Source organism: Rhododendron vialii, chromosome 10a (genome assembly GCF_030253575.1).
Source record: "Rhododendron vialii isolate Sample 1 chromosome 10a, ASM3025357v1".
In the NCBI taxonomy this organism is placed as follows: Eukaryota; Viridiplantae; Streptophyta; class Magnoliopsida; order Ericales; family Ericaceae; genus Rhododendron; species Rhododendron vialii.
Genome location: NC_080566.1, coordinates 11,990,280 through 12,105,000, shown reverse-complemented (window position 1 = coordinate 12,105,000; position 114,721 = coordinate 11,990,280). Strand labels below are relative to the sequence as shown.

Below are 114,721 nucleotides of genomic sequence, written 5' to 3'. Positions count from 1 at the left end.
TGTTCAGCAAGAATAATCACTTGAAGGTAGAAGGTTACACTGATGCAGATTGGGCTGGTTCATCTGACGACAGAAAATCTACATCAGGATACTTTACTTTTGTAGGAGGCAACCTTGTGACTTGGAGGAGTAAAAAACAACAGGTGGTAGCAAGGTCAAGTGCAGAAGCTGAATATAGAGGCATGGCTTTTGGAGTATGTGAGTTACTATGGTTGAGGAACTTGCTTAAGGATTTGGGTATTCACTCTCAGGAGACAATGAAGCTGTATTGTGACAACACTTCTGCTATAGAGATTGCTCATAATCCAGTCCAACACGATCGGACGAAGCATGTGGAAATTGATAGGCACTTCATTAAAGAAAAACTTGAAGCCGGAATCATTGCTTTCCCGTTTGTGAAGTCTGCAGACCAACTAGCCGATGTCCTTACCAAAGCTGTTGCCAGCAGTGTTTTTAGTCACTCTTTAGACAAGTTAGGCATGTGCGATATACATGCTCCAACTTGAGGGGGAGTGCTAGAATTAAGGATATGATTTAGTCAATATTTGATTTGGTCAATATCCTTAATTGTGTAATCTTATTTTATGCCATAAGTGTAGAATATTTCCATGTAATCTTGTATTCTTTCCTTGTTAATGTTTGTACTATATATATTGTACAACTACGATGAATGGAATTATCAGAAAATTACTCCACAATTGTGTTTATTTTCAGTTGGGCCCGCATATTCATGCATGGGAAATGCTTGGGTGATCGCGTGCAACATCGTGTGTTGTGCCAATTTTTGGATGTCCAAAGCACACTTTAGAGCAACCAACCCTTCTTGATTTCTCCAAAATTGAGAATAGTTTCTTCAAAATGGAGAATGAGTGCACTTCAACCATACGACTTAAATTTGAGTCTCTAAATTGATTTCAATATTAATATTTTACTTTAAATTTTAATATCAATCATATCCTTGGCATTTTTTGGTTTATTTTGTAAAAGAAGTATATTACAAAAATCAAATGTTTATCAAATTTATACTCATGGAAAATTTTGGTAAGATCTTTCAATGAGGGCAATATTGATGATGTTCAATTGAATTTAAATAATTAAAGAAAAATTGTAGAGAGAAGATCTAAAAATAAAATGGAAAATGAGATGGAAATTGGTTTTAGCATTCTCTAAACTACTCCTATTTTCTACATAAAATACTTTTATTATTTTGATTCTTCAAAATAGTGAACAAGAATGCTCAATAAACATGGATTAAAGGCCACGCACACATATTTGTTTGAATAGACTCGAAAATACATAAATTCGAAATCGTAAGATGCACGTGAATTTCTCATTGTTTTGTACATTTTACATGCAATGAACAATTCTAAATATATAATTTTTCAATAAGGGGATATGTTTGAGTTATTTAGGAACGACCAAGGGCCCCTAGCGCACTACGGGGTGGTAGGGCGCCTCGGTGTGCCAAATTAAAATTGTCATTATGATCTAAATCGTTCAGTTCCTAAAAATTACTCAACACTACCCATAAGTCAGAAATGAGTTTGTTGAACACTGATACTCACATGATTCATATAGATTCGTCTCACAATCCGTTTTTATAAATATTAACCTTTCATTTTTGTGTAACAAACATTGTCTGACCAAGAGCTAACGATATCCGATTAATTCAATTTTTTTTACTGAATCATCAACCCAGCATAATTTACACATTGAACGATTCAGATCAAGATGATTTTTTTTATTTATTTTTGATTTGATACAATGAGACGCCCTACAACTTCACGATGCATTGGTGCACTACAAATTCCCTTGTCCAAATCGGACTGGATTTGGAAATGCTCTCAAGGCCCTTGTCACGAGTTGTCACTATCCCTCTTATATGTGCAGCTGACGGGCCCCCCACTACACCACTCTCTCTCACTCAATCAGCCGACTCCATTACCACTAGAACTTCATTTTCACCATACCTCCACTCTCTACTAACCCTAAACTAATCAATTGAAAATTACCAAACGGCACATTACGGTAGTGGCACACTCTAGGATTTTAATTTGGAGAATGCCCTACTCCCACAAAGAACATCTATTATAATAAGATAAGAGACTACAATTTTTTGGAATTTTTTAGTTTGTATAATTGTTTTGAATTTACTGACACCAAATAAAAGATCTCAGTTGTTCTTTAATTTGGTCTCAAGAAATGTTAAAAATTATGCACAGAGTGCTTTGTTTCTTGTCCGAAAATTACACTATGTTTAGTAATGGACTATCTTTCCAAGGAGGAGGGGTAGTATGAAAAAGGTATTACTCCCTCCGTCCTTTTTTTAAAATTCAGTATTTAATTTTGGGCTGTCCTTTAATAAGTGTCCATTTTGTAAAGTTAGTAGGTAAAAGTTGATACATTTTTCATTTTGCCCATAGAAGTAGATTCCATTTTAAAAAGTTAATGAGTAAAAATGTAATGATGATGTCTCTATAGAGGGTAAGTAAAGAAAATGGAGATAAAGTTGATGTAAAATGTGTAATGATGATATTTTCTTAATAAGTTGAAGTTACGAAACAAGACACTTAAAAAGGGACGGAAGGATTAGTATTTTAAGATTAGTTAAGGTGCATTCCACCAACTATTAAGTTTGATAGTCTAAATTCAGTACTTAAAATTGAATCAATTAAGTAATAAGTAATTAAGTAAGTGTGATAACCACATTATACATTGTTTAATAAATTAAGTGCCACTTAAAATATAAGTTAAAAAGTTGACAAAAATTAAATGGTTTTGAGCTACTAAATTCTAGCTGAATTCTTGTGTGTTTGCATTCAACCACCATACTACCACCATTACCCACCACCACCACTCCTATAACCACTCCACCGTCACTATTACCATCACTACTCCACTACCATTTCACCATTAATCCACCACCACCACCACAAGTACCACGTCGCCGTCACTGCCACAACCACAATGCAACCATTGCACTGCAATCACTGCACCGCCGCCACCACTATCACACAACCACCCGCCACCACCACCACCATCACTACACCATTACCACGCCGCCGCCGCCGCCACAAGTACACCACCATTGCACCACAATCACTCCACCGTCAGCTGATAAGCACCCAATAATGCATATTCTTCGTGCTTAAGTCCTCTAGTATGTTGTGTTTATACATATATATTGTCGTTTTTATGCGATATTGCACGTAAGGTAGGTTTTTGTGCATTTCAGGTAATTCATATAAATAAGACGCGTTTAAACGCCAAGGAATGCTCCGGGTGCAACCAAGTACTCAAGGCCATGTGTCACCACGTTGTGGTGCCCGAAGAGTCATGAAAAAGTGGTTTGGAGGTTGCTCGGGTCGCCCAAGGGTCAAGGGAATTGAAGGACATATGAGAATTTTACATACACAATTCATCTTCCGATCAGCTGGGGGTAGAATTGTCATATCTTTTGATGTACAAAGTACTTTTGATCCAAACCACTTGGGTTAGAAAGTAGACTCGACAAACTTTTCAACGGTCCAAAGAACACCCAAATCCGAGTTTGGGAGTGTCCGGAGCAAGCCCTCGAAGTTGCTCAAAAAATCTGTCAAGCTTGTACCGGTACTGGCCAACTCCCAGTACCGGTACAAGGTGTCCAGAGTTCAATTTTTCCAGCCGTTTGAAGGCCTTGTACCGGTACAGAGGCATTTCCAGTACCGATACAGCCTGGGAAAATCTGCAAATTTTTGTAACCTTTTTGAACCTTCCATTTATGAAAAATTTTCCACTTATGGAATGTTTTTAGGATATTTTGGGGACTTTTTGGTCCTTTGTAACTTAATTTTAGATCCCTATAAATAGGATTGTATGCCTTTTATAGAAGGACGGCCATTTTTAGTCTTTTTTTAGACCTAAGTTTTCCTTCTTGCTTTCTAGGAACTCCATTAATGTTCTTCAAGCTTTTCCAGTTATTTCCTTCAAGAACTCAAGTAAGTATTTGTCGTATGTTATTTTCTCGCTTATTAATGTTGTAGCTACTTGTTGGTTCTTCTATAAAATCAAGTTTATTTTCGTTTCCTACGGTTAAATCTTATGTCTCGTTTTTCTACTAAGCTTTGTTCTTTAGCTATGGTTGAGTAGTCATTTGGCTAAGTCTTGGGCTAATCTTTCCCAATGACTTAAGTTGTTGTTTGGTTCTTAAACCCTCGGGCTTAAAACCATGATTTTCATAATTAAATTAACCTTGTCATTTGGACTAAAACGAGGGGTATTAACTCCTTAATATGTAGTTTAGTCAAGCAGTCTTAGCAAGCGACATATTGAGGGCTCGTGGCCTCCTACGTGTTAGATACATTAGACAAAATAGGTTGGATTAATTTCGTTTAATCACATCTTTTGATAAACGTAATCTTTAAAGTTAAATCTTCAGGGTGTGAGCATGCGGTCGTGTCTCTCGTTTGAGTTATAATTGAGAATCGATAACGGTCTTTGTAAGGGATGGATAATCCCTATGCTTGCCTCTTTTAGTTCATAAAGCTTTTTTTTAGTCTTTTTCCTTAGTATTTCCACTTTCAAAGCAAAACCAAGTTGGCCGTCTTAAACGTCGAAATCCTTACAAACTACAATCCGATTAAGCTATTTTTGATTCTCTATGGGTACGATCCCGGACTTTTCCAGTTATTATGCTATCGACGACCTAACCCTACGCTTGAGGTTTTCAACCTTATATTTGATGGCAAGGTTGTGGGTCTAAGCACCACCACCACCACCACATAACCACCCACCACCATCACTTCACCACTACCATCACTACACCATCACCACACCACCGCCTCCACCACCACGCCACCATTGCACCACCATCACTCTAATACCATCACCACTCCACCACCACTCCATCTTTACAATAAGTACCATCAGTAAATTAAGAGAAAATTTAATTTATCATTTTTTACCATAAGTACCATCGGTAAATTAAGAGAAATTTTAATTTATTATTTTTTAATTCAGTGCTTAATATGTTTGTCAAATAGCTTTTTAGTTTAACAAATTCAGCATTCAGTACTTCATTTTTCAACTTTCAATTTTCAATTTCATCAAATAACCCTTAAAATAAATACATATTTTTTGAACTAAAGATGATATATTGTGAAAGAATGACGTGTCTCTTAAAACAGTAAATAAGTATTTAAAAAATAAAAACCTTATGTTGTATTCTACTAACTAAAACAAGTATTTATTTTTTGAATTAAATGTGATGTATTGAGGAGAAAATGGTATGTCTCATAAAATAATAAATAAGTACACAAAAAAACAATAACTTTAGCGGAATAGGGCCTTATTCATGATACCCGAAAAGATACACACTTTCATATGTACACATTTTCATTAATTAATCACTCATCAATATGTTGATCGAAAAAAAAAATCACTCATCAATTTACTTTTTTTTTTTTTTGATCCGCTCATCAATTTACTCACTCCGTCCCAATTTAATAATTTATTGTTCTATTCTAATCGAATAAAAAATTAGTTATATTTTTTGCTTTGATAATAAATTTCTTTAATATAATTTGATAGATCTTGATTAGTTTTATGATACAATATTTTTATAATTATATAAATTATTATAAATTATAAAATGTTATAAATTATAATCATTTCAAAATAGTGCCACTAAAAAATTGCCAAGATGTTAAGCGGCCTAAATCCGCGTCTTATGCTACCGTACCAAACTACCAATATGCATTACCGGCAGTACTCCCATTTTCACCAAACCCCGAGTTTGTGCCCTCCGCTCTCTCTCTCTCTCTCTCTCTCTCTCTCTCTCCAAAACCCACTTCCCACACTGTCCTGCCCCATCATCCCCTAACCCAAAAAAAACACAAACAATTACTAAAAATTACCAACCTTGCTAACCTGCGCCCAGGTCGCGCAAGAAGACACCCAGTAGTACCAACCGGATGGGCAGTCTCCGTCTCCTCCTCCTCCTGCTCCTAACCTTCTCGGGCCTACTCCCCCAATCCGCCCCGGATCCGGACGACGAGTCCTGCCTGACCCAGCTCGCCTCCTCCCTCCTCGACCCGAACCACAACCTCAACAACTGGACCCGAACCACCTTCCAGAACCCCTGCTCCGGCTTCACCTCCTACCTCCAGGGCGCCACCTGCAACAACGGCCGCGTCTACAAGCTCTCCCTCGCCAACCTCTCCCTCAGGGGCACCCTCTCCCCCTACCTCTCCAACTGCACCAACCTCCAGTCCCTCGACCTCTCCTCCAACTCCCTCACCGGCCCCATCCCCGTCGACCTCCAGTCCCTCGTCAACCTCGCCGTCCTCAACCTCTCCTCCAACCGCCTCTCCGGCCCCATCCCCCCCCAGCTCGCCTTCTGCGCCTACCTCAACGTCATCGATCTCCACGACAACCTCCTCACCGGCCAGATCCCCCAGCAGCTGGGGCTGCTCGTGCGGCTGTCGGCGTTCGACGTGAAGAACAACAAGCTGTCCGGGCCGATACCGGCGTCGCTGGGGAACAGGAGCGGGAATCTGGTCAGGTTCAACGCGACGTCGTTCGAGGGGAACAGGGATCTGTACGGGTACCCGTTGGGGGACGGGAAGGGGAAGGGGCTCTCCATTCTGGCGATCGTGGGGATCGGGCTGGGGAGCGGGTTGGTGAGCCTCGTTCTGAGTTTCAGCGCGGTTTGTGTCTGGTTGAGAGTCTCGGAGCGGAAGCTGGCGAGCGATGAGGGGAAGATTACGCAGCTCATGCCTGATTATTGAGGGAATTTTTTTCCAAGGTATTTTGTGTAGTTTTTATTCTTCTGGGTATAGTTTGATGATATATAAATGGGTTTTGATTTTGAATTTTTCTCTTTCTGAATTAGTTTTTGGTTGTCTTTTCCAAATTTTTACTGATCTCCAAAATGGTAAGGTTTCTTTGCGGAACAATCATTTTGGGTTTTTATTTTTCTCTGCGCGTTCCTTGACGATTTTTTGTTGGCCCAACTGCAATTGACGGATGTATAAAGCATTAAACCAATTCGAATATGAGATTGATTAGCGAAACAACTGATTCGAATGAGATTGAGCGATTTTGCAATTTTGCTCTCCTCTCTCTCTCTCTCTTTCTGTCTCTTTCTGGGAAACAGTGCAGTGATAAAAGTCTCTAATTTTTCATGTAGGTGGGGTTGAGAGTTGGGTGTTCCAGTGCTTATCGTGTTGTAATTTTGTATGCTTTCTGCTGCATCATGTGCGTTTATCGAAAGCAATTATCCAGCAATGCTACACACAGCATTGGGGCAGTAAACGAACCGAATCGGGCTGAACTTGTTAAGTTCGGCTCGGGTTCGTTAAGATACTAATTTGACTCGCTTTCGATTCGAGCCTGAACAACTTGGTTCGAGTTCGGCTTGGTCTAGTTTGTCAAGGTACTAGTTTGGCTCGAGTTCGGCTCAGGTTCGATTTGAGCCTGAACACCTTGGCTCAAATTCGGCTTGCTAAACTCAAACAAACCGAGCAAAGCCGAATCTAAGCTCGAATTGAGCTCGTCAAGACTTGGGTTCGGTTCGGCTCGGCTCATTACACTCAACCGAATTCAAACTCTCTCATTGATCGTATAGAATTTGAGAGAAAAATAAGTATTGAATTATATATATTCCCTTAAAATTTTTATATTTACAAATAGACCTCTAAATAGGGATGGCAATCCCGGCCGCCCCACCCCGTCCCGCCCCAAATGGATTGGGGATTCGGGGATTTTTAGGAGATCGGGTAGGGGATGGGGATAATTTTTTTTTAAAAATGGGGAACGGGTAGGGGATGGGTATGAGTCTGTCCCTGCCCCATCCCCACCCGGCCCCGGCCCCGGCCCGTTTGTGTGTGTGTGTGTGTGTATATATATATATATATAAATAAGTTATATATATAAATGAAAATTATATAGGAGTACTATATATACATAAGTGAGGAAGAAATAAAGAAACTAAATCTCACTGTCAATTAACATAGAAGTAATTGAATTCACTTACCACGAATAGAATATTAGTAGAAAAAAGAGTTCAAATCGATATTTCTAGTCAGATAAATATTGTTCACGTCTAATAAATATTGTTCACGTCGGAAACTCATGAAATAACGTTGTGTTGAGAGACTAAGAAACGAAGCTTTAAAGAGCTTTGCGTGTGTTGTTTGTTCTTGGCGTCTTGTTGCAGGAGGGATATCGGATTAAGAATATCAATTTTGCCTGTGGTACCAGTTGGATCCCCGATTCCCCACGGGAATCCTCGTTCCCCATTTAGGGAGGGGATGGAGGGTAAAAATAATTCCCCGGTGGGGATCGGGGAGGGGATGGGGATGGATTTGGATTCGGGGATCGGGGACGGGGATAGTGGTATCCACCCCCTACCCGCCCCATTGCCAACCCTACCCCTAAAGAATTATTAATTATATGTAACTATAGATTCGCTAGTCTAACCGAGCCGAATACTGTTAGGCTCAGGTTCGGCTCATTTACAAAATGAGCCTAGAATCGAGATTCAAGTTCAGTTCGTTTAACAGACGAATTGAACTCAAACGAGCTCTTGCCGAATTGAGTCTCGACCAGTTCGTGAACGACTTAGTTGACAGCATTGAATGATTACTCGTGAATTACCATATATACCCCAAAGGAAATACATAAGCACACAAAATCTTTGTTCACACCTTTAAAACACAACTTTGGGCACAACTTTGTTTGGGTAAAAGTTAAAAAATTTACTTTTCTAATTCCTCCGGTCGAAATGAATTAATAACCCAAAAAAATTGGCGCTAAACTAACAAATGCGAAAAAATTTAAATAAGAACAAAATTTTCAAATTTAAGTTAAGGTTAAATTAAATTCATGAGAACACAGCCTTGATACTTATGAATCCGTGTGTGTAGCAAGCTAGCATACCTCAATAAGCATTGTCAATTCAATATTTTTTTTAAGGGAGGGCAAGAGGGTAATTTTACCTACCAAACTCATTTAGGTAATTGCTGACTAGGGAGAGGTAGAGTGAACCCTTTAAACACACACACAAACCCAAACTCCTGATGTGGGAGCCAACCCGCATTGTCAGTGATTAAATACACCATTATTATGTGGTTTGTGTACTGTGTATTCAACATAGGGTGAAAGAAAAACCGACGGATTAGAGAAAAAAAAGACGACCACAGTTCGGTTTTCGATTGGGGTAAGGGTGGGTTTGGTTGGCTTCGGTTTGGCCTGAACCAAACCGATCAACTTTTTGTTTGGCCTCAATTACTTGGAAATTTCTTCGGACCGAACTAAAACAATATATCCAAAAACTATACCGATTTGGACCGATCAATCAAAGCCATACATCTTACACCCCAAAAAAAAAAAAAAAAAAACTCAGCCTTCCATCTCAATTTCAACTGTTCATTTCAATCTTAATGCCAAACCGAAAAACCAAAAAAAAATTTAAAAAATTGACCGGACCGAATCGAACCGAACCACACTGAGCCAATTTTGGTCCATTGTTTTTTTCGGTCGGTCGATTTCTGGCTACATTACCCCAAGCCGATCGGTCTTGAACACCCAAAAACCGAATCGGACCAACCGATTTTCACCCCTAATTCAACATTTTTTAGGTGAATTACTTATTGACTTCATTAATGCTCGACCGGGATCCCTGGGAGACAAATACAGCAACAGGCTGCAGTACTTGTCGTCGTAAAATTGAAAAAAAATAAAGGTTGGATTAGCACTTGTGCATAGTGTTGTTCGTAGTTAGGAAATATTAGTTGCAGTATTTCTTTTTTGTTTTCTTGCGAGGAGTACTGTCAGTGGTAAGGTTTTATTCTTTTCGGGAAGTGTTTTTCAAGAAATTTTTGCAAAATACTATTTTTTTGGTCGGCCGAAACTGCATGGACGGTTCTTTGGCAAATTATGGAGAGACCAGATTCGAATTAGAAATGTTTAAATCTCGGAGGGGATGGGAGGATTCGGGGGTGTTGTAGTGCACCACGTGTGGTGCGGCATCGCAGTCGTCCAAAAGTTTTTTCAACGGTCCATATTAAAAACAAAATTTTCCATGATAGTTTGTTTTTAATTCGGACAGTTAATTATTGAGATCGATCAAACAATTGGGCATTCAAAGCAGCCAGAGTAGTGCACTACGGCAACTCGACAAATCCGGTGGTGATAGAAGCTTTGGAAGGGGATTTGCAGCATGTGATCAATCTGATTCAAAGGCAGGTGGAAGTAAGTAATGGAAGTGGGTATGCTCATTGCTACTGTGAACAAGTTGCGGTTATCTTTTGATGGATTGAAGGTTAGTTTTGTTTGGAGATGTGGCAATTCAGTAGCTCACTTAATTAGTAGCCAACAATGCTGTGAGAGGGAGTGGGGTTCGTGCATGGAAATTTTATCCCCTCTTTGACTGGCTTCCTTGCTTCAAGAGGATGAGCTCCTAATTTGATGTATTGGTCGTTTGATCCTCTTATCAATGATAATATCCTAATTTTTGACCAAAAAAAAAAGTGGATTTTGTTGGGAATATATTGTCGAGTGAGCTGTATTTGTTCGCAAACATATTGACAAACAGGCAAAAACAAAAAGATCTCTTCATCAGAACGCACGAGAGGATCTCTAATTATTCTTTTTGTCTTCTCCATCGCTCACATTGTGAGAACCATCGTCTCCATTACATTTACCATGAGTGCCATTCTTTACATCACACATATGGTGAGGATACGAGGACAGTTCTATTAATGGTAGTGGTATTTGAGGTGGGGATATAGGTGGTGGTGGATTGGTGGTGATGGTGGCAAAACGTGTGTACTAAGAAAAGGAAATGGAAATAGGTAAAACATTAGGGGTGGGTACAGAGTAAAAAAAGGCGGTGCAAATATCTATAGGAATGATGTATGTGATTTTTCATATAGAAACTGGTGTATGTGATTGAGGACACTTACACAACACACACTCACGTGATGGTTGGGGCCGACACACTGGTGCTAGCAAAGTTGTAATCCAAAAGCTCATTTGAGGTGTTTTTTTTACTCTTTCCTTCATCCTTAGATATTTTTTTTCAATATGAGTGATGTCAAAATGCATTCTATAAGTCCACGCAAAACAGCCAAAATGCAAAAATACATGAAAAAAATCATAATGGAAAAATAAAGCGGCCAAACACCCCTTACTATGGGCGTTTCCGATCAAAGTGCCATTCAAGTAGCTATGTAGTCTATTACTATTACTTTTTTTGTTTTTGTTTTAGAGACTAACAAGTTTTATAGACCAAAACCGGAGCAAAACAATACAAGAGAGTCGTTGGGACAAAGCCCCTATCTCAACACAAAACATCACAAAGCCCCTTCTCAAAGTAGCACGCAAATTCTTCCCGGAGTTGATTCGAGCTCTAACATTCTCTTCAATAGATTGAATAACCCTTTGTACAATTCTTTGGCTTCTCCCAAAATATTTTGCACTTCTTTCTAACCAGAGTAGCAGCTAGGGACAATTATTGCAGAGTTAACTCTGAAGGAGTCTCCTCTCCATCTGAGCACAGACCACTCTAGTTCACAGGGTCAGTTTTCAACAATTTCAAGAGTTTCTCTACATCTAGCTAGTCCTAGGCCATCTCCAATTGCCATTGGATGCTATGGAACTATTAACTTTTGCAATCAAGTTCCTGCCCAAGTTGTGAGCCACACTCCTTCCTCAAAAAAGCCTATAAAGAGGACCTATAAGGTGCCAAATATTCAGTCATAACCAAGTATTCTGACCATTTCCCTATAACATGCTTAACTAGATCTTGTCCCAGCTTCCTCAGTTTCAGAATTTTCCTCATTACCCAGGAATCATCAGTGGTGATTTTCATATACCAAAAACTCCTGTCCTTTATAATGTAATTGCGAAACCATCTAACTGAAAAAGTGTCATGCTCGTTGCACAAGGCCTAGAGATGTCTCCGCATTGATAAATTTCATGTTCGATTTGGGTTTTGAGGAAGGTTTTTGAGAGTAATGAGTGGAGAGAAAGAGATAGAAAAAATTTATTCGAGACCGGCCAGTATGGTACGAGCTTAACAACCTTGATTTTGAGACCCCAAAACGAATAAGGATGGCTCCATATTAGTACGAATTAATGCATACCTGAGACCAATTCACATTTTTGCTCATTAGAATTCAAATCCACCCCAGACCGTAAAAATGTTATCACCAATGCATCAATTTCCTTTTAGGATTGCTTTAGGTAGAACAAAGAGGGGGGCACCAATAATTCTCAGCATGCTAAAAAAAGCATAGATTGAATCCAGAAGAGCCCTAGGTTCCCCCAAAAGACAAGACCAAGAAGATTAATTAAATTTCACAAGATGAGAAAGTGACATCGTTTTGTTGACCATGAAGTGTTATCTTATCTTCATAGACTGATTATAGTGGAAACGAAAGGGACATAAACCATACTCTGTTCCTACTCAATGTGGAAATTATTTTCTACAGTATTTCTTAAATTTAAAGTTAGCTTCTTGTTTTAACAAGGAAAATGTCCGCGGCGGCCATGTTTTTTCTCCCGTGCAATAATTAGAGAACTCGATAGCTACGTGCACGGTCATGGTAAACACCATTGTGTTTGAGAGCATACATACATTTCAAGATTGGAGAATATAAATCCATTGCCAGACAAATACAAAAAGTCCCCCACTTAGACTACGCGAGTTTGACTCATGGTTGCTTCTCGACGTAGCTTGATACTCGGCTAGACTTTTAGTTGTTCACACTTAGATTAAATGTATTATCACCTCTAAATTTACTTAATTCGGTAAGTAAAATTTTTATTCCGATGGAAACCCGACTGCAAAATAGAAGCACCAAAACAAAATCAACAAAAAAGCACAACGATAGAAATTTCAATTAACCACAATTTTTCCTTCTTTGCAATCTCAGATTCATGTTGGGATATTACAAGTAAGGCGTGACTGCAGATCAACTCTCGTTATTGCTTTCTTGTACTTCCATAAATTTTGAATGGTACTACTAGCTAGCACTGGTGTTTACGTTAGTGATTATTAACTTATGCAGCATAATTTTTTGGTTTTGTCCTTATCCAATTTTTTTTCCGCGTATGTTAGTTTTACACCAAACTTTTATGTGATATGGGTTTGTCTCGATGAGAAGAATCGGAAAAATAAAAAATTATGACTTTTAACACAAGAATTTTGGGAAATATCCAAAGAATTGGCGTAAAACTAACAAACGCGAGAAAAATTTGAATAAAGACAAAACTAAAAAGTTGTGGTGCATAAGTTAATCACTAGCGTGAACGATTTCTAGTGTGACATTGGGACAAAAGCAAGATTGCAAAAAGCTTAAAAAATGGAATGTGAACATTCAAATTTTGAATTGTAGGGGGAAAATGATGCTTCCATGGCATGATTCATGTACTAGGATTATGGCGTAACATGAATGTGGATGGTGGTTGATTTTTTCTTTGCTAATATTGTATATATCAGTAGGGAGTTAGCAGAGAAGTTCATTAGTTAGCTCATAAGAGATTCAAAAGTTCTTTATAACCCTGAACTCTAAATGCCTCTGACGAAGTTCGACTCTGGCCTCCACCAGGAGACGATGGGCTACAAGCTAGCCCTTTGGTGGATGGTGGTTGATTTATGATTGAGGAAATATGTCAAAACAGAAATGCTAGGGATAGAAAAAATTTACCCCGAAACTACTCCGAAAAAATCAACTAGTAGTTAAGATTCACTTTGATGTGTGTGATATAATCATCAAAGTGATTCTCAACCACTGATTGCTGTTTTCGGGGTAAGTTTTCTTTGTACCTAGCATTTTCTATGTCAAAATCCACATCTAAAGTTGGGGATTGGTCAAACTTTGCTTTTAGTTCCTCTCATTTATGGAGTCCCTCGAAGAATAGCATGGATCTCATGCTGGGAGGGGCCCAGAATTTCAATAAGGGTCGGTTGAGAGTTGTTTTCTTTACATTTGCTTTTTTAATAGTGAATTATAGATTTTTGCACCGTGATCAGAATTGGTTATGAATCTGTAGCGAGTTTGAGAGATTTATATATTGAATAAATTTTGCAACAGAGTCGTGTTTAGGAGTATAATCATCAAAATAGATTATGAGTTGATTTTTTTACCATGTAACACTTATTTATTTGTAATGATATTATATACAATGTGTGAAACACGGGTGTCTTTTCGTCCGTAGGAAAAAATTAGAATGCGAAAGTTCCTTCAGAACTGATTCTCAAATTGTATCTGTTGTTGTGATGTTAATAATGCATTCTTATGTAGGCTCCAAAACATCCATAATGTGATAATGTAGAATGTAGAATCCCAAAATGGCTCCCAAACGGCCCCTAAGGCTTTGAAGATCCCTATTAAAAATAAAGTTTTGAAGATGGTTTTTATTTGAAAAAACAAACTCATTTCATCATTTTAGGCTTAAAGTTTTGAGATTTACATGCTTAAACAGTTGTGCTTTCCAAAAGACAGATCACATGGGAGCCATACCCAAATACAAATATGCCACCTTATGACTCAGAGGCATCATTAGATCAATATTGTACTAGGGCTCACCTTGGAATGGCGCCCGAGTTTTCATTTTTAAACTAATTCTTTCTACTTTAAGACATAAAAAGTAACCTCAATAGATTTTCTATGGGTTGGCCATTTCAAGCCCTTATGCAAATTGTCCAAAAAAAGATAAAAAGAAATATTATTTAGTATGATGCAACTCCAATCTGCATAAATATTATTGATCATTGACTTAAAAATTTAATAACTAACCAAATAATTGCATAAATTTGAGTAAAAGAAAAAAAGAAATTAAGAGATGAAAGAAGATTGCTTCTATATGAGTCAAGTAATAAAAAAGGTTGTAGATTTTTTGCCCTTAAAAAGGTTCATGTTGGTAAAAGATAAGGACCGGAGATGCTTTAGTTGGGCTGCTTAATTTAAAGGTGATAATCCCACTTTTTATTAAGTGCAAATACACTGGTAGCTTTTTAAGTATACGATTTTAGTGTTCACAGAGGTTTGATTCAATTGGATCGAAGCATCATGCGTGTCCTGATCTTATTCATATTACGTGTGAATAAGTTCATGACTCTTAGTTGACGTGGGATTTTGTGAAAAAAGAATTAAGAGGAAGAACGTAAAATGAGAATCGAGGACGAGAGTAGAGGATCTTACCGGAAAATTAGATGATTACATCATGACTCATAGTTGACGTGAGATTTCGGGACACTACAGATTTTTTTTTGGGTAATAACTAGGACACTAGTGGGCCACACGTGATTCAAATACATGTGGCATCATGTAGTTGTGCCGCTCAACAAAGCAAAAGAAATTGTTTGGTTTAACTTTGGATATGGTCTTTATCAGTATCAATTTGCGTTTGACAAATAATTTATCAAGTGGTGGGAGACTTCTTTCTTTTTTTTCTTTTTCTTTTCAAAAGTTCAGAAACTTTAGGACTTATTTGTTTGAGGTACTCAAAATTTCTGCGCACGATTTCCAATAGTTTTGTGTATAATTTTCAATAAATCTTTTTTAACTATCTCTTTTAGGACTTATTTGTTTGAGGTACTCAAAATTTCTGCGCACGATTTCCAATAGTTTTGTGTATAATTTTCAATAAATCTTCTTTAACTATCGCTTTCTACTCATTATATTTCAAAACTTTTCTCAAAATCTAAATCGAACAGGGTCTTATTAATTGCAACCAACAAAAGCAACATCACAACTAAAAAAAGCAACCATCCTTGATCAAACGATTGGCTAGCCACGTGGGAGGAGAAGCTTCCCAAGTAGAGACTCCCAACCCCCCAACGCTCCTACGCGCCAAACAATGTGCGACCATATTTCCAGTTCTTTTAACAAAAATGAACACACACACATCAAACTCCATTTGGTATAGCCGAATGTCTTGAAGGATGACCTCGATATCCTTGTGCACTCTCCCGCAACATCTTAATCAGACTTAACGCATCACCCTCCAGCTCAGTCGCCCGAAAGTCCATTGCTGCCCCAAAAAGTACCGCTTCTCTAGCTGCCCCAGGCCTCAACTATAATCGGATTAGCGATACCCGGGATGCTTCATGCTTGCACACCTTGCTGCCCGGAATCTCCTACCCCCATCCCGAGCTTACCATGCCTACGCCTCCCACTCTGTTCAACGCATTATTCCCTCCATCAAAATTGATTTAACCAAAGCATTTTCTGAAGGACATTGTGGGGTGGTGTTCACTCTAATCTCTTTACTTCACTCGTTTGATGTGGGTTTATTTGGTTACGGAACAGACTTGTCTGCTCCCCTCTCTTGACACTGCACAGAGAACACACGGTTAGTGTCTACCGGCCGGAAGTAGCCAGCGGGCATTCCGATGCCTAAATTAGTTCAAGAATAGAGAGTGGAAACTTAACTTAGTGGGAGAAGAGAGCCTACCTTACTAGGGTTTTATCTTGTCTTATATCTAGTGGAGCACCTGCCTTGGGGGTCAATTTCGAAGGGGGAGCACGCTTCCAACCCACTTTCAGATGACATCACTAACCATCAACCCCCTTCTGTCCTCAAGCGCCAGGAGATATTCAGCCTTGAGCTTGTCGGGTGGGGCTCGGTCGGCTACATGGGTGTGCGGGGCTGGCTCTGCATGTTCGTACCGACAACCACCGAAAGTCGCGCACTTTAGCTTGCGAGGGGACCGCTAACTCCACGTGGCGTCTTGTGAGGGCAACGCGCGGCTAGGACGTACGGTCCTTGAGCCAGACCTCGTCGTATTCCATTTGTCTTCGCCAGGTGGCTAGACAGGAACGGTACCACGTGGCCGATCCAATCTTCTCCGTATTGACCTAGTGTTTACAGCCTGTTAAGGAAAAAATCAAGTGGACTGATCGACGGTTGATATTCAACTGAACACGTTTCAAAATATGCATCACATAAAGATCGTGAGCATGACAGTTAATGCAAGCAGGCAGTTGAAGTAATTACAACATTGGGAACATGTGAGATCATGGAGAAGTAACCGCCTCGTGCAGATAGTGGAGCAAGAATAGGGAGCATGGAGCCACTTAATTCAAATCGAAGGAGGGAATTCCATATGATTTGAATTTCAAGTCGATGACAGCCTATAAATACAAGAATAGAAGATATTTAGGACCCCCAATCAATCGCCCAAAGGCTTCTACTTTTATCTGTATTTTACATTTCTTGCTCTAGGAGTAGCTTGTAACGTAACTGTCTGTTCGATTGTGTTCTCATAGTCGATTGACTTCTACCTCGAGGAATAATAAAGTCCATTTTGTTGTTCTTCTTCCATCTCCATTCACTTCATTAAGTTTGCTTCCAAAGAAGTCCTGAAATACGGCAAGGAACCAAACTCCACCACCACAAACACCCACATTTCCAGCACGCTCAACAACTCTTAGTCGATTCGTCGACTGCAAGTAAAAAATAGACAAACAATTTTGGCGCTAGAAGGAGGGCTCTTATTAATTTGGAAGTAATGGCACCGGCAACAAGAAAGCAAGGCAACCGACCAACAGAGCCTCAGAATGAAGGCTTGGAAACCCAAAACGATGTGATGCATCCTGAACAAAGGATGCCAGAGAATAGCCAAGGAAATGGCTTGAGTGCGCCAACGGATATACAGAGCCTTTCCAGGCAGTTGGCACAGGTTTTGTCTAACCCAGAAGACGAAGCGGCACAGGAATTGATTACCCTAATGAGAAGGGTGGTTACACCCCCATCTATCATAGATGTTGATGCAAATGGTGTAGTTCATGAACAGTTGCAATCCGGTGATTTGCCTAGACAAGCCCCTCAACAGGTATATTCAAATCCAGTATTTGACTCAAATATGAATATGCATAGTCGACCATTTGTAGGTCCAACTGCTTTACGGTCCACAAGGCCAACCAGTTTTTATCAGAATGTTCCATCTATATATGAAGTTGGAAACAGTAGTGGGAATGGTCAAACTAATGGTCTCAATCCTAGTCAGAATCCCCAAAATGGTTTCACAGGGGTCCATGTTATGAACAATGGTCAGCACATATATAGTTCTGCACAAACTGTGCCAAATCATGGCAATTACACGTACCATACTATGCCAGCTGTGTCAAATAATGGAAATAGTTGTCAGTACGTTCACAATTTGCCAAATAATGGCAATGGAAATGGTCAGAATGTCCCTTTCGTACAACCTCACGTACCAAATGTTCTTAGAGCCCCAGATCCCATGAATATTAACTGGGCACAAATATTAGAAGTCATTCAAGATGTATACGGACCAGGGCTGCGCAGGGTAGAGAAACCTATGTTTAGGAAGCCTTACCCACATTGGGTTGATAGTGTGCCTTTACCAAGGGGATATAAAATACCTGAGTTATCACTCTTTAGTGGTATGGAAAACCAATCAACAATCGAACATGTGGGCCGGTTTTGCCTGCAGTTAGGCGAACTGGGCTTGGATGATGTTTTTAAATTGAAATTGTTCCCGCATTCATTAACTAAAATAGCATTCACGTGGTTCATAAGTTTACCTGCAAATTCCATTCATACGTGGCAAGATATGGAAGAACAATTTCATGCTCAATACTTTAGGCACGAACCAGAGGTTTCGATTGCTAATCTGGCTAAGTTAAAACAAAGGCCAAATGAAACGGCAGAATAGTTCTTAACTAGGTTTAAGAGATTAAGAAACCAGTGCCACGGTAATGTGCCAGAGACTGAGATAGTTCGAATAGCTCAAGATGGTCTCGAGTTTAACTTTAAAAAGCAGTTTAATGGATCTAATTTCAAAGATCTATTTGAGCTTTCTATGAGAGCATCTCAATTTGAAGCTATTCTGCAGGAAGAAGAGCAATTAAAGAATACATCTCTAGGAACATATTACCAAGATGTAGAAGGAGATATCGAAATCGATGTAGCGCAAGTTGTGGGAAAGACCCCCATAATTTGTGACACTCTGGTTAAAGCAGAAAAACCAATGAATATGCTTTCGTCCCAACCCAATAGGCGTGGGGGGCAAGCAAATTATAGACAGTATTCGTTTGACTTAGCACAAGCTGACCAGATATTTGATGAACTGTTGAAACAAAAGTTTATCACCCTCAGTCCTGCGCATATTATTCCTTCTGATAAAGATAGAAAAGGAAAAGAATATTGCAAATGGCACAATTCGTTTAGGCATAATACTAACAATTGTGTTACATTTCGGAATTGTGTACAGGATTTGATCCAGAAGGGGTTGCTGCAATATGCTAAAGGTGATAAAGACCCGATGGGTATTGAATCCAATCTGTTTCCAAAGATTGAAGTGAACATGGTGACGGCCGGCCTAGCTAAAAGGCTGGGTTCCAATATTGAGAAACAAAAGCAGAGGGATGAAGATCAAATGCAGACTGAAGAAGAGTCAGCAAAGTCTCATACTTCCAGGTTCCCAAACGATTACCTCTGTATCAGGTGTAGACATGAGGTCCAGTATGGAGAAGCAATCATAGCAGAAGAAGAGCAGAAAAGTGCATTCTCCAAGTCCGGACTGAGGTTCAACACAATGGGGGGAAACGATCTTCAAATATATGTTGGAGCCAAACTGATTTATGAAGGCATAGATCCAGGGCTTTTTAACAGAATAGAGTCAGAGCATTGCTATGGGCCAGATGATGGACCATTCTTATTCAGAGGACACCCAGTGGTGCCTGCAAGGCCCGGGGTACCTTCTTGCCAAGACCTTGAAGCAGTAGGGTACCAATTTCCCAATCGAGGGAGATACCTTAATCAAAGGGGTGTTAGTTCCAGAAGAGGTTTTGGACTACGAGGAAGAGGACCTTATGGACGTGGGTTGCACCAACCCAAGGTGATAATGCCGCCTAATCCTGATCATGAGGATTGGAGCACGCTTAACCACCCAAAATTCCCAGCAGAGGGTTGGTATACCAAAGTATCCAGTTCACAGAAGAGGAGGCTTCAAAGGAAATTTGCAGCCAGGGCTTATGGTGATCCATGGGACCATGTTTTCGAACCACGAGAAAGAGTGGAACCATCAAAGGTTTCAAACATGGTGTGGACTCAAGAGCAAGGAGAAACCAGTGTGCAGGGAAAACCAACTCTTAAGCATGGGGGGGCAAGAAAGTAATGCTGCAATTTCTCCCCAGTCGACTGCCCAACCAAAGGGTAGGAAAGAGTTGAAGCAGAGCTTGAAGAAGAAAATGGAGGAATTCCAGAAACTCATGGAAGCAGACGATGATGATCTCTTTGACAAGGGTTCAGAACAGGAAGACCTGATCAAAGATGCGTCCCAATCTCCACAGAGATCTGCAACCTTTGGTGAAAGTCTGGCCGCAATCCAATTCGGGTCAGTACCTATAAATTATCAGTGTAATATGATTTTAGTTCTGCCAAAGCAGTTCAAGGCAAAACCAAATCAGCCTATCAACTTGGCAGGTGATGTTGAAGATACTACCCAATCGATTGTAAAAATAATGGATAAAGAGAAGCATTCTCAGTCACAGCCCATTAACGTCGAGACGGATGAACACGAAAACAGTATCGTGGTTCTTAGAACACCTGATGATGCCTTCATAAGGCATTTGAGACCGCTATATATTAAACTGCATATGAATGGCCAGCCTATTTCAAAAGTGTTGGTCGATAATGGGGCAGTAGTCAATATTTTACCCTCTAGAATGTTGAAAGTCTTGAACAAAACCAATGACGATTTGATCCCAACAGAAGTCACAGTGGGCAATTTCGCTGGAGGATGTTCTCCTGCTAAGGGGATTATATCTTTACAACTGCAAATTGGGACTAGGAAGATGACTGCAACATTTTTTGTAATCGATTCTTCATCTAATTACAATGCCTTACTAGGCAGGGATTGGATCCATATAAATAGTTGTGTACCATCTTCTTTGCATCAGGCTTTGATCTTTCTGAAGCAAGAGGAAGCAGCAGGAATGGAGGTCTTTTGGGCAGACCGACATCCATTCAAAGCAGAGACCAATAATATCGAAGCAGATCTCTACAACGAACATTTGTGGCCAACAAGGATAGAAGACTCAGAAGTCAGATCTAACCAAGTTGGGGTAACTGAGAGTCAATTCCTCACATACATTAAAGAAGGATTCCAGGAGCTAAGCAAGGATTTCACCAGGCCTAACATTATATCAAGGCTTGTCAAAAACGACCAACAAGTTTTTAATGTTTAGAAATTTATTCAATACAGGAAGTGAAGAGTTGGCTACTGTTAAAGCCACTTTTAGGAGATTATTTTCTTTTCTTGTTGACAGAAAGTTGCAGGCAGACGAGCCTATTTCTTGTAATTGGGCTGAATGTGTTTTTGATGATAACCCATTAAACATGAAAGAGTTAGGTTTAGCAGACTTAAAACCAGCACCGGCTAAGCTGGATGATGATGGGGCCCAAGTGAAAGATCCCACGGAAGAAGTAAATCTAGGAACTCCAGAAGATCCTAAGATCACGTATGTAAATGCCACTTTGCCTGATGAAATAAAGGAGAAGTTTAAGTATTTGTTGCGTAAATTTAAAGATTGCTTTGCTTGGAGTTATGATGAAATGCCAGGTTTAGAAAGATCTTTAGTCGAGCACAAAATACCTATAAAAGAGAATTATGTACCTTTTAAACAAGCACCCAGGAGAATGAAAGATGACGTTCTTCCTCAAGTCAAAAAAGAAATGGAACGCTTATTCGAGGCAAAGTTCATTCGACCGGTCAAATATGCTGAATGGGTCTCAAATGTGGTCCCAGTGTTAAAGAAAAATGGGAAAGTTAGAGTTTGTGTTGATTTCAGAGACCTAAATACCGCATCACCAAAGGATGAATAGCCAATGCCTGTTGCTGATTTGCTAGTCGATGCAACGGTAGGTTATCAAATGCTGTCCTTCATGGATGGTAATGCTGGCTATAATCAAGTATATATAGCAGAAGAAGATACACATAAAACAACATTTAGATGTCCTGGATACATAGGGACGTTCGAGTGGGTGGTTATGGCCTTCGGATTAAAAAACGCGGGAGCAACCTATCAAAGAGTTATGAATTTGATTTTTCATGATTTTCTACATAAATTCTTGGAAGTTTATATAGATGATGTTGTTGTAAAGTCAAATTCAGTTGATGAGCACTTGCATCATCTTGAACAGACTCTGGAAAGGATGAGGTGTTACAATTTAAAAATGAATCCTTTGAAATGTGCATTTGGTGTTACAGCAGGAAATTTTTTGGGATTCTTGGTGCATGAAAAAGGGATTGAGATTAATAAAACTAAGGCTGATGCTATCTTGAAAGCACAAGCCCCAACTAATAAAGAAGAGCTTCAACAGTTCTTGGGAAAGATTAATTTCCTTCGAAGATTTATTGCCAATTTATGTGGGAAAACAATGGCATTCTCCCCATTATTAAAATTGAAGTCAGAAAAGGATTTCAAATGGGAACAAGAGCATTAGAAAGCTTTTGATATTTTAAAACAATCATTGGTAACGCCTCCCGTTCTGATGCCTCCAATAAATGGAAAACCATTGAAGCTATATATATCAGCAACACACCGTTCAATTGCAAGTCTATTAGCCCAGAATAATGAACAAGGCCGAGAGCAATCAATTTACTACCTAAGCAGAAGGTTAAATGATTGTGAAGGAAGGTATTCATGTGTTGAAAAGATTTGCTTGGCATTATATTTTTCAGCAATTAAGTTAAGGCATTACCTTTTGCCAGCTAGGGTAAAGATCATTTCCCAAACCGATATAATAAAGTACATCTTGTCTAGGCCCATTTTAAGGGGGAGACAAGGGAAATGGATATTAGCCCTAATCGAGTATGATTTTGAATACGTGCCTCAAAAGGCAGTAAAAGAACAAGCTTTGGCAGATTTTCTATCTGAGCATCCAAATTTACCTCTGGAAGAGGATACCTTTGAAGTGCATTTTTTGGAACTCAGACCTTGGAAACTGTCTTTTGATGGTTCGAAAACAGACAATGGAGTTGGGGCAGGTGTTGTTTTGACATCTCCAAAGGGAGAAATGTTGCAATTCTCTTTCTAACTCGATGAGAGTAGAGTTTTGACAAATAATCAAACAGAATATGAGGCCTTAATCATAGGCTTAGAAATAGCGAAAGATTTGAATATACGATATCTGAAAGTCTCTAGGGATTCACAATTGGTCGTTCGACAAGTTACAGGGCATTATAAGTGCAATCACCCATTATTAAGTTTGCAGCTTGAAAAAGTTCGACGTCTTGCTCAAAACTTTGATGAGATATGTTTTCAGCATATCTTGAGACTTCAAAATAGCGAGGCTAATCAAATGGCCCAAGCAGCTTCGGGAGTTAAAATTCCTGAAGGGGACACGGAAAAAGTGATCAGAATCCAGAAAAGGTTTTTACCCTTCTCAGAGGAAAGGGAAAAGGATCGATTGGATGTATTGGTAATCGACGTTTCTGATGATTGGATGGTTTCAATAAAGAATTATCTTCTGAATCCTAATGACAAAGTAGAAAGGATTGTCAAATGTAGATCCATCAATTATGTTCTGTTAGGACAGGATTTGTATAGAAGAACTTCTGATGGTCTACTGCTGTTGTGTGTTAGTAAAGACCAATCGATGAGGATCATGGGAGAGGTTCATGAAGGAACTTGTGGTGCCCATCAAGCTGGTGATAAAATGAGATGGTTGATTAAGAGACACGGGTACTATTGGCCAAACATCCGAGCTGATTGCATTCGATATGCTAAAGGTTGCCCACAGTGTCAAAAGCATGGACCTATCCAGAGGATACCTGCTCATCAATTGCAATCGATTATTAAACCTTGGCCGTTCAGGGGTTGGGCAATCGATATGATAGGAGAAATCCACCCAGCGTCTTCATTACAGCACCAATTTGTGGTAGTAGCAACTGATTATTTTACAAAATGGACAGAGGCAATACCTTTAAAAGGTGTTTCACAAAAACAAGTGATTGATTTTATTGAGGAATATCTTTTATGTAGATTTGGAATTCCTGAAACTATTACTATTGATCAGGCATCCGTATTCAATGGTAGAGAAGTTATCCAGTATGCTCAAAAATATGGTATACAGATTTTGAATTCTACTCCGTACTATGCCCAAGCTAATGGGCAAGTCGAATCGACAAACAAAATTATAAAGAATACCTTGGCGAAGGTAATCGATGATAACCCAAGAGAATGGCACGATCTGTTGCCCAGAGTGTTGTGGGCATACAGAACATCACAAAGAGAGAGTACTAGGGTAACTCCGTTCGAATTAGTCTACGGGCACGCAGCGGTTTTGCCAGTCGAAATTAACGTTCAGTCTCTAAGGGTGGCACGTCATTATGATCCAGACTTGCAATATGAGGAAGCAATGTTTTTGGACATCGATGGATTGGAAGAAAAAAGGTTACATGCCCTAAACCAAATTCAAGCCCAAAAGAAAAGAGTGGAAAGGGCTTACAACAAAAGAGTGAAACAAAAATCTTTTGCAGTTGGAGACTTAGTGTGGAAAACAATCCTCCCAATCGATTCAAAAAGAAGGAAGGGAAGATTTGGGAAATGGTCTCCAAATTGGGAAGGTCCTTTCCGTATTGCCCAAATCTTACAATGAGGTGCATATCATTTAGCATCAATCGAAGGGGTTCTTCACGAGAGAACCATTAATGGTAAATATTTGAAACATTATTTTCCGTCTATGTGGGAAAACATGAGTTAAAACAAAATATTTCGTTTCATAACAGAAGCTGCCCATGAGTAGGGCAGCATTACAAGAGGCAGCCCAAACAAAAACAAGAGATCCCAAAAAGGATCTGACAAAAGAAAAGATCCCAAGAAGGATCTAACAGAACAAAAGAGAACCCAAAGCGGGAACCCAAAAGAAGAAACCCCTGTGGAGACCAACCTAAAAAAAAGGAAAAGATCTCAAGTGAGATCTAACAAAAAAAATACACCAGGACTTCCCCACAAAAGAAGGCCTATTCTTTAGGCCATTCTTTCCACTGACCAGAGGTGCCAGCCATGGAGGACCTGATGTCAGCAGGATCAATCGAAGGAGGCTTGTAGTCGATGGTGTCCAAGTTGGCCACCACAAGTTTGATGGCAGACTCCATCTTTTCCAATCGAAGCGCCATGCCGTCCGCTCGATCGTGGATAGCCTGAATCCTTCGTTTGCACTCATTATGATCTTCCATGAGTGCCCACGAGAGCTCGGTGGCCAGTTGCTTGATGTAAGCAGGGGTGATTTGTGTAGAAAGAGGAGTAGAGGAGACGTTGGTGGCCATAATGTAGAAGCACAAGTGTTTGAGCTTATACTTAGTGCTAGTATTTATAGACTAAGGAAGATCTAAAGACGTGGGTCGTGGATAGTTATCCCGAGGTAAAAATCAAAAGACGTAACAACTAATAGGGTTAGTGGGCTTCCCAAAGTAAGGCGGCTGAAAATGCTGCAGCACGGCATTATTTGTTGTACTTAACCGTCAGTTATTACTGTGCATGTTCCCTAAAAGTAGAGGGAAACGTCACCATAATCATGACGTAGTGTTGTCATGATTATAGGTGCCCACGATTCAGATATATAGGGATCAAGGGTTTTGATTGTATGGTTTGCTCACATCACATTTGTAAGTAAAGGAATACGAACCAATCATGTGAGGTTTATTCCTATTTGAACATTATGTGAGCTTAGTCCCTGAGTCAAACATGTGAGTATTCCTTGATCCAATCCAAACATCTATGAAGTGGTGTTCAGAGTCATTTCAAAACAAGAAAAGGGCCATGGAAGGCCTAACACTCATTCTATTGCCATTCGAAATATTGGCATATCACCGGTTGATAGATGATAAACAAAAGTACTTATAATAAAACTAGTCGATTGACTGTAAAACTAAAGTCATTCATGCAGAAAAGAGGACCTAAAAGCCTCCCATTTAACTACAAGTTCATCACATTTAACTCTGTTTCTCTGCAAGTCCTCACGAGCAGCAGAGACATGTACTGAGACTCCTTCGCCTTCCTCTGCTAAGTGTTTGAAGTCTTTGTCAAGTTGGCCTGCTATTACCAGAAGATTTCCTTTCTCAGTCTGCAGTTAACCCAATCGGTGTAACAATTCTTTTTCTTCCTGATCAATAGCCACGAGTCTCGACCTTAAAGTCGAAGCATCAGCATGCATATTCGATAACTTCACTGTCAGGTTGGAAAGGTTACCAATCAAGTCCTGCTTTTGACTTATTTCCTGCTGGTAATATCGAAAGAGGCTGATGTTATCACCCAATGATGATGCATAATTTTCCAGGATGATTTGTTCCCTGAGGGAGAAAACATGCCTTTGTGACAGGGATTCAACACAGGCACTAAAATCTGTGGACTACACTGTCATTAATTCCTCAAAAGGAAGCTTTAGGAAGTCAAAGAATACTTGGATTTCTTTCTGGGTCTCTGCACTTAATTGAAGGAAGAAGAAAGAGCTACTGGATTCTGAAACTTCAGTGAGGGATCGAAAGACTTGAGAAGTCGACTCTATCTCCTCCATCAGATGGTCCAGTGAATCACTAGAAGACTTAACATGAGCAGAATCCTCAACACCCACAGGATTTGTTGCCGTTTTGTTCACTGAGCGAGGAGATGTGTTTAGAGCAAGGACCTTTGGAATACTTGCAGGGATCATACCTGCTGGTGATAGGACTTGATTTCCAGAGGGATTACCAGAAGGACTAGAGGCCACATCCTCTGCACCTTATCCACCTCCTTGGTTAGGACTAGTTTGGGCAATGGGGGCAATTTGAACAGGACCCTCTACTGGTCCTTTCTTTTCCAAATCCTTTTCGATTGGTGCTGATGGAGCCTCCAAATTAGGTACATTTGCCACCCGTGGAGAAATCATTTCCTCCCTACTGTCGCCTTGTTGATTTAAATCAATTTTCTGAGTTTGTTAAGGATTGGGGTCAACAGTGGTCTTCCGCCCTGGTATAGCATTGACCACATCTGTTGCAGGCTGAGTTGTCGTGACAATGGGTTGTCGAATGGATTGTACACCAAGCTCAGCGACATTTGGCATCAGAACCGAGCCCTCACCAACCTGCATAAAAGGACTGTCATCCTGCAGCAAAGGATTTTCTTGGTGTAGCAGTTGTTCCTGTAACTCTGGCAACCAATCAGCCTGACCCAAAGGGTCTGATACTGCTGTATCAAAAGATTCATATTGATCAATTGCCAATTCGGTGTCAATTGTCTCTCCTGCTGAAAAGGAGGATTTCTGGACTTGTGAGGATTTTGAAGACTTTTCCTCTTCTTCCATTTCTTCAAAGGCATCAACAATTTTGGTTCCCTTGCCTTTCTGTAAAAGAAAGAAAATGAGAATAGAAAGGCTTTTGAAAAGACAATAAGGGAAAAGAGAAGATGAGAATGTACCCTTGGAGCCAACTCTTTGTCACTCGAGCTTTGTTTTTTGGTGGGCTTTCTTGTTGGTTGCTTTGTAGGGGTAGATACTTCACCAACCTGTCTTTTAGGTCTACCAGTGGAAGGACTTTTAGAAACCTTTTGGCTCACACCTGACGTGATTTTGAGGGTCCGCGTCCGTGGCCTGGTTTCGGAGTCCTTGATCGATTCAGCTTTCCTTTTCCTAGTGTTCCCACTTGGCACAGATGATATGGGAACTGCTCCTGCATGAGGCACAATGGCCTTAGAAGGTTCATCAGGCAGTCGAGCTGTTATCTCTGTCAAGGAAACAATGTCTCAGTGATTAGTAGAAGCATGACTAATTGAATTGCAAATCAATGAATAGATGTGCTTACCAGTCTTATCCTGGAGGTATTTGTATTCAGGGTCAAGCCTGTATAGGCAGTCTGAAAGTGGAGCACTGAAATAAAGGGCTCTCATAGTTGACCACCATTCATCAAAAGCAGGCAGGGTCACATTATTGGTCTTGAAGTCAATGAACTGAAAGGCTTTCACACGATGTTGAAAATTGCTGACCATCAAGGATATCATTTGCGAGTCCTTGGCCTTAATCGTTGGCCTGCTTGAAGCCATCTCAGCAATGTTGGGGTGAACGAAAGGCATTGGAATGCCTTGTGCAAGGCCAAATTGTCTGGCACATTGACAAGGAGAATAATTTTCAAAACCACAGTTCCCAAAAGGAGTATTATTTAGGGCAAAGCCAACCGGGATAAGTCTTGGAAGAAGGATGCTGGCCCAGAATAACCGTTTGGGCTGAGTCATTTTCTCTGCAAGCTGGGGAGAGGCTGGTGGAATACCCTCAAAACATGGCCTTAATCGTTCGGATGCATATTCAAATTTATCAAAGGGATAGAAAACAGGCCAATTCTTTTTGTTATCTTCATAGAAGAAGGTGAAGTACCTTTGAAAGGATGACTCCTCTGTCTGAGTCAGAAAACCTAAGAAGTATTCAGCATAGCTACGGCATGCTTGTAAGGCTTCATCAGATCGAAGAGGATTGTTTAGCTTAGGTTTCAGTTGGGGAAAATATGCATACAACTAAGCTTGGAAAATCCAAAAAGGACCACCACAAGAATCTGCTATCTTCTTGTCAACAAAGGTAAATAAACCCTTATACAGGGATCCTAGAACAAATGGGGCAAGGGCCAATCTTTTTACTTGAGCCATATAGATGGCCAAGTTAAGGAATTCTTTGGTAACCCTAAGCCCAGGAACTGCCATAAGAAATCGGCAAATCCAAAACAGGTAAAATGCAACCTTCTCATGAAAACAGGGTCCAGATGCTTTGGCTTTGAAATGAATCTTAAGCCATTTCAAATAACTAACCCCAGCTGATGGAACAATGAATGGGGGATCATATGGATCAGGTGGAAGTAGGGCATTTACCTCACGGCCTAAGGAAGGGAGGCCGGTCAAATGAGAGATATCCAAAACTGTCGGAGATAATAAGCCACAATGCAGAACTAGGGCATTGGATGATTTGGACCAGAAACAGGCGGCAGCAACTAAGAGTTCAGGTTCATGTCTAAGGGGAATTGTGAGAGCTCGATTGTCTCACGAATCCCCATTGTCTTCCAATCCTCAAAAAGAAACTTCATCATGCGCCTTACCCAGTCTACCCATCCCATTTCGACGGTATAAGGCCAGGAACGAAGGCAGGTGTTCTTATCCCAGCCTGACCATTCCAGCGATGGAAGCTGTAGGAGGAGTGGATCGCGTTCCCCCACTGGGTAAACCTCTGGAAAGCCATCCGGAAGAGCTGACGAGAAAACTGGACCCAATATACAGTGAGAACTGACGTTATCGTCAGGAATCAGGACTTGGGTGCCCTGATTAACCCCATTTCGGTACGACTCAGGGAATCGGAAGGAATCTTCCGCCGCTGACTCGGTAGCCGGATCTTCAACTGGATCACTGACAATCTGTAGTTTGGATTTCGGTGCCATTTGAGAGCTATTTTAGGGTTTGAAAGTTGTTTTAGAATTTTGTGCGAGAAAAAGCTCGATTCGCGCCCTAAAATTTGAAGTGCTCTGCCTTATATAGGTGGTAAGTTACTAAGAGAAATATTTACCAAAGTTAATATTTAACTTAGGTAAATAGGGGGGCATTGTTTACACCATATTTTAGTATTTAGTCTCATATGATCGATTGGGTCAAAATGTTACACGTGTCAACACGTTTTAGACTAATTAATAAAATGTAGTATGAAGCCTGTTAAGGAAAAAATCAAGTGGACTGATCGACGGTTGATATTCAACTGAACACGTTTCAGAATATGCATCACATAAAGATCGTGGGCATGACAGTTAATGCAAGCAAGCAGTTGAAGTAATTACAACATTGGGAACATGTGAGATCATGGAGAAGTAACCACCTTGTGCAGATAGTGGAGCAAGAATAGGGAGCATGGAGCCACTTAATTCAAATCGAAGGAGGGAATTCCATATGATTTGAATTTCAAGTCGATGACAGCCTATAAATACAAGAATAGAAGATATTTAGGACCCCCAATCAATCGCCCAAAGGCTTCTACTTTTATCTGTATTTTACATTTCTTGCTCTAGGAGTAGCTTGTAACGTAACTGTCTGTTCGATTGTGTTCTCATAGTCGATTGACTTCTACCTCGAGGAATAATAAAGTCCATTTTGTTGTTCTTCTTCCATCTCCATTCACTTCATTAAGTTTGCTTCCAAAGAAGTCCTGAAATACGGCAAGGAACCAAACTCCACCACCACAAACACCCACATTTCCAGCACGCTCAACAACTCTTAGTCGATTCGTCGACTGCAAGTAAAAAATGGACAAACACCTAGCTGCAGTCTTCTGCAATCTCTGGCACAACCCGAGTATAGTTGACGGGCCCGAGGATCTCCTACTCGCCCAATGTACCTACGGATCCAACACGACTTAGGCCCAAGGAGTCTGTAGCCCATTCATATGCTAATCCGGCCTACTACAGACACCATTCAGTCCACCCTAACGCCACACCTCAGTCGCCCCCTCCCTATACCCCCCCCCTCACCCTTTTCCTGATCCTTTAAAAGCTGCATAGTCTCACCTACCGCTATTGATATGGCTAGCCCATGTTACCCCTTCCCAGCGAAAAGCCGAAAACCACATCATTTCGGCATTTCCGTAGCCTCCAAATTGCCGCAGCAGTGAAAACCCTTACAATAGTTTTTACAAGCGAATTTTTACATTCCAACTTAAAAATGGGTTCATTTTTTAAAGTTTGTGTTAGAACTTACAACTTTTTCTTTACTTATTGCGTTGCAAACTCTAGTTTGATGATCACTCATTTTTTTTATTTTTATTTTGGAGCAGTATGAATTAGAAAAATAAAAGTCTAGTTGCACAGGTTTAGAAAATGAAACTTCAATCGGATCGGATTTAAAACTATAAAGTGAAGTCCAATTTACTATTACCCAATAATTTTATAGGGTACAACATAACTAGACTCTGTTACATCATATGTAGTGTAAGTCTGGGAAGAACCCAGCATGAATGATAAATATGCACTCCTACTTGAGTGTGCAACCTCTGCTCCAATTACCGGTATCAGAAAAAATATTTTTTCCCCTACTGCAATGCTCCTTGCCCTCGGTGTCGTAAAAGTGTGAGGGGTTAGTATTGAGCATTTTAGCTAAACTAAACGAACCAAATGAACTGAAACTCTTGTTTTCACGAATTTCTAAAAAGGTCATTCTACACATATATATCTACTAAAATGGAGTACCATTTAGCAAAAACAACTTGTCTATCTTCCTTAGTCTGTCATCTCTATTATAAAACAGAAGGGTGTGAAGACAAGTTGTTGGAACGACTTAGATTCATTTGATCCAAAGGCTGTAGTGCATCCTCTCACTTCCCGATTAAGTGCCAATGATTTTTACCTAAATCACACAATTGCCATCCCCTGCCAATCGGAATGCGTAGTGCCGTAGGCACGGAGTAGCACTAGTCCAATAATATAGCGGAAACGCACTCTCGACCTTGGGCCTAAAAGTGTTGCGTTGCTTGGAAGGCTCCAATTTCCCTTCGTTTTGGACCATCCTCTGGCTAGTACTCCTACAAAGCCCGTTCCATCTGGTCGTTGTTACATAAACCCAACCCGTTTCGCACTAAAAAACCCCGCCCCACTTGTCCTCCTCTTTCCCTCTCCATCAACCCCTAAAACCCTAATCCCCACTCTCTCTCTCTCTCTCTCTCTCTCTCGTTGCAATCGTCTCCAACCGAATGGCCAAAGCAACGAAAATGCTTCCTCACGTGAACGAAGACCACGAGAAGGAGCCAGAGCCCGAACCAGAACAGGAACCCGAACCAGTACCGGAACACGAACAGGAAGAAGAAGAAGACCAGACCTTCGAAGAGCTCGGACTGGACCCTCGATTGATCCGTGCCCTAACCAAGAAATCCATCGACAATCCCACCCCCATCCAGCGCGTCGCAATACCACTCATCCTGGTTCGTTTCGTCGCACCCCTACTCTCTTTTGGCTGCTGCTAGGGCTGTAAACGAGCCGAGTTGTGCTGTGTTCAAGCTTGTTTATTAAATTTTTGGTGAGCCCGAGCTCGAACAAAGTGAAAACTCAACGAGCCCAGCCAGTCGATGCTTGACTCGAGCTCGAGCTAGCTCACGACCTTTAACGAGCCAACCACGGACATATATTTATACTTGCATTGCATAGTAGACGGAATTTTGATTGTGCATGTGCAGGTGTCTTTTATTACAAGAGAAAAGCCTCCATTTTGAAATAGTTTTTTAGTATTTCACAGTAACATATTTCTCTTCAATTAATGAGGAGTACTGTAATCTCCTTCTTTTAAAAGAAAAAACGAGCCTTATAGAGCCGAGCATGCTAATGTTCAGACTTCAGACTTGTATATCATGCAAATGTTCAAGCTTGTGTATCAATTTTTTCTTGAGTTGGACCTCGAGCTCGATAAAAACTTAACAAACCGAGCTCGAATGAGCCCAAAACGAGCTGAACACCGAGCCGTTCATGAGCGGCTTGGTTCATTTACAGCCCTAGCTGCTGCTGGGGAAGTGCTGTAAGACAAATAGAAAAATCGATTCTTGTATTTGTTCGGCCTTGTTCTGATTTTTGCGTGGTTATAGGAAGGCAAGGACGTGGTTGCTAGGGCAAAGACCGGTTCAGGGAAGACCTTTGCTTACGTCCTCCCGTTGCTTCACAAGCTCTTCTCCGATTCCGGTTCGAAGAATAGGCTCGCTCCCGCAGCATTCGTTCTCGTCCCAACCCGAGAATTGTCTCAACAGGTCCGCTTTAATCCTCTTTCTCAATTTAATTGTCAAAACTGTTTGTTTTTTCGCGCTTAGGCGGTGTTTGGTTTGTTGGAATTAAGCTCGGATGGAACGGTCGTTCTCTCGGAACCCTCGTTGTGGCGTAATGCTGGCTTAAGAAATGATGGTATTTTTGTTGCAAGTGCGATAGTCGGTCAAGTGCTTTAGGTGAATCTACATTCCCTTTGAGACCAAACCATAAACACTCACTTTGAGACCAAGAAGTCAAAGAGCAAGCCACGTGATCCACATACTAATCAATATAACTGATTCCAGATGCTAGCAAAACAAATAGAACATATGATTAAGATACTACAAGTCTGGAAGATAATCTAATTCAAAATAAATGCTTGAGCATTGTAGCCTGAAGGAAACCCATTCATTAAGGTAGCCCCTAGCTCCAAACTCAATTTCCTGCCCTTGCCCACGCATGCCCTCGGTGTGAGTGTGAATGTACGCAGGATGTAGGCATACGAAAAGAAGAAATCTTGCCCTTTATCTGTATGTAGGATTAAAACCAAGTTAAGGTAGGCACCTAACTCATCTCCTGGTGAATCAGAAGAAGAAGTACAGGGTCCTCATTTGCCCCGCACTTCAGAATTATCTGGTTTATTCGTGAATTGTAAGTTTAGTGGGTAAGATAGCCTCTGGGTAATGTTAATATTTTCTGTTGGCAGGTTTATTCAGAGATACAGTCGCTGATCGAGTTATGTAGAGTGCAGTTGAAAATTACTCAGTTGACGAGCGCTATGTTCGATGCTGACTTGGTTTGTTCATTTGTCATTTTTGTTAATTTATGTATGAGCCTACATATTGTTTGTGATCACATTTCTTACCAATTGTCTTGTTTGGAATTTTGGTTGCAGAAAACAGCTTTGGCAGGACCGCCTGATATTCTGGTTTCAACCCCAGCTTGCCTGCAATCGTGCTTTTCAAAAGGTGTACTCCTCCCAGCATCTGTTCAGGATTCGCTCTCATTTCTTGTTCTTGATGAGGTACCAATTCAATTAGGCTTCAGTTATCAAATTCTAGTCTAGTTATGATGTTGTTCAATAACAATTATTTTGAGGGTGAAATGTCGTAAATTTTGTTTATGAAGAAAACGTGCACAATTTATGGGCTCTGTCATTTTCTTCTGTAAAATTTCTACAGCACGATTATTTTCTGTCTATTTATTAAGTGATTGATGGATCCTTTTTGTCCTCAGGCTGATCTTCTTTTGTCATATGGGTATGAAGACGATATAAAATCTCTTACCGCTCATATCCCTAGACGATGTCAATGTCTTCTCATGTCTGCTACGTCAAGGTGTGTTTGGTGTTGTTTGTTTCTGTTCAGTAGTAGTGACTTTGTGTCTAGTTTTATGTTCTTTCATCCTCTGCATGCCTTGATGTATACTGGTAATTTGCATTGCTATCTATTTGGGTGAATTGGATTAACAAATCCGACAACAGATTCTTTTCTTGATGGCGTTGACATTTTTGTTGTTTTTTCTCTCAGAAAATGAAGAATTTGACCCACCACATTATCTTGTTTTTTGATATCTTGCAGTGCTGACGTTGAAAAGCTCAAAAAGCTTATTCTTCACAATCCGTTTATCTTAACTTTGCCGGAGGTTGGAGATACGAAGGATGAGATTATCCCTAAAAATGTTCAACAATTTTGGGTAAGAAGCAGTATCCCCTATTCATAGAATATGTAGCCCTGGGTGTGTCTCCGTTACCATCAAGTCCAGGGTCCGTACAACGTTTCTGGAAAAGATGGAGGCTCTGTCCAGGAATGTAATTATCCCTAAAAATATTTGAAGTACTTTGTGTAAGGAATGATATTCCCTATTTCTAAGTTATCTAACCATTCCTAGAAAAGATGGAGGCTTTGTCTCCCCCCTCCCTCTCAAATTCAATTACCTCCGAGCGACCAATTTAGGTGAATTCTTGTCTATAATATGTTGTTTTAGAGGGGTCTCTTTGTAGTTAGGATCCTTTGTATTCCTTCATATCATTGATTGTCTTGATTTCCTATGTATCTTCTTCATTTATGCTTCAAATATATAAGTTTTAGGTTATTGTGCATTTGTGCAAAGTCGCAGCTTTTTAGCCTGGTGGTAGCGAGCATAAGTTATAGGTTACTGCTTAATTTGTGTTCCTTGCCTTACTGCTATTTTTTTAGATTTCGTGCAGTGCTCGTGATAAGATTATCTACATCCTTGCCCTCATGAAGTTGGAGCTCGTCCAGAAAAAAGTGCTCATATTTACTAATACGATCGACGCGAGTTTTAGACTGAAACTCTTCTTTGAAAAGGTATTTTGACTTCACTTTGTGATCTCCAATATTAACATTGGTCTCATGTACTTGGATAGTAAAATAGTTTTCTTGTTTGTACCTGAGGGCCTGAGGCTGATTGCATAGGATGCGTTGGTTGGACAGGTTGGCTGTTATTGGGGTAGGGTTATAGCGGGTGACTGGATTATCTCTGAGGTATTTAGGTCTTCTTTTGGGAGACTAGCTGAGAGGTATTCGTGTGAAGCGAGAGGGGTCCAAGTCCTGAGAGGTGGAAGGAGGTAACTTTATATAATCTGATTCAAGATGGTAGGTTAGACTTAGACGGGCCAAGTGGATTTTCTATAGAAATCAAGTGTGCTGTGTGTATATCCCTCAAGTCGAACCAACTTTATTTAGATATTGAAATAAGATGGCCACTAATGACAAATGATAAGAAAAAGAACGAGCATTTTATAGTGTAGTTTTTTTTTGGGGTAAGTATTGTCTAGTGTAGTAGTTCATAGGAATCATATGTTTACGAGCTCCTGCTGTATTGTATTGATTTAAGGTTACAAATTTGAAGTCAAATGGGTTGTATTACTTGTGGAATTTTCCTTGATCTAATCTACAAGTACTATTACCTAGGTGAAAGCGAAGAGGTGAGATGTAAGCGTCAAGGTGTTTAGGCATAAGCCTTTGAAGTTATTAATTTTTATTATAAAAAAATAAAATTAACTAAAAATACCAAAAAAAAGAGGGGGATAGTGTTTGCGCCATACAAAGGTACCTCATTAAAACAAGAAAATAGTAGTAGGTAGAATTCAAAAAAAGCATGTCAAGGCATAAAATCATACTACATTAATAGATCCAACTTTTAAAAGAATAAAAGCACTTTAAATTGTCTCACAAATTCGCTAAGTTTTGGCGTGTTTGCCCCAACAACCTATGAAGCACCGACACCTTTAGAGGTCGAAGTATCGCGGTGTTGGGACATGGGGACACAGTAGGGACACGTATGGCGTGTCCCATGATTTAATTTAAATTTTTTATGGGGACACGGGAGGACACTGATGGGGACACAGCAGGGGCCAAATTGTAATTTTTTTTTAAATATGGGGGTCAAATTGTAATTTTTTTTTTAAATTTGGGGCCAAATTTTAATTTTTAAAAAATTTCTGGGTGTCAAACTAAAATCATTTATTTATTTATATAAATAAATAAATATACATGTGGCATGTCCCCCGCCGTGTCCGTATCCCCATTTTTTTAGAATTCCCGTGTCGGTGTCGGTATCCGTGTCCGTGCATCATAGCCAACAACTTTATCTGTACTGACTCTTTCATTACAAAAATAAAAAGAACTCTTCTCGGACGTTTGCCTGCCTCATCTAGGCAAATTCTTATGGATCTACATGTAACTATTAGTTGTTTATGAAAAATCATCAACTCTGTTATATCTTCTTAGACACTGTGATTGAGGTTTAAAATTTTGAGGCCAAATGGGATGTATTTCTTATGGAATTTTGGTGGACCTAATCTACATGTACTATTAGTTGTTTATGAAAAATCAACACTGTGTTATATTTTCTTAAATGTTGTTATGGTGGACCTTAGTCGTTTGACTAAACGATAAAATCTAATATTTATGCAACTGTAACACAAAAATTTTGGTGATTTCTTATCCATTTTCATTTGATGTGTGGACTATTATTTATTGCAGTTTGGAATCAAGTCGGCTGTTTTAAATGCTGAGCTGCCACAGAATTCTCGTTTACATATCCTCGAGGTTTGCCATTTAAAGTGCAATAATTTCCATTCCTTCGGAATCTTGATCAAAATAATTAAGATGTGTTATCAACTCTTGGTTTACATTCTGATTCTACACTGGAAGTCAGGTACTTTTGTGCTAAATCTTTTGTTCCTTATGTCAGCAATTCAATGCCGGCCTTTTTGACTATTTGATAGCAACGGATGACAGCCAATTAAAGGAGAAAGAACAAGCTGATGGGGAGAGCCGTGTTGAGAGAAAAAGATCGAGAAAGCATGCCAGGAAAAAGATGGACTCTGAATTTGGAGTAGTGAGAGGAATTGACTTCAAAAACGTCAACACTGTATGTTCATGTTTTCGGCGGATTAATGTTCCTTTGCAATCCTGCATTGCTGTTATTTTGCTGCCTTATCCAATCTGGGTGAACTTTGTCACCATTGACTTATTTAATTACTAGATTAGTTGATATTGGTTGGTTGCCAGTCCTTAAAAATTATTGTGTTATTACTGGCTTCTCCCCCCATCCTAAAACAAAATGATGTTTTCTCTGAGCATTTGTTGGCTTGTTGCTTATCTGATTGGGTTCAAATTCTTAACCAAGCTCTACCATTGTTGATTTGGTTGCAAAGATAATGCCGGCTCAATTGTTTTTTCTTTCATCCTCCTCGTTCTTCACTCTTCAGTAATCTTGATGATCGTGGTCCTTGTTGTTTGTGTTCAACGTTTTGTTTTCTTTGTTAAACCTACTATTTCTGTCTTCACCTGTCTTCCCTTTACCAATACTGCTTTTCCTTTAAACAGGTTATAAATTTCGATATGCCTCATAGTGCTGAAGGATATGTACATCGCATTGGACGTACTGGGAGAGCCTATAGTACTGGTGCGTCTGTCTCTCTGGTAAGTGCTTAATATCTTATATAGTGGAGTTTACATGAAAACATATGATTTTCCCCTCTTTTTTGCAAGTATGCACACTGTAGAAGAATATTTACTCATTTACTTGGTGACTATCTGACTCTAATTATATTTGAATACTTATCTAGGTATGCGGTGCTTATTAAAATGCATAGTAGGTTTGATGATAATCTTTCTGTGGAACATGTGAGAAATTTTCTTGTGGATGTATGTTATGGTTTTTTTTTCTCCTTTGGCTTCTTTTCCTTTATACAATGGGACTTGCTCTTAAGTTTGCGGCTAATTAAATTTGAGAAGGCCAGAACCTTAATTTTTGACCATGGTGATCCAGGCTTATTAATGCTTGTTGCTGGTCCTGTCAACAGGTTTCTCCTGAGGAGATGGAAATATTTGAAGAAGTTAAATCCACTTTGGGTGAAAATGAAAACAAGGACTCAAACTTTATCGCCCCATTTCCTTTACTCACAAAAAATGCAGTGGAGTCTTTGCGATATAGAGCTGAGGTAAGCATATCACTATTCCATAGCTTATGGCTAGGGCAACTTGTGCGTGTCTTTCTTCCCTTTTTTTTTTTTTCAGCAGAGGGGTGTGTGTGTGTGTAAGCTCCCTTCGTTTTAATGAAAAATGTTTTCCTCAAAAATATTTTACCCACTTTCCGGTGTTTGGTTGCACATACATCAAGTAAAACATGAGACTTGTCCTCCAGAGCAAAGTGTAAAATGTTTTACCCCATCCAGTGCAAAGTGTTCCACATGACGCAGGAAGTGGGGCAATCCTGCATCTCTCTCTCTCTCTCTCTCTCTCTCTCAGTTTTTGTTTCTCTCTCTACGTTGGGGAGTGAGTACAGTGTTTATATAAACCTCTATGTCTCCATGCTTCTCTTTCTCTGTACGCACACACAGACATATATAATGTACATATATAGGCGTAAACCTTTGTCCTTGAAAATATTTTCTGATTGTCGACCAAACACCGAAAAACGAAAGGAACAAAAACAGTTTCAGCAAAATTGTTATGCATGGAAAATATTTTTCATTGGAAAACAATTTACGTCGAAACAAACAGAGTCTAAGGGTGTACTAATTTTAGATGCCCCATGCTGGTCTATTATTGAGTATTTGAAAGAACGGAAAAAATCTAATTCTTGCTTTAGATGGAGGATTGGGAAACAGGATTCTTGTGGAGTTGTAGGTTGTAGCCACAATGAGGAGTAATACCACATCAGTATTGGTCAGTTTTGCTCTTTTGTTCTGGATAGGATGCAAATGGATTAGGCAACTGTGGTTTGTCTGCTGCCTGCTAATGTATCGGTTTGTATTTGCTCTATTCAATTAAAAATGTTCTGTTTATATTTAAAAGGCTCCTATTACGATGACTCGTGTCTTTTGTAACAGACATATACTGTGAGGGGGTTGATTTGTAAGCGGAATTGTTCGTTCTAAACTCTAGCTGGCATAGCTTAGTAGGATATTGAAGCTGCGGTTGTTAAGTATGATAGCAGAGGTTTTGATGTTTGGTATAGTGAATAAAATTCTGCTTTGGTTGTGGTATTAACAAAGCCATGAGCAAAAAATGATCATCTCCAAACCCCTCCCTTCTCTGGGTCCACCTTTTTACAATACTCTTTCATAGCAAGGGATTTTTTATGACTAAACACCCACTTCTGTTAACTCATGGCCTAAAAAATCCTCCTATGTCTTGCTATCCATGTGAGCCAATCTAGGGCAGACCAAAGGTCACTTTCAACACAGCTATAGCCCCCCTTTGGAGTGCCGCAATCTGAGCAGTCCCTGAGTTAGCCAGGATTCTCTTAGTGCACATTGAATAAGGAGAAGCAAAATCCTCTTATCTCGCAACTTGTCATGCTATAGCCTATTAAGTTTCCTTTGTTATTCGACACTTGGAACACCATTTAGGGAAATTGTATTGCTGCTACCTACTGGTTGTCATAACATCTGACAGCGAATTGTTCCCACTCTTAGTCCTTGTTCGTTCTCTAACATCATGTTGTTGTGAGTACTGTTTTATTTTCTGTTAAATATCTTGTCCTTGATATCAAAATAGGTTTTTGTAAGTAGTTGGGCTGATGTTTTTACCCTATGCTGATTCGATTACAGGATGTTGCAAGGAGCGTGACAAAAATTTCTGTGAGAGAAGCACGAGCTCAGGATCTGAGGAACGAAATTCTCAATTCTGAAAAGTTTGTTATTTTCTGCCTGTAGCTTCTTTGTGTTGATTTAATGCCTTCTACCACTTCCAAATTGGCTTATCAACAAACAAACCAAAACTTACCGCTAACATTAGATCTAAGCATATAGTGTTTGCAGAAGTTTTGTGTTGCCATGAAAATGGTAGATCGTGATTTCCTACTGGCGGTATGCTTGTTGTATTGTAGTGGTATGAAATCATTGACACAGCCTATCTGACCTTTGGACCATTTCCTAAATTGCAGCCTAGCCACCCCTGTTCACACACATACATGAAGAGCATTAATTTAACCTTTTCCAGTTAATGGACTGTTATTCTTTGCTTGACTGATTTAATTCTGTTCAGGTTGAAAGCTCATTTTCAAGTTAATCCAAAGGATTTAGGTAATGAAGCTTATCAGTTGGATAGTTCTACTTTGAAATATCTGATTTTGTAAGACGATATTTCGCTTTACATGTAAAGATTGAAGATTAGCTAGCATGTTGAACTCGTGTTTGGACAGATCTCCTGAAACATGACAAGGTCCTGAGCAAGAAGCCCCTCTCGACGCACCTACGCGATGTGCCTGAGTACCTATTGGATCCAACCACACAGGAAGCAAGCAAGATTGTCAAGCTGGCTAGAGCTGCCATGGGAAACAACTCTGCTTGCCGTAAGGGATTCAAGGGAAAATCCAGGAAGGACAAAGACCCTCTAAAATCTCTCTCTGCTGGGGTACATTGACTTCTTATTCCTATTTTTTCTCCTAAGTTTTCAGCTCCGTTTATAAAGGAAAGAGAGTTAAACATCAATTCCACCTTGGGGGAAGATTTTGTGAAGCCTTTTCCTTTTTATATAGCAGCTAATGTATAGCTATCTGTAGATGATTCGGCAATGTGTTGAATCTGTTGATTGACAAATTGCTGATTGGTAGCTTAATATTGCCCTTCAGAATTGGGGGCGGAACCAGGATTTCCACTATGGAGGACCCAAACTCAAGAGGGGGAAAACATCGACAAAACATAAACATAGATGTCATATAGTTTTTTTTATTGCTAATCAGAACACTCTTATACTAATGTCTGAGATTTGACAAAAAATCATAAATTTAGGGGGTGCGGGCTCTCTGCTGGCCCAGCGATCTCCGCCCTTGCTTCAGATTACTTATGAATTGCGCCTTTCTTGATCCACAGGCTTCAAAGGGAGGATTTAAAGGCGGGATGAAAAGGAAGGGAAAGGAGAAGGATGATAGCAGCAGAAATAGAAAGAAACAATCTGTATGATTAATTTTTTTTGCATGGTGTCAAGTATTCAACAGTGTGATGTATAATCAATCGCAATTTTGTAGTAGCAATTTAGATGTGATATCAGCCAATATTTTGTAGTGTTCATTGAGAAATGCATGTTCGTTCCTTCGCAAACTGCAGCAATGGTAGTGAAGTGTTCACCCTCCTACTCTAGTATCCTTCTCTTGGTTTTGAACTCTACGATTAGATTTTTGGTTTTTTGGTTATGTTTTTCGTTCTTTCCAAACCAAACCAAACCAAACCTTCCCTTGCAAAGAGGTTGGCCATTACTGAGTGGTGACACACTTAAACTGTAATGACCCGTGCAGTTTGTGGCACTTAGCTCTGTATAGATCATCACGAGGCTTGTACGAGATTCTAGAGGTGGCCCAACCATGTAGACGACCCACGCCAATTAATTTGCAAATCCTTAGCTTAAACGTGGTTCAAAATGTTAACCTTAGGTTATATAGTAGTTGCTCGCGATTCCTTATATGACATCTTTATTTTTTAACCCAATGTGGGACTCTACATAAACTCCAATTTAATTTCAGAGTTTATCAGCGAAGCCGATAACAAGTTAATCACTGGTAGCTTAATGTAGGGAAAAGTATAACAATTACTACTATTTAGCAAAGAAGTAAGTTATTCGAGCTTGGTATGAAAACTTAGTGAGTTTTAAAAATACGTTCAACTTTGATTGCTCAAGTAAAAGTCCGAATTTGAAAAGCTAAAACACAAATTAAATTTGTGTAGCTTAGTTCATTTGACAGACTTTGATTGCTCAAGTAAAAGTCCGAATTTGAAAAGCTAAAACACAAATTAAATTTGTGTAGCTTAGTTCATTTGACAGTCATATTTACGCCAACTAAAATCATTTTAATTGTTTGAAGTCATGAAAGAAGTTGAGAAGGAATCACAAAGAAGTGTGTTAATTGCAAAGAAATGGAAACCTAGGCATGAAAACAGAAGGTTTTCCCTGGCCATTTACGTTTTGTCCTCCCCGTTTAGGCTCGGGAGGAACCCTAAATAATGAGCATGGACTAGATTGATCCCCATTTTCACATCATAGAAAATTAAGAATCAATTTATGGTTCTAAGAATTAGTGAACCAAATTACCGACCCCTAAAATTTGTGGAACCAAACAAATCCGAATCATGTAATCACAATTCGGGTCAAGTTTGAACCATTTTTCCGTGGTAGCCAATAGACATTCACAATGTGTATAACTAAGAAATTATAACGTGTCTTTAAACTTAACCAATTCAGAAATAATATGTTGACAACTATAAAAGCACAAAAATCACTATATTATCGAAATTCTTAAAAAAAAATTCACACTGTATGCATTAGCGGGGTAAGTGAGGTGTTAGTATGTTAGTCAACAGAGGGTTCAAAAGCTGTCCATAGCCCTGTAGCCCAACCACGCCCCTCGCGGAGCTCAAACCCTTGCCTCCATTGAAGGAGGGGGTAACCCGGGTAAGGCAAACTAACTGTGGTAGCTTGGTTTCGTTATAGTATCGAATGGGGTGGTTTCAGGAACACTTGTAAAAACATCTAAAAAAACACTCCAAATCTCAATCTCATAGTTTCCGATCACATTTTTATGATCCGAACCATTTGTGTGCAGAATGTGATTTTAAGGGTGCCTGCAAGAAATTAGCAAAAATAGGACTGGGAAGTGTTTGTTTTTAGCAGTTTTTAATTGAACCGTTCAATGAAAACTGCTCAAATCAAGCTCTCTCGGTCTTTTTTTTCCTCTGATTTCTTGCGAGTACCCTTAAAATCACGTTCTAATCACATTGAGCAGCTCGGATCATCAAAATTTGATCGGAAACTATGAGATGTTTTTTAGATGCTTTTATAGGTGTCCCCGGAACCGCCCCGATTATCGAAATTCATGGGTTTTTTTCCTCACCCCTGGGACTCTTGCCAGGCCGAAAATTCTGAGATCCTCGACTCAGACCCATCCATGCCGCAAGAGGGATGGAGATTGGAGGCTTATTAATATTTTGGATCCGAATCGTCAAAAGTTGGGTTTCTTTCCTTGTAGTTTCTCTCAACAACGGCGGATAAACGAACCAAATAGCTTGCGTTTGAGCTCATCTTCGTTGGTTCAAAGCTTGCTGGAGAACGAATCATTACATTAACAAGCAAAACTTGAACATGTTTTTTAAACTGCTCAGCTTGTTCGACTTGTGATACTTATAACCTTCAAGCTGCATGGATCAATTTGTAATCCGCTCAATCAAAACTTGCTTAAGATCAATAAACAACAACAATGCTACGACCACCGCATTGTTCCACCGCACGCCACGTGGAGCCTACTTCGAACTCCAAAAAATACGAAAAAAATATCTATAAATTTAAATAAACTCCAACGGAAATCGGGACGTATGTTTTCTGAATTTGTTGTAGCTGATTTTGATACAGAGCCCCATTAAAAATTATTTTAAAATTTATGGATATTTTCTGTATTTTTATGGAGTTCAGAGTAGACCCCACGTGGTGTGCGGTGGAACAATGTGGTGGACTTTAAATTTATGGAAAGATGTGGAAAGGAAAGAAAAATTTTAAAATATTCTCCACCCTTGTTTGGTTCAATTTTTTCTCAAATTTTTTCCTTCATTATTTTCTTTCCCTTTATTTTGGGAGTTTATAAATGCAACTGCGAATTTACTGCATGCAATCTTTACTAAACAAAACCATAAAATCTTATAAGAATTTGCTACATACAACCTAACAAATAACCAAGAACTTTCAAAATTACCCCAACCCTATTGGGTTATCCCTTTTGAACTCTCCCCATCCCCCCTTTTCTCTATCACGTCATCGTTTATTCTCCTCTTCTTCTTCTTCTTCTGTTTTCTTCTTCTCTTCATCAGACCACCAAACGGCACACCACTAGCACGCCACACCACCACCAGCACAAGCAACCTACACCACCACGCCACCACCAGCACAAGCAACCTACACCACCACGCCACACCACGACCAGCAAGAGAAGCAGCCTTCGCCTTCACCACCACTATTGGGTACCATCCATCATCTGCAACACCACCATTCCATCCACTACCGCCACACGACTGGTAATGTTTGGATCCAAATTTTTTATTTTTACAAATTATATCAGATATTAGAACTTGGTTATTGATTTTAAATTCGAGTATTTGAATCGAAAGCCATATCCTAGAAATCGTGCCCTAGAAATCAAAACAAAATCATGCCCTAGAAATGATTTCTTATCCTAGAAATCGTGCCCTAGAAATCAAAACAAAATCATGCCCTAGAAATGATTTCTAATCATGGCCTACAAATCAATTCTAACAAAATCACAAAATCATGCACTAGACATTTCGGATTCTAATATCTGAATATTGTTACTTATTTCGGATACATGAACTCGATTTTTTCTACATATTTCGAATACATGAAGACGAAATGTTTCCAAAATTTCAAACTATAAAGTATCTGACTCAAACTATAAACTATATCAGATAGGGGTTCTGTAAAAGAATGAGTAGCGTTGGGAATTTGTTTAATTTCCTCTTTTTGATATTTTCTCTGTCGCCAATTTTTGTGATATACTAATTCATTATAGTATGATATTCACATTGCATTCCTTTTGAATAACAATTTTTTACAAATATCCATTACAGTCTCTGTGTATCCTGGTATACTCACATACATTTTCCAAATGACGTGCGTTATCACTATCAATCCTCGCACTACGCTCCCGCTCTCAATCATTGCTCTTTCGAAGTTTTTTCGTTTGGGAAATGTGTTTCTAAGACGCTTTCACCCTCGCGCTCCTGCAGGTGCACACGGAATTTATGTGACTTTGTGTATACTGCATATTGCATACATCTGATACTATTAAGTTAACTGTGAAGTACGAAGCTTAAAATTTTGATGTTACAAGTCAGAGTAGGTTATTGTTGTTAAAGAAGTCTTTGATTGCACAGGTTACATGTCTCTACTTTGGCAATGGCCTTGACCAAGATGGTAATATTTGTAAAGCATCTGAAATAATTACTTGTATATCGTATACCATTTCAAACCCGATATTTTGTGCCAATGGCTACATGAATGAGTGCAAGTATGTTTGGATAACATTACCAATCCTCCAGGGGACTACCAAATTCAATTGAATATCGGAAAGTGCTTGATTGAATTATTCAACTCTTGATCTAAAATTCTAGACTAACATTCTGAACCTAAATAAGTGGTGTTTGATCAATATACAATTACTGACATGACGTTATGGAATTGAGCTGATTTTTGTAAGATTGCATAAAAACCAATATTCTGGACAGATTTCGACTTCATGTACCTTAAAGTATCTGACTTTGTACATCTCGCATCCCTTTTAAATTGAAGAATATTTGATGAGGGTTGGATGTCTTACATGTGCTGCCAAGAAGCTTGCTTTATGAAAATAAAATGAGACTAATGGGTGGACTAAAGAGAATGTTGTTGTCTGTCAGTTTTATAATGGATAGATTGAAGGCAATAGTATTGCCAGTGAGTTTCATATTCTTTCTTTTCTCCTTTTCTTGGTATGACACTTATATGCGCAAATTATTTTTTGGGCAATAAATGAAAGCCTTTTCAACTTGGATACTAGTTTTTCTGTGTTCCTTTGTTACGATATTCTTCCAAGAATAAGTCTTATTTTGCTTGCACTGTGTGTGATGTTCTATCATTTTAGATGTTTGAAATTGAATTTCTTGACAGAAAATGAAGAGGAATCGCCCTACTGTTTCAGTAAGGAAGAGGAAGGCTGACCAAACTTCAACTTCAGAAGTTGGAGGGAGAGGATGATGATAGAGGCAGGAGAAGGTTGTTAGAGAGGCCAGGGAGGAGGAGGCCAGCCCGATGCATAGCCAGAGGTAGAGGCTGAGGCTGAGTGACATGAGGACGATGCACACACTGAGGCTTCAGTTGTACATAGAGGGCAAGGGAGAGGGCGACAATAGAGACATGATGAGGTTGACAGACAGGCCGTGGAGCAGGCCGGGGTCGATGTACTAGTTGAGGATGATGACTTACAGGTCGAGTCAGAGGAGGATGAGGCAGAGACAAATTTAGTGGTTGATGACGAGGTTCCAGTTGGTCCAGAAGACTCGAGCTTGTAAAAGGATTTTAGGAATCATGTTGCAGCTGATATTTGGAGAGGTAGGGAGCGAAAGTTGCTGAAAATATATAACCACTCACGTTATCTGAAAAAATGGGAGCTACCGACAACCAATCGTAGGTTCATAGATAGGGTTATAGCTTCAGGGTTGCTTCCACTTGCTCAAATTACTTACAAGTATTGCAACAAGGTGTTAGTGTCTGCGTTTGTAGAGAGGTGGCATCCAGAGACAAACAGCTTCCACTTTGGGTTTTGAGAGATGACCATTACACTTGATGACGTGCTGTATCTTGTTGGGCTCCCAGTCGAGGGGTTAGCTGTGCATGCAGAGGTTCACAGTAGGGAGTATTGTGTTACTCTTGTGCAAAGATGTCTTGGTGTGACAGTGGCCGAAGTGAGTGCCGTTGTTTCTTGTGGTGGTGTTACATTGCACTGGTTGAAGGATACTTTCATGAATGTGGGAGATGAGTCCACGGATGAGAGGGTGGATTATTGTACATGGACTTACTTGTTGTACCTTCTCAGGACCACTTTTTGTGGACAAGACTGAAATTAGGGTGAATGTTTCCTATCTCACTCTTTTGTCTAACTTGGGATAGGTTAGGAGGTATACTTGGGGTGTAGGAGCATTGGGGTTTCTGTATAGGCAGCTTGGACAAGCAAGCAGGAGTCGCGTTAAGCAGATGGGTGGCTACACAACCTTGTTGGAGGTAGTTAGTTAATTTCAAAAATATTTGTACATGAACTATGATTTAGATATCTCTCGCACATTAATTGCATGTACTTATTCATCAAAGATGTGAAAAAATTAGATATCTCTCGCACATTATACACAGACAATTTACTTTAAAAATTAAAATGAGAGACAGAGAGTTATAGAGAACGTAGAGAGACACGTTCAAACTTAAAATATGAGAGAGAGAGAGAGAGAGAGAGAGAGAGAGAGAGAGAGAGAGAGAGAGAGAGAGAGAGAGAGAGAGAGAGAGACATACCCATTGATGGACTTTTGTAGTTTTTATAATTGGGACATGAATTATAGATTTGGGACATTAATTTGGACACAAATATGGACACGTTAAACTTGCAGTGTAGACATGGATTTAGGATTACTAAATATATGAATTATGTGTACTAAAATGCAGGTATGGATTCAAGGGCATTTTCCTATGTTCCAACACGCTGTTAATGCAAACTACACGGAGGACCTACCACAGGCAGCACGCTGGCAAAGTCGTCGGGAGGCTAAGTCGGCCACCACAGTCCACTACCGTGAGATGTTGGATGATGTTCAAGCTAGTCAGTTAACTAGAACACTTAATACCTAAATAACTGCATTGTGGATTCACATACTAGTAAATTTTATTGAACCAATCTTTTGACTTATGCAAAATTTGTTGGGCAGGTGATTCTTGACCAGTACAGAGAACGTAGGCAAATTGTGGCAGATATAGCTTTATATACTTGGTACATCTGTTGCATGATTGTCATTGAGTCCTACCTACCGGATAGAGTTTTGAGACAGTTCGCCCTTGTGTAGTTAGTCCTTGGGCCTCCGTTAGCCCTGTTGCAGGGTACTAGAGGATCTACTTGTACTACCTACAGTGTGGTGTACCAGTATACAGATGCTCTTTGGCAAAATTGGCGTGACCATATGTTGCATGAGGGCAGGCGAGTTTCGGTTAGACCTGGAATCCCCTGGGAATCACACCAGGACTAACTTCCGTGGTTTAGGAGGGTCTCACACTCGAAGGTGGCACCCGATCGCAAAGATGGGCATAATACTGAGAGTGCAAAGGAGCGGACTGCAGTGGCTTTGGTCTTTTAAGACAATTGCTTGGGTGGAACACAGATGTTGGTCCAAAAACAACCCAAGAGGGGGGTGAATTGGGTATCACACTGACTTTTAGCAATTTAAAAGACTAAGTGCTCGACAAAAATAAATCAACACAGCAGTAGAATTAATTGAGTTGGCTCGAAACAGACAACAACACAGTAACCTTAATAGATTGAGCAAGCTAAAAAAATCAGAAAACACAACAGATGCAGAGAACAGTTCAACTGATTCTTTGACTTTAATATATGGTCGAAATCAACTAATTAAGCAAGTTAATTTATCCCAAGTTAGATTCAAAGATATATCAGTTAACTCAAGCAATATAGTATGCAAAACGTAAAGTAAAAGAGTAAGGGAAAGAGAAATCAAACACAAGGATTTTCTAGTGGTTTGGTCTGCAACTTCACGGCCTACTCCACTCTCCAAGTGTCCTACTCGGGAATTGCTGCACTATCTCCAATAGTTGTTACAAACCTTTAGCTTTGCGGGTGCTAGAAAACCTTACAACGAATGATTACTCCGAATCCTCTCCAACTAGCTAAGACTCCAGCGCTAGTCACACCTAAAATCCAAATGATTTTTCTACCCAAAAATCACTCACAAAAACGGTTACAATCTCACAAGAGTGTGAAATCCCTTTTTACAATACGGTTCAAAGGTACACTCAAACTAGTGTAAGAATATCCAAGATGAAGCTTAAAGCTAACTGATAGAATTTCAAGAATAGCTCCTGAAATTTTTGCTCAAGAGATGTGTGTCTCTACACTTGTTCTTCTTCTCCTTTTAACGTTGAATCTCCAATTGAACGTTGAATTCTTTTCCTCTTAGCCGTTGCACAAAATCAGCCCATAATCTTTCCTTCTTTGATCTTTCCATCTTCAATATTCCAGCAACAAAATTTCCTCTTTCCTTTGCAAACCCTTTCCAGCCATTAGAAAAATAGGAAGAGATTTTCCTTAATCTCTCTCCTTCAATACTCTTGTCTATTGGAGATAGCAATCTGATGAAGAATCATTCCATTTGTATCTTCAATTCACCCATGCAAATCCTCTTTGATTCTTCAACGAACAAGTAGATTTTCCTTTCCTTTCGTCGCCTCTTTCTTGCTCATAAACGTAGAACCTAGGTTAGGAAAATAATCTCTTGTACAAAGCACAGCTTGGAAATCTTATGTTTGAGGGAATTGCTCATAAGTCCCTATAATAATGACTAATGTTGAAATTTAGCCTAATAGAAATATATTATACCAATGAAGCCCAATTGACTAATGTAATTCCAATTAGGTTGTGTTTGTTATCATCAAAATCAAGAACCTTGGGGCTAACAATCTCCCCCTTTTTGATGATGATAAACATCGCAACAATAATATTCAATAAAAAGAATTGAGAGCAAAAATAATAAGAGAGAAGATGACTCCCCCTTAATTGATGCATAATTTGCTTGAACTCAATCTCGTTCAATTTGCTCCCCCTAAATTTTTGTCGCCTTTGCTTCAGCTTCTTTGTAACTTTACCCAATACTTCTCCTCCTTTGTCATCAACAAAAGATCATGAAAGGATTCAATCTATTCTTTATGAAGTACTGCCACTATGAATCTCATAACTAGCATGGCCTTATAGAAAAAGCAGTAGCCACAAGTAAAGCATGAGTAGAAAGAAATTGCTCTTTGTATATTTGGAGCAGGATGATCTTGAAGTACACTTCCTGTCTTATGAGCCAAACTGAAATCCAATCATTAGAAAAAAAAAATCACATTAAGTGCAGATTAGTTTTACTCGAGAAGGGAAAAAAATAATTAACTGAACAATTATTAATCCTGAAATCAAGAGGTATCAACAAGGATTTGACATACCAATTTCTCTTCTTATGCTGCAAAATCTATCCTCGCTAAGAGGTTTAGTGAAAATATTAGCTAAATGATTATCAGTTCTCACAAAATCAATAACAATGTCTCCTCTTTGTACATGATCTCTAATGAAGTGATGTTGAATATCAATATGCTTAGTTTTAGAGTGTTGAATAGGATTCTTAGTCAAATTTATAGCGCTAGTATTATCAAAGAATAAACCAAAATCCTTTAACTATTGTTTCATCCATAAAACTTGTGCACAAAAACTTCCAACAACAACATATTCAGCTTCAACAGTAGATAAAGCAACAGAATGTTGTTTTTTACTAAACCAAGAAACAAGAGAATGACCAAGAAATTGACATGTACCACTAGTGCTTTTTCTATCTATTGTACAACCAGCAAAATCCGCATTCTAATATCCAATCAAATCAATTGAAGCGCCTTTAGGATACCACAATCCTAAATTTGGAGTACCAATCAAGTATTTGAAAATTCTTTTAACAGCAAGGTGGTGTGATTCTTTAGGAGAGGATTGAAATCGAGCACATAGATACATACTAAACATAATGTTCGGTCGACTAGCTGTTAAGTAAAGAAGAAATCTAATCATACTTCTATATTTCTTTTCATCAAAAGGCTTACCCATTTCATCTTTGTCGAGTTTGGTAGAAGTACTCATAGGAGTACCCATTGGCTTTGCTTTTTCCATGTCAAACTTCTTCAATAGGTCTTTGATGTATTTGGACTGATTGATAAAAATACCATCAGTTGATTGCTTTATTTGGAGTCCAAGGAAGTAGGTGAGTTCACCCATCATGCTCATTTCGAATTCGCCTTGCATACATTTTGCAAAATCTTCGCACAAGCTTTCGTTAGTAGCACCAAAAATAATATCATCAACATATATTTGAACAACAAGTATATCATAATCTTTGATTTTTATAAAAAGAGTAGTATCAATTTTTCCTTTTGAAAAACAATTTTCAATCAAAAATTTACTTAAACGATCATACCATGCCCTAGGTGCTTGCATTAAACCATAAAGAGCTTTGGAGAGTTTGAAAACATGATCTGGAAACTTATGATTTTGAAAACCAGGGGGTTGTTTAACATAACGGTAAATTGGGCTAGAGTCCGTTTTGAAGGTGTTTTTGGGTGTTTAGTCCAGCCCAATGTGTAATAGTGGTGAAGGTCCATTACTGTAATATTTATTAGGTCTACAGTCCGTTTCTAGACCAAAATGCCCTGACTGGTGTGTATATATAATGTGTTATTTTTTAATTTTATTCCCTGCTGCTTTCAACCCAACGCGTCATTACTAGATAGGGCACCATTTCTGGATCTCGAGCAGCACAATTACGAGCTCGAGCTCGTTTCTGGTGCGCCTCTCTCTCTCTCTCTGTTTATCTCTCTTCCCGCAATCACAGCTCAGTTCTCTCTCTCTCTTCCTGCGATCACAGCTCAGTTCTAGATCACGATCACTTTCACAATTTCGATTCTGTATTGCGATCACGATCTCGTTTCCCTTTGTGACGATCTCTCCAGATCAGGATCACGATCTTTTGTCTTCAGAGTGTTTTCTGTTCGCGATCTCTGTGCTGTTGTTTCTCTGTCGCTGTGTTCTTCTCTATCTCAGTATTTGTTTTGATTTTTGCTGTGTTCTTCTATTTTGTGTTTATAGAGTTTATTTGCTGAGATAGCGTTATCTATTGCTCTATTCTGGTAGATACTGAGATTGTTTTTTGTTGAGATAACATTATCTATTGATTTATTCTGGTAGATACAGAAATTATCGTTGCTGAGATATGTGTATCACAGTGAACTATATTTTCTGAGATACTGTTATCTCTTTCTATTTTTGTTTATTTGTTGAGATAGCATTATATCTATTTCTTTGTTCTTGTAGATACTGAGACTGTTTTTGTTGAGATAACATTATCTATTGCTTTGTTCTCATAGATAGACTACTTTTTTGAGATATGTGTATCTGATTTGTTTATTCTGATATAATGTTATCTGTTTGCAACCTGAACTGGTTTTTGAAGTTGAAATGGATTCTTCTATGCTTCTATTGTGCAAATATGGATCCTATAGTCTTGTTGTTAAGGAGACAGAAGGTTATCAATTTGAGGATCTTATTGGAAGTATTTCTAACAAGTGGAATGGTTTGGTATCAATGAGGTTATTGTATTCTGTTTGTGATCATCGGTGAAAGCAGTAGTAGCAATGGAAATGGTGGAGTAACTAGTAGTTCACATTCTAAAATTGTTGAGGATCTTCTTGAAAAGTTTTGTCCTCATCATGAGACAAAAGACTTTTTGCTGATTGGGCATATTTGATTAGTCATGTTGGTCAAGAATTTAGAGGTGGTGTTAAGGATTTTAGGTTATCTGTGTAAGTATGCAATTGAAGTTGGATTTAGGTTCAAGTATTTGAAGAATGACCAATCAAGAATGACAGTGAGTGTGCTTTTAAGGCAGATGAATGTAAATGGTTTGTTCATGCAATTTTAGATAAATCGAATCATTTTTTTCGCATTAACGAGCTTGAAAAAGAACACAAATGTGGTGCTACAATTTGTATAATGGCACACCAATTAGTTACCTATACTGCAAATGTTTTGGTTTAACATCCTCTTTCTTCACCTCTTTTACGTCTTCTTCCTCCTCATTTTTTTTCTTCTTCTTCCTCTTCTAGTTGTTATTCCTCTTGAGATAGCGTTATCTCTTTTAATTTTTGTGAAATTTACTGGCTGAAATGTATTGGTTGAGATACTGTTAAAACGGATGAGATAACAGTATCTGAACCAATTCAATTCACAAATAAACTTAGGGATAAAGCAAGAGATAGTAATATCACAATGTAAACACATGCGAAAACTCCATTTCACAATATTTAACATGTTTTCTGTCATTTGTTTTGTTAAAACAGATGAGATAATAGTATCTCAGCTAATTCAATTCACAAATAAACTAAGAGATAACTCTATCTGCCAGAAATATAGTGTATAAGCTAAAATGAAGAAAGAGATAACAGTATCTCAGATAAAAAGTATTGGTATCTCACAAACTTAATACAGAGATAATGTTATCTCATCGAAAATATTTTCTAATTGTATTTTACAACAAGGGATAAAACAAGAGATAGTAATATCACAATGTAAACACATGCAAATACTTCATTACACAATATTTAACATGTTATTTGTCATTTTTTATTTTAAAACAGATGAGATAATAGTATCTCAGTCAATTCAATTCACAGATAAAGTAAGAGACAACTCTATTTGCCAAAAATATAGTGTATCGGCAAAAATAATGCAAGATATAACAGTATCTTAGATAAATAGTGTTGGTATCTTACAAACTAAATAAAGAGATAATGTTATCTCATCGAAAATATTTTCTGGTTGTATTTTACAACAAATGATAGAGTAAGAGATAGTAATATCACAATATAAACACATGCAGAAACTCCATTACAATGATGACGACAACGATGGTGACAGAAACACGTGTATGCTGGGTATTTTTGGAACACGTGTCCATATAAGGACTGGAACCACTATGAAAAGTTTAGGTGGACTAATTGCACGTTGAACCCTGTAGTGTGTCCTTATCAACAAGGCTCCCTTAACATAAACCTCTTCGGAGATAAAAACATTTAGTAATGCACTCTTTACATCCATTTGAAAAAGTTTGAAAATTTTAAAGCATGCGTATGCAAGTAACATTCTAATAGCTTCTAGTCTAGCAACGGGCACGAATGTTTCATCAAAATCTATACCCTCCTCTTGATTGTAACCTTGGGCTACGAGTCGGGCCTTATTTCTAACAACTACACCGGATTCATCCATTTTATTCCTAAACACCTATTTAGTACCAATGACAGAGCTATTTTCAAGTTTAGAGACCAAAGTCCATACCTGGTTCCTTTCAAATTGATTGAGTTCTTCTTGCACAACAATAATCCAATTCTCATCTTTTTCAGCTTCAACAAAAGACTTAGGCTCCACTTGAGATAAGAAAGCAAGATTATTGCATACATTACGAAGAGAGGATCGAGTCATTGTACCTTGAGATGGATCACCTATAATTTGTTGTTTGAATTGATCGCGAGCATATCTCAATTCTCTTGGAACAGTATTAACATCTCTGTGTTGTGGTGCAATAGAAATTAACTCATCTGTTTGTTCAGCAGCAGTTGAGCTGACTCCATTTGCCTGTTTTGCTGCAACTGAGTTGACTCCATCAGCATTTTCAACATCTACTGAAATTGAGTTTGGTGCATTTTCCACACGAATTTCATTCCTTACTGAAATTTCTCGTGGCATCTCATCATATATGCTATCAATACGAGGAAAATACTTGGAAGGAACATGATCAGTCTCATCAAATGCAACATGGACAGATTCTTCTACAACCAATGTCCTCTTATTAAAAACTCTATATGCCTTGCTAGATGTGGAATAACCAACAAATATGCTTTCATCAGATTTAGCATCAAACTTACCCAAATCGTCCTTATCATTATTATGAACAAAACATTTGCAGCCAAATGCACGAGAGTGACTAATATTAGGCTTTCTACCTTTCCAAAGTTCGTATGGAGTCTTTTTAAGAATAGGCCTAATCATAACACGATTCATAATATAACATGCATTATTAACAGCCTCGGCCCAAAAATATCTAGATAAATTTCTATTACATAACATAGTTCTTGCTATATCTTCTAACGTCCTATTTTTTCTTTCAACTACGCCATTTTGTTGAGGAGTTCTAGGAGCAGAAAAATTATGATCAATAGCAGAAAAATTATGATCAATGCCAAGTTCATCACAAAATAACTCATACTTGCTATTTTTAAGTTCCCTACCATGATCACTTCTAATGCTAGATATGAGGAAAACTTTTTCATTTTGAACTTTTCTACACAACTTAGTAAAAGCAGAAAAAATATCATCTTTATGTGCAAGAAACATAACCCAAGTATATCTAGAATAATCATCAACAATCACAAGAGCATAACGTTTACCACCAAGGCTAGCAGTTCTAGTAGGTCCAAACAAGTCCATATGCAAAAGTTGTAATAGTCTAGATGTAGAAATATTATTTTTAGCTGAAAAAGAAGTCATAGTTTGTTTTCCCATTTGACAAGCATCACAAAGTCTATCTTTTTTAAACTTCATTTTAGGAAGACCAATAACCAATTCCTTGTTTGAAAGTTTTGAAATCAAGTGCATGTTAGCATGTGCAAGTCTCTTATGCCATAACTAGCTATTCTCATTCATAGCAGTCAAACATTTATCATCATTGGAAGATAATGAATGAGCATAAATAATGTAAACATTGTCATGTCTAGTCCCAACAAAAATAGTTTTCTTTTTTGCAATGTTTTCTATGATGCATTGTGATTTTTCAAAAATAACTCTATGACCCTTATCACATAACTGACTGATACTTAAAAGATTATGTCTTAAGCTATCAACAAGAAGCACATTTTCAATAGTAGAAGAGGGATCCTCACCAATATTACCAATATCTATGATTTTACTTTTGCTGTTGTTACCAAATGTTACAAAGCCACTTTCTTTAGATGATAAAGTGCTGAATAGCTTTGCATTGCCGGTCATGTGCCTTGAGCATTCACTGTCCAAGAACCACAAAGAAATTTTGATAAGACTTTTGCTTTTTGGTGGGATCAAAACCTAATCCAGCTTTATCGAAAATGCATCTTTGATTTTCTAGAATAATATCCAAAGTATCTCTCCCTTTAACAAACTTAGAAAAAGTAGTTTTCAACTTTTCAACTTCTTTTTTCAGATTTTCATTTTTGAGATCCAAATCAGAAATTTTGTTTGTTGAAACACCTTCTTCTACTTTATCTTTTAAAGCTTTATTCTCTCCTTTTATAAAATCATTTTCAGCGAGAAGTGAAGAGTTATTCTTTTTGAGTAAACTATTTTTAGAGGCCAACTTCTTAAATTCAGCATGCAATTCTTCAAACGCATTTAATAGTTCATCATAAGTAAAATCATCAGATTCTTCAAGAGAGTTTACCTTGCTATTTTCATGAGCCATTAAGCATAGGTTGGCTTGTTCGTTGTCGTCATCTGAACCACTTTCATTGCTGCTATTGCCCCACGCGGCAAGCACTCTTCTTTTACCTTCTTGCTAGAATCTTTGGCTTAAGGGTATTCAGACTTGACATGTCCTGGTTTCTTACACTCATTGCATATAATCGGATCTCTCTTGTTCTCACTTTTGGTTCCATCTTTCTTGAAAAATTTCTTACCATTTTCTTTCTTCTTTCTCATGAACCTTTTGAGTTTCCTTATAATCAAGGCTTTTTCTTCATCGCTACAGCTTGATTCTGAATCATCCCCATCGTCATCCTTTGAACTTGAGGTAGAACATTTGAGGGCTATACCCTTCTTTCTCTGGCCTTGATCATCTTCCACATTCATTGTGATTTCGTGAGTCATAAGTGAACCCAACAGCTCATCAAGGCTGTGATTTGTGAGATCTTGTTTGGCCTTGATGATTGCCGTCACTTTTGGCTCCCATTGCTTTGGTAATGACCTGAGAATCTTTCTCACAAGCTCAACATTATAGTAAGACTTTCTAAGAGACTTCAAGCCATTAATAATATCAATAAAGTGTGTAAACATGCTTGTAAGGACCTGTAATTTTAGAAATTTTTTAAAAGGTTTATTCGATTTATAAATGAGGAAAATATGAAATTTTTTGAGTTTAAATGAGTTGGGGTTAATGTGATGAAATTGTTTATAGGAAGGTACAAGTGCAATATGTGTTTATGTTGGTATATATATGTGTGGGTGTGTGTGTAGAGGAGTACTTTACTCCTCACACTCTCTCTCCATCTCTCGATCTCTCCCTCTCTCTCGGCACTCTCTCTTTCTCCCTCTCCAACACTCAAAACTCCAACCCTCACTCAAAACCCATGGCAAATAACCTCCAATCCTTCATCCATTCGCGTTATTGAGCTCGAATCCCGGTGGGTTTAGCTTGAAGAGGCTTATTTTGCCTGGTTCGAGTTTTCGGAGTCTAGGGCTAGATCGATCTTTTTGGGTTCGGCTTTGATAATCGAGGTAGGAAAATCTAACTATCTTTATGTGTTTATGAGTTGATTGTGTGCATGAATCGTGTCTTAGTTCGTTGAATTTTGAAGTCATGCTCTTTCTTGATTTTCTGCAAATCGCGCACTGTAATGCAGTGGTACCGTATCAACTTTTTGAGGTACCGGTACCTTTGGTACCAATACCTACTTTTTGAGGTACCAACCAATGACTCAAAAAATTGTTTTGAACTTTGTTGATCATTCGTCGATTGTGTTGATCCCCCATCACTCCTAACACCTTTTCAACACCTCTGAACCACTACTTAACATCGAAATATGTATTCCTTTGGTCACTAGATGTTCTTTCTTTCATAGCATCGTGTTGGGCGAAACTTGGATATTATAGTACTTTCAGTTGATTATCAATACTGAATGAGATTCGAACTTGATACACTTTTGATCCTTGCTCGGAGATACATTTTTATTGAACTTATATCCTATTGTTTCATTCCGTCCTTGTTACTATTTGTATAGACTCTCGCGTTGTGGTTCCTTTTCTCGGGTTATAACACACGCGTTCATGAGTTTGTTGATAATCCTTTATGTTGGACACATAGTATTGAAATGTTTGAACATCGACAATCGTGGAGTATTAGAATGAGAATCATGCTATTTATGAATGATCCGTGAATGATTGGGACACTTGAACACAGATTATGAAATGATGGCGATAATGGGAAATGTGAGATGATCCAGTTAACCAATAAACTAATGTTAAAAATGGTGATGTGACGAGTGGTTATCGGTATGAGATAGGTTAATGCGAGATAGGACATGATGGAAGTACTCATTGATATGCAGGTGTCACTCTCATAACGATCATCATAGAGTTGACTCTATTGTGAAATCGTACTCCCTCCGTCCCTTTTTTTGTGTCCAGTATTTCATTTTGGGCTTTCCCTTAATAAGTATCCATTTTGTAAAGTTAGGGGGGTAAAAGTTGGTGTATTGTCTATTTTGTCCCTAAAAGTAAATTTTATTTTGAAAAGTTAGTGAGTAAAAGTGTAATGATGATGGGTAAGTAGGGAAAATGAAGGAAAAAATTGATGTGAAAGGTGTAATGATGATGTCTTTTTAATAAGTTGGAGTTACGAAGCAGAACATTTAAAAAGGGACGGAGGGAGTATCAATTTGTTTGCATAGTGACTATATGTTGAATATGGGAATAGACTCGGGTAAAGCCGTGGTGACCCAAGTGCCTTGTGAATGCGGGAATAGACCCGGGTAAAGCCGTGGTGACCCTATTACTCTGTGAAAGAGGGAATAAACCCGGGTAAAGACTTGGTGACCCTACTGCTCTGCGGATTTGAGAATAGACTTGGGTAAAGCCATGGTGACTCTCTTTCGGTTCGACTTAGGGAAAAGACCCGGGAAAAGCCGTGGTGACTCTAAGGGCGAAGTTGGTTGTATTGAACTAAGAATCTGAATATCATTGTAGTATATGGTGACTAGTGGAAAAGGATGTCGTGTGGGGTGTTGACTACGCTATTCTTATTATTATATGTCGTTCGACTATTCACTTGGTATAGCATTTGGCAAAGAGACATAATTAACCTACCGTAGTGTGACACGTTGAGGAAGACCTAAATGAGCATCCGCACGTTAGGCTATGAACGAGAATCTAACTGTAGGGGCAGGATAGATGACGAGACGTGACATAAAAGTGAGAGAGTTGGTACGAGGGAGTCATTTGAGTTCTTAAATGTCTTGACAATGTAGTATGCTCATGAGCCAGAACTAGGTTAAAAATGGAGGAGTGATTATTGTGTACAATTTTCGAACTCTAGTGTTTGAAATTTTGGCAGAATTCCGAGGTTTGAAATATGATATTGTCGTCAATTTTCAAACTCTAGAGTTTGAAATTTTGGCATAATTTCAAATTTAGAATATGATAATGTTGAGATAGAACCAAGTTAAAAATGGAGGAGTGATGAGTTACCTCTTGCTGTGATTTCGGCTCCGAAACTACAATATCCATGACTACCTCTTCCTTGTCAACTTCCATTTCCATTACAGAGGCTTCCAATCCCCAATCAAAATGAACATTGCTCTCATATGTTGGGTCAAAGACTTCTTCTTTACCAATGGAGGGAGATGAAGCAATGAAAGTTTCCATTGAGAGTTAGGAGGTGTGAGGTGAGAGTTTGGAGGCAGATGTGGACTGGGTTTATGGTGGGAGATGGGAGCTCTTGAAGCTTGCTTGTAGTCAACAATGGTGGTGGCGAACCTAGAACGGAACCAGAAGCAAGAAGATGGAACCTAGTAGAAGATGGAAGAAAATGAGATTGAAATATGGAGGGAAATGCGGTTATGGGTATATGTTTTAGATGTAGTTATATATTTGTGGTTGTATGTAATAAAAATAAGAATATTTTTGTTCATTTTTATAAGAACATTTTTGTCCGAACATTATTTACTAAAAAATAAGTTACGTGCAATAAATTCGGCTGTTGCAAACAGTTCTAGCACGGTTCGTTTCAACCCATTCTTCCTCAAATTCTGCGGGATCCAAATAAACCAAAATACTATACTACTCCTATCACAAACAGCCGAACTGATTTGCAACTGAGTTTGCAAATGTTCAGACTCATCTCACCTCACATACGAGCTCCTCTCCGGTCTCTCCCTCAAGCCCTAACCCCACCGTTCAAACTCCCCGTAAACCCACCGTACTCAGCCCCTCCAAACCCTTCCTTCTCGACGCTCCCTTCGCCGTTCTCGCACTCGCCGCCGCTGCTTCTGCAGAGACGCGAGGATGCGGCGGCGGCGGCCGACGAGTTCAACAGGAGGCTGCTGGTCGTCCAGCCGCGGCTGCGGCCGGAACCCGTGTTGCGGGCGAAGCTCGACGAGGCCCTGAGCCTCGCCAACTCGCTCGAGGAACAGCGAGACGGGTTTTTCGATACCGAGTTGTGGGAGAAGGAGTTGCCTCCGCACGTGGTTGTTCAAAATCCTGTTGCACGATCCCGTCGCGCAGGTTGGTTCTGTCTTTGAATTTTGGTTTACAATGAAGATATGTACACAACACTCTCACACGGGTGGGACCCACATGTGGGTCCAATCCGTGGGTTCCACAAGTAAGTGAGAGTGTTGTGGACCTTGTGTTTGGTGTTGTGGTTGAATGTTGTGTACATATCATTATTGTTTGGTTTAATTTTGGGCTCGGGTCTTTGGTCTCTGGTCTTGTATTTGGGGATTGACTTGGTTCAGGCTCTGTTTGTTTCAAGCAATTGTCAGAAAACAACCAAACATTATAGCAGTATTTACATATCAGTTATCACTCTGCTTGTAATTTTAGCATCAAAAATACAAATTATGCCCACGCATTGAATTTTTTTGGAAGCCCCTTCATGTATCAAAGTATTTTATGGCTTGGTAAAATTTATCATTAAACAATCAGAATTATAAGCATGTTTCAAAACATTCATCGCGTGTATAGGATTACGTATAATTTTCTTTATAATTTTAATGGGTATCAGAATTATAAGCAACCCCAAAAATTTGCATAATTTTGGGGGCCTAAAGAGGCCGAACCTTGCGCTTTAGCCCTGGACTGCACTGATTGGAGCTATTATATAATTGTTGTTTTGAGTAGTTAGTTTGCTCATCGTTTTTGACTTCTTTTAGTTGGACTTGATTAAATTCGAGTTGCAATTCAAAATTAAGGCTTCGGCTTTGATATGGATTGGTTGGATGCAATGTGCATCACCGTTTATGTTCTTTTACGTAGTAAAATAGTGGAGAATTTTCATTTTTGATCTGTAAAAGTATTTGAAAACTGGAATTTGCAAACAAGTGCCATAGGGCCATAAAATTGTGGAAAGAGAAGGAAAAGGAGGAAATAGAGAAGTAGAACTTTTGGACACTAGATGTAATTAAATGGATGCTAAACTGCTACTACACTGACTCCTTTTTGACGCTTTGGAATGGGGAATTATTTGTAATTGTTACATGACATACATTTGAGCAGTAATATTATTGTGTTGAATTTCCGTTTGACCGAAAAAAGTAATATTATTGTGTTTGGTTTCTATAATGCGGCAGACACATATTTTGGACCAGGGACATTGGACACAATTAAATGTCATCTCAATGCTGTGGAATCGGAGGCAAGGAGCCATATATCCCAAATAATGAGTCATTTACTTGCTAGATTATACCAGTTATTTCATGTTTTGGATATTTACTTGTGACCTCATACTATTAGTAGGGTGGAGTTGATGCCGTATTTGTGAATACTATACTGACTGGTATTCAACAACGGAATTTGGAGGCAAGTTTTTCTCTCCTCACATTTTGGGGTAGACAAAATTGCATCAAAATTGACTGCTTTGTTACCTTTTCTAAACCCTATTGTCTTGTATAATACGGGAATTGATTTTCACCCTCTCCTTTTTTATATTCACACTTCCTTTTTTGTCTTTTAGCAAAAAATTTACACACACTTTCAACACTAAAAAACAAAAAAGGGAGTGTAGATATCAAAAAAGGGGAGTGTGAAAATCACTCCTCATATAATAATTGTTTTGATGTGTTAAGATTCATGTGAACTTGCAGCGGGCATGGGGCAAACCTGTTTTGGATCGTGTTGGTCTCATAATAGAGATATTTAATGCACATGCCTTTACAAAGGAAGCAAAGCTACAGGTATTCTTTTGTTTTATTACCCTTCTTAAATTACTTCTCGTGTTGGTTTTGAGTCTTTGGCATCGTGTTCATTCCTTATTCAATGTTAACAGGCTGAGTTAGCATCTCTAATGTATAAGAGGACAAGGCTTGTCCGTGTACGTGGACCTGATGGGCGTTATACTTTTGGTGCCATTGGGGAAGCAGAAGTTGTAAGTGCCCGAGGGTAGGTTTGCTTCCTGAATCATTTTCAACAATAGCAACCAAAGTGCTAAACCACAAGGCATGGTAAAATAAAATAAGAGAACTGGGCAAGAAGTTCCATTGGTTTTACCAACATGTGACATGTCTTTCTGGCGAGAATCATTACTTATTTATTGCCGCACCTGAACGCCGATGTGACGGCCCTAGCGAATTTTTTGAAACACCAACTCGAAGCACTCTGAGGTAGGTATAACGCGTCGCCGAGCCCTAGCATAACTCATATTCATAATCTGGTTCATGTCATAACATTAAGCTATTTATTTAAAATCATGCAATTGGTAACCGTTTAGCATGCACATCTATCAAAATGTGAATGATGAAATCTGAAAAAATTGCTCACATGCATGAACAAACCTGTAAAGGGGACCGGTCTCCAAAAAAGAGCTACACGATAACTGACAAGGAGGTGGTTAAGATGTTTAGTTGGGACAAGGGAGAATGTAATCCCTCTCTTGACCATAGAGCCTTTTTGTCTATGGCCTCTATTTTGTATACGGTTGGCATTCCCTTTAACACCTTATTTCTAATAGTCATTAACTCATTAAAAAAAAATTACGGACCCGAAAAAGAGTAGTGGACATGTGTCCGGGGTGATGATATAAGAAGCAAGAACACTTATAAGTCCAACCATGTCACCTTTTTTTAAGTGTTCATGCTTCTAATATCATCACCCTTACTTTTTTATCACCCTTACGGCCTTACCTTTGATATGATAAATGAACTATAAGAATTTGACCGGTAAATCTATTTCCTTGTCGAAAAATTAAAACTACTACTCCCTTTACTCACATAACCAAACCCTAATCTAACCACTCGATAGAGATGCCCATCGACTTGATTTAGAAAATTAAGAAAAAGAAGGATAAATTTATGGTTGTGGGTCGGTTACCACAACCATTCATGGACAATGTAAAGCTAAAGTTGAAGCTGCTGCGATCCAAGATGAAGAACCTTCTAAGCCTTAGTCGTACGTGCACTCGGTGTCCTTGAGTATTGGTTCCGAGGAGGCATCACCAGTGGAGGAACGAGTCGCAGAAGTCACGTATTCAGTGTTGGGGATCAAATATAAGAGGTTTGAAAACGAGGTTTTCAAGTTCGGTGCAACGGGTTATGGTGTCCTTTAGAAAGATACAAGTATTCTCTTATTTTTGACCACCAACAAAGCAAGCGATTTTTTTTTTTTGTCTTCCAAACTGTGCCAGTTGGAGGAGGTAGTCGGCTGCTACTTGGTATACAAATCGTTGGTCTTACCAGAAATGGTGGTGAAAGATCTATCGTCTTGATTTGAAGAAATCAAGGGGTTAAAGGGTTCAATTGAGAACTGGTGGAAAATGATCGAAAAACAATTCATCACTATATTTGGGTATTATTCTAGTTTTTTTTAGTCAATAATTGTTTAAATATGTATTATGAGTCTCATTTTTTGGTACGTTAACAAAGGGTTGTGGGCTGCGGCCTGCTATACCTCCACAAGTAGGACTATGTGTCTTGCAATATACACGACGGGATACAACTTTCAAAAGGTGGAGTAAAGACGTGTCACGTTGCAAAGCCTCCAAAAAGTGGTATGATTTGCTTTTTTAGAGTTGCAAATACCTTTTCAAGTTATTTTGTGAAGTGCTTATGACTTTGTGAAGGAGGCGCCTTGTCAAAATAACTTGGAAATGTATTTGTAAATACGAAAAAAGCAAAGCATAGCAATGTGCCACATCTTTACTCCACCTTTTGAAAGTTGTATACCATCGCGTATATTGCAAGACACATAGTCCCGCTCATTGAGGTGCCGCACGCCGTGATCAACAGCCCTATGTTAACGTAACAAAAAATAGGACTAGTAATACATAATTAAACAATTATTGACCAAAAAAAGAAACTAGAATAATACCCAAATATAGTGATGAATTGCTTTTCGATAATTTTCCACCAGTTTGATCATTTTCCACCAGTTTTCAATTGAGCTTTTTAACTCCTTGATTTCTTTAGCCCAAGATGACAAATCTTTCTTCACCCTTTCTAGTAAAATCGACGATTTGTTAGCAGTCAACTACCTCCTCTCATTGGCACTGTTTGAGAGACGGAAAAAACTTGCTTGCTTCGTTGGTGGTCAAAAACAAGAGAATACTTATCTCTTTCTCAAGGATGCCATTAGTTGCACTGAACTTGAAAACTCTATGTTCAAACCTCTTAAATTTGGTCCCCAACATTCAATACGGGACTTCTACGACTTGTTCTTCCGTGGTGCCTCCTCGGAACCAATACTAGGAGATACCAAGTGCGCGTATGACCGAGATTTAAAAGGTTCTTGATCTTGGATCGCAGCTTCAACTTTAGCTTTAGTTTGTCCATGAATGACTGTGGTAACCAACCCACAGCTGTAAATCACTTGCTTATCCTTTTTTTTTCTTAATTTTTGTCATCGAGTCTACGAGATTCTCCATCGAGTGGTTAGATGAGGGTTTGGTTATGTGAGTAAAGGGAGTAGTTCTAATTTCTCGATAAGGAAGCAGATTTATGAAGTACTAGCAAGAAAAAAGGGCCATAGGAGATTATTTTCTTATAGTACATTTATCATATCAAAAAGTAGGGGTGGTGATATAGGAAGCACGAACACTTGAAAGAAGGTGACGTTTCGTGTCTGACATGTGTTGACACTCTCGGACATGTGTCCAATACTCTTTTTTTCGTGTCTGTAATATTTTTTTGATAAGTTAATGATTATATTAGAAATAAGGCATTAAGGAAATGGCGCCCGTATATAAAAAAGAGGCCATAGACAAAAAGGCTCTGGACACCAATATGAGAGTTGAAAAGCTCAAACCAATCTAAGAATTGGTCAAGAGAGGGATTACATTCTCCCTTGTGCCAACTATACAAACTAAAACCAAACCAAACTGAGCCTTATGTCCCAATCAATTGTGGTCGGCTACATGAATAATTTTTCTCCATTGAGCTCTGTCAAGAGCCACTTGTTCACTCAAAACTATAAGACTTATATCTTTGCGCACAACATCATCTAATGTCAATTTAGGTCTTCCACTCTCTGTAACATTACTACTCAAAGCTATTCTATCCGCTCTCTTAACTACTACATCTCCAAGTCTACAGTAGACATACCCAAACCATCTTTGCCTATTTTCTCTCAACTTCTCCTCTATAGGTGCTACACCTACCATCTCATGAACCGTTTTATTTCTAATCCTGTCTCGTCTAGTCTTACCACACATCCACCTCAACATTCTCATATCTGCTACACTCATCTTGCTCACTTGTTGTTTCTTAATAGGCCAACGTTTTGTCATGTAAAGCATTGCTGGTCTTATGGCAATTCTATAGAATTTTTTCTTCAATTTTGTGGGTACCCTCTTGTCACATAGTACACTAGAAACACTCCTCCGCTTGAGCTGCCCCACTTGGATCCTATGAGTTACATCATCGGCAATCTCTCAATCTTTATTAATAATTGAGCCTAAATACCTAAAATGGTCACTCTTTGGTATCTCCTGGTCTTGGATCACCAAACTTCCTTCATGCGCACTACGGGTACCACTAAACTTGCACACCATATATTTAGTTTTGCTCCTACTTATCCAAAGATTCTTTGACTCCAATGCTTCCCTCCAAATTTCTAATTTCATATTAACACCTCTTGCGGTTTCATCTACGAGGACAATATCATCTGCAAACATCATACACCATGGGATATTCTCCTGAAATTGTCTAGTCAACTCATCCATAACTAAGGCAAAGAGGTACGGGCTCAAGGCTGACCCTTGATATAATCCTATTGTGATTGGAAATTCACTCGTTTCCCCTACCGGTGATCTAATGGTAGTGACAGCATCTTTATACATATCTCTAATCACCTCGATATACCATTTTGTCACTCCCTTTCTCTCCAGAACCTACCATATGATGTCTCTAGACACCCTATCATAAGCCTTTTCTAAGTCTATGAAAACCATATGGAGATCCTTCTTCTTTGCTCTATGTTTTTCCACTAATCTCCTTAATAGATATATAGCTTCCATGGTAGATCTCCCATGCATGAACCCAAACTGTCACCATCCTTAAACAATGTTCAATAACTCTTTCCCACAACTTCATCGTATGACTCATCAACTTAATACCTCTATAATTGTTTCAGCTTTGAATATCCCCTTTATTCTTATAAATATAGGTACTAAGGTGCTCCTTTTCCATTCGTCGGGCATTTTCCTAGTCACAATAATCTTGTTGAACAACTTTGCCAACTATACAAACTATTCACCAAAAAACTTTTGATTCTAAACAAAGGCTTTTCGTTCCCTTCAAAACATCTTTCATTTCTCTCATGCCAAATAATCCACGTCAAACAAAGAGGACTAATTGCCCAGAACTGCTTCATTCTCTTCCCATCGTTTCTATAATTACCCCCTCTGTCCTATTTTGTTTATCCATTTTCGTTGTTCATGCCGTTCTTTAAACGCGTATATCTCCCAATCTATTTTGTTTTTTCTAATTTTGAAAACTTTGTACTATAGAACTAATCGAGAACTATCTATATTGCATATTTTTTTAAATTCATAGTGGAAGATATGAAAATTGGCACGAACATCAAAAAAGGACTAATAAAATGGGGCGGAGGGAGTAGAAAATAAAGATCTGAATTCGGACACGAGTCCGGCACTCTTTGGTTCTTTGTCGTCTGTCACTAAGAAATACTCCCTCCGTCCTAATATGTTGGTGGAGGATAAAAGCAGTTAGAAAGAGTCCATATTCTTTACAAAATAATTTCATTGGATGCATATTATGATTGGATGAGAGCCACTAATGTGCAAATTCCATATCTTCAACTTTTTTTTTTGACGACTCAGGTTTTCAGTCCAACTTAATTCCATATTTTAAACTTTTCCGGTGACATGGAATGTATATGCGTATTTGTATATAATGGTATATGGATATATGTATTTTTGCATATGCATCTTTTAATGACTCGGCAGAATTACCATGCATAGAAGGATTTGTGGTTTCCTTTTTTTCCACTACTTTTTTGTACACAAGTTGTTTGTCAACCATGTTGGCAACTATAGGCCTATTCTTTTGAGTACAGCTTAGAGTTAGCTTTTGAAATTAGTCGTGATTGAGTACCTAAGAGTAGTTTGGGATACTAACAAGATCCTGAAGGCTCGGGGTGCTGAAGGCGGAGGAGGAGAGAGCCAAGACAAATTCTATAGAGAGAGTGTGAGTGGCAATAGAGAGACCTAGAGCAATGAGCGTAATGTGTTGGATGAAGGCAAGGGTCCTTTATATAGGAGAAAGATGGCCTGAAGTCCAACCGGACCGAGATGTGGAGGATCCTCAATGGCTGGTCGTCTGAAGGTCCCAAGCCTCTGAGGCCAGAGGTTAGACGTTGGGGCTGATAGAGATGTGTCATATATAGGGCTGAAGTTTGCAGAGGTAGATAGTAGTCATGTGAAGTCTAGGCCATAGGCCTGAGGGTCAGTGATTCAGAGGTCAATGATTCAAAGGTTAGGTGGTAGCTATGATGCGAAGACAAAGGAATTGTCCTTCATTCAATAGGTCTCCCTCTCTCTAAGACTGGTCTGAAGTCCAAACTCAAACTCCTGAAGCCTGAAGGGAGCTTAGGCCTTCAGACGATCCCTTGAAGCTCAAGCCTCCATTCCACAGACCTCCTTCGATCTAGAGCGACTTGGGCGCTGCCTTCAACCCAAGTGTAAGCCTTTGACTTTAGAAGTGGGTTATTCTTTAGTCGTGCCCCAAGGGTCTCCTTCAACTGGGCTAACCTTCGCCTCCTAGTCATTTTATGGTATGTCCAAATGCATTTAACCTAGCCTTTTAAGTGGTTTTACTTAGTTTTGGACAACAGGGAGCGTTTGGCATTGCCAGAAGAATCATTCCTGGTTTTGATTCTGTTTCAAGTCTGGGTGGTGCATGACTATTTGGTGTAGTTGAGTCTTATCCCCTGTTTTCTCCGATCTATCGGTTCCGGACCATTTTGATGTGTTGATTTTCCTTTCTGAACCATTGATCATAGCAGACGCTTAGACAGAATACTCTTGCCTGAGATCTGGTATGCAACTAGCGATAGTTCTCACCCATGTACGATCCTGACCACCACATCTTCCTGTGGCTTCATGTGAACGACTAATCACATTGGAAACTTATTCTACGATTGAAAGTTTCTTTTTCGGCTTAGCTACGTTTAGATATCCCTTTGATTTTTTTGTTTATTGATACTACCTCTGTCCCAAAAAGAAATGAGAACTTAAAAATAACGCATTTTTGTTGAAAAAAATTTGATTTTTTTGCCGCTAGTTACTAAATATCAATGTGTTTTTTAATCCATAAGTTTGGTTTTTTCTTGACAAAACTGTGTTTTTCTATAAGTTTTCGCTGGCGGACCAGACAATCTTTTTGGATGAAGGGTGTATAAGGAATGTTGGCTACTAGCCTACTAGGATTCATGTACCGTTTCTCATGGAGTGATGAAGTAAGATTGTCTCTTTTAGGATTATGTGCATATAAATCTGGCTTCCACTTACCTCCTCTCTTTTTTTAACTGAACAATATGGGGTGGTTGTGTAAGTATTTGGGTAGGTGCTAAACATATATGAATGTGCTTTTGCTTAAAGTCAATTTACTATTCTTTTCACTGGAAGAATAATGATGTATATAGCCACCACTTACAGGAGAGGAAGTGCAGGACGCGGTTTCATTGGTGGTGCTGGTGAAACTGAACTTCAGCTACAAAGACGAAGGTTTGCTCCTTGACATTTGCTCAAAAGATTGTCCTACTCTCCGGATGCTTCTGTTATTCTTACACATATCTTTACATATATGTATATTCTCGTTTCAATGCTCATAGCACGTCACCAGAAAGCAACTTTCTGCTACTAATAATGGTAAACAGCTCTATATCCTAGTTGATTTTCATGTCATTGCTATTCTTTTGAATGGTTGACGATCCCCCTGGTTACAATTACAGTGAATTACTTCTGGTGTGGGTTACATGCACTTGGTAGTTTTGCGAGGTGTAGTATATATTTTATTTTCAAACTCATGTAACTCCTTTTTATGACACAGAGACATGTCAAAATATTCACAATTGTTGCAATGATAACCAAAGTGTAAAATGGTGCAAGCATTTGACATTTCATGCACATTATTGGCATTTTATGCATCGTAATACGAAACTTGGGTTTCCAAGTATGATGGTAGGTGAGTTTCTTCTTACAAATGGTGGAACCATATCTCATAAAGTTAAGTTTCTGAGTGTCCGACATGGGTACCTGATACAACTAGAAAGAGTTTTCTTATTACAAAGGGTGGAACCATTTTTCATAAACTTAAGTGTTTTAGTGTCCGACATGGGTACCTGACACAACTAGAAAGAGTCCATGCAGTATACCCTGTATGCGTGTGTATTACATAAGAAAGGCTACTGTTTCATGCTACGTTCGTCCCATAAGGTTAGTCCTTTTGGGAGTTTTAACTCTCTAAGGGGACATGCAATTGCTAATTCAAATGAGATCAATTCACAATATTGCTTTTTTCTTTTTAATATTTCTTCTAAGTATTTAGAAAATTGATAATTTTGCACTATACAACTCGCATATTGTGACGTTCCAAATCGAAAGAAGGACTAACAATGTGGTTTGTAGATCTGGCGTTCGAGAATTTGTATGCCTTTTGATCCTTGTCAGTCTGAAGTTAAAGTTATCAACCTTTCATTGGCTCAAAACGTTGTCTGAAATAATCATCATCTAAGTTCCTGTTAAGATCTATTATGAAAAAAGGACATGAAAGATATTAACCAACTTTTGGACCTATGAATAGAAGTGCAGGGAGAGGTAAAGAGTAAGAGTCCAGAGACACTGAACCTCTCCATTGCTTTTGCTAAGTGGCTGGATTGGAATCTGTAGACTTGGATTGTTGTTTCTGCATACGTTGTTGAGGCCACTCGGCCCACTCCTTTAATGAGGATAGATCAGGGTTACCACAATTCGCTACAAGGTTTACAAACTGCGATCCGGATCAAACGATCTGAATGGGGGATTGATAACGAGCTGGTATGGGGATTCTGGCAATCCGACAATAAAAATGGCATATATATCATTTGATGAGTAGTGTCATGACTCATATATAGATGCTACTTGTACTAGAACTGCCCGAAAAAATGGTCCCCATTTGGATCGAACTAATTTCCTTAGAACAAAATGATCTGAAGAGGCCTACCCCTCCGTACCGCGTTCTGAAAGGTATGGCGATCACTTTCCTGTTCCCGTCCGCGTACTGCGGCGATCCATGATTCAGGTAACCCTCGGATAGATTGGTGTTTTCATGCATATGTAGAAAATGGAATAACTACAGACATTATGTGTATTCATTGTTTTCAGTTGGAGGCAGTTTAACTTGTTTAAATCTTATCCCAATCAGCCTTGTTAGTTGGTATGTGTTATTCCAAGCTAAAAGGTCATGATTTTTCCACCCCTTTTTTCTTTTGTGAGTTACCCAAGTTGGCTTTCCCCATTAAAGAGTGACTTCAAATATGCAAACGGACATTGTTAGAAGCATTTAAAATCATTGATTGGTGTTACTAGTTTGAGGATATTGCTTATATGAAGTTATATCCGTAGTCATGGACCATTGTACTCTTGAGCTACTTATATACTGTTTCGGTTTACTTAAAAGTTAAATCTTTATTTTCGGTGTGGCTGGTATGCTTTTCTGACTGGATGGATGAATTTTAAGAGGAGATTTTTCCATTTTCTTTGTCTGTAGTTAGTATAATTCAACTTCTGTGCATGTTACACATACGTATCACACTGCTGTTTCATACTTGCTTAGTAAGTCGGTGCATCATTATGTTCAGATTCACTGTTTTGGTTATGAGTTACCATTGACATTGTAACTTTAGAATTGTAGACCGGCGAAAACAGTTATTAGAGGAGATAAAAGAGGTTCGCCGCACCCGAGCTTTGCAACGTGCTTCTCGAAAGAGGCATGGAGGTGAAAATGGTCAATGCATGGCTACAGTTGCTGTTGTTGGCTACACCAATGCTGTAGGTGGTAAAAAATAAAATACTTCATTGTTATTTTTATCTATCAAATGGCCTTATATATGTTTGGTTGCCCACCTGTCTTCCCATTGTTTTTCAGGGGAAATCAACATTAGTTAGTGCTCTCTCTGACAGTGATTTGTACAGTGATGATCGGTAAGTAACATCCTTTTTACTAGTAGTTTGATTTTGATTCGATATCTTGAAGATATATGTATGTGTAGATATATTGGTAAATGGATCATTTTATAACCAACCAACTAGCAAAAACACAGGGCAGAACCCCCCCAATACAGGAAACTGTACAACAAGAAACCTACTACACACTAAAGATAACCAAACAAAACAAGGGTACTATGGAAGAGTAACCCCAAAAATTCGAAAAGAGATTCCACATGCTGCTAAGCCTCTGATTCTCCACTGAGTTTGGAATATTCTTCCACGAACAGGCCCATAATCTGATGGTTTCTTCAAGACTGGCGAAGACTTCAGCTGGACTTTTAGCTCTGCCCCCAAAAACTCTTGCATTCCTTTCCAACCAAATGTGGTAGACCCTAGCAGCCAAGGCCAACTTAAGCAGCAAAGATTTGAAGCATTTCCCCTTACAATTCCCCAAGGTCCACAAGATCTCTAAGTCCAAATTTGCAGCACTCCTTTGGACATAGAATCTGATCAAGACTTTCTCCCAAATGAGTTTAGAGAGACCTCAATCAAAGAACAAGTGTTGAATGCTTTCATCAGAGCAAGCACACAACATACAGTGAGGATCCACTGTCATCCCCCACTTTCTCAATCTGTCCTTTGTGTATAATCTCTTTTGACATGCTAACCACAGTATGAATGCCAATTTTGGGACATTATTAGGAAACCAGACAAGGCGTGCCCATTGCACCTTCTTCCCTTTATATCTTACAGCCTCCCAAGTATGTTGAGTAGAATACTGTCCAGTAGGAGAGATAGTCCAGACAATCACATCCTTTATGTCAATCTGAGGCAATACGGTAGAGGGAATAGCATTCTGAATATGCTGAATCAGAGTATTACGAGGTCTAGGCCAATGCCAATTGCCATTTAGAATAACAGAGCTTACCTTAGCTAAGATAGCACTGCCAAGGACAGCCATTGTTCTTCCATCTAACAATTTATACAGTGGACCCCAAGGATTCCAGTTGTCAAGCCACAAAGGGGTACCCTGCCCATCACCAATGGTATGTTTTACAAAGGCCTGGATACCTTGAAGATTTTGTCCTCCATCTGTTGATTTACATGCTTTTTCATTGTTTCAAATCCAACATCTCCACTTCTTTCTGGCTAACCATTACCTTGAGATTGAATTTCTATTTTGCAGATTGTTTGCAACAGTTGATCCAAAATTAAGAAGTGTTGTTCTCCCATCTGGGTAAATATTATCAGTATCGAGGTTAAGCTTTCTGTGTTTAAAGCATGAAGAAATGATTACCTTTTCAATTACTTAGTGTGTTGAAAGTGAGTAAAACATTCCCAATTTCTAATTTAAGTGCTTAATGTTCAGGAGAAAAGTGCTTGTTAGCGATACAGTGGGCTTTATATCAGATTTGCCTGTACAGGTAACTATAAAGTTTTTGCTACTCTGTTCATTCAGTAGTTGATTTTCTAATTGATCAGTGTTGATTTGTTTATCTAGTTGGTGGAAGCATTTCATGCAACCTTGGAAGAAGTGGTGGAAGCTGATCTCCTTGTGGTATGAATTGGTTGTCTAAAACTTTTACATGTATATTTTGGGAACGCCATCCATTTTCTTGGTTGAGCTATTATCTTGGAACTTGAATTATACGTTTCCAATTCTACTGATTGGATTGCCTATATTTCAAAAGGAATTATCTTTGATTCCCCTTCCTCTCTGACAAACCTGCGTGGTAAAAAGGTTGAGAAAACGAAAGCCAAAAGAGATTTAATTCTTCTATGGCTGACTTTTTAACTATTGAAGATGAGAGAGATAGTTCATGTGATATTCTGCTGTCTTCCATTCACGTGAAATCTTGTCATGCTGTTGCTGTCATCTGTTGAATATGCATGAGTTAGCAACAAAACAGATTTCATTGCAAGTTATGATAGTTTTACTCACCATTTGCAGCATGTGCTGGACTCCAGTGCACCAAATATTGATGAGCATCGGGAAACTGTACTGCAAGTTCTTAAGCAGATAGGAGTGTCTGAGGAGAAGCTTCAGAATATGATTGAAGTTTGGAATAAGGTACTATTCCTGTCTATCCATTGCTCCCTCTCTCTCTTGGCGGGTAAAACAATCCAGAGCAAAAGAACTATATTGCTGCATCTTCTAAAATAGGTGATGCATTAACCAGATTGATCTCCAAGAAGAGATGGATGCTGATGAATGTCTAGATGATGGTGAAGATGATGACAATAATGACGACAATAATGACGACATACTATCGTTAGGAGATTGCAAGGAAATCACGGGTGACCAACAAAGCGACTGCTCTGATGGGTGGCTCCTATCAGGGGATGAGCACGAGAGTTTAAATGAGATGGGATGGGAAACCTCAAATGACCCACAAAATATGTTGTCTGAAGACTTGAGGAAGCCTGAAAAAGATTCGCATTCTCAAACTCAATATGTTCCGCATGTCAAAACATCTGCTGTGATGGGAGTTGGCTTGAATGAGTTGCTGGAAATCATCGATAAGAAGCTCAAGTCTCAGAATGTGGTGGAGAGGAATGCAATTGATCGTAAATGGAGGCCCCCTCGTACAGAAGACTCTGGCATAGCAGTTGAACGGTAGCATGCATTGTGCCACACGATTGGTTAGTTTTACATCCCCTGCATTCATTGCCTTCTCCAATATGTTAGATTGAAGGCATAATACAAGGATAATCAGCACTGCGAACTGGCTCTCTGCCTCGCTCCCAACTCTGTTTCGTGGGTGCCCTGCTCTGGATTTTTAACAAGAGTTTGAAGGGTGCATAAAGTTGTTTTTGAAGCGGCCGTTTTGAATTTCTATTCAGAGTTCTGTATGCAGAATCATGTGAAATCGATTCTCTTCCCCTCTTTTAAGAGTCCAATCAAGTTGGTTTCTGGTGTTCAGTTCCTATTTAAATAAGAGTGTGTATTATACAACTTTTTTGGCCTATGTACATGAGCGTAGAAAGCTCCGAATGCTACACAAATTTGTCATCTCAATGTTGGTTGTATTCCTTGAAAGGAGCAAACTTTGTGGATAGAGCAATTTCAAAATGGAAAAACAAGGGAATTTAGATTCCGGAATCTGATGACTGTTCAATTTTAGAGGGGTGTTGGATTGTTTTTCCCCAATTTTTCATGGTCCCATGTCCCAGCGCACCCCAGCCTATCAATGTGCCAACTTGTGTTTGAAAAATTGGATGGTTAGCACATTGTGTGTGGTGGAAAGATGGTTTGAGATGGGGTACACGAAAGATGGGACATGGGATCTCATCCCATTGGACAATTAAGCTCCACAATCGTACTAACTTGGACAATTCTGCTACAATTACAAACACTTACACAAACCTCTTCATATTCACATTGGAGTTCACATACCATACCTCCAATGTGTGTGAGATCCACCAAAAGATGAGTATGTGTGCAAAGTGTTTGTATAAGTATGTGTGGTTATATAATTATTGCTGAGTGAAACTGTTGACTTTTGGAAAGAAGTAGGAAATCTAGTGCCACCTAAAAAACTGGTGCTGGTTTTTCTCTTTAGGTCCACCATAAAACTGAAGAAACCTTCAATGCGTTTGGAAAAACAAATGGTAAAGGGCGGTGCTAATACCAAAACTGTGTTTGGAAAAATAAACGGTAAAAGGTCATGCTAATACCAAAACTGTGTTTAAAAAACAAATGGTAAAAGGCGGTGCTAATGCCAAAATTGTTTTTGTTAATGTTAAAATTGTTGTGCATAAAAACTTTGTGCAAAGTACAAGAGACGCTTATGCATAGCAGTTTTGGCGTTATCATTTCCTATGATAAATTGTATTAACACAAGAACTACTCAGAAGTTTGTCATTTCCCATGGTAAATTGTGTTAACACAAGATCTGTGCAAAAAGTTTGTCGAAATAATGCGAAATCACTTTTTCTACAGACTTGGATCTCGCTATCTAAATGTGGATCCATCTTGTGGCTAAAAGAGAGATTCAATCTGTTCATCTTGTTCGGCTCATTGAGGTTGATGAGTATTTCAAAAAAATTACATTGACAGGACATCGGGAGAGGTATGATCAAAACAACTCTATCTTGAAAAAAATTTAACGATCGGTATGAATTTGAGACAAGATTTTCATGACAACTTGTGACTCCACCATACTGCTACCGATGTCCAATCAATGCAATTTTAAAGCACATGCGACAAACTAGATGAATGGAACAAAATGAACAGATTGGATAAATATTTTGCACCGAGATGAACCCCGGATTAAAAGCACAGCGTCCTAGTCCCATCTTGCTAATTGTCAGTGGCAACTTGCCTAATCACGTGCATTAATTATTAATTAATTACCAATTATTAAGGCACAGGGGTTATATAATAGATTTAATAGCTATGATTTTCACGCAAACCACTGGGCATAAACTGTGATATAAAAAGCATATAAATATCGACATTCCTGTAAATACTACTATAGGAATAGGAATTTTTTGCCGACACCACCTTCATCCAGTGTCATATATATACATATTCATTCTCTCTCTCTCTCTCTCTCTCCAGCTGTGAAGGCAGAGAAACACCCACCATCCGTAGTACGTACAACAAAACATGCATTTGTACATCCACATTACAAAGCAGATCTAAGATTTGATTCAAAGACCAGACAATAGAGTCCCATATCTTGGTTTCTTGATCTGAAGGTTATTTTCACCCCCACCCATTATCACCATCCCAATTTCTTCGTTGGTTATTTGGATTGTGAATTACGTCTGTTTGTGTTTCTGCTTTTTCTCAGAATTATCGACATTTAGTTTGTTGGTTGTATTTATTTGTTTGCTTTTAATTTCCGATTACAGACTGGTTTCTTTGTTCTATTCTTACGTTGTTTGCGAAATGCCAACTATCGGTTGAAGACTGTTCCGATCTGGGTTCGATACATGATTCACTATTGTGTATATTCCACATTTTCTTGGGTTTTCTTTCTTCTTTTCTTTGTAGTCTGATTTCATTAAATTTATGTGCTTGAAATTGTAGATGTATCTGCATTTTTCCTGATGGAATTAACCAATTCAAATTTGAGTAATTGTGTATTTGAATCTTACAATGTTTGGGATCGGGGATCTGGGATCTGGGATCACACACACAACACAACACAGACACCAAGTGTACATGGTTTGGCCAAAATGCCCACTCCACATGGTTTGGCCAAAATGCCCACTCCACGGTCACGGAGAAAATAAGGGTGCGTTTCCGATATACTAAATTGGTGAATGGCAATAGTCAAGTTGTTTAAGCTAAATGGTATTTTAGTTGATTTATGTGAGGAGAATGACCTGCCAAGAAATCTGTGAAAACATGGGCTTTAGTCCATTTAATTTAACGGAAACGCACCCTAACAACATTCCACTACTAATAGGAATAATGGAGATTGCAACGATCGGAATTTCTATCTCTCACTCTCTGCTCTGTCTTGCTCTCTGTGTCTACCACAGTCTCCATAAACAACTACACATGTATATATAAGAGGAAACAAAGGGAAACATACAAGAAACAATAAATTCTCGATAGCGGCTCCAGCGGACAGCAACGGTGCCCCATTTTTTCTGTCGGTAGCTGAGTGGTACTCAGATTTGTCAGCATTTATCTCTTTAGCAACGACAATAAGAAAAAGATCTTATTAGCAAGAAGTAGTGCTTCCCCGTTTCCACCAGCTGTTCACACGCCTCAAATCGCTTGTACATCCTTATGAAAGTGCTTACCATGGATAATGTGCTATATTTCTAATCCTTCTTAACCAATGCCCTTAGGACGCTCCTTAATAATACCCTGAATCATTTATGCATGCATCAATTCGGGATGCTAACATTCAATTCATTGATATTTATGTGATTATGGGTTTTAATCTAAAAAACCATTTGCCAGCGTCTTCCATATTTGCCTTTTTCTTCCTCAGGCTGCTTAAAACGTACAGTATTTTTTTATTTTGTACTATCAGGGTTAAAAAATCTTGTAGATACACTGTTCTTTGAAGAAATAGTTATGTCAAGGAGGCCAGCAAATCCCACAAGGCGATTAGCAGGAAGTGGTCCATTTGGGGGAATCTTCCATCCCAAATCACGCATTCCACCTTTCTTATCTGTTGTCCTCATTATATTGGTACGCCTCATATTCACATATCATCTTTCTTGTTGCTGCTTTTTTTTATTTTATTTTATTATATCAGTTCACGTTTATAAAGATGCTTTGTTTCGTCAAGAAATCTAGTTCCATAAAACCAACAATTTATGCCCTTTGCTATGTACATATGTATATTATAGCCTTCCCAGCCTCTATAAACCAGAAAACGTGAGGCAACTGGCAAGGTCTGCATCACAAATTTTAACTGTTTTCTTCTTCTTTCTGAAAATTGCAGGGTTTTGTTCTTTTGATAGGCCATTTTCGCAGTGGCTCAGGTATGTTGGAGGAGTGCTTATACTTGCCTTCATTTGCTGACTAATGGCTTTCTAATTTTGAGAAGTTTTAGCGTTTCTTCTTGCCCCACATCAACTGATCCATTACTTCTCACAATGTAGGTATATTTGGGGGTCAGAAAGAATCAACAAATAAGGGTGAAGGTAAACCTCCTCCATTTTATCAAGTAGTTTTTGACTTGGTATTATAAATTTCTCTGCATTCAGTTTATAGTACATTTGCAATAGGCCATGATGGTTGAACATTATGTAACACCGGAGGGTGACCATGGCTTACTACATGTTTACTTTATTCAAAAGCTCATATTTCAGAGTTCAGAATGTGTCACTGGATCATTGTTGTGCCCATTTACTTTCCCAAGTATGGTTGTCAAAGCCGTGCTTTCATTCTCCTTTACTTTGAAATTACCAAGTAGCAATTAAGGTGGTGTAGCGGGCAGGAGGTCATGACTTTGAGTAAGTAGGGTTGCCATGTATGTTCACCCCTTCTACCCTTTTTCACTAGACAAGATACAATTTTTTTTGGCTTCTTGTTGGAGAATTGTTTTTTCCAACCTATTTACACTCCTTTCGCATTCACATGCTCATTGTGATGCTCATCTTGAATAGACTATTATTGTGCTATTGCTTCAACACCTTATGAAGAGAAGAACTGCCACCCAGGAAGGGGCCACAACTTTCCTCAGTTAATTAATTAGAATTTAAAAATTAAGTTTTACTATGATTATTACCAGATGTGTTTTGTAAGTTTGTTCCATGTGTAATCACTGGAAGTAGTGCACTCACTTGAGAACAAACCATTTAGGTGAACTCGTTGTATGATAAAATGGTTAGACAAGAGCAATGGAAGAGTGATGAAAAGTAAAACAAAATAGAAGAGGAAGAGCGTTGCCTAACCCCTTTCATTTCAGTCCTTTATATATTATTGCACTGACAAAAAATACAAGCCTTATTGAACTTCTATCAGTAGTAGTCTTTTGATCCTATAACAGTTCTTTGTGTAGAATTTAAAATTTCCTTCAATTATCCATGAAAAGAATTATCATGTTGTTATTCTCCGCCTGGGGGTCAATGTTTGAAGAGAGTGTGAAAATGCTACAAAGATTGTTGTGAGTGGTACTTAAATATGTCATGCTAGATCCCATTCTGTACCGTCATTGGACAGTTACATTAATGAGTCATCCCTAGAAGTTAGGTGGATAGGAGTTCTTCAACCAAATGTCATCATGGTTTTTATCAGTGATTGAAAAGCGCGAGGCGAAGGTGAGGCGCCAAAGCCCGTAAAAGACGAGGCGACAAGGCGCGAGGCGGGGCGAGCGCCTCACTGAAGCAAGGCGAGCGTTTAAAGAAAAGAAAGATATACTACATAAATGACCAATATTCACTCCTACCATCAAAACTAGAATTAACATCACCATAGTGCATAATAACCAACAATCCAACATATGAAATACTAGTAAAAAAATGTAAAATACACTCATAAATGTTAACAATCCACATATTCAAAACGAGACATCATCCTCATCACTCATCTGGACTTCCCCAAAAGATGAGCACCTCCATCAAGAACAGTAATATATATGTATATATACTGTGTGTGTGTGTGTGTCGGCATCAGAGGGAAAGAAGAGTAGGAATATATATATATATATATATATATATATATATATATATATATATATATATATATATATTTATATATATCGTTTGTGTGTGTGGGTGTGGTGCTTCTTCTTTGGGGTTGTATGCATTGGTTGGCTTCTTGCCATCTAAGGGTGGTTATTTTCCCTTCTGGTTCCGGGTGCTTCATGCTTTGGATCCTTTTAATCTTTGTAATTTGTTTTCAAAGATTAATAAAATTCTTTTGCTGTTCAAAAAAAAAAAGAGAGGGTTCGACCTTACCTGCTGTTGCGAAGGTTGAAGACGATCGCAGAGGAGAGAGAGGGATTCTGATTCTCTGATGTCGATTGTTGTTTGTTTCTCTGAAGTTGATTGAAGTAAGACGTCGTTATTTTTATTTTGCCCTAACCAACATGGGGCGAGATTTTAAGGCGCCTCACGCCTAGTCGGTCGCCTCATGTAACCTCATCTCGTCTCACACCTCTGAGGCGAGACAAGGTCGCCTCACGCCTAGGCAATCGCCTAGTCGCGCTTTTTCAATCACTGGTTTTTTTTTGACAATGCTATACATTTCAATGTTGAGCCTTATCTATGATGCGATCAACATTCACTTGTTAGGAGAAACATTAGTGCGCCATGGTTAATGGGTGACATTAAATTTGTAGCTCCAAAACCCTTAATGAAATCATGTACAAACTAAGGTTTAAATCGCTGTAAATAAAGCACCCATAAGCGTTTTATACTGCTTATAGTTTCTGTTAGATAAGTTGGCACAGTTTAGCCTGACTAATGGCTCTAGCAATTCATATGCAGGTGACTTTTCTTGCACATCTGAAGTTCAGAAAGCAATACCTGCTTTAAGAAAAGCATATGGTGACAACATGCGCAAAGTTTTGCATGTGGGCCCTGACACTTGTTCGGTGGTTTCTAAATTATTAGAAGAGGATGGAACCGAAGCATGGGGTGTAGAACCATATGACATAGAGGACGCTGATGGGCGATGCAAAGCTCTTGTACGCAAAGGCATTGTACGTGAGGCTGATATCAAATTTCCCCTTCCGTATAGAGCGAAATCATTTTCTCTTGTCATTGTGTCTGATGCATTGGAGTATCTCTCACCAAGGTACCTGAACAAGACTCTTCCAAATTTGGCTAGAGTGTCTGCTGATGGACTTGTTATTTTTACAGGTAATTTTCTTGCAACAAGTTGAATTTATGTATCTGGTTGGTCACGGTCTTCTCTTTGAAAGATGTACTGCCTCCTTCCCATTTCATTTGTTCATTTTTGACGGCCATGTCCTTCAATCAGGTCAACAATAATGTACTTTCCTGACTAATTTTTCAAAATGATTCCACCAATCAAAAGATCTCATTTAGTTTTTGAAGACAAAGTTTCTAAAATCATGTACAAGTAGCAATAAAATAGAAGATATAGACCTTTTTTTTGAGATGCGGAATAGTAGAAGTAAAACAATGGAGGGAGTAAGAGATGAGGTACTTTGAGTGCTTGCACTCCATCTAGTCCTTTGGCCAGTTAATCATCTTATGAGTTGGAACCAAACAAATACACACCAGCTTGTTTGGCAACTTGAGCCGAGGAAAATTAAGTTGCTGATAAATATGTTCTGCTGTGGGTTTTGGAATTTCAATAAAAACATTTAGTTAAAGAACTTCAGTAATCTCTCACTATAATTGCAAAGACGGAACTCTGAGGTCCGAATTGCTGCTCATGCATATATGTGTTATAATGTTCATCTTTATACATAAAATTTGATTGGAAACAAAAGAGATTGAACTGTATAAAGTGCCAAGGGGTCATGACCCCAACACAACCAGGAAAATTGAATGCATGGAGGTGTAGATTGTCTTCTGGGTATCATTTGTCTAGGAGTATCTCAATAATGGCTTTAGCACGCAATCTTTGTCTTTGTTTTTCTCGTGCTACAGTTTGATTGTTAAATGTTGTGATCCGTGTCAGTTTGAGTAATCTCTGTTTTCCTTCTTCATCTATAGGTTATCCTGGTAAACAGAGAGCTAAAGTTGCAGAGTTATCCAAATTTGGGCGTCCGGTAAGTTGATATCTACTGAATGTGATGATTTCATTCTGCTCTTTCCTAATCCTTCACCTTTCACAAACATGATCTGGATCTGATTTAGGCCATGACTTGATAGAATAGTACATCCACAGTTTTCTTTTTATTGGGTTTCACTTCTACAATCATCTTCTTGCATAGTTCTTAATGCAAACAAAAAGGATCTTGTTAATATATGTATGCTCAGTTGAATTTTCTGAAATCTGTCTTGCAAATTAGCATTGTTTAGATCTGCATAAATGGTGGTGTGATGTGCACAACCGGAAAAGACCGAGTTATAGCTGCTTGGCAGAGATTCAAGAAGTTGCCAATCTAGCTTGATTTGTCCGTCCTTGCTTGTTTGCTATTTTTGTCACCGTAGCTCTTTTGAGAATAGAAGAAAATTAATGCCCTTTTAGTTTCCAAAACTGGTGGAACAAAAGAAGTTAAACTTCTTTTACTAGGACCAGGAATAGGAAATACCTTGTCAAATCTCAATGTTTAGTTGAGACACTGAAGAAAATAAATGTTGCAAGTCTCATAAAAAGCAATCCTGGTGTGACAATAGGTATTGTGAACTCAAATGAATGTCGAGCTATTTCAGATCATGCATTGTCCACACAAATAACAGACAAGAAGTTTTATAAAAGCACAAGGAAAAAGGTCCGTGATAGTTTGCGTCTTACTTCTGTGCTTCAGTATCTGTATTCTTAGCTCAGTATCTGTGTGGTAAGATGACCGCTTATGGTATCCCAATTTTTGAAGGCCAAAATGCGGAGTGCGTCTTGGTGGATGCGCTTCTTTGTCCAGACCAGCCTAGAGGTGAATGAAGCTGCCGCTAACAAATTTGAGCAAGCCGCAACCACGATGTCGTACAAGCCTAGCTGCCAAGTTTTCCACCTCAATTCGTATCGTTGATATCCTAGATAGTTCGATTATCTCTTCATGATTTTGAAAAATCAAAGTCAGCTAGTGTTTTCAGTTTTTGATATGTTTCCTACATGGGAGTAATTCATTTTGGCAAAGGGATGTAGATCATATTCTTACCATTTACACGTGCTTTTTGGAGAAGCTCTTTATCATAATGTTCATTGTTATGATGACTGCTATTAAATTTCAGCGTCTTGTTCCAACTGGAATTTTTTATTATTCTTTATTCTCTTCTTTGATAAAAAATTTCATTAGTTTAGTATGATCGACGACTGCCGATGTTGCCTTTCAACCAGGAAAGGTTGACATTGGAGAAAAGAAGATCAAAACTGGATCGAATAGATAAAACTGTGAAATTTTTTATTGATCTAAAACTGTTAGGTACCCCTTGTCTCAAAAGTTTAAGCTGTAAGGAAATGCGCACAATAGTCTATACTATGTAAACAACATGCGCTGAAAGAACAAGTATGTTGCTGGTAGAAAACCTATAATTATCAAAATTTTCAATCTAAAATCAGAGCCAATTTTTATACACTCTGAAACCTATCTAGTATCCATTCTGATACCTGAAGATTGAGAAATTAAGGAACCCATGTTTCGAACCCGAACTGCTAACAATCGACTAATTGCAGCATTCCAGTTTTTAACATAAATACTTGGACGCTTCACCTGAGCTTACCCCCAAAACAGGGCTACCTAGCTGACAAGACTCCTACTACTGCAAGGTCCAGGGAAGGGTTGAAAGTACGTAGCCTTAGCCCCGTAAGCAGAGAGGCTATTTATGCAACTCAAATCTGTTCACTTTGGGACAATCTTAAGAGAGGCTATTTATGCAACTCAAATCTGTTCACTTTGGGACAATCTTACCACTACGTCTGGGCCACCCTTCATTTACCTAAGCTTATTATGACAATGAATATTAAGAGATAAGCTACGGTGTCACCAATAATCGCCACAAGAACATTGTCCGTCCTTGAAGCAATGAAACCTAAGGGCATCTCTTACGGTGATCTCTCTCCCAGTGATCGCAGATATAAATTTAATGGCATTGTGACAATCCCCACATATCCTAAGGTTCTTCACTACCAATATAGGCTCTCCTTCTTTTGTCGAAATCAGCCCAAACGCAACCGCAAGCTTCTCACTGTGATGCCCTAACCTCAACTCTTTTTCTCCTGCCCTAATTCCATCATCCCTAACCAAAGCCCACCTCATGTCAGGCACATATCCTGCTACCTTCATCTTCTCTAACATCTCCTCCAAAAAGGAGTAGATCTTCTTTATTAACGGGTGTGAACTATCCTCCGCCACAAAGACGTGTACCCTCTTGTTCACCTCAATCCAACTACAACCGGGTTTTTTCCTCACTCCATTTTCACGCATAAGTTTTCTCATGGTTGCCACCTCTTCCCATCTGCCTTCACTGGCGTACATATTCGCAAGTATGACATAGGGAGCAGCATTTGAAGGGTCAAATTGAAGACACTCGTTAGCTGCTTCAATCGCTAGCTCTATGTTTCCATGTATTCTACAGGCACTGAGCAATGCTGCCCAACCAATGGAGCCAGGGTTATATGGCATTGTCTTAATGAGCTTCTTTGCTTCACTAAGTTTACCGGCTCGACCCAAAAGGTCAATCATGCATGAATAGTGTTCTACTTCTGGAAAAATCCCGAATTTCTCTTTCATAATATTGAAATACTTTTTCCCTTCCTTGACTTTTCCAGTGTGTGCACATGCAGACAGGACTGAGATAAAGGTTATACTAGTTGGAGTAATGTCCTTTTCCAACATATGCTTGAAAAGGAAAAGTGATTCTGTCCCTCTACCATGTTGTGCATAACCTGCAATCATTGTATTCAAAGAGACCGTGTTATGCTCTGGCATCCTATCAAACAACCTTCTCGCGTCTAGCAGATTCCCGCATTTTGAGTACATTGCAATGATGGCATTGTTTACAGAAATCATATTTGATGGAATACGTGATTTGAGCGCCAAAGAGTGAATCTGTTTCCCTTGTGATGGGGATGACAAATTGGAGCACGCGCTTATCACACAGACAAAGCTGCCGTCATCAGGACGGTGACCAGCACGTTGCATTCTCCGAAAACAATCAAGTGCCTCTTCGGATAACTCCTCATTTTGAGAGTACCCGGATATCATTGTGTTCCATAGAACCAAGTCCGGCTCAGGAATTTCTTGGAAAACTTTCTTGCAGACCAGCATACCCCCTCCACATTTCGAGTACAAATCAATCAAACCGCTGCCAACATGAGGATTCTGATGGAACCCTTTTTTGATCAAATGAGCATGAAATTGATGCCCACCGGGCAAATCCCCCAGGCAAGTAAACGCAGTCAAAACGCTAGCTAAAGTGAACATGTCCACTTTCACCTCCCTTTGAACCATTTCCTGATACAATGCCAATGCTTTTGATCCTTCTTGGTGTTGCCCATAAGCCACAATCATAGAATTCCAAGAAACCTCGTCTCTAATCTCACATATCGCGTAAAAAATCTGCTTAGCCTCGTCTAAATATCCATGCTTCCCATAATAAGTAATGAGGGTATTGTTCACCGAAACAAAAGAATCAAACCCACCAACTAAACCCAACGAATGCAACTGTCTAATCAAGGCAATGTCACCACAAGCAGCCGTAACAACCGCGGAAAACGTGAACCCGTCCATGTCAAGGCCCGCCTCTCTCATTCCCACAAACAACCCAACCGCGGGGCCCGTCTCACCTCGGTCGGCGTAAGCCGAAATGAGGGTGTTGTACGAGACGACGTCCGGTTCGGGAATTCGGTCGAACAGCTGGTGGGCGGTGCGGGCCTGCGATTCTTTCGCATAGGCAGCGATGATGGCGTTGAAGGAGAAGACGTTGGGGCTGGGGGTGGCGTCGAAGGCGTTGCGGGCGGCAGAGAGGCAGCGGCATTTGGAGTAGAGGAGGATGAAGTGGTTGGAGACGTAGGTGGAAGGTGGGATTAGGGACTTGATGTAGAGGGTATGTAGGGATTTGCCCGTTATGAGGTTTTTCTCGGTTATGCATGTTCTCAAGATTTGGCGGAATAGCTGGAAGTTGATCGTGAGGGTATATGAGATTTGTTGGGTCATCTATAGGCCACCAAAAGTAGTGACCAAAACCATGCTATTGTAGACAAAGTCACTAGGTTATGTGTGCTTATAATGTTTTGAAGGAAAATGATAGCTACCTTGAATACATATATATATGCCTACCAATACCAAATTATTGTCGACAAATGTCGCGGCCGGGTCGCCTTCTATCGTTTTCGCATGTTGTTCGGTACTTCGGTGTGTCCTCGGCCTTGAGCTAGTTACTCTCAAAACGATGCGGCGATGTTACCTTCCTCTTCCCACTGCTTACTTTGCCTCAGTCATTCATTTTTTTGAGCTCGGCGAGCATGAGACCTTTTTTTCCTGATGCCTCATTCCCGGCTAGCCTCTTGCCTTAGGCGTTTCGAGTCGTATGCTTCCTCAAATTTCCTCCTTAATTGGCTGATCTCTGGATCTTGCTCGTCTAGTCATGCCAACAACGCTTCATTGATGGTCGATCCTTCGCCTTGTACCCTTGGCAGGAGTTCAAGGGTAAACTCTCTTTGGTGTCTCCGTTAGGTACATTTTTTTGCTACTTGTCCCTGCGACTTTAACGTTGCTAGCTTGTGCCAAGGGATGAGATTTGTCTTTTTTAGTATTGCTCTGATTGTATTTGTCTTGTATGCCACCAATTTTAATCCATCATTTGAGACTCTCTTTTTTGGTCACTCCTTACGCCTATAAAAGGAGGATTCTACCGATTGTAATATCCAAGTTAGTTTGTGTGTTTCTCAATAATACATCTCTCTTGTTCTCTATTCTCTCTATCTCGATCCTAACCTAGTTCGTGTTTGTACTCATTTCGTGTCTGCTCAATTTGGTACCAGAGCCAATGTTGTTCATTCTAGCTTAAACCCCTTCTGAAAACTTCTTGTCCAAAACTACTTCAAATCTTTTCTAAAAAGAAAAATTGAAGCGTATGCTCTGTGGTTGCCTTCTAAGGATCCTCCACATCAGAAACTTCATTGACTATTTTGGTTAAAAAATTTCTGTATTAGTGGGTTAAAAATACCTTGAGACTTTGGCTTTTGAGCGGTGTGTCTCTGTTTATCTACCATAGTATACAGAATTTTATTAATCAAAATTAGTTAGAGATCTCACATTGAAAAGGAAAAGATTTGTTGTGTGAGGAAACGAAGAACCCAGATTTTTTCTAAAAATAAATTATTTGTTTTCTACCCATTCTTCCGCCACATCATCTCTTGTTCCTTCACGATCGTCCACCAGCAGAAATTTTTCAGGCTCTTCTTCTAATCTTGAGTACTTGTATGAATTTGAATACCTTCCTGATAATAGTAAGGTTCCTCTTATTGATCTCCCTTTCGTAAATCCCCATAATGCTTTTGTTAGACTACAAACCTGTGTAAAAAAGACCATAACCCAACTATTCTCTACAAAACGATCAACTTCTGTAAAAGAGTATGTCCAAGCCTCCAAGTTTGATCAGTGTTTCATACCAGCTACAGAAACTGAACATCTTTTACCTTTGGAAATCCCAGTTAACTTGCCTCGCCGTTGGTAACAACAAGGATTTACTCATCTTCATTTTGGAGCCATCAATGATTTACTCATCTTTACTTTGGAGCCATCAGATTGGCTGTCACTTTCCATGGGAGAAAAGGTTTACCTGTTACTTCCAGACTTGCTCTGGTAGACATTAGGTTTATACAGTACCAGCATGCGTGTATTGCTACAGTCCAAATCACCTTAAATGCGGGAATTGTGGTTTTTACCTTTTATCCCAACTTCAACATGCCACTAGCAGATCCTCATCTGCTAACAGCTCTGAAGGTGTAAGTTCAAATTGGTGGTGCTTCTCAAATTTCTACCACATATACAGCAACCCTCCACTATGAAATGGCCTATCGCCTTCAAAACCATGCCTTAGACATATCATTGCCTACCTCCACAGATGAAGCTCTTTTTCTAACTGTCAACGCACCTCACCAGGCTTCCTGTGTCCATGTTCCACGTCAGATTTCCTGTTCTAAGCTTCTCAAGCTTCTCCCAGAGTCTTGGATTAAAGCTTAAGAGAAAAACCAACAAAAGCCCATTCCTGTTCAATCATCAAATCCAACTTTCATCCCAAAACCTGATGGTACAGTGGAGATTTCGTTCCCAAAAGAAGCCTCTACCTCATCATTCACCCATCATGTCATTTTTCCCTCGATAATTGACATGTTTGTAGATGGTTCTAGATCTGACCCCCCAATTAAATATTTTCAATCCAGCGGCCTTCCAGTCTTCTATTTCAAAAATTCAAAAACAGGTCATTGTTATTTTGATGCATGTGATTGTGATGAGTGTCTAGAAGACAGTCTTCTAGAAGATGAAGAGGACTCTGAATATCCATGTCTACTATGCTCTCCTTTACCTCCCACTCCTTGTAAATCTCCATCTCCTCCTCAACCTCCATCTAATAATGGTCCTTCTGCTCAACCAAGTGGGTGTTTTATGTTCACCTCATCCTCTTCCTGGACTGAAGCAGATTTTCCTTCTTTGGAGTTTCATAATTCTCAAGAAAGAACGACCCACCGTCATAAAATTCTAGACTCCACTACCATTCTCCCTGATGGTAGCACCAAAGCAGTGTCAGCAGCGGAAGTAGGAATAAATTGGCAGTGTCAGCAGAGGAAGCAACAATAAATTGGTCATAAGCAAATTCTCTAACTCAAAACAAACTTCTCTAGAGAATTGCTAACTCTCAGCAAAATTTGGAGAATGTTGTTCATAAGAAATTATCAACTTTAAAACTTCTTATCAGAAATTTGCAGCAGAAAATTCAAAATGTTCACCAATAACTTCTTCAGATGGCATATGCCAACCAAGCATTTTCAGCAGCTTTTTACCAAAAAAATGCTGGAATGAAGCATCTAAAGAATTAACTTCAACCTCTCCAAGCTCAGCAGTATTCTCAGCAAAAAAGCCCATTTGACATGTTTGCGTCTTCCCCTCAACAAAGTTTTTATGGGTATATCATCAGATGTCTCAACCCTTACCTATAAACTATACCTCAGAATTTGGTGAATTGAGCTCCAATATTTTTGGGGACTCATCAACCTTCCTTCCTCCACCAAAAAGACTATCTCCACCAAAACTTTCTTTTCCAAAGCCCCAAATAAAGCCTATTCAACCTACAACAGTTCCGTCTCCATCATCAACCTTTACCTCTGCTCCAACTACCTCCACTCCTTCTAAACCATCTGATCCAAATCCAAAATCACTTCAGTTAATGGTTCAGCTAACCTCTAGCCCTTCTAAAAACCCAATCTCCACTCTCCTACATACCTTAGCCACTATACCTGAAACCCCATCTCCTGAACCAACCATTGAGTTTAATTCAGATACTGAATCCACTGATTCTGTGCCAATTCCTCATGTTTTTATGATGAACCCAGAAAATTCTCCAAAGGAACATGTTGAAGATCCTATTATTGAAGAAGGTCCTGAGTTTGACACATCCCTAGAAATTCCAACATTTGATTCCTTCTCACATTCCAACATCCATACCCAAGGTTTCTCCTTTGATAACATTCCCCCATCAAAATGGTTGGATAAACTTTATGAGATTCATGCTTGGTGCACTACTGCTATGCTTTCCCCAAATGCTATACTAAGTATTGTCATTACTAAGTGTACAGCAAAATTCTTTGACCGTCTACGTCAATGGTACTTGGCTCTTGGTGAGTACCGACAACTACAGCTTAAACAGCTACCAATCCTTGATCAATTCATCTCAGTCCTGCATACTGAGTTTCTTGGAGATCATAACAACACAAAAGAGTTTGTTCGAGAAGAATATCTCAACATAAAGTGTTGTTCATTCAAAAGAAAAGATTTGGAGATTCATTATGACCGTATGTCTCAAAGATTTTATCTTCTCAACGGCATGGATGATGTCAACCTCAAGCAAACTTTTCTCAATTCCCTTCCTGAACCATTGGGAAATAAGATAACAAGGTTACTTCAAACAAAAGGATTGACACTGAATGCAACATCTCTTGGCGGTATTTATCAGCACTCTTTGATTGCCTTGGAAAAACTTTGCAATCACCAGAAATTCCTCAGAACTCTTGAAGAACAGGAAAAACTTCTTGGCAAAGCATGTGACCGGCCAGACCTATCTATAAAGTGCAAAGACAAGAAGTGCACTTGCCGCCCTTCATATCGGAAATCCAAACACTTTCAGAAATGGAAGTTTCAATCCTCTGGCAAATTTTTAAAGTTTTCAAAATCTAGTAAGTTCTCACGCCAGAAAAAATGGAAATTGTTAGACATTTTGGCACTTTCCGGGGGTGTTCAAAATCTACATTGTCTTTGTTATATAGACTCCGTTTGATTGTAATGGGTAGGTTCTTATGAAGTAGCTTCTCGCTCGATGCTCATCCCATTATCTACGCCAATTTGACTGCAGCAAAATTGATCCAATTGCGTGAAAAGTAAAAGCATTACACAGCACATCATGCATATTTTTTCCAAGATTAGAAATTTTATTTTTACACGTTTGTCTTTCCTATAAAATTTTATTTCTACAATTTTCTTTTAAAAGGTCCGAAAATTTGCTTTCCTTTTATGCGTGAGTAGAAGACTTTTGTTTCAGAAAAAAAAATTGGATATAAATGGGGCTGATTACTATAGGGAGGCTACTATTAGGATTTTTATTCACAAATATTATTTTTCACAAAAATAATTAAAGCACATAATATATGGAAATACAACAAGTTAGAAATAAGACAATATGAAAATAGTAAGAGTAAGAAAAATGTTGCCTGTGAGATTGAGAGTCGGGTAGTCACTGTGTAGACACCCCAATCTGGGCTTCCAGATTAGTTTACTTACGGTTTTTAATTCCCGATGATGAAATGGATCAAGAACACCCCGAGAATGATAGCGTGTTTGAGCTTTGAGTGTTCGCAAAACCCTTGAACCTAACCTAGCCTAAGCCACTTCAAAAAACCAAAAACTCTACTGATGCGCGCCAGGGCGCAACCATCCCGCGCCCGGGCGCACCGTCGCACGCCAGACTCACTTTCTCGCCCGACAGAGCGCCAGGGCGCACCGTCGCGCGGCAGACTCACTTCATCGCGCGACAGAGCATCAGGGCGCACCATCGCGCGCCAGACTCACTCCATCGCGCGACAGACCAATCTCCCACCAACCTTTCTGAAGGAGGACAGTTGGCCACCAATGCAACTTCAGCCAGGCCTCGTGGACTGGCTGAACTCCTCTGTTTGCACCAACCAGATTCACCTCCATCATTCTCTATATATATCCCCCTTTGTTTCTCTTTCAAAGGGTTCAAGAATTTCAAAAGAGTACACATTGGGTCACCATCCTCCATTATCACACTTCAACCATTCAAGAACAAAGCTTATTCTTGCTTCTCAAATCATTCAACCACGCAAATAACCTCTCACTCAAAGCTCAATCTCTTTCGGACTCAATCTAGCCTTCAAACATCAAAGCTCAAGCACTCTTTCAAACTCAATTTAGGTATAGCTTACCTACTGTTTTCTATTCTGATCCCTGAGGGGGGCTGGCAGGGCCAAGACTGGTAATCAATACCGGTCCTGGTCCTAAAGCTGGCAAGGTTTCAAAAACCGTCATGGTAGGAACCAACGCGCGATGGTCCCACTCTCTCGCGCGACACTCCGGTGCTGCACGCGATGGACCACGTGGGGATTGGTGTCCTACTGTTTTGTGCTTTATTTTGTGTATAGATCACTCTGTTGAGCATGTTAATAATCAGTTTACTGCTTTCCTTTGTTAGAAATTGCTAGCTGTAGTTCAATTTGCATGTCTTCTGTATTGGAGTACCCACTACAAGAAAAATTGCATTGGGTGACAAATGAAAATTGTCACAAATTGCATGTTTTTCGTCACAAATAGTATGCGTGACGAAAAGAAATATGTCGACTAAAGGTTGTCGAGGATTCCTACCTCGTGACGAAATTTGTGTTTCGTCACCTATGTTGTCTTTTCACGACAAAAAATTTCGTCACGAAAAAATCACTTGGTGACAAAAAAAATTTGTCACCTATTATTCTTTTTAACGACGAAATATTTTGTCACCATTCTAATAATTATTTTTCACCCATTTTCAATTTCGTGGCTAATTGTGGCAGGTGATTGAACAATGTAAGTACATAGGTGACAAAAAAAGTTTCGTCACCGAAGAAATTAATTAAAAACAATAATTGTGACAAAATATTATCACCTAAAATTTCCAATTAAAGCCAATTAGTAATTAACAGAGTACAGATTTGGCCAGAGCGTGTGCCGCTCCAACGGCTTGTCTTGACACTTTAATTACAGAAACTGAAGAAAAACGACACGCTAAGGATAAAATATGAAACAAAGCAGGCATAGCATACATATCCGCATTACTAATAGAAGATAAGAACAAGAAGCTGAAGGCAATCCGTGAGGACTTCAACACTTCTCCATCCCCTGTTCCACGCCCACTCCAAAGCCTTCAACACAGCTATAGCTTCCACCATAAACGCCAAGCATGCATACACCTTAAGCGTCCCACCTCTATCATCAGCACCATCCAAAACCCATGCAACAACACCTTCCCAAGACTCCTTACACCAAGCATCAGCACCGAAAAAACTAGTTGAGCTCTTCTTTAAACCACCCTGCAAAGACTTCATCTAAGCAAAAGCATCATACACATTCCGAACAGCTACCTCAATGCCATCCTGCACATTCGAAAACACAAACGGATTACGCTGACACCAAATACCCCACATAATGTAGATAGACTCAACAATAGCTTCCTTATCTGGCGCCTCTGACCACCACTTAGCCACCCAATCCAACACCGATAAAGGGCAACCCACCAAAAATAAAAACCCAACCTAGACATTCTCCAAAATCTCCTTGCTGCATCAAACTAAAAAAATAAATGCTCTAAAGACTCATTATCCCCCCCTACAAATTGGACACCACACATCCTTAACCAAATTGCGCCGAAACAAAACCACCTTAACTGGAAGAATTCTGTGAAACACTTTCCAGAAAAACAAAGCAAGCTTAGGCAGCAATTTTAAACTCCACAATTTACTCAAACCCACCACTAACAGACAAAGCACCCAAATAACTAACATAGGCTGAGAAATACCCTGATTTCACTGTATATTGCCCATTGTGCTCCCAAGGCAACTCATCTATTTTCCTATTCTTGGGCACATGGATAGCTAAAATATTAGACAAAACTTCTGAAGGGAACAAAACTCCAAGAAGTGGTTTCCTCCAAGAAAACCAATCCCAATCAATGAAGTCATGGAAGTAGATAAAAATTAACATAGCAAGTCCCAAGCTAGCTAAGCTAATGAAGAACAAACTCAGTAATCTATCTCCTTCTCGATCACCAGAAAATGAAATATCACAGCATAAGTACTTTAAAGCCAAGTTAAGAAAAATTAATTGCATGTAGATAATGAAATTGAAAACACACATCACAAGCACGCCAAGCAATGTATCCCCCAACAGCATCTGCAATTGCTTGTATACCTCGACAAGGTCTTTCCAACGAAATATTAAGGGTTTATTGCTTTAGTAACAAGTGCCTTACAATAACCTTCGCCTATCGGCTTTCAGTCTGATTCTGTTGTGCTATCCATGGTAATAAGAATACCTTCTACGTCAACTTTTGGAATACTAGAATTTTGAAAGAACGCTTATGTTCTAACCTATACAGAAAACCAAGCCATTAAATATTCGCCAATGCACCAATCCATAAAGACTAATACTTTTGAACCTCCTAACTATTAGTATTTTTATTTTTGATCGGCAAAGAGGAAACATATTGTAGAAAAAGAGAAGACACAAGAAAGAGAGAGATAGAGCACCACGGCCCACAGGTAAAGCTGATAAGAAATCAAGTCCAACCAAGAAAAAAACATGACAAATATTCATGATCAAGCCTATGTTAAGAGAACAATGCAAACAAAAACCAGCAACACAGCAGCTATCAAAAGCAACAGAAAGCAGCAACAAGACAGCCCCAAACAGCATCAAAAGACTGCAGCCAACAATAAAAATGAATAACAGGAGAAACAACACAACATCAGCAAAAACTTCCTCAGCAGCTTCAAAAGGCAGCAGCAATAGCAACAAAAACAGCAGCAAAAAAATGTAGTTCTCATGTAGTACAATAGTGCCATTACAGTCTAAATTTACTCATCAAATTAATGGATGTCACTTCAGTTTCTAGCTAGCATCACCATTCAACAATTAAGCACTAGTTTCAGCATTTGTATAGAAGATACATGGTCATCAAGTCCTAAAGAAATTGGCCGTGCCCTATGACTTTGCTCCAAAGGTGTGTTGTCATCTCCGATAGACTCTCACAATTCAATGTCTTACGTGTGGGGACTGCAATGATGGCAAAAAATTTCAATATAGTAGAACATAAACTCAAATACACTTAGAAAATCAAAGATTGCAACATTAAGTAGACCAAAAAGAAACTTGCTACACTTAAGATTAAGGGAGATTAAGCTAGTAATAGATAATACCAATAATCCGTGCATACAAGGAGTTTAGCTCAAAGGGGCAAGAAAGTGTTGCTAAAGAAGAACCTCTGAGATCATTATCACATCCCAAGAAACAAGAACAAAAAAGATAACAGAATTGCTGCAAGTATACCATCAAGACAAATTGATAGTCTTAGGGAGTAAAAAATTTAAAGCATTCAAGTCAATGTCTTACGCATGAATTCCTCAATGAGGGCTATTGTGGTGGGGGCAGCTGTGAATGCAGTGATGGTATCTGTTGTGGTTTAATAGCAGCGATGATGGCTGTGACATAGGAACCTGAGACAATAGCTTTGAAGGAGAGGCACCCATGTTGCCTGAGCAAAAATTTTGTTGCGTAACATCTCCCCCATAGTCCGAGGAGGACCAACCTTCCCGTTCCTCTGCAAGCATAGAAGTGGTTGTAGAATAATACGTTTTCATCATACAAAGAAAAATAAATGTATGGCAATGATTTACGAAATGGAATACATGACCATTTAAACAAGATGGAACATTCTTGCAATATAGCACCAAATAAGTCTTTTATTGGAACCAAAATAGTTGTATAGACTAGTACACCTGTTACCTTAGTGTTGACTATCTCCAAAGTTGGCCAATCTTGTCTTATACATCCATTAGGTGCTGGAAAGAAAGAATTGGAGCCATCATTGATGGTATAAGTAATCAAAGATTCAAAATGGTGCCACTTTATATTCTATGTAGAAGGAAATGAAAACAACTTATACAAAACCCAAAACAGCTTATTACTGATGTTTAAAACATTGTCGAACCCTATCCATACCAGCTATACTAACCAAGTCAAGTAAATCCTACCACAACCCTAGTTCCTCGATTACACAAAAAACCCCAAATCTCTTCACCCTGCGAAATTCCAAACAATTGAAAAACCTAAATAGGAGCAGTGCTCTATGCATATGGATCTCAAACAGGGCTTGGATTTCTCTCAAAGAAAGAAAAGGTACCACTAACTTAGATTATCTGCAGCCATGGCCGCTATAGATAGAGAAGGAACATCACCGTAACTGGAAATTCACCTTCGCCACTACCAATATCTCCACATCACTGCCTCAATCCCGAAACTAAAACCCAAAATTTTGCAAACCCCTAATTTCAAAAAAAAAACCAACCGCCGAAAGAACCCCGAACCCCTAATTTCTAAAAAACAAACCTAAATAAACCACTACCAGAGAGAGAGAGAGAGAGAGAGAGAGAGAGATACCAACACAAGAGAGAGGAGCCGACGAGGGAGGCGGAGATACCAAAGTTGCAGAGCAGATGCACAAAAGTCGATCGACTAGAAGACCCAGGGGAAATTTGGTTCTCTGTGTATTGCACAAGAGAGGGAAGAAAAAGGGGGAAAATTTAGATAACTTAAAACGACGTAGTGTTTTGTTATATTTGTGTGCGGGAGGGAGAAAAGTGGGGAATTTTTTGTCAATTATTTGCCACCGGATATCCTGTCGCAATTAAATTTGCTGTTGCCACGGGGTGAGCTTTGGGATGAATGCCCAAATTTTGCCCGCCCTTACCACCCGCCAAAAAAAAAATTCTCTCTTTATTTCTTTTTAATTGTCTAAATCCCCTCTTTAAAATGGAAGACAAAAAAGAATTCGTCACCCAAAGTATTTCCTTTTGTGAGGAATTATTTCGTCACGAAATGGTTGTAAGTATATGCGGAGGAAACGGTTTAGCGACGAAATTTATTTTTTTCGTCACCTTAAATTTTTTTGTCCACTCTTTTGCTGACAAAATTTATTTTTTCGTCACTGATTAACTATTTTTGGCGACAAAATAAATTTCCCTCATCTTAAATTTTTCTACCCTCTTAATTGGTGACGAAAAAATATTTTTCTCACCAAATAGGTATATTTGGAGATGGAAACTACTTTCCTCACCACCATTTCGTCACAAATTCTCATTTTTCTTGTAGTGACCCCTGGGATCATTCTGGACCTGTCCCAGAACCCAAAAATGTGTAAACCAAACACTGGTCCGCGCCAGGGCGCACCATCGCGCGCCAGACTCACTCCGTCGCGCGACAGAGCGCCACCTCGCGCGCCAGACTGGCTTCATCGCGCGATAGTATGCCTCTGACCAATGAGTGGCCTTACACGGGTAGCTTAGTTTTAGGTCATTATTTTGTCCCCACACTGTTTATGGGGTGTTTTATTAATTTGTAGGGCTTTACAACCTTTAAACTGTATATTATGCTGCCTATAAACTGCGTGGTTTGTCCTGTGTGTGCACTGGTCCTTCCAGAGCCCAAATGGTTTGAGAATAAGAGCTGTGGGTTTGAGCTCACCGGCGCGCGCGTGTCTTGGAGTTGTGCGCGCAGGAGTGAACAGCATGTAGTGACTTGTTCAGTGCATGCTGGTTTCTTCCTGCGCACGTCACTCCAAAACAGGGGCCTTCCAGTTTGTTTAAACTCCCACAGCAGTCTGTTCTCATCCTATACTAATTGCTCATCCATGCTATCTATCACATCCTGCAAACATGTTACAGTTTTAATCCCCGATTAACTGTTCCCCCACCCTAATTGGCTAAAGAATTGATTAATCAAAAAGAATCACAAACAAACATCTTTCGCAAATGCCTAAGTAGAGACCGATCTCCGGATTGGGCGAGAGGGGTGCCATAAAACCCTTCCCCTCTCGTAACCTGGCTCTCGAACCCAGATATGGTTATGACGGACTGGTTCCTTAATATTTTCAAATCAAACAGCGCAACAAGTGCTTTGAAATACGGTTCCTTGGGTGTCGGACCTTAAAACCCGAGTGGCGACTCTGTATTTTCGCTCGCGCTTGCTTCCCCGCTCGCGCTCCCTCGATCTGGGCCCTTGCATTTTGGAATCCGAAAATTCCAAGGGCATGCTGCCCACACACTGTCTTAAGGCTAATATTCCTCCCCTCGTAAAGGATCCACCGGAGTGTACTAGCCCCAAGATTAAACCCAAGCGCTCACAAGCATTCTGCTTCGTCGTAACCTAACCTTTTGAAAAGGTTCACACCCCAAGCGTAGGGCTAGGTCGTTGAAAGCATAATAACCGATAAGACCGGAATCGTTCCCACAGAGAAATCTTCTTAAGCGAATTTGGATTAGATGTTGCGTAAAGAGTTGTGACGTTCAAGCGGCCAACTTTGGTATTCAATTTGAATGACAAAATTTAAACTTGAAATTAAACTAGATTAGAGATGGTTAAGTCAAAGGGATTGATTTACCCACGACTTAGCCGTCAAACGGTTTCTTCATTTAACTCAAGAGTGGACCGAAACCGTCTAGATTGCACTAGAAGAATTAAAAGCTGAAGATTACTTATAACTTAATTCAAAGCTCTGATTCAAATTGAACTCATTTAATGCAGGTGAGAGACAAAAAAGAATCGTTCACACGCGTAGGATTATCAAGCTCGTAGTACGAGGGGATAAACTTCATTGATCAAAGAAGCCACCAACCCCATGATCAAATCTAGACATCATGGGTTTAATTCATTCAAAACCTTGAAATTAAGCTAAAGTTTAAGAGAAACTATTTAAATGATTAAATCATAGAGTGAACCTCACCCCATGACCAAACCTATATACTACTCACACATAGCAAAAAGACTAGAAAAAGAGTTAAGCATGAAAAACATGATTCACTGATGAAAACGAAAATAAATTTGATTTATAAGAAGATTCAAACCATACGAACAACTTTAATACTTGAGAATTAAACATATAACCAATACCTAGAAGAGTTCTTGAAGGAAGTAACAAGAAAAGCTTGAAACAAAGCTATGGAGAAACCTAGAGCAAAAACTAGAAAACTTAGACCTAGAAACTAATTAATGGCCATCCTTCCATAAATGGCATACAAGCCTATTTATAGGGTTTATAAAATCAGCCTTACAATGGACAAAAAGGCCCCCAAAATATCCAAAAAAACATACTAGAAGTAGAAACTTTTCATATATGGAACGTTAAAAAATTTAGCAAAAAAGTGCTGGTCGAAGGGTATTGGTACCGGTGCCTCAAAAATGAGGTATTGGTACCAATTCAACTGTCTTCCATTTCAGCACCAAGGTACTGGTACCACGTTTTTGAGGTACCGGTACCATTGTCTACAAAACTGCAAAACATGGCAGCTTGGCCTTTGAGCTCTTGTGATGTCCCGACAGCCCTCCGATACTTCGATACTCGATCAACGGGACTTGACGAAAGTGTGCCATGTGGTCTAGGTCTCTTAGATACCCTCGAGGGCCATGCTCGATGCATTTGCCTTCTTTCTGAAACCTTAGCATGCTTCATGACATTATTGACCACCGGCCATCCACTGAAGCTTCTTGTAACACCGTTAGGCTCCGATGACAATGACCATATGCCGCCGGGCACTTGAACTCTTGGTGACATTTCGGAACGTCTCTTGGCGTACAAAATAGCCTTATTAGCACGTTTTACCTAAAACACATACAAAAATACCTTACGTGCAATATCGCATAAAAACGACAACATATATGTACAAACGCAACATACTAGAGGACTTAAGCACCAAGAATATGCATTATTAAGTGCTTATCACATTCCTCATCCGATATTCACGACCATCGAGAGGTTTGAACGAGTCATAAACTGAGTTGCCCAATCAACATAGAAAATATAGAAAATAGAACGTGAACTCTCACACAAACATGTTTGCATCTCTCTTAGTATACATCTCTATGAACATGTGTATATATCTTATTCCCTCTCAATTCTCTTGTATGAGATACACATATATATATATAGGGGTAGTAGTCATTAATATAGAGATAATGATAGAGCATAAATACTCTTAATTTTGTAACCGATATTTCAATACTACATTAATATTATAACGGTAAAACACTAAAGGCGAGGGGTTAATACTAATATTTATCTTTATTAAAAATATTCCAACAGCTACGACCCTGAGAAAGTTTTTGCTTACATAATTTTATTAAAGAAAGAAAGGGTTTTTGGGTTTTGGTATTAGGCAAAGGCGAGAGTTTTGTTTTAAAAACAATGAAAGGGGTGCACGACATTTGGTGATTTTCTGTGTGGCAACCCGTAATCGGATTTTGTTTTGTTCTTGCCTCTTGCATCTTCGAATCCCGTTTGGTTTGTCGAGTTCACGTTACACATCATATTATTCATCCATTCACTGTTAGTGGTTTTTGGTGCCATTTGTTGCTGTGGCCGAATCTTTGAGAGATTGATTCGGAGCCGATTGAACCCGGAGATCGGGGGTGAAGTCTGTGGTGTATCTATTGGATCTTGAAGAAGTTCTGAGAGCATCGGAGATTGGCGAGAATAGGTAAAGGCTTGGGGTAAGGTTTTTGCTATTTCGCAATCTGTACTTCTTTTCGATTAATAGAATAAAGCAGTAGTGTTAGGCTGTGATTTTGGCTTAGGGTTATTTAGAACCCTAAATTTTTTCACGTAAATCGTGCGTCTCTTGTCACAATTTTTATTCTACTGCAGTACTTGTTTTTTTTGGTTTGGATTAATCGAGATAATCAACCCGTTCATCTATACTAATTTTTTAAATCAAAAAATCGGTATTTTTTTTTTATCAAAACTCCTATTCACACCCCCCCCCCATCTAGGAGTAGATTGAACGCTTCTGCATACTTTCAATTGGTATCAGAGCGGGTTGCTTTGTTTAGGTTTAACCACCTGAGTTTAATTCTGGTTATAGTGGACATGAACGCACCACGAGAGGGAGCCTCAAACTTGAGGCCACCTTTTTTCGACGGTAACGATTATCCATACTGGAAAGCCCGTATGACCACGCATTTGAGTTCCTTAGGAGTTAGGGTTTGGAGATCTGTTAGGTACGACTATGAGGCCCCTACCATAGAAGACACTACAACTAAACAAATGAGGGCTAAGGAGGACAATGAGTGGAATTCTGCTGACAATGACAGTTTTGAGGCACACTCTAAAGCTTTAGGAGTCATCTATGAAGCATTTTGTAAAATTGAATTTAGTCGTATTTCCGCATGCACTACTGCAAAAGAGGCTTGGGATATTCTCCGAGTCACCCACAAGGGTACTAAGTCTGTTAAAACTTCAAAACTCCAAAAGCTTACAACACATTTTGAAGATTTGAGAATGCAAGAAGATGAGACATTTGATAGTTTTATCACTAATTGAGTGACATCGTTAATTCCTTCCACACATTAGGAGAACCAATCCCTAATCTTAAAGTTTGTCGAAAAGTTCTTAGGTCTCTTCCTGAAAGGTTTAGGGCTAAGGTAGTTGCGATCGAAGAAAGTGATAAAGTTGATGACATTCATTTTGAGGAACTTGTTGGTAACCTTCAAACGTTTGAATTGAATCATCTTTTGAAGAAACCTACATTAAAGCCTAATATAAGCATTGATTTTAAATCATCTAGAGAAGAATCCTCAGTGACAGAAGAGAGTGATGATGGTCTTGACGAAGAAGAACTTGCTTTCTTTGCTAAGAAATTCAGTAAATTTGTTAATTCCGTAAGAATAATGAATCTGGAAATTTTCCATCTTTAACTAGTGGTGGTAAGAATTTTAATTTTGGAGATAATGAAAAGAAATCTCCTATTGATAAATCCAAGAAATCCCAAGGTATACAATGTCACGAGTGTCACGGTTTTGGGCATGTTCAGGCAGAGTGTGCAAACACTCTTAAAAAGAAAGTGGCCAATGGATATAAGGCTACATGGGATGACGATAGTGATGAGAGTAGTGATGGGGGTTTTGAAGCTTCTAGATATTCTGTACTTGTTGCCAACATTAAGTGCCCCACGTCCCCTAAATCAGTAGAACTTTCTACAACTCTTAGTGATAATAGTAAGTATGTCTCGATTGATGAAGACTGTGAGAAGAGTGATGATGATATAGATTCTATTCATGAGGCCGATAATCAATTGATTAAAGAGGGTGTCAAACTGAAAAAGAAAGAGAAGGAACTCATGAGTGTCATCGAGAAAATTAGTGGTTAATGGAATAAACTTAGAGATGACATTGAATCTAAGAACATCGAGCTTGAAAAAGTAAAAACCTATAACGCTAATCTCGCAGACAAGTTTGCCAAAATTGAAAGAGAGTGTGTGGAGGCCTTGAAGGGTCTAAGGATAGGATTTTTGAATTGGAGCGTGACCTTAGGGAGGCCACTGAGGCCATAAAGCGTAATAAGTGTGGCGCAACTCGTATTGCCGAGATGACACGTACGTTTAGAAATAGAATCGGCTTAGGGTTTGTTGATCCACCTTCACTCACTCCTAAGGCTAACGAGTTCACAAAGAAGGAAATCATGTTTGAGAAATCTGAAATTGCAAAGAATGAGATAATGAGCGATAAACCCGAATCTTCTATTAAATCTCCCACCATCATTAAGAATGCTTACAACAGTAATCATGCTCCTGAAAAGAAAAATTCTTTTATTTGTCACTACTGTGATGGTCAAGGTCACATTCGACCTTTTTGTTATACACTTAGAAGGGACAATCAGAGAACAAAGGGGAAATTGTTTGTAGCCCCAGTTAATAAAAATGTTCGGTATGGTCAACCCAATCTGGGAAAACCTCAAGTTGTGCGTCGGTCTCCCATAAACTTTAAGAATGAGAATTTTCAAAATAAATTGAGTCAATTGGCGAATCAAACTTCTCACCTCGTCGAGCAAATCAAAAAGTTGTCAAATTTGGCTAATAATAATGGAAAGATTGATAGAATTGTTGACAAACGTACTACACACGGTCACACCCCGCATGTGAACATCAAACCGAAGCAAAAACATGGAAGAGAGTCAATGTCGTTTGTCATGTTGCACACACTGCTTTTCAGGCACATGATGCTTGCGCTTGGTGCTTAGACAGTGGATGTTCTAGACACATGACAGAAAATAAATCTTTGTTTGCTAAGTTAGAGAAGTATAATGGTGGTTTTGTCACATTCGGTGATGGTAATACAGGTAAAATCGTAAGACAAGGCACCATAAACGCCCCCGGGATTCCTCCATTAGATAACGAATTATATGTTGAGGGTTTGAAAGTTAACCTGTTAAGTATAGGGCAATTTTGTGATAATATGCATGAAGTCAATTTTTCTAAAAATAATTGCTCTATTGTTGATGCTTCGGGTGTGTGTGTGTGGTTAAAGGTGTTCGTTCCTCGGATAATTGCTTTTGTGTTGGAATTGCATGTTCTAATGTGTGTCATCGAGTCTTGCTTTGATGATGTAAAAATTTGGCACCAACATTTAGGACATGTAAATTTTTCAGAATTGCATCAAATAACCAATAACGACACTGTGAATGGAGTGCCCAAACTTGCCAATGGGCAAGAGCTTGTGTGTGATGGTGACATGAAGGACAAACAAATAAAAAGCCTTCATAAAAAGATAAATTTAGTTACAACCACTAAATGTTTAACCGACCATCTTTTACATACCAGCTTTGTGAAAGGGGGAGTAGACCGAATTTTATTTTTGAAGAAAATTGAGAGCGACCTTTTGATCCCTCAAATATATGTTGATGATATTATGTTCAGATCCACAAATGAGTGGCATGTGAAACACTTTGGGGCACAGATGTCCCTTGAGTTTCAAATGAGCCTAATGGGAGAATTGACTTACTTTCTAGGCTTTCAATTTCGTTAGTTGAATGATAAGTTTATAACCACACAAGTTCACGCAACGAATATTTTCACTAAGCCTTTAGATTCTCTTAGGTTTGAGTACCTTAGGAAATCTCTTGGTTTAATTTCTCTAGATTAGGTTGTGTGTGGGGTCACATGCATGTCATCTCATATGCTTACTTTGAATGTTTTTAATTTTGAGTTGTCTTGTGTTGTTATGTACTTAGTAGTATTTTTTTTGGTGTATTGTTTTTGACTCAAAGATTTTTTTTTATATTTTTAATCGTGTGCATGCTTGCAATGGTTTTGCGTGCTTAGGAATCATGTGCTGTCTTGATTTCAGTTTTACATATGCTTATGCCTTTGAGAGTAATGTATCAAATCAATTTTTTTCGATCATATCAATTTGTTATATAGTGATGTTGTTCTCTGTTTTGGTATTGAAATCCTATGCTCATGTTTCTATGCACACAATCTCGCTTGGAGCTAGTAAACTGACAATGTTTAAATGGTCTCTATTGAGTCTCAGTTGGGTTTATCTTAACTAAGCACTTTGATTGACCACATGTTCGTTGTTTACCTAGGGATGCTTTTCCTCATTTGACTCCTTATGAGATGGGCCGCCTATGGATTGGTGTGTAACGCACCTCTAAGGTTTTTGGAAAAATCAATTTGAGACTTTCTTTTATTTCTTGTCTATTGTTTGGAAAGTAAAATAAAAAAGAAGAAGAAAGAATAATACCCCGATAAAAAAAACAAGGGGATTTATTTACATTTGTCTCTTTGCCTTAGAGGATATAGCTACTTGATTCCTTTGCCCCACAAGGCTCGGTTTAAGTCTCTAATCTCGAGTCTAAAACAATCAATGAGGTTTGTGCTTAAGTTCCTAGGTCCGAGCGTTTCTGGTTTGACTTCCTCGTGATAGTCTTGTTTAAACCTTTCTTGAGATAAGATTATAGCGGCCACTTAGTCCTTGATAAGTTTTCTTGCTCCTCATGCACGGCGTTTACGCTTCGCATTCATAGGCTTGAGCATGGCATTCTGTCCATTCTTTGATCTGCATCATTCTGCTTCCATGAGTTGATATGGTCTTAAATTTTCATTCGATGCATTTCTCTTATAGCCATCTTGCCTATGTGATTCTTGTTATTGCATATCGTATGATTCTCTCGTATGATTTTAGGTTGCATGTGTCTCACTCGAATATACTTTTTTGCTTTGTTTTTCCGTGACAAAAAGGGGGGAGAGTTTTCATGAGTTGAGGAGTAATGGAGAGTGATACGTGTCATTGACTCTTGCATAAAGATAGAGAATTTTTTAGTGCTTTGTTCATTTGGGGAGATTTTTACAAGGAGAGATTTATTTTATTGATGGATCGCTGATTGACTTTTCATGCTTTTGGATATAATGCTATTTTGTCGTTTATTATTAAATTATGCTAACCCATTCTATTTTTCGAAACATATATTTTGGCGCATAGTTTTTGTTGAGCTATCTTTGCAGGTATTGAAAGTGCAACTCAAGCTTCATTGGATAGACCTAGTTTAGGCTAGTGTTTATTTCTTTCAATTATATTTTTCCGTTTTGGTTTAGTGCAATTGGTTTTGTCCCGGAAATGTCAAATGGGGAGATTGTTAGACATTTTGGCACTTTCCGGGGTGTTCAAAACCTGCGTTGTCTTTGTTATATAGACTCCGTTTGATTGTAATGGGTAGGTTCTTATGGGGTAGTCTCTTGCTCGATGCTCCTCCCATTATCTACGCCAAGTTGACTGCGGCAAAATCGATCCAATTGCGTGAAAGGTAAAAGCATTACACAGCACATCATGCATATTTTTTTTCAAGATTAGAAATCTTATTTCTACACATTTGTCTTTCCTATAAAATCTTTCTAAAAATTCGTTTTCCATATATACGTATCCTAAACCAATTTTCTTTTAAAAGGTCTGGAAATTGCTTTCCTTTTATGCGTGAGTAAAAGACTTTTGTTTGAGAAAAAAAATTGGATATAAATGGGGCTGATCACTATAAGGAGGCTACAACCCTGAGAAAGTTTTTGCTTACATAATTTTATTAAAGAAAGAAAGGGTTTTTGGGTTTTGGTATTAGGCAAAGGCGAGAGTTTTGTTTTAAAAACAATGAAAGGGGTGCACGGCATTTGGTGATTTTCTGTGTGGCAACCCGTAATCGGATTTTGTGTTTTTCTTGCCTTTTGCATCTTCGAATCCCGTTTGGGTTGTCGAGATTACGTTACACATCATATTATTCATCCATTCACTATTCTTGATTTTTTGTGCCGTTTGCAGCTGTGGCTGAATCTTTGGGAGATTGATTCGGAGCCGGTTGAATCCGGAGATCAGGCGTGAAGTCCGTGGTGCATCTATTGGATCTTGAAGAAGCTCTGGGAGCATCGGAGATTGGCGAAAATAGGTAAAGGCTTGGGGTAAGGTTTTTGCTATTTCGCAATCTGTACTTCTTTTCGATTAATAGAATAAAGCAGTAGTGTTATGCTTTGGTTTTGGCTTAGGGTTATTTAGGATCCTAAGTTTTTCCATGTAAATCGTGCATCTCTGGTCACAATTTTTATTCTACTGCAGTACTTGTTTTTTTTTGTTTGGATTAATCGAGATAATCAACCCCGTTCATCTATATTAATTTTTTAAATCAGAAAATCGGTATTTTTTTTTATCAAAACTCCTATTCACCCCCCCTCTAGGAGTAGATTGAATGCTTCCGCATACTTTCAGAAATTTTTCAAGAAGAAGAAGTTCAGAGGGCAGCGAAAGTCTAATCGCTGCTACATTTGTAGAAAGAAATTGCACTATGCCAAACAGTGTCCAAATAAAGCAGTAAGGGACAAAATGGTTAGCTCTTTGGCTCTTATTGATGATGATCTTGAGGATGCTAATGTCGAATCTCTATTTTCTATTGATGATGAAGCAACAGCTGAAGCCGTCCTAGCATTTACTTTTGATGATTGAGATGATTCATCAGATTCAAATGATTCTTCTGACTCATTCTCCTTTGAAATCCAAACATTTGAGTTCTCAAACATCATGGTGGCTCAACCCTTAGCCAATGTCAAAATCTTGCTTGGAAAATATGAGAAACCCATACCAGTTATCGCCTTCTTTGATACTGGTGTTTCAGTCTCCATCTTTAATTCAACAATCCTCCCCAGATCCTACTGGCAGTCATGTTTCAGACCCTTTACAGCAGCCAATGGAGAAACTTTTGTCATCACTCTACTCAGTAAGCCAATGGCAGTGAATATCAGGTGCGTGAATATCACCTACTCTTTCAAGTGTAATTATGTTTTTTCCAAAAAATGAAGACACGAATATTTTAAAATGTGAAATAAGTATCCCGAGAGAGATTCATAAAACATAATCTCTACTGCCGATTATTCCTAATTCACAGTGAATAACTGTCCCCAAATAAATAAATAAAAATCAGTGAAATTTTTTTTTCTGCCTTTTGGGTCTGGCCAATTTCAAGAAGATTACACCTGAAAGAGGTCCAAACATAGTTGTAAGATACAAAAGACGGCCCATGACGTGTTTTGATAATTAATACCTGCCAAGGACAAGCTAAGAATATTTGTTAATACTGAAAATATACTTGGCGGATATTAATTATCAAAACACGTTCTTAGCCGTCATTTTCCCTTCATTTTAAGTCAAAGCCCTTCATGTAACTACAGAGATGGATCTCATAAAGGCCCAATCCAGTTGTGAGAAATCTCACGGGCCTCTGATGTTAGACAGATCGAAACCAGACGGGCATATTTGGCCTAGTAGGATGCCAGGTTCTTTTTCCTTTTGACAAGGCAAATCCAGTTCTACTAATAATCTAAGAGAAAGGGAATTTGAATGGTGGGGTTTGAAACCCTTGCCTGTTCAAGGAGTACAGTTCGCGTACCACTAGACTACCACTCCGTTTGCAAGGCCCCAGGTTCGATTTCCACAATACATATGTATAAGAAAAATACTCAACACTATATGGAAATAGAAACAATTAGCTGGAAAAGGGAGAAAGGAAATAATCCAGAAGGAAAAAGAAATTTGCAAAAAATTTTGGTTGCACTTATGTGGGTTCCTACAACTAAGTAGAGAGGGGAGTGGTATTTTTCTGTGGTAAGTTGATGGTTCTCATATCTATTCGAGAAGACGGCCCAGAATTCTATCCATCCATACACTCTTGCACTAGAAGAGTGAAGTATACGGCCGCGGGTCCATTTGGTAGCGCAATTAGCACAATAGAGTCTCTTTTGAGCATCTCTAACAGGAGATGTCAAATTTGAGGTGGACAAGTTAACAATCACTTTTGACATCAATTTACAATCCCAACCAATTTTTCTCCACTTATGCCAAAGGTGGCGTGGCTTTGACAGTTCCTTATTCGCATGCCAATTTAGACAGCTCCTACTCACATGCCAATTTTCAATAAACTTACCGTTTGAAACTTAAAAAGTGTGCTGTTTGAGGTTTTTTTCCCCTTTAAGTTTATGAGCTCTATTTTTTTGGCATAAGGGCCGGAGAAGGAGAGGAGCTTGCTGTCAAATTGAAGATGTCAAAATGACACATATGCCTTTAAAAAAATCTGACATCTCCAATTTGAAGCCATGTATGTGTTTGAGATGCTAAGCTGTTTTCTTGAGCTATGGTCGGTCCTGTTTTCCTCCAACAATTAATTTGCAGGGCTGGAACCTGCAGTTGTGCCTCCTGAGACGAAGCACAAGGGCACATATACCCCCTAATATGTCCAAAATAATCTTAAGGGTCCTAGTTTTACGGGGTCTAGGGCACAAAACATAACACACATGTTCCCATTTCTCCTAGTCCTGGCCCAACCCTAGGGCACAACATGAACACACATGTTTCCATTTTCTCCTGATCCATCCACCCATCTAGGTTGGCAATCCCCAGAACAGACAGGTCCGACGTCCTGCAAATAGGACCATTCCCTTAGTTCCATACCCTGATTGCTTCTGTTTTTTTCTTGTAATGAAATTTCAGATTTGTTTCGGGAACCTAGATCTACAAATAGTTTATTTTTTATTTTTTAAATGTTATATTTACCAAATAAAGAAAGAAAGAATAATGAAATTGAAATGCTAACAAAGAAGCAAAAATTCAAATTTGTTTTGGGCCTTGGTGTAATTTAGGATTTGGGACCTTTGGGTTGGGGCAATTGAGGTTTTTAGTGTGCTGATCAAAAAAAAAATTTGAGGTTTTTAGTGGGGTCAAAACAATTAATTTCTTTTTTTTTTTTGAGAATCAAAATACTTAAATTCATTAAGCAAATGTATGTAGCACTCTAGAGAAATTTCAAAATTTTCTATTCATTAGGTCAAGTGATTTTTTTTTTACCACGATGTCTCCGCTCCTGAATATGTGCAGACTTTATCAATATAATTCTCGATACATCTGTTCATGAATGGTGGACTTCACAGTTATACCGCGTCGACATTATAAGAGAAGTGTGTTCGAAGTTGTTGTCCTTAAAGATTTGAGATATACGTTCTTAGTTTGTTCACCACGGATAGTTAGCAATATCCTGCGTTAATTGGTTACAACAGTATAAAGTTCTCAATAAAGTATACTGCAGTTGTCATTTAAAGCAGTAGACTCTACTGTCTACCTATCTTACCATGTCAATGAATAATGAGTAAGCCTATGGGTACAGAAAAATTGGTACAAATTTTGTACATAAATTTTTTGTGGGACCCATTACGGGTTTCACACAAATGATCCGAGCCGATCATTAAATGTTAAATATTTTTCAAGAGCTCCTGCAAAAATTCAGCTCAATCCGCTACTTATAGGTGTTCAATCCAATCATCTAATTTTTCATTTAGATTTCAGGATATGAAAAAGTTAGATGATTGGATCGAATATCTATAAGTATCGGATTGAGCTGAATTTTTGCGAGGGCCTTTGAAAAAATATTTTACATTTAGTGAAGGGCTCAGATCATTTATATAGGACCCGTAGTGGGCCCCAAGAAAAATCTATGTACAAAATCTGTACCAATTTTTCTGTACCCATAGACTTTCTATGAATAATTGGAATCAAATATATTTGGGTAGTGAATTCTAGACAGTGAACTAGGATTGATCGGTGGCATTGGACCTCCAATAATAATCGATGTGCGCTTAAGTTGATCCAAACACCCGATTGAGTTATAAACCACACCCCCCCTCCCCAAAAAAAAAAATACTAGGATATCTATAATTGCACATGTACATGCACATGAATCATTTTAGGATGGTTGACGTCGTAATTGCTAATAGAAGTAGGCTGGTCATGGGCTCATGACTATCAATGTGTTGTATATAATAACAAATGAAGGTCAATGAACACCAATGCTTGGCTTAGTGGTTAGTGGTTAAGGCCTAAGACTTAAGGTCGGATTTGCTTCTTCCAAAGGTCTTAGATTTTAAACCTCCCAAGTGTTATCAATTCTCTTTGGGTCAATCCATACAGAGTTTTGCTCTAGCTTTAATTGGAACCCCCACAAGTGGATGGTGCATTGGTACCTCAAAATTAACCGAAGTGCGCGTAAGTTGGACCGAACATCTAAGTCGTTATAAAAAAAAAATGGAGGTCAATAGGAGTAATTACGTGTTATAGAGGGTAGGCCTTGAAATTCCAAGCTGTTGACATGAGCTAGATTGGGCCAAACGGGTGCGTTGAAATTTAATGTATGCCAAATCCAAAAGCAATAAAATCACTATCAAGTTTGGCTGTATGAGTCCGGCCCCATTGGTGTTGATTTGCAATAAATTGATTTACGGTGATATTACAACACTCCCTAATATTTAAAAATGCTCAAAAGTACCCCCTCATCTATAACCGTTAACCAATCAGAACATTTTTGTCAAAAGACCGTTAAGATGATGGGGTTAGCACGTGGACAATTTTTTTTATAGATAAGAGGGTCATTGTGTGCGAGTTTTAAGGGGCAGAATCGTCATTTCCTCTCATTCCATTAGCAGAGTTAGCCAATTTTTTATTTCATATATAAGGGGATTTGAATGGACGGTTTTAAACATCAGTGGGTCTTCATGTCCCAAATATATAGATTAGGAGGTTTCCATGTAATTTCACCTTGATTTATTTGGGACAGGGGTCTTGTGATATTTATGCTATGACCATGACTTGTTATCTGTGACTTATGTGCTGACAAAATTTAATTACCTGGCCCATGGAGGACTTGGACGCTTGAGCCTTGAATGGGTCCTCAGTGATAAATGATGCGTGTCACAACATGGAACAAGAGTTCAACAATTAATTGATGTAATCTCACTAAATATTTTTTTTGGTCCAACTTTCGGAGAAATAAATAGAGTCATAAGATACGATTAAAACATGGAGTAAACACGACGACATATATATCACCATTCTGTGGGGGAAAATAGGGCAAAAATATCAAGGGTACGCATGGAATACAAATTTAAGAAAAGTTATTTGAGGTATTTTAATTATTAAAAATTGAGACGGATACTAGAAAAATATTGAATCGACAATAATATTGACATTATGAAGTCCAATTCCAAGTTTTTAACATTGGATTCTGATCTCTTAACGTATGTGTCCCTGACGTGATCAACAAGATGACCTAGCAACAAGTATCTAACAAGTCCTAGCATGTCTTCAATTAGCATCTTCGATTCGCAAAATTTAGCTGAAAACAAACACAAATTTGGTAGCGGAATACATTTCTAAAGCGTTTCCGAATGGGAGACGACTGCATATAAAGCAAATGGACGTGTCTGTGCATTTTGGGCATGTATAACTGAACTACAATTAATAGGAATATTGGAACAGACTTGGAAAAAATCAGTGGTACAATTTTTTTTCTTCAGTAGAATTACAAACCAAACCAAACGCGCGTTGAGGCAGTATTTTGGAAATGGGCATTTTCATTTTTCCTTATGTCATTTACGCTAACTATGTTTCTCTGCCACCCTTCCTATTCCTATTTTTTGAAATGGGCATTTTAGTCTTCTCATCTCCAAGCGCCAATATGGTCTTCTCGTATATTACTAATATTTTCAAAGCAAATTTTGAGTTAAATACATTCTCATACTGTAGTAATTAAGCAGATAAAACTGGATAGGAATTAGCCTATTAGGTAATTGAAACGAAATTATATAAGATAGTACATTTATCTGATCTTATCCACGCATGAAAAAGCAGTACAATACGGCATGCATGTATGTATGTATCATCTATGTGTGTGTATGTATATATATACATGACTGATCATACCACACTTGTCTACGGTTTTAGATACCATATAAGGAAATGCTACAATACGCCACCTATTGCAACAATTTTTAGGATAAAATTCATAGCCACAATTTTAAATTTGTAACTATTGTTTAGACATTCATAACATTTAAACAAAATTGATAACTTTACTTTTGAATTCAACTTTTTTTTTCCCCTATTGGCGAAAGTCAATATGGTTAGTTAGATTAATACTTTGGAGGATGAACTGAATTTCTGACCTCCTTTCTCCTAGCATTTAAGTGGCATATCATGTTGCCGTTGAACCAAAGCCTCTTGGCAATTTTTTATTTTGAAATCTTGAATTCAAGTTTTTGTCTTCATGTTCTAAGATTTAAAGCAAATTTATGAATATTTATATAAATGGTATGGCTTTCTATACAAAACGCAAAATTCAGAACAAGATTTTAGCATTTCCCTATCAAATTATAAATTTGAAACAAGATTAATATTGTATCAACACTTAGAACCTCTGATGCCGATTTTGACACAAATGTCGGACTAACACTATACACTGTGGTGTTTGGGAGCTTCATTTTTCTACTTTTTGCTTTTTACATTTTTGACTTTTTGGATTATGGCTAGAACGTGTTATAGATCTAATAGAGTATTTAAGAGATATATGCAGAATGCATGCATTTTGCAACATGAATAGAGTTTGGGAGATATGTGAAGGAAACATTCTGTGGGTTTTTTATGTTAAGCAAAATGGAAAAAGTGAAAATGAGAAGTCAAAAAATTCCATTCTCCTAATTCTTGTTTTTTCTTTTTGTTTTTTGAACTCAAAAATCAAAAATACATTTCATGAGAATTCATTCTAGGATGAGGAGACAAACACCTATGAAAGCTAAAAATGAGAACCAAAATGCGAAAGAGAGGCTCCCAAGCAGGCTCACTATTGGCTGATACATTTTGATCGATACATATTCCGACATCATACCGTTGTTTATATGAATTGTGGGGAAGTTGCAAAGTGATGCAAATACTTTGATACTATTACAAGTAAGTGGAATCATGACCGATACGTATCCCGATACAGCTATTTATACTTATGCGTACTAGACTTTTTCTTAAACCCTTTTGCATCTTCACCCCCATATGCACATGAAGTTCGAGGAAGTTGCAAAGCTATCTACTCGAAATTTGAAGATTGTAGTGAAATTCATTTGATTACACGACTTGTTGAAGTCAACGTCTGATGGCGAACTCTAACAACAATTGGATTTCGTGATCAATTCTCTACTGTTGACTCTAATGCATTTAGGTGCACAATTCGGTTTCAACCAATATGTGTTCAAGTTGGCATATCAAGTTGCCCTTGACGTAGGTTGACCCGTTGTCGTGTTTTGGTTGCACGAGAGAGAGAGAGAGAGAGAGAGAGAGAGAGAGAGAGAGAGAGAGAGAGAGAGAGAGAGAGAGAGAGAGAGAGAGAGAGAGAGATATTCCATGCACGGGCCTACTGGTTGAATGAGAGGAAGCATGCAGATGGTCCATGGGGGTTGGGGGTGTCTCCTAGAGAGAGAGAGAGAGAGAGAGGAATGGACTGACGTGCGCGTCATGTGAGTTGTCACCGTGGACAAAGGTTTCATATGGTCAGTGTTTTTGAGTCTTATGCATATGAGAGTGTGTGTGAAAGGGTTTCACATGCCCTATAGCTAATGGTCCTTATTCCCCTACAAACCATGTGGCCTACTCAATCACTCTCTTGTCTCTCCCCAATTGTAACAATTTGTCACTCGTAGGCTTAACACATCCTCCCAATTTTTTTTGGTTTAATCAAAGTTAAAATAAAATAAGCGTTTTAAAATAAAATAAGCATCGACAGTCATCAGGCCATCACCACAGCATCACCTGAATACATAGATGGCATAAGCACCACTCCCGTCATTGGTGAGACTTGAACCTGAGTCTCCGCTTATACATTAGAATAGATAAGGATAGTGAACTCGAACCAAATGGCAGAGACTCAGGTTCTCCATTTATACATTAGAATAAATAAGGATAGTGAACTTATATATACCTATGATATGACCACTAATTTGTCACTTGAGTAATCACTTTCCCTAAGTCAAAAGCTCATCAACATAGGGAGAGAGAGAGAGAGATCTTGCTCTTGAAGACAATCTCCAATTCATTTCTAAAACCCCAAAGTTGAGAATGGATGTGATATATTAGAGGGAGATTTTATAATTTATTTTCATTTTTTGCACTTTATAAGAAAATATAGGAGGGATCCATCCTACTTTTTAGATATTTGGGTCTCCAAATTGCATTTGATTCTCCATTTTGGAGACACAATCTCTAAAAGTACGATGGGTCTCACCTAGATTCTCTCATAAAATGCAAAAAGTGCGAATAAATTATAAAATCTCTCTCCAATATATCACATCCATTCTCTATTTTAGAGTTTTAGAGATGGATTGGAAATGCTCGAAGAAATGAAAAAGGGTCCCCGATGAGCAAGTGAGTTATTTTTACACAGATTTTCCACAAATGTTTTATGGGGCTCACAAAATAATCCGACCCAGTCATTAATTTTAAAATATTTTTTCAAGAAACTCCTTAAAAAATCAGTTCAATAGGATATGTATAAGTGCTTGATCCAATCTTACAACTTTCCATTCAAAATTCTATTCAGGATTCTGAATGAAAAATTGAAAGATTGGATCGAGAACTTACACATATTCTATTGAGTTGATTTTTACAGGGTCTCTTGAAAAAATATTTTAAAAATAATTAACAGATTGAATCATTTGTGTGGGACCTAAAAGTGGGCCCCACAAAAAGCCTATGTAAAATCTATGTAAAAAAGGTCTGTGTTGCTAGAACAGTTCATTATTTAAGGTCGGTACGTCTAATGGGACCCGAAGACCCTGCCGAGCGGCACCCCTGCCGAGCGGGTGCCGAGCGGCCAATCCGGCCGTTCATCTCGGAATCAACGGCCCGGATCGAAACATCTTTTTCCTTTTTCTTTTCTTTTTTTTTAAATCCGTTCGGCACCTTTGCATCCGGGCAGTCCAGAACACTTTTGGACGGCCGAGATGCGCCCGGCACCCATGCTTGGCAGGGTCTCCCGGTCCCGTCTAATGGTCCCCGATGAGCAAGTGAGTTACTTAGGCTACTTTCATTGTACTCCTATATAGTAGTTTCTTCGTTCAAGTGCAGGTCTTCAGTCATAATTGAGATGGTCCCTATCTACATCTAACGGGCTAACATGTATCGGTATCAATAATATGGTCATACATCAAACGATGTAGAAAACACAGTACATGACAACCAACAGTTTAATTTACTTACGCAATCTCTCTTGTAATATTGTAAGAACTAATCAAGTTTTGTTGAATATTCAATTGTATATATACATATATATAGATTCTATATATTTTTGGTTAGTTTCAATAAGGTTTAAAACCTAGATATATACTTCCATATCAGGCCGGTCCGAGATTTTGACTAACACGGCTCATACGTATGGAATTTTCAACCCTCCGATAGTACTGTTGTACCTAACATCGTGTAAGATTAAGCCATGTTTCCGGCCCGTAGCAATTTGCAGATATCCGATCGCTTTTCCACCATCATTTCGATCTAAAACCAATTGGTATTTGGGAGGGAAGCAATTAAGTCTTTTATGGCATTGTAAGAAAATTGCTTCACGTTATTTCGCAATCACTAAAAATGATTTTCTATTTAAGACGAGTCCTAAAGGTTAGTGCACACAGCACTTGTAGGGAAACTGCCTCAGCAACGTCGCACTTTTGATTCCTCAAGTGAGCAATCCACTTAAATCTACAACCTCAA

General features: G+C 38.8%; 6 protein-coding genes and 1 long non-coding RNA gene across 9 annotated transcripts; 5 read left to right on the top strand and 2 right to left on the bottom strand.

The window, feature by feature from the left end:
* Positions 1–5,730: 5,730 nt before the first annotated feature.
* Positions 5,731–7,086, top strand: LOC131304687 (receptor-like protein 44). Its single transcript, XM_058332021.1, has one exon. The coding sequence runs from the start codon at positions 5,952–5,954 to the stop codon at positions 6,765–6,767; it is 816 nt and encodes a 271-aa protein (XP_058188004.1). The 5' UTR covers positions 5,731–5,951; the 3' UTR covers positions 6,768–7,086.
* Positions 7,087–21,849: 14,763 nt separating this feature from the next.
* Positions 21,850–24,856, top strand: LOC131302886 (uncharacterized). The gene is made up of 5 exons (XM_058329679.1): positions 21,850–21,913; positions 22,706–23,011; positions 23,099–23,904; positions 24,043–24,419; positions 24,772–24,856. The coding sequence occupies exons 1-5, from the start codon at positions 21,850–21,852 to the stop codon at positions 24,854–24,856; spliced, it is 1,638 nt and encodes a 545-aa protein (XP_058185662.1).
* Positions 24,857–31,575: 6,719 nt separating this feature from the next.
* On the top strand, positions 31,576–41,355 carry LOC131304686 (DEAD-box ATP-dependent RNA helicase 16). Its single transcript, XM_058332020.1, has 15 exons — positions 31,576–31,932; positions 32,587–32,745; positions 33,447–33,536; positions 33,636–33,764; positions 33,977–34,077; positions 34,321–34,435; positions 34,939–35,070; positions 36,751–36,816; positions 36,962–37,141; positions 37,600–37,695; positions 38,079–38,216; positions 39,831–39,913; positions 40,267–40,304; positions 40,424–40,635; positions 41,094–41,355. Exons 1-15 carry the CDS (start codon positions 31,705–31,707, stop codon positions 41,181–41,183), a joined length of 1,857 nt encoding a protein of 618 aa, XP_058188003.1. The 5' UTR covers positions 31,576–31,704; the 3' UTR covers positions 41,184–41,355.
* An 18,262-nt stretch (positions 41,356–59,617) lies between these two features.
* LOC131304685 (GTP-binding protein At3g49725, chloroplastic) lies at positions 59,618–74,361 on the top strand. Its single transcript, XM_058332018.1, has 13 exons — positions 59,618–60,124; positions 61,192–61,256; positions 61,358–61,420; positions 61,705–61,794; positions 61,887–61,999; positions 68,727–68,795; positions 70,955–71,099; positions 71,197–71,252; positions 72,445–72,495; positions 72,628–72,682; positions 72,760–72,816; positions 73,210–73,329; positions 73,439–74,361. The coding sequence occupies exons 1-13, from the start codon at positions 59,728–59,730 to the stop codon at positions 73,877–73,879; spliced, it is 1,722 nt and encodes a 573-aa protein (XP_058188001.1). The 5' UTR covers positions 59,618–59,727; the 3' UTR covers positions 73,880–74,361.
* Positions 74,362–75,723: 1,362 nt separating this feature from the next.
* Positions 75,724–82,538, top strand: LOC131304171 (probable pectin methylesterase CGR2). The gene is made up of 7 exons (XM_058331303.1): positions 75,724–75,962; positions 77,258–77,418; positions 77,675–77,714; positions 77,835–77,876; positions 80,166–80,540; positions 81,366–81,421; positions 82,190–82,538. The coding sequence occupies exons 2-7, from the start codon at positions 77,302–77,304 to the stop codon at positions 82,340–82,342; spliced, it is 783 nt and encodes a 260-aa protein (XP_058187286.1). The 5' UTR covers positions 75,724–75,962; positions 77,258–77,301; the 3' UTR covers positions 82,343–82,538.
* Positions 82,539–82,809: 271 nt separating this feature from the next.
* LOC131304374 (pentatricopeptide repeat-containing protein At3g49710) lies at positions 82,810–86,117 on the bottom strand. The gene is made up of 2 exons (XM_058331599.1): positions 83,228–86,117; positions 82,810–83,178 (listed from the first exon to the last, which is right to left on the bottom strand). The coding sequence occupies exon 1, from the start codon at positions 85,466–85,468 to the stop codon at positions 83,294–83,296; it is 2,175 nt and encodes a 724-aa protein (XP_058187582.1). The 5' UTR covers positions 85,469–86,117; the 3' UTR covers positions 82,810–83,178; positions 83,228–83,293.
* Positions 86,118–91,698: 5,581 nt separating this feature from the next.
* Positions 91,699–95,387, bottom strand: LOC131303813 (uncharacterized). 3 transcript variants are annotated; one of them, XR_009192214.1, is made up of 6 exons: positions 95,234–95,387; positions 94,580–94,635; positions 94,187–94,394; positions 93,745–93,850; positions 92,931–93,165; positions 91,699–92,172 (listed from the first exon to the last, which is right to left on the bottom strand). It is a non-coding gene; the product is annotated as an uncharacterized LOC131303813 (long non-coding RNA). The 3 variants fall into 3 exon arrangements; XR_009192216.1 differs by having other exon boundaries at positions 92,931–93,152; XR_009192215.1 differs by lacking the exon at positions 92,931–93,165 and having other exon boundaries at positions 91,702–92,172; positions 95,234–95,378.
* Positions 95,388–114,721: the final 19,334 nt, after the last annotated feature.

What these genes read in the sequence shown, in the direction of transcription:
- LOC131304686 (XM_058332020.1), top strand. Translation starts at nt 31,705, where the DNA reads ATGGCCAAAGCAACGAAAATGCTTCCTCACGTGAACGAAGACCACGAG. An exon ending in CTCGTTTACATATCCTCGAG is followed by an intron (nt 36,817 to 36,961) that starts GTTTGCCATTTA and finishes TCCTTATGTCAG; the next exon opens with CAATTCAATGCCGGCCTTTT. An exon ending in AGTTAATCCAAAGGATTTAG is followed by an intron (nt 40,305 to 40,423) that starts GTAATGAAGCTT and finishes GTGTTTGGACAG; the next exon opens with ATCTCCTGAAACATGACAAG.
- LOC131304374 (XM_058331599.1), bottom strand. Translation starts at nt 85,468, where the DNA reads ATGACCCAACAAATCTCATATACCCTCACGATCAACTTCCAGCTATTC.
- LOC131304685 (XM_058332018.1), top strand. Translation starts at nt 59,728, where the DNA reads ATGTTCAGACTCATCTCACCTCACATACGAGCTCCTCTCCGGTCTCTC. An exon ending in CAAAGGAAGCAAAGCTACAG is followed by an intron (nt 61,795 to 61,886) that starts GTATTCTTTTGT and finishes CAATGTTAACAG; the next exon opens with GCTGAGTTAGCATCTCTAAT. An exon ending in TGATTGAAGTTTGGAATAAG is followed by an intron (nt 73,330 to 73,438) that starts GTACTATTCCTG and finishes TGCATTAACCAG; the next exon opens with ATTGATCTCCAAGAAGAGAT.
- LOC131304171 (XM_058331303.1), top strand. Translation starts at nt 77,302, where the DNA reads ATGTCAAGGAGGCCAGCAAATCCCACAAGGCGATTAGCAGGAAGTGGT. An exon ending in CCATTTTCGCAGTGGCTCAG is followed by an intron (nt 77,715 to 77,834) that starts GTATGTTGGAGG and finishes CTCACAATGTAG; the next exon opens with GTATATTTGGGGGTCAGAAA. An exon ending in TATCCAAATTTGGGCGTCCG is followed by an intron (nt 81,422 to 82,189) that starts GTAAGTTGATAT and finishes CAATTTTTGAAG; the next exon opens with GCCAAAATGCGGAGTGCGTC.
- LOC131304687 (XM_058332021.1), top strand. Translation starts at nt 5,952, where the DNA reads ATGGGCAGTCTCCGTCTCCTCCTCCTCCTGCTCCTAACCTTCTCGGGC.
- LOC131302886 (XM_058329679.1), top strand. Translation starts at nt 21,850, where the DNA reads ATGCCTGTTGCTGATTTGCTAGTCGATGCAACGGTAGGTTATCAAATG. An exon ending in AATGCTGTCCTTCATGGATG is followed by an intron (nt 21,914 to 22,705) that starts GTAATGCTGGCT and finishes TATATTTTTCAG; the next exon opens with CAATTAAGTTAAGGCATTAC. An exon ending in CATTACAGCACCAATTTGTG is followed by an intron (nt 23,905 to 24,042) that starts GTAGTAGCAACT and finishes ACTATTGATCAG; the next exon opens with GCATCCGTATTCAATGGTAG.